The sequence below is a fragment of the Mytilus trossulus genome, chromosome 4 (genome assembly GCF_036588685.1).
Source record: "Mytilus trossulus isolate FHL-02 chromosome 4, PNRI_Mtr1.1.1.hap1, whole genome shotgun sequence".
Taxonomy (NCBI): domain Eukaryota; kingdom Metazoa; phylum Mollusca; class Bivalvia; order Mytilida; family Mytilidae; genus Mytilus; species Mytilus trossulus.
The window spans coordinates 70,229,884-70,374,062 of NC_086376.1; the positions used below are offsets into that span (position 1 = coordinate 70,229,884).

Genomic DNA, 144,179 nt, shown 5'->3' on the forward strand with positions numbered 1-144,179 from the left:
CATCCATACATAAAAAAATACATAACAAATGAATTGATTAGTTAAACATACAAACATTGTCAATCAATGATAAACAACATGTCTACCATTCACAGGGAATGCACTTTGCATATTTCATTCATACATTTTGTTTTCAAAATCATATCAAAATAATTTCTATATATAAAAGCAGAAAACTTTTCAATTATGTTTAAAATTTAGTTTTTAAATTATTAAAGAAAGCTTTATCGATATAATATTGAATATGCCTAAGCAAGGTAGACTGAAAATTCCCACTGATTATAGAATATATATTACGACATAAACTTGCAAACAAACAAACAAAAATACTCTCAACATTTTTCAAATCATTAAACATTCAACCTGAACATCAATTGATCAACTGAACTGGTACATAATGGAGTATAAAAACGTAAAAAAAATAAGTAATATTATAGGTTATCACATTTAAAATGAGCATTATGGAATGTAAACAAAAAATGCTTAGAAAAATGGTTGGATTTGCATTAAAGACATTGCACCAGTTTTTAAAGACAATTTAACATCTTATGATGAAAACATGTGTCAAAAAATATAAATATTTGGATAAAAAATAACCGACCATCATGAAATCCCATAAGGTGTTGAATACACAAAGCACCAACGGAAAAATTTACTATTAAATTTACTCAATTTTTCCTTTACTTAAAAGTAACAATTATATCAATAGTAAATACTGTATGAAAGGGTCTTATCAAATAAAATGCACCCAAATATCTGATTTAAACAAGCTCAAGGTTTCTCCAAGAGTTATCTCCCATTTCCGGAGATATATTTTCTGCAAACCCTACTGTGCTACATCAATAAAACAATACATTAATTAGCTGCATTTCTATGGGTTATGTCTTGGTACAAAATACAATGTTTCATCAATATGTTCCTCATATGAAATATCTGTAGATTTATTTGTATCAAAGATATGTAAGTTATCAAAGTCTGCTATACCATAGGATGATGTTCCTATACCTATAAAACCACTCAATGGAGCTTTGTCTATAGTATGTTCAAATGTTAACTGACCATTTACACTTCCTCTCAACTGATATCCCTGAAATAAAGAAAGACTGGTAAAACAATTACTTATGATACTATTTTAGGATCATCATAGATATTGGGAATAAGATTTGTCATTTGAGCTAAATGCATGTTTCATCTACAAATGAGTGATGCATGGATATAACGTTAAAAAGGGAAATAAAGTATAAAGTTGAAGAGCATTGAGCACCTAGATCCTTAAAGTTTTGCCATATATACAGCTACGGTAATCTAAGGAAAAGATAGTCTATGTTCTGTAAAGCTACTAATTTTCATGACAGTCACTCTTGAGATCATTATGTCATAAACATGTAGAAATTGACATATTGAACTACAAGTACAATATTACACATAGTTCTTGAACAAAATAGACATGAGCAGAAGACTTACACAAAAAGTTATTTTACACACATCCTTCAAAAACATCTTGTCATAAACTATGTTTTTGGTTCAAGATTTTGCTTATATCTACTTATTAAAGACAAGATCTTGAAATGAGGCTTTTTTAAGAAGTTTCTTTAGTTTTCCATTGAATGAAAATGAAGTTTGAAGCCTTGAAGCATTTACACTATTCAAGGTTTAAATACCTATGTCTGACTATGAACACCAGAGGGATGGTACTTGGGAGACTAATCAAGAAAATTTCTATATTCCCCAAAAGTTAATCATTTGTCTTTTTGTTTTAATTTTATTGTCTTATTTGTCTTTGTTATATTGTTCATATATCTGTCTAAATCTCATATCACCATATAATAATATGTTAATAATTCTTACATGATTTATCCTTTTCCTGACATGATGATTATTTTTATTTAATCAACATGTGGTTGGTTTGATCTCAGTTCTTCATTGGTCAAAATTGATTATAACATTGAATTTTCTTGCTTTTCTCTGAAATTTTCTATTGTGATGGCATGAAAAAAGGTGACCATACCTGATGACGTCACATAGAAAGAACACATCCTTTGACAGATCATTTGAAAATAAAGAATAAGTTTGCATACATACTGTTGAAAAGTCATTAGAGAAACAGATTTTACCACTACATCTCGTGTTTTACAATATTTATCCTACCCAATAATCGAATTTTAAATATTTAAAACTCTCAGCAAGCCTCCGTTTGAATTTGAAAATTTAACTCTCTTGAGTGGATTAAATATCATATCACACAGGATGCAGTGGTAGATTCTATATGAATGTTTTGTCCTCTTGTACATACATGAATCTGGGGTAAATAAAGCATACAAATTCCAAGCTATGAAGCATATAACATTACCTCCACAATAAGTTCAAGGTTATTCCAACCATCTTGCAAGTTTGATATAGGTCCTTTAGCAACTAACTGAGTTCTTGCTGTAATAACAAAATAATATCTGCATTTATTCATTTGTAAAGTTAAATATTACTCTTTACAGAATATGATTCATAAAAACAAAATGTTTTCTTTGTTGTTTTGAAGTGAACTTGTATTATTTTGACACAGGGTGTAAACAGGTTTATTCCATATTGGTATTATTTTAGTAGGTTTCTCTATATGAAGTGGATTTTGAATAAAAAAGCATATTCACCTGAGAAAGTGTTATTCACCGCGCTAAACGTCACGCGCTTTTACTTGCAACGTTATGGTAAAATGTGTCATGTAAAATTTGTTTTGGTATATGTTTGTCATCAAATACATTTTCTTTTCTCGGAATATGGAATAAAACAATTACTGTCTTTTGTTTCGGAAAATATGGGGTTTAATTGACTTTTGAAAAACTGATATTCACTTCGACCGTCGGCCTCAGTGAATATCAGTTTTTCAAAAGTCAATAAAACTGCATATTTACTTCAAAAGACAGCAATTGTATATTATTCAATATGTAAATACATAGAATATCCTAAATTTTAAATTTCATGAAGTACCAAATGATCTCCCTTATTTTAGAGAAGAACAGACATAGTGTAAAGAAATCTCTCATTTGACACCAAAAAGTTACTTCATGCAACTGTTCTCTAAAGAGTTGGTCTGTAAAAGTTTCCTACCATCTTTAATTGAACTTATACATTTGTAAACCTATTCCTTTTTTCAAATATTTAATTTTTTATCCTTTCCATAAATGATACCTAAAATAAACAGCTATTATCTTAACATTTATAACACCTCAATTTTGTGTATTCATCACCCATTTAAAATTGAGAAAAAAATATTGGGTAGGTTTGTGCACTTCACTATTAAATAATCAATAATTTAAAAACTGTTCATAAATAAGAGACTCTTTATGTAGCCATTGAACTATAACACATATAATTCAAACTGTAGACAATTGCAGTAATCTATTACAAATCTATCTATAAATATAATATATTCAACAGTATTTACAGATAAAGATATCTATAAATATCTAACCTTGGATAAGGTTTAAAAAGAGATCACCTGATCACAATCAAGGAAGTAATACATGTATACCTGTATCTGACTTAAAAATGGCTTTTTCACAATCCATCAGAAAAGGGCAAATTTCTGTAAATTGTGGATTATGTGAAACTGATAGACCCATTAAATGGAAGTGTTTAGACTGTGACCTTTTATTGTGTAATCATTGTAAGGAGAAGGTACATTTAAGAGTAAAAACTGCAAAGGATCACAGAATAATTGATTTAAAAGATATTGGACTATATAAAGAAGAACTAGATTTTGCAAACATTCCCTGTCAGGACCATGCTGGACAATATACTTGTCTTTACTGTATGACATGTGACACGCTTGTTTGTCCATCCTGCATAGCAAAAGTTCACAAGAAACATGATCTAATAGAAATTCAGGAAGGATATGAGATGAAAATAGACAAGTTAAAAAAAGGACAAAGTAAAATTCAAAAGGATATGAGGGAAATTGTTTCGAAAAAACCCCAGCTTAACCAACTTTTATCATCAGAATTTTCTAAATATGACCAGGTTAAGCAAGATGTTCTTAAGCTTGAAAAATCTGTCAAAGCAGCTGTAGAAAGGCATTTTAAAGAACTTAGAGATAAATTAGATCAGAATCACAACTCTGTTTCTACCACAATCAAATCTGATTCAAATGCTGTCTCAGTCTTACTAAAACAAGCTGACAGAAAAAACAGTAAAGTCCAGGAATTCATTCAAATTAGCAATGCCTCCAAGTTCTTTATAGAAGTAAACAATTTAGAAAAATCTATTGACATCCAAATGCCCAAAACAAGATCAAGTTATGGCTCTTTGCCAAACTTTGTTCCAGGGGAGATCACTAAGTCTAACATTGGGATGTTGGAATATGATGAAAGATTGTCTTTTAAACTACCTGTTTATCTAGAAATAATTCAACAATAGCAAACTGAACTTGAGGCTGTAACATTTGTTAGCACATCTATTGACCAGTCTTTATGGATAAGTTCTGATATTTTTGGTTTAGGTGAAAAAGTAAAACCTGATGGAAAAAAACTAGCTATAGGACCAGTGTCTATGGTATGGATGTAGCACAATCAAATAATCTACTTCTGTGTACGGAGGGATCACAACTCCAAGAAATCAATAGTATTACTGGTAAACTTACAAACACAGTATATAATGTGTCAGCATTCCTTCCTGGTGCAGTCCATATCACCAGTGACAATAAAGTTCTAGTGGCATGTGTCAATAAAGGCTACCCTAAACCAGGAAGTAGAGTTGTAGTACTAATGAATCAGAATGGAGACCATGAGAGAGTGTATGAACATGATCAACATAAGCAACCTATATTTACCTACCCCTTGAAAATAACCAGCACAAGTAATGGGAATATTCATGTGGTGGATGAAGAAAGTGAAGACAGACGTAGCGTATTAGTGTTAGGACGAGGTGGTGATATAATCAATATATATACAGGAGATACAGAGATCAACAAGGACAGACCATTCATGCCACTAGACATAGTGACAACACCTAGAGACAATGTTATGGTGGCTGATCCAGGTACTCATACGCTTCATATCCTGAGCAATACTGGTCTGCTGATGACATTTTATAAAACTAGTGACCTAAACATAATCTTACCATTTTCTATCACATTCTCTCCAACAGGACAACACTATATAGGATGTGGTAGATCAGGAGGTAGTAGTTCCAAGGAGGCCAAGATATAAGAAGTGACCATATCAGGATGTTAAAACATTAAATATATATTTTGATTGAGTTAAGTCTGCCAATTGATATTTTATTGTATGTTTTTCTATGTTGTGATGTTATGCTATTGTTTCAGAAAAAAGGAGAAGGTTTGGATCCATTAAAACGTTTAATCCCGCTGCAAATGTTTGCACCTGTCCTAAGTCAGGAATCTGATGTACAGTAGTTGTCGTTTGTTTATGTAATATATACATGTTTCTTGTTTCTTGTTTTGTTTATATAGATTAGACCGTTGGTTTTCCCGTTTGAATGGTTTTACACTAGTAATTATGGGGCCCTTTATAGCTTGTTGTTCGGTGTGAGCCAAGGCTCCGTGTTGAAGGCCGTACTTTAACCTATAATGGTTTACTTTTTAAATTGTTATTTGGATGGAGAGTTGTCTCATTGGCACTCACACCACATCTTCCTATATCTATCACCTTTTATATACAACTTTTATAAACATTAACCCAACAATGTTAGATCGGTAAATTTACTTTCACAAATGTTTTGTTCTTCCATCGCTGGGATTCAAACCCATGCTACTGAGATATCGTTAAACCAAATCTCCTGCACTGAATCCGGTGCGCTAGACCACACGACCACCTTGGCTACACAAAAATAAAGCTTTTGGTGACTAGGTGTTACCTTTCCTCGTCAGTTTTAATCTAGCGCCATAATACAGTACATGATTGACATATAAGCCATTGAGATGTTATTGTTACAGATCAGCTCAATTATCTATAGTAAAGGATCCTACAAATTAATGCAAGATACAGTCACAGAAAACCTTTTATCATTATTGGGGTCAAAGTCAAGGTCTGACTTTCACTTTAGTTTAAGACACACCCAAAGCCCAACTGCATTCCATGTTTTATGGAACAAAAGTGGTCAAATTCATGGTCAAAGTCTAGGTCAAAGTGATGTGATTTTAGTATGTGACACAACCAAAGCTCAAGATGCAACTACATATTAAGTTTGGTTAATCTTCATTTTAGTTTTAGTAACAATCAAATGATTACAATTAAAAACTTACACAAATCATAAGTCAAGTAATACATTTTGGAAGCTGGAAAGATATAAAAGAATACACCATTAGCATAAAATGACTGACATCCTCCTTTATCCACCCTGGCTGCCAGGAATACTCCATCCGTACCATTCTCTTTACTGATCTGTACATCTACTGATACAGAAATGTCCGTCCTACAAAATATATAATGTGTGAAGTATTTAATATCTTATATACAAAGCACTGATATATCCTTTCCTTTTTGTGTGTGTTTTTTTGTTGTTGCTGTGCATGTACTGATTTTTTGTTATGTATGGATACCCCATATCCTTTGTTCTTTTCATTATATATACTTTATTCATATGCATCATAAAATTGTCTGTTACAATATAGTTAAAGCTGTCAAAATCAAACTGAAGCTTACTGAAAATGACATTTAAATTATATAAAACATAAACATGAGATTTTATATAAGAGATAGTGTATTAGCAATGAAAATGTGACTGACCATATATTAAGTGGATAAATGTACAGACAGAAAAATAGTATACATATACTTTGTAATTTGTGGCTAGGGCTTTTAAGAGTTACCATACCTGTTGCCCAATTCAATTCAATATATTTTAATTAAAATATCATTTAACTAAACAATAACTGTCATTGAAAGACATATAAAATTGTGCTGCAAATCAGAAGTAAATACTAGAACATTGCATTTAGCCATACACTCATACTGGTTGAAACAGTTTACAAAGGTTTTCAATGGTTTTATTTTCATAAAGCTTAAGATACAAATAATCTTTATGCAATCTGAAGCTAGTGTACAAAAGCTAGGAAAGCACAATAGGTGTTCTAAAGGAAGGTTCCTTTTATACAAAGGCTAAAATCACAAACTTTGTTCAGGAAAAGGATATGTTTACAGTACTCATTTAGGCAGTGATATGCTCATTATTTTATGTTGTTTTCTGTAAAGACAAGATACTGTGGATTCATTATTATTTGATGGATACAAATTTTCATGGATTGAGTGGGTACAGGTGAACCACGAAATTAAATGTACAACTGATAACAAATATTTTAAAGGCTTGTAGGCAGACTTTTGCAAAATCATGAAATCACTTACTGTAAATTCAGAAATTATTGTGTGCACTTATTATTGCCATTTTGTCATTATAAACTGAAATGCGATTTAAATCTTTGTGATATTGAGTAAAATCCTTTTTTATTCATATGAAATATTTCAAAATGCGAGTTTAAATTATTGCGATTATAACCCTGTTGCATTTTTAGCAATAATAAAAATATCGCAATAATTTCTGAATTTACATTATCCACAGACATGTAAGTTTTCATTCATCCATGAACATTGGTACCATTGATAATAAATGAATCTATAGATCTATAGTAAACGCCATAAAACTTTAAAAATTATATCATAAATTATTTCAAATTTCTGTATTTCTTATATTTCAATAAAAGAAGATCAGATTTCTTACCTTCCTGATAAAATATTATCTATGGCATTTATAATTTCTGTAAATTGAAGATATTTACTGTTTGTAAGAGTAGATGGAACCAACACGAGTATTGTCTTGATAAAAACAATAGTTGAAAAAACTCCTTCTGTTTTTTAAAAACTCAAATTTAGCAGTATAATAAATGGTGCAAGGGGATTTTGATCAATAATTTAAATGGTAAAGAGTCAAGAGTGCTGGGCATAAATGAGGTCAGAACAGGGTCAAAACATACCAGTTAAAGTTTCCAATTAAGTTGATAGGAAACACTAGATTATTAGGGCACCAGTGAATAGGAGAATGTAGAATCACTTGTCGAAGAATGTTTCCATGTTGTGTATCCTCTGACTTTCTCACTTCAAACACACCAACTTGCTGAGCAAAATTATTTGGATGTGAAACTTCTTCATAAGCTAGCAAATAAATCCATAATGATTTCCTTTAGAAATATTGGAATGATTATGTTGAATAGCTATCAAAAAGTTTATGTACATGAGAAATAGTAAGTAACACTGTACTGCACAAGAATTTAATTTCTCTCAAGAATGTTCTGTTCCAATAATGTTGCTCAACAAGAAATTTTATCATGCATGAGATTTATATATAATATATTACTAAAACTTTATAAAAGATATTCTATATAAAGGTGCATATAAGTAAGCAATTTTCTACACAACAAAAGATCAACAACAAGAGAGGAACATACAATTTGCAACTTAATCCCTACCCATATACTTGATCTTCAAGTCATTGAGAGATGATCAACTATAATGCAAAAGTTTCTTTAAGTATTAAACTTTACATTGTCTGGAATTATCCATGAACCTATGAAAACTATGATATTTGAAAGCAGTACACAATCCAAAGGCTCACATTTTAGGTAAGCAATTTCATTCCCTATTTCTCTGTCTCCATAACAAAAAAGAATGTCTTTAATGTGCTCTCAGAAAACATGGAATAAAAGAAATTTTAATAAAAGAGTTAAATAGAAAAGTAAAAATAAGTTTTTAAAGGTTCAAATGAACTAGAGGCTTTAAAGAGCATATGTCAGTCAACTGATTCTGTTTGTCAATTGACACTTTTCAACATTGTACATTAGAATGGATTTCATGACAAGAAACTCTTGGTTTTTTTTTTTATCTTGGTTGGTGGGATGACAATTTTGATGTTCCATCCTACTAAGGTGGAAGGCTGAATGGTGAGTATTTTTCAAGAAAGAACTGTAACCAGGAAATCAAAAAGGTACTTCAATAGTTTAAAATCAATTGAAGATTAAAGAATTCCTTATGACCTATCAAAGCTTTTTTGATACATTTTTGTTATTCATGCTATAATAGAAACAAGAAAAATAGAGTGATTTCACCATACCAGCCAAAATCTCCAATGACATTCAGAGTATGGTTAAAATGGTCAGCTTTGCACCACCATACCGGGGTCTCTAGGACCATCTGTCTTAAAATGAGCCCATGGTCTCCATTTGATTTTTGAACCTCAAATGCACCCAATTGTTGTGACAAATATTTAGGTTGAGATGAGACTGCATATGCTAAACAAATGAAACATTGATAAATTTCTTAACATACAAATAAAATAGTACAAAAATACAGGGTTACTTTTAATAGTAGATGTAGTTAATAACCAACTCAAATGAGGTAAAGTCAAATTTAAAGAATTGTTCCGATAAAATAAAGCTTATAAATACTTTTTTGTTATTCATGCAACTATTGCAACAAGCTAATATATTGTTCTGATTTCATCGTACCAGCCAAAATCTCCAATGACATTTATAGTATGGTTATAATAGTCTGCTTTACATGTCCATACTGGAGTCTCTAGGACCATCTGTCTTAAAATTAGCCCATGGTTTCCATAAGATTTCTGGACTTCAAATGCACCCAATTGTTGAGACAAATATTTAGGCTGAGATGAAACTGCATATGCTAAACAGATGAAGCAGTGTAATTTACTATTAAAACATCCAGATGTATGACAGCTTATGGACATGATTTTGGAAAACATGCAGTGTGTTTAACTCGTAATCTTTCAATGAAGCAAACCCTCTTGTTATATTAACAGTAATATCAAATCTATGAATTCTGTCATGTCATTATCTTGGAGCAGTAGTCTGCCTTTCAGTGAAACACACAAAGGTTAAACTTCATTTGACTTTCAAAGGATAAGAAAAGCTTTCATTCCAGAAACAAAAATGTACCTAGAACAACATGCAATCTGAACACTTATCACATGCAATATTTTTCAAAGAAACAAATTCAAGTGCAGTACAAATGTAAATAAATAATTAATGGAAAATTTAACCTTACAATTCCGACTATGAAAGATAACTTTGATTTTATATTTTGAATGTAATCTAATTTTAAAAATATTAAATAAGTTAATCTTTAAAAAGCATGTGTTACCATACTTCACATCAAACAGTAAAACTACCTTCAAAATCTTCTTTATAAGGCACAGGAAATGGTTTACTGGGTGGTGGATTAGGGTAAATTCCTTTCTGACCTACTTTTAGTGTTGTTATGGTTACTACTTGATCTACATCTAATCTCAGATGTATCAATCCATTTGGTACCTAAAATATAACTATATCATGTTATAAATGGTAATAAAGAAATTGAAAGTCATCATATCAATAGGATTGATTCTATTAAAAGTTAATAAATTGTTGTGTTGGTGACAAAGGTTCAAGAGAACTTTTCAGACAGCAGATCTTTTATGAAATTTCACAGTTAAAGAGAGTGAGAAAAAGTTGTATTCCATTCCTGCTCTGCTTGATAGAAGAGTAACCAATCTAGGTTGTATGTAAAACTATACCATGTTAAAACAGGTTGATAGTGGTTTGAATCCAATCTAATTATCTCCTTTTAGACTTTTAATACACTCTTCTTTTAAGGTTATGAAAAAAATCAGCACAACAAGGTTTGCTTTCTTTTTTCCTGATTGTGTTATTTTAATTGTATATTATATCAACATTGAATTTGCTTACTGCAAACCAGCCAAAAATTGATTTCCTTATCTTACACATAAAGTGAATTAGAAAATTGCGAAAAATAAATTGCCGCGAAGTGGGCTAGAAAGAGCTGAACGTGAAATAAAGTATCTGCGAAAATAAGTTGGTTAACAGTACTCATTAAGTATACAATTATTCTAACCTTAATATCGACTTTTTGCATAAATGTATCATTCTTCCCATCAAATCTTAACTGGCTATACCATGCTGTTACTTCTGTTATTTTAGCCTGAAATGAAGAATGTTGTATATAAGTACCTGCAGAATAAACTCATTGAATTCACATATTCAGGATATTTTATAAATTATTTTGGGGTGGTATTGAATTCAAGTTGCAATAAAAGCAGGTCAAAACTGATAACTTGCCTTTTTTAAGAAGGAAAGTGGATGTTTAGACAGTCTTGAGCTGTAGTTTTTGGCTGTGTAAAAAGGGTAAAGATATGATACTGTCCCTTTTTTGTCCCCTCTGATTTGAAAAATCAACCAGATGCTCCGCAGGGCGTAGCTTTATACGACCGCAGAGGTTGAACCCTGAACGGTTGGGGCAAGTATGGACACAACATTCAAGCTGGATTCCGCTCTAAATTTGGATTGTGATTAAATAGTTGACAACTTGACACAGCATAGGTTTCTGACACAGAATGAATGTATTCAAATGAACTTAAAATTTTTGTTTTCTCTTAGAGCAATTCACTATGCTGTTGAATATTAATCCTCTCAAAAAAATGTTTGAAGAAATTTTCTTTTTATTTATGAAATTTCAAATGAGAAAAATTTAACCCAATTTTTTATTCACATCCCCCTTTCCCTTATTCCAAAACTAATTTCAATTAAAATATTCTAATGGAGTTTGCAACAATTACTACTCATTTAAATACATGATGTAAAAAAACTGCTTGTTATCACTGAATGGTAAAGATTATTTAAATTTATCAGTTGGTAGTAAAAAGTGAATATACATTGTATATTGTATATAACAAAGATTTAAGTTGATTCTGGACAAAGAAAGATAACTCCAATTAAAAAAAATTCTTGCAGATATTTCTTGCTTACTATACTGGACAAAGAAAGATAACTCTTAATTAAAAAAAAAATTTGCTATTTCACAATATTGTGAAATTAGATATTTCTTGCCATTGCACAATACTGTGCAATTGAAAAGACTTGCTATTGCACAATACTTAATATAATAATTTTAGATCCTGATTTGGACCAACTTGAAAACTGGGCCCATAATCAAAAATCTAAGTACATGTTTAGATTCAGCATATCAAAGAGGCCCAAGAATTTAATTTTTGTTAAAATCAAACTTAGTTTAATTTTGGACCCTTTGCACTTTAATTTAGACCAATTTTAAAACTGGACCAAAAATTAAGAATCTACATACACAGTTAGATTTTGCATATCAAAGAACCCCAATTATTCAATTTTTGATGAAATCAAACAATGTTTAATTTTGGACCCCGATTTGGGCCAACTTGAAAACTGGGCCAATAATCAAAAATCTAAGTACATTTTTAGATTCAGCATATCAAAGAACCCCAAGGTTTCAATTTTTGTTAAAATCAAACTAAGTTTAATTTTGGACCCTTTGGACCTTAATGTAGACCAATTTGAAAACGGGACCAAAAATTAAGAATCTACATACACAGTTAGATTCAGCATATTTAAGAACCCCAATTATTCAATTTTGATGAAATCAAACAAAGTTTAATTTTGGACCCTTTGGGGCCCCTTTTTCCTTAACTGTTGGGACCAAAACTTCCAAAATCAATACCAACCTTCCTTTTATTGTCATAAACCTTGTGTTTAAATTTCATAGATTTCTATTTACTTATACTAACGCTATGGTGCGAAAACCAAGAAAAATGCTTATTTGGGTCCCTTTTTGGCCCCTAATTCCTAAACTGTTGGGACCGAAACTCCCAAAATCAATCCCAACCTTTATTTTGTGGTTATAAACCTTTTGTCAAATTTTCATAGATTTCTATTAACTTAAACTAAAGTTATAGTGCGAAAACCAAGAAAATGCTTATTTGGGCCCTTTTTGACCCCTAATTCCTAAAATGTTGGGACCAAAACTCCCAAAATCAATACCAGCCTTCCTTTTATGGTCATAAACCTTGTGTTAACATTTCATAGATTTCTATTCACTTTTACTAAAGTTAGAGTGCGAAAACTAAAAGTATTCGGACGACGACGACGACGACGACGACGCCAACGTGATAGCAATATACGACGAAATTTTTTTCAAAATTTGCGGTCGTATAAAAATGCTACCTGCATTAAACTAACATATAATATCCTTACATTAGTTTGTCAAATATCAGTTTTCATAATTATGTCTTGCTTAATCAAACCTCTTGTATTCAATCATGCCAATATGGTCTACAATAAACTGACAAAAAAAGCATGATTTTGAGATGACATCTTTAACAAGAGTGCACACGCTGAAATGTCTCGCCTTCTTTACTAATCATTGATATTATTTTGATAGTCCTAAATATAAAGCTTTAGTACAACTGTCACATTAACTTAACATAAAACAAGAAAACTAAACATTGACCTTTGAACCATGAAAATGAGGTCAAGGTCAGATGAACCATGCCAGGCAGACATGTACAGCTAACAATTCTTCCAAACAACAAATATAGTTGACCTATTGCTTATAGTTTAAGAAAACAGACTAAAACACAAAAACTTAACACAGAGCAATGAACCGTGAAAATGAGGTCAAGGTCAAATAAAACCTGCATGACTGATATATAGATCATAAAATATTTCCATACACCAAATAAAGTTGACATATTGCATACAGTATTTGAAAAAAAGACCAAAACTCAAAAACTTAACTTTGACCATTGAACCATGAAAATGAGGTCAAGGTCAGATGACACCTGCCAGCTAGACATGTACACCTTACAATCATTCCATACACCAAATATAGTAGACCTATTGCATACAGTATAAGAAAAACAGACCAAAACACAAAAACTTAACTATAACCACTGAACCATGAAAATGAGGTCAAGGTCATGTACCCCTTACAATGCTTCCATGCACCGAATATACTAGACCTACTGCTTATAGTATCTGAGATATGGACTTGACCTCCAAAACTTAACCTTGTTCACTGATCCATGAAATGAGGTCGAGGTCAAGTGAAAACTGTCTGACAGGCATGAGGACCTTGCAAGGTACGCACATATCAAATATAGTTATCCTATTACTTATAATAAGAGAGAATTTAACATTACAAAAAAACTTAACTTTTTTTTCAAGTAGTCACTGAACCATGAAAATGAGGTCAAGGACATTGAACATGTGACTGACGGAAACTTCGTAACATGAGGCATCCACATACAAAGTATGAAGCATCCAGGTCTCCCACCTTCTAAAATATAAAGCTTTTAAGAAGTGAGCTAACACCGCCGCCGAAACACTATCCCTATGTCAAGCTTTCTGCGACAAAAGTCGCAGGCTCGACAAAAATCAGATATTAGACCTGGAGACTTTTCAACTTGAAAATTTTCATCAAAATATTTTTTTCAATTCTAACCAAGCTGCCTACAAAGTTATATTTTCGACTTTCAATACTTAAAAATTGCCACCAAGAACTTGGCAAGAAGATATTTCGTATTTTCGATACTGAAAAAGGTGCATCAAGGGATTGTTCAATTCTTACAATAAAATTGAGAATGCAAATAGGGAATATGTCAAAGAGACAACATCCTGACCAAAGGAAGATAACAGGTGAAGAAAACTAACCTGTTTTTATATCCTATCATATATACTTACAAAGCTGCCACCAAGTTGTATTGTGATGTTTTGTTGGGCCACTGTATAAGCAGGAAGTGGTGGCCTGACACAAATGGAATGATCATGACTCTGAAAAAATAAATGAAAAAGATAAAAAAATCCAATTCCTGTTGCGTTTTTTTTCAGGAATAATTTCTGTAATTGTTAAGCTTTGCTTAATGCCCGCGTCACACTGTCCTGATTTTTATATACGATGGACACCCGAATGCGAAAATTGTAAGTTCGTACGAAGTTGGTCCCGATCTCGTTAAAATACCAAAAAGTGACTGAAGCAAGTAAGATGAATAACGTAGTCTATAAGATGGTGCCAAAATAATATACGATAGCAAAAGATGAACATACGAAGGTTAACCGAAGACGGGTATTTAATCTTCATATCTCAGCCGAAGCCTTCACGATGGATCAGGAAGGCTACACAATGGATTACGATGATGGTGCTATGGCCATACGGTGTCTAAAAGACGTTGTGTTCAGCTTACGATGCATTTAAATTATATGCCGAAGGCATCACACATTTTAAACAAGATAAATAAAGGTAAAATACATGTATGTACATAATACAAGTATACAAACGATCTAAAAATGCGTTCTACCTGGGTTTTTTTATGATACGAACAGAATTTCGACAACATATCGTTTCTGTACAAGTCTGCCATGCATGGCGGGAAATCAATCTTTTTGTCTAATTCTTATAAAACTTAGTTTATTATCCCCTCGCCTACTGCATGTAAGCTGTGTGTTATAGACACTCTAGAACCAAAATGCTCATAACTTGGTATGGTGTTACTCGTTAAGAATATCTTTAGCGCTATTGACTTTAAAGGTCAAAGGTCAAGGTCACAGTGGCAGTTGTAATACAAGGCAATATCACCGTTGTGTACACTCTAAAACCAATATGCTTCAAAAGATTTTAACCACATTAGGTATATTGTTCCTCCTTGTAATGATCTGACATTTTTTACGTTCAAGGCCAAAGGTCAAGGTCATGCAGATGGAATTGATTTTTCTCCTTGAAATAGCATAATACACAGGAAATTGGTTGCTCATTTTTTACCTGTTGGTTCTAAAGACAATATTAAAGGTATTTCCAGTTACTGAATGTTTTGGTTGATTTCTAAATAAATAGTTTATGTATCAAATATGCATATTCAATTTACCATTTTCTGAATGTGTCATATACAAATATAGTGTCCATATTTGTCCCCAATATGTTACATACGAGGGGATGCCACGCTCGGCATCGCCTTGTTTGAATAGTAAAATGTGTGCACTAGTCTGAATAATCACCCATAATTATCCCCATGTTTACTGATCTATCTTAAAGGTAAGGTTGATCCCTTTTATTCAAAAAGAGCTCTTTCCAGGAGAATATTATAATAATACAGACAAAAGGAAGTATGTGGGGAAAGCAATAAATGCGGCAAAATATGACATATAGAATACAAAATGGTAATGGAGTAAACATTGGTGTGAAAACAACTCAGACGTTACATAAAAAATCAGAATAACGAAGAAAAAGTTGGTTTCCCTATATACGTGTACCTGCAGTGTTGGTGTACGAGGCGCGTTTATGATTTTTATTATGTTACTTGATATGAGAAATTGACAAAAAATAATTTTTTACTTGTAAAAGTAAATCCTGAGGCTGTAATTGCTGCTCTTCTTCCATTTGAATTAATAGAAACAACGCTGTTGCCTTTCTTGTTCTCATAGAATCATATGATATGAGCTCCATGTTTTGTGAACGTCTTTCTTTACTGTCGTATTAGACTGACCAGCGCATGGCACTTTTAGCGCAAAAATTAACTTACATTTAGCTGGATTTATTGCCGTCGTGGTTCCATCTTGTCGCCTTCGTACTTTTATTCGATGGCAACACGATGGGATTACGAGGTCTTCGCGAAGTCATGTTGCCGTCGTAAGACCTTCGGGTAGCTTTGTGATTCATTCGTGTAGACATCGAAAATGTCAAAACTGCCCGATGGAAACGATGGAAACACAAATGCAATACGATGTTCAAAGATGCGTTCCCGGTGACATTACGATGGTGAGGATGGTGATACAATCTCAATACGAACCCTCAACATTGGACGTTCCTTCGGGGATTTTTTAACATGTTAAAAAATTTAGAACCCTTCCTGAAGTTGTCCCCAAAGGCTTGAAAAAGTGGCAGATGGTTAAAGATGGTTAAAGATGGCACTACGAATAGCCCGATCTGGATACGATCAGTTGTGATTTTGAAAATTTCCTTAATCGTGTTGTCATCGGCGTCAAAATCGGCACAGCAGTGTGACGAGGGCATTAAAATTAACAATGCTGCTATGAAACCAAAATAAATATGGATACAAGACTAAAATGACAGACTAAACTATGAAGAATGGTCCACACTAAACATTTAACTATCTAAAACGTATGAGTTTGGACTTTGTTTACCTGGCCAAAACATTATAAGAAACTCAACATAATTTTTTCAATTATAAGATTATTACAGTGAAAACTGGTGTGTCATTTACTTGCTTCTATTCAAACAATCGAATACTGTAAACCAACTTATTTTCAATGATTCTTTATTTCGCATTTATCACCAGCTAGTCAATTTCACAGCGATTTAATTTCGTGATAGTTAATTTACTTCATGCGATTTTATAAGGAAATATCCAAGTTATACATTTTTGCCACGATTTAATTTCATATTTTTTTTCTACAGGCGAAAGTTGTGAAAATAAATCGCACGTGAAATTAAGTTGGTTTACAGTAATTCAATGTATTTGAGTTATATATATAATGAATATCTTTCTTCAGAATTAAAAAGAAAGATATTATCACATTTTAGTTTATAAATACTTCTGCCATGTGTTTAATACTGACCATTGTTTCTATGACAATTGTGAGATCTTTGCCATCAGGGCTGACCAAGGAGACATAACTCCCTCCATATTTCAGTTTACCAACACCACTACCATGTGACAGGTATTTCCATCCAGGCAATGTAAACTGTGTTGTATGTGCTATAGGAAATATAAATTGAGACATACTGTAGTAACACTTGATTTTAATGGAGAGGAAAGTTAGGTGAGAATTTCATGTTTCTGTCTCTTACATTCATTATATATAATTAACTATGTATACAGTTTGAAAAAGAAAGATTTCTTATAGGTTCACTTTTGGTTTGGATTATTTTTCAGGTTGATAACTTTTATCAATTAATTTCATTGATGTTAATCCACTATGTCTACATGAATAAAAGAAGATCGTGTCTGAGAACAAAAATGACCCTGCTTAAGTTTTGAAATTTTCTAAGTTAAAAGGGGCATTAATCTTACACAGTAAATTACATTTTAAGCATTGTGTATGAATTTCATAAAATTTGTGTGAGACAAACTTCAGTTAGAGTATAGGGGCAAGTGACTCGCTTTACAAATCAAAACTCTGTCTGCAAGTTTAAGTTGGTTTTCAGAAGGTCAGATAGAAATAGGGTAACAATTAATGCCCCTATTGCTCACAGTTGTGGCATGGAAAATTAATGTGTATTCTTATTTTAGTGGATTTAGTTAAGATTTGTTTTTGCAGATATATGAATAAGTTCTGTTGACAAATGGTGCATATGGCAATGTACAATCTGAGTATGTATACCTGACATCCATATAGGACTATTGACCACATAACTTCCACTCCATGGAGAATTTGCTGTCATCAGACCATTACGAGCAAATGGAAGAGCATCATAGTAACTGGCAATTAAATTCCATGATATTGTTCTACAAAGGAAACACTGCAATTATTTTTATTATAAATTTCATATACAAAAATATTGGTGCATCCTTTTGTGTTTTTTTCCTACATTTGTCTTTTCCTATGACATAAATACAAGTATAATTTTGGACTGAAATTTGCTACATTTATTCACCATGTTTGCAAATATCCATCATGTGTGTTTATATCAGAAAAGTTATAATGAAATACAATATTTTTACTGCAACTGCTCAACAAGAATTTTTAAAATGTGCTATCATGGTTATGTTATAAAATATATGTATATCATAAACTTCTATTCTATTCATGCCTACAAATTGACATTTGAGAATTTAATGCATTCTGGGTAATATTTAAAAAAAAAATGTACACCATTTTCTTTTATTGGCTATCAAAATCCATTACAATGGACATATAACCATTGATGTGACATTATTTATGTTTTTTAGTACCAACACCAATAATTTTTTAGATTTTTGAAACGGTATATTACATAGATTTCAACATACAAAATCTCATAGATTAAATGCCAATACTCTTAGTTTACATACCCTGTGAATCTTCCATTTACATAGTTCTGATTCAAGAGCTGAAATTACAACATATGTAATGAAGATTAATGCCTATAAATACAACAATGTTAAAAGAGCAAATTATAAAACTTCCAATACTGCAAATTGATTTTCTTTTGTTGTGTTTTTAATTTCTCAAATAGTATCTCAGCAATATCCTTAAACCACCTGTGACCACCTCTTAAAAATTAGGATTCAATGAAACACAAATTATATCTTAAAGCATCTATCATGCCTCTAAAAGTAGAACAATATTTCACCAAACAAATCATGAGTCAGTAATGAATATGTCCTTTGAGTAATGAGCCATTACAGGCTGCACTATTCAAAGTCCTTTTTTTTTAACTGCAGTTTAAAAAAATCAAAAGAGCCACACATCTCTACTTCAGATCAATTGAGGCTGTATATCTATATTCCTATTGAAAAAAAAGGATTACTATAAACAGTGCAAGGTCAAGCATGACTCACCCTTGCCCAGCATCCTCCCCCTATATTGTCATTAAATGTACTGAAATCCTCAGATGACCATAATTGTTTCCCTGTCTGAACAGCTGACATGACAGACTCTGTTCCTGGGTAATGCACACTGTAAATAAATAAGCAACATGATCTTGCCCTAAATAGGTGATAGCTCTAGCTATTTTACCCTAGAGCCAGTAGCTTTAGCTAGGTCTAGACTACATCCTTTACACCCAATATTATTAGATATTTCATGACCATATTCAATATTGTTGATAGTTTAAGCAAGGTGTGAATCATTGCTTACATCATTGACAATAAATAATTAATTTAGCTATCATATTATCTTACCCTGATTAGTGCTAGTTATAGCTAAATCTGGTTCATATGCTTGTAGGCAAGATAATTAGCTTACTCATGAATTTACCCTATATAGTCAATAGCTTTAGCTTGGTTTGAATCATTACCCTCATCATTGACAATAATTAAGCTATCATATTATATAACTCTATATGGTCGATAGCTTAAAGCTTCTTTACTACCTTTCCCTATAAAGGAGGGTAGTAATGCCGACAGGCGTCACATGTGAATTTTCAGCTACTGTTAGCGTCAAATTATTTAAAATTTTACCTTGATTTGTCAAAATAACATTATTGTGATTCGTCAGAGGTCTCATATAATTATCGTTACCTTTATTTTTGGAGAAAAAAAATAATGTGATTCGTCGAAATTATTTGATTTTGTATTATCTTAAAGAAAGTGGATAATTCATTGTCATGCACCTAAAATTACCATTAACGTCATTTGGCAAGAATTTTTACCACTATTCGTCATGAAGGTACCCCCATTACCACCCTCAAAAAGTTGATAGCTTTAGCAATGTCTGATTTGTTTAACAGACAATAGAACTATATATATCGTTACTCAACCCTACGTAGTTGAAAGCTTTAGTTATTATATAACTTTACCCTATATAGTCGATAGCTTTAGCTAAATCTGAATCTCTGTTGATATCATTGACAATACCCCAGCCTCCATCAGCAGCTACGATCCTAACATGTTGTAAACTGTTGTTATCCAAGACTTTCCTCAACAGCTGAAAAAAGAGTTTGTCACAAGTCATAATATCTTTTAAATTTGTTACACATTGGAAAACCAGATGCTCCGCAGGGCGTAGCTTTATACGACCGCACAGGTTGAACCCTGAACGGTTGGGGCAAGTATGGACACAACATTCAAGCTGGATTCAGCTCTAAATTTGGATTGTGATTAAATAGTTGACACAGCATAGGTTTCTGACACAGAATGAATGTGTTCTAATGAACTTATTTTTTTTGTTTTCTCTTAGAGCAATTCACTATGCTGTTAAATATTAATCCTCTCAAAAAAGTTTGAAGAAATTTTCTTTTTATTTATGAAATTTCAAATGAGAAAAATTGAACCCAATTTTTTAATCACATCCCCCTTTCCCTTATTCCAAAACTAATCTCAATTAAAATATTCTATTGGAGTTTGCAACAATAAATACTCATTTAAATACATCATAAAATATTAAGATGTAAAAAAACTGCGTGTTATCACTGAATGGTAAAGATTATTTAAATTTATCAGTTGGTAGTAAAAAGCGAATATACATTGTATATTGTATATAACAAAGATTTAAGTTGATTCTGGACAAAGAAAGATAACTCCAATTAAAAAAAAATCTTGCTATTGCACAATAATGTGCAATAAGATATTTCTTGCTTAATATTCTGGACAAAGAAAGATAACTCTAATTAAAACAAAATTTGCTATTTCACAATATTGTGAAATTAGATATTTCTTGCCATTGCACAATACTGTGCAATTGAAAAGACTTGCTATTGCACAATACTTAATATAATAATTTTAGATTCTGATTTGGACCAACTTGAAAACTGGGCCCATAATCAAAAATCTAAGTACATGTTTAGATTCAGCATATCAAAGAGGCCCAAGAATTTAATTTTTGTTAAAATCAAACTTAGTTTAATTTTGGACCCTTTGGACCTTAATGTAGGCAAACCAAAAATGAAGAATCTACATACACAGTTAGATTTGGCATATTAAAGAACCCCATTTATTCAATTTTTGATGAAATTTAATTTTGGACCCAGATTTGGACAAACTTGAAAACTGGGCCAATAATCAAGAATCTAAGTACATTTTTAGATTCAACATATCAAAGAACCCAACCGATTCATTTTTTGTCAAAATCAAACTAAGTTTAATTTTGGACCCTTAGGACCTTAATGTAGACCAATTTGAAAACGGGACCAAAAGTTAAGAATCTACATACACAGTTAGATTCAGCATATCAAAGAACCCCAATTATTCAATTTTGATGAAATCAAACAAAGTTTAATTTTGGACCCTTTGGGCCCCTTTTTCCTAAACTGTTGGGACCAAAACTCCCAAAATCAATACCAACCTTCCTTTTCTGGTCATAAACCTTGTGTTTAAATTTCATAGATTTCTATTTACTTATACTAACGTTATGGTGCGAAAACCAAGAAAAATGCTTATTTGGGTCCCTTTTTGGCCCGTAATTCCTAAACTGTTGGGACCTACACTCCAAAAATCAATACCAATCTTCCTTTTGTGGTCATAAACATTGTGTTTAAATTTCATTGATTTCTATTTACTTAAAACTTAAGTTATTGTGCGAAAACCAAGAATAATGCTTATTTGGGCCCTTTTTTGGCCCCTAATTCCTAAACTGTTGAAACCAAAAATCCCAAAATCAATCCCAACCTTTCTTTCGTGGTCATAAACCTTGTGTCAAAATTTCATAGATTTCTATTAACTTAAACTAAAGTTAAAGTGCGAAAACCAAGAAAATGCTTATTTGGGCCCTTTTTGGCCCCTAATTCCTAAAATGTTGGGACCAAAACTCCCAAAATCAATACCAACCTTCCTTTAATGGTCATAAACCTTGTGTTAAAATTTCATAGATTTCTATTCACTTTTACTAAAGTTAGAGTGTGAAAACTAAAAGTATTCGGACGACGCCGACGCCAACGTGATAGCAATATACGACGAAATTTTTTTCAAAATTTGCGGTCGTATAAAAAAGGATTTAAATTCTATTCCTGTGGTCTCATTGGCAATTTTATAATCCATCAATAACTTCATACACAGTGTATTAATAAATTTATGTACAAATGTATAACTTGTTTTAATTGTAAAGAGATTTAAGGTGGTTCGCAGGTCTAAATCAAAATTTTATTCTAATATAATGGCATTTTTGCAGCAAAGGGAGATAATTTGAGGTTTTTTCAATAATATTTACATTTTAAAAATCATCTGGGGCCAGCACAAAATATTTTTGTTGAATGATTTTTGTACCATATGATGAAGAAACAATCAATAAAGGTAATAAATAAAATTTGTAATAAAAAATAACTGTTTTGTATACCCGCAAGCCTCCTTTTAAAGAGCTTTTATTCTTTTCAAGGCATGAATCTCATGTCCCAGATATAGATGTCCATTAAATTCTAAATGACACGAGTTCTTACCTTAATATATTTAACATCATATGCCTGTTCATTCCAAATCTAAAATATATAGAAGTGAAAGTTTAAGGATCAACTAAAGTAAGACATTAACTTTAGGCATTTCAAATGATAACAATGTTCATTTAGTATCTAAAATACTTTTTTTTGCATATACTCAATACTTGCAAAACGTATTTGTAATGACTATTTACTCTTCCCATTCTATCCATATATAGCCAAGGCTCAGTGTTGTAGACCTTACTTTGACCTATAATGATTTTTCTTTTACAAAATGTGACTTGGATGGAGAGTTGTCTCATTGGCGATCATACCACATTCGCTTATACCTATTCACCAAATACTGTTGACCTATTATTTACAGTTAACTAGGAAAAATACTTATCCTGAAAATGTAGCTTGAAAATTATGTCCTTCTACAGGAAAATAGTAGGTTTGAGTTATAAACACATTTTTATCCACACAATCTGAACCGGTATAGCTAAACAAAAATCTATCAAAGGATTTGGAAACCCTTATTAATCTTACTGGGAATGAAGGTATGATAACTCAAATTTGTTTATTTTTTCATCAATTCATAATTTAAAATTTAATCAAAATTTAAGTTAGTAACAACAGTTTTGTTAAATGTTAAATCTTCTTGGATGTATTTTTTTCCATGATATGCAAAGCAACTCTAAGCTCCATAAAACCTTAATAAATAATTAATAATTTTACCACACTCCAATACTTAATAATTATAAAAAAGAAGATGTGGTATGATTGCCAATGAAACAACTATTCACAAAAGACCAAAATGACACAAACATTAACAACTATAGGTTAACATACAGCCTTCAACAATGAGCAAAGCCCATACCGCATAGTCAGCTATAAAAGGCCCCAATAATACAATGTAAAACAATTCAAACGAAAAAACTAACGGCCTTATTTATGTAAAAGAAATGAACGAAAAACAAATATGTAACACATAAACAATAATGCTGAGTATAAATTGTCATTTCTCCATACATCAATTCAAAATATTTATGACTTATATATAGTTATATATTTACCCCAATAAAATCAATAGTTAAATTATGATACTTCTTTGCGCCAAGGACCCATTTGACGATATAATTAGCTGGTAGTTCTATGTCTGTATATGGATCTCTTGTTCCATTTCCTATCCATCCTGGCCATGCCCAAGGTAGGCCATATAACAAAATATCAGGATTTCTCTGGAATTAGTAAATCAAGTTAAAAGATATCTATAAAATATTCATACCATTCACTTTAAATTTGAGAGTCATTTGGAACATAGCTAGTATAATTATTTGGAGAAAAAAAATCATTAAATAACACCTGTTCTGAAAATAAATCAGTATAATTAATAAATTATTATTATTCATGGTATATTAATTAATTGTGGATTTTATGAATAAATGGCTTACCATAAATTTAAGTATTCAACAAGATAATTGCGCCCCATGGGTTTCAATACAAAAAATATTACAAATATGAAAGTCAAAATCCATGGAAATTCAATTTTTAGATCTGCCTTCAAATGTACCTAACTAACACATTAAAGATAAATTTTGTAAAATTGAGATTTTTAATAATAAACATATACAATGTATAATATATGAAATGATTTTACACATCATTTTGGAGCCTTTTATAGCTTGCTGTTCAGTGTGAGCCAAGGCTCTGTGTTAAGGACTGTACTTTAACCTATGATGGTTTACTTTTACAAATTGTGACTTGCATGGAGAGTTGTCTCATTGGCACACATACCACTTCTTCTTATATTTATAAGAAAACAATGTAGACATATAGAAAATATTAAAACCTTTTTAGCTTCTTTCATTAACCACCACTCATATCCTCTGTTATAGTTTTCATCCCAGCTGTTGTGCATGTGGGAAGCCTCTGTTCCTTCTAAAAAACATTTTTTATAACATGACCACTGATTTACAGTTTTATACTGATTTTAGTAATGTTACATTTGTTAGGGAAGGATAATTTCTGTCTATTATTTAAGACATGTTTGATCACCAAGAGATCGTCTGTAAGGGAGAAACCGTTAAAAATACAACTTTCCTTGAATAACCATATGGAATACTATTATAAATATTTTCACCCCTAAGCTTCATATGCAATAAAGGAATAAAGAAAATATTATCAAGACTTTTCATTACCATAAAAGTGAAATTCACAGTTAATACATGCAATATTCTTAACTTTGCTTACAGTTTCTTTTTTACAAAGATGGCCTATGGTTTTGTTTTGAAATAAATTTCCATTTTATTCCTAAATACTTTAAGACGACAAATATTCAAAGAATACAAACTATCATATACCTACACATACATCTGATAAGTTGGCAATAAAAGTACCTGTGCTTTGAGCATCTCCACCAATCTCTACTTTCAGAAGATGTAAACTGGCTCCAAAATTAGGCTAAAAATAAAACAGCAATTACTATCACGTGTATGTTTAAAAAAAAACAGGACTGTATCATACAAAATTATGCTTTTTATCATCTTATAAATCTTCCAATGAAACCGTTTTTCATGGTTGCTGTTACAAAAAATAATACTTACCGTATATCTCTGGCAGCTAACACTACAATGAATAGTTAAAAAGTGTGTTAAAGTATATAACATACTCCTCACGAGAGGGATACTCATATGATGAAGACATAATCTTTCAATCATTTCAATTGAGGTCTGGAGCTGGCATGTCAGTAACTGCTAGTAGTCAATGTATGATAGTATCATTCTCATTTTGTTTAGTTTCTTTTGTTACATATTCTGACATTGGACTCAGACTTCTTTTGAACTGAGTTTTACTGTGCATATTGTTGTGGGTTTGTTTTTTCTACATTTGCTAGAACTATAGGGGAGGGATGAGATATAAAAAAACTTGTTTAACCCAGGCGCATTTATGCGGGAGCCTCTGGCCTTTGTTAGTCTTGTATGATTTTTAATTTTAGTTTCTTGTGTATATTTCAGAGTTTAGTACTACTACATCCATTATCACTGAACTGTAGTATAATTTTTGTTTAGAGGGCAGCTGAAGCACAACTCTGGGTGCAGGAGTTTCTCATTGCATTGAAGATCCATTGGTGGCCTTACGCTGTTGTCTGCTCTTTGGTCGAGTTGTTGTCTCTTTGACACATTCCCCATTTCCATTGATTTCTCAATTTTAATGGTTGCAAAAAAAACCTGAACATTTTATCAAACAAAAGAGTACTTTTCAACGTTTTATAAATCTATAATTCATTAAAAGTATTTGATGATCCAGTTTTTTTTAAGTGTGAGGATGTTTTGCAAAGCTGTCTTATGATCATTAGTAAACATTTAGTGGCAATCAAATTTGAACGCGGATTTTGAGTTTTTCATTCCCTTGATGTTCAATGCTGATAAACTTTTTATTGAAAACAGTAACTTATCCCTACCTCCAAGGGGAATTCTAAGTGCAAGACGAACTTATGCTTGTCTTTTATTGTCACACATGTTTTTAATATATTGTTTGCATGAGCTTGATTATGTTATGTGCTTTAACACACTTTTTAAACTCATTTAAGGTGTTCAGTTTATCAAATAAATAATTTCAACATTTGCTATTATACTTATGTAAAAATGAGCCTGAGAGCGCCTGAATTCATCTTATACATGATAGATGAAAACATATCATGTACATAGAAATTTGTTCACCTAACTTGTATTTCCTTGGCCATTCAATAACAATTCACAAATCCATCAGAAGTTTCAAAAGTATAAAAGTATTATCTTTGAAACTCCAATGAAACAACTTCAACACATATTCAAAATGAGAATATGTTAATGTCAATATATGGGGTTGATATTTCATATAATGGATAGCTGGCCATGGGCCAGTGTTCTTTCTGTGGTCTTCGAGCATCATGATAATGTTATGCTATATTTTTTTATGTGATGCTGTCTGAATCAGTTTTAAGATCTTTTAAATTTGACTGAATGTAATGTTAAGGATATAAATGTGATTATGTGATGCTATAATTTTTAGAAACAAGATGGTATTTATTTCAAATTTTCCTAATTACTAGAATGCTAAATTAAATATATGGGGGAGAAAAAAGATAATCCTTGAGGTTTTATTATTATATACAAATGAGTACACAAAAAATGTTAAAAAAAAATCGATAAAATCTGACTTATTTTCTTTTCAAATGACAATAGTTTTGAACTTGATTTGATCTTTTCAGGTATATATTTGTTGCTATAGTGTTTTAATTTGGCACCTTACTTTGAATAAATAATCCAGGATTTCATTCCTCTGCTGTTCTGGGTAGTTTTGCAACAGCACTGATGTTGCCTAAAACATAAAATCAACAATTATTTTACACACTTTTTTAACAGCTTATTCTTATCGTCTCTTGTACATTCCATAATTTTTACCATTCGACTTTTTAATGTTCCCGGCAAGTTAATCTCTTTGGGGCATTTTAAAATTGTTTAAGCACTCTAAGGCTTAGCACTAGTAAATCAATACACAGATTGGTCACAGGCACTTGTCCTATCTATATGTATATAATATGTGTACCTGTATAATATAAAGATGTATATTATATGGTGTTTTTTTTCTGAGACAAGTTTTTGTGAGTTTATTTTTATATAAGTATCTTAATTACAATTGATTATTGGCTCTTTGATAAGGCTCAATTTGTGTTTTTACAGTTATTTAGTTCCATTATGTGTTGCTGCCAAACAGTAGCATTCAGGTCCTTATGTTATTTTTTGACTACTTGTGGACCATAGAGCTATGGATTTTCCTCTTTCAAAAACATTGGGAATTGCTATCCACGTTCAGGTGACACTTATTTTCCCCAAAAATATTGTTTAATGTCCATGCATAACTTGTCAATATATATTATTCTTTTCCTTAGACATTTTTCTAGGATATGACATAACTAATTATGTTTGAATATTTATTTCCTTAACACTATTATCAAATAATGTTTTGAAATAGGTTTCCGTAGCTCTATGGTCCGCAAATAGTAACAGTCTGCACGGTGAGCCACAAGTCCTATGCCCCAGACTGGTAAAATTTCATTTGAACTAGTGAGTTTTTGCAAAAATCTGTTTGAACCAATAAGAACAATGTCAGAATATTGGTTTTCGGACTAGTAGTTGAAAAAGTTTTTGGTGCGGACTGTAAAAGTAAAAGGACATTAGAGCTTCAGTTCTGCTAGCTGCGGAACCGTAGCTCATAGGTCCTTATGTTCAGCAGCTACAGTTCTGCAGATACATAACGTACAAATATGTTTTAAATTTAAAAATTATTCCAAGGTTTTTATAAATACAAATAATGCAACTATTGAAAATTGCTATTATTATAAAAAAATCAAAAAAACAATAAAAAAGAGCAAAATTCTAAGTTATATCAAAGTAATAGGTATAAATTATAATGTACTCCTCCTCCACTGAGTCCTCCTATGCCATCAAATCGTCTTCCTAATCCAGGAGTGTCGTCAACAGGGTATGTCACTTCTTCAGCATTACTGTTTGAGCAAAGGTAACATAAAATACAACAAGCAACCGGTGTCAGAAACATTGTCAACAACACTGTAAATCACATGATCTGACCGGAAGTGGGTTATGCAAATTAAATATGTTCTCCAGGAGATTGTCCACTCATGGAACATTTAAAACTACTACTCAGTACCAATTTATAAAATATAAGATAAGTGGACAACAACGGACACTTGTCCCTGTTTTTTTTATCCACTGTATTAAGGTAGCACAATACAAAGATTTTTTTACTTCCAATCACTAACATTTGAAATGCTGTAACTTTCTTATGAATGCATAGAAAATAATAAAAGAGGTACATATAGATAGATAAAAGATTAATCTTTTAAATGAATGTAATATTTTTATTATGCAATCATTATGTAATCAATTGTTATGTAATTAGTGGCAAAATCTGGGTAAGGTCACTTGAATGAATTAAGCTCTTTCATCTCTTTAACTATACAGAAAATTTTAACGAAATCTTAATCAACACATCATGGGCTTCAAAAGGGTGTCTCAGATTGTCTCTATGGTATTCTATTCTCTCATAAATCTTCAATTAGTGAAACATCCTAACCACATACAAGAAGATAATGTTTAATTAGGTGTAAAATTTGTTCTATACATTCTATCTGAAATCTGAGACACCCTTTTGTAGATAATGGCCATAGGAACAACATATAATAAAATCAAGCCTCTAGGGATACCTATGCAGAAGCTAATTTCATTTGAAAGTGGAAATTTGGTGAAAAATATTTTAGACACCGTTAACATTATAATTGGTTACATAATTGTTGCATAATGCTAACATTGCATTAATTTGAAAGAGTAATCTGTTAGCTATCCAAAACTACCACTTTTATAAATTTTCAAGCATTATTAAGAAAGTTACAGCATTTTAAAACTTGGTAGTTGGAGTTATAAAATCTTTGTATTGTGCTACCTTAAAGACAATAGACAATATTTTATTCGCACAAACACATTTACATTAAATGGTTATGGCATACAAAATTAAGACAATAAACTTACAATAGTTAAATTGATTACAATTATATTAGAGTGACAGTGGTATTAATTCACAGCAAAGAAGAAAAAAGGCTATAAATATCAACAGTTAACACATTATTAATGTTCATGAACAATTGAAAAACGAACACAAACAAAAATTAGGTTGGCATTGCATATTAAAAGAAATACAAGTTATACAGATGTTCTAAATAAAAGACAATCATTAATATACTTTATGGTGATTTTTATAATGACTGGTAGACTGCTATTTAAAAGTACAGTCAAATGCTTAAGGGGGCTCGCGGGTCTAAATCATTTTTTTAATTTAATATAAGATATCGCTATATTTTTCTATAAATTAACTTTATCTTATACCTAATAGAAAAATGAAATAAAATTATAGGGTCACCGTTCATTTACGCTCACAATCTGTCTTCGAAAGAAGCATACATTTTTTGCTAATGTCCCTTTTTTCTGTTGAACTAATAGGAGAAATAGCGGTAATATAGAAATTAAAAAAGAACTAAATTACAGAAATCGCTAAAATTTTACAATTATTTAGTTTATGTACAGCTTATTCGAAAACAACAATAAAAAATATAGGTCACCGATGAGTTAAAAAAGATATTTAAATTTTTATGCCAAAAAATGGCATTTTTGCACCAAAGGGAGATAATTTGGAGCTTTTTCAATGATATCTACATTTTAAAAGTCACCTGGGGCCAACAAGTATTGATTTTTTGGAATATATTTTGTGCCATATGATAAAGTATCAACTTCTTAATGTAATTAATAAAATTTGTGATGAAAAATAATCGTTTGATTTTTTTCTGAAAATTTTATACCCGCAAGCCTCCTTAAGTGTTATAGTGGACTGCAATTTAATAAAATTGAAATTAAGATTTTTATTAATATTTTGTATATAGGTATCCCTTAATGATGTATAGCATGGACAGATTGAGAAGAAATGGTATTCATCCTCAATTTCTTGTCTGTTACAGGATAAGCAAATGCGTTTACTTCTTTCAATGTTGGTAAAACGCCCTCTTTCATTTAAACAACGTCATTTTTTTTTCACTGTTAATTTTGAAAAGAATTGATATGTTTTGATTCAAACAATTTCTAATAAGAAAGGTAAATAAAAGCATCTCAGAAAAAAAAACTCTTAATACGAGAAACAAAAATAAAGGAACTACTTCCTTATTCAAATTGTTCCATCCTTAATTTCAATTAAACTTTTCTTTCCTTCTGAACTGATTTTTTTCTGTTCCTCTTTCATTGATATTTTTTATGCTATTTTCACATTTCTTGATCAGTGTTAGAAAATTATCTCTCCTTACTAGTGAAAAATCTGTTATTGGCAAATGATTGGTCGAAATTTAATTGTGATTTTAAATTTTCTTGGTTTCTTCTGATTTTTCCTATTGTGATGTCATGAAAAAAAGTGACAATGCTGGATGCATGATGACATCACATAAAAAATACACAACTTTCTTCAAATCTTTGAAAAGGAAGTACAAAAATCATTAGAGAAACAGATTCCACCACTGTAACTTGTATGTTACGATATTTCTCCACTCTGAACAGTTAAATTTTAATAATTTTAAAAGCTCAGCAAGCTTCGCACTTTCAATATTAAAATTAAATGGTCTCGAGTGGAGAAATATCATAATGAACTCTTTACAGTTGTGGAATATCTATTTCTCTAATACTTACTTGATTTATCCTTTTCCTCACAATGTGGTTGATTATTTTTATTTAATCATCATGCGCTATATGTTTGATGTCAGTTCTTCATTGGTCGAAATTTGATTATAACCTCAAATTTTCTTGCTCTCCTCTGAAATTCCCATTGTGATGTCATGAAAGAATGAGATCATGCCTGATGGCATCACATAGAAAGAATATATCTGTTTGCAGATCATTCAAAAAGAAAAGTTATGTTTGTCCTCATATTGTCTTAAAATCATTAGAGAAACAGATTCCACCACCAAATCTCATACAATATAATCTTTAGCCACTCTTGACTGTTAAATTTAAATCGCACTTGATGCAGTGGTAGAATCTATATATGTGTCATCTTTACCTTTTATAGCATTTTGATGTTTTGTACACTTTTCAGGTTTTTACAGAATTATATTATATACATTTATTGAATATATAATTGTCATATAAATAATGCATTGTAAGTTTGAACACAGAAAAAAAAACCCAACATACATATTACTGTACTATGCATTCCTTGTGCCAAAAAGACGAGTAACCACAACCAAATAACTTTGTTGGTACAATTGTAGGACATCTTTTGTGATATGGATGCATGTATATCATGGTAATTTTTTTCATCACCTTACTAGTAAGTATTAGCCTCACAAATAACTTTTAGAGGCGGATAAACAATAAAAGCACTGTTCCTTTGCTTTTTGTGAGCTTTTTTTTGTTGTTGTGCATGTACTGATTTCATGTTATAGATAGATAACCTATATCCATGTTTTGTCTATAATGTAACAATCATATGTAATATTACAACAAAAATTATCATTAAATTACATTTCTGAAGGAATAATTGAGGTATTGTAACTTTAATTCTTCTAGGCGTTTATGCATAAAGGGATGATTTAGGTTTTTATTAGACAGAAACCAACCAACACAAAGTCATAAAAGAAGTAAAACATACAAGTGTTAACATATGATTGTCAACAATAGACAAGTTGTCAATAAATTTGATAGAAACAATAAATATTCTGTTTTGATGTGATGAACTAAAATGCACAGTATGACAAAGACTTAGAAAATAGGTGAGGTAATGAGGAATATTTGTTAGAAGTGCTAGAAGATCTAGAATGGGATGTAATCTAAACACTCTTTCAATACTTGTCAGAAGTGACTTTCACCTAAAATTTGTCTAGGGGCAAAGTAATGAAACATCTTGGATAATAATTGATATCAAAACGAGTAGTATACATTGATTGAAGGTACACGAACAAAGTGAAATATGACATGTATCAAGCAATCGTTTCAATACAAATTCTAGCTGTGACTTTGACCTTTCAAGTAAGAACTTTAGCAATCTTTTCTTTATCTGTATTGTTGATAGCTCTCTGACATATACTTCACTCTTTTATTTATTTCTTATGTAAGTGCTTGTGTGTATCTCACATTGCTATTTTACCAAAATGTATTTAAGGGGCATAATATCAATATTTCAACTGTGGTCATATTTGTTTAACGAGGATTTCACAAGTTATGAGCACTTTCTAAAGATTACTTGTATTACCTTTGTCTATTTATTTTGCTCATTGTTGAATGCCTTATGGTAAACCTGACCTTTAAATGTACAACATATTTGAGTCATTACCTTGTGTTGTTCGATTTCTGTACATTGGATTATACGGTTATACCTCACATTCAATTTATCTATAATGATCTTTGATGGTTCACCACTGATTGGTTTACACCAGTAATTTGAGCAATTATGGAAATTTTCAAATTTAAGACAGACTGACTGAATGTATCCTGCATTTTCTTATTTTCTTTGAATTTTGAACTCTTAACTTTACTGGCAAAATAAACAGTAATGCAGTTTTAATTCTCAATTTTTATTCACGTATCAGTATACTGTATATATTTTGGCTGTACTTTTGCTACTTTTCTGTGTTCTATTGCTAATGTTTTTGGACATTTCATTTCACACCAACTGATTGGATCCATATTAGCACCTGAAATGTAAAAGTAATTTTAGTGTTAAAAAAAATAAATCAAACCTGCCCACTTTAATTTTCTTTCTACATTATTTGTTGGTACAATATTTTTTTCATTGGCTTGCTGTCTTTTAAATAATACATTGTATATATACTCCACATCTGTCTGTCCTAAACCTGTAATCCAGTGATTGTCTTTTGTTTTTCTGTATACTCTATAAGTTTTCCATTCATTGTTGTAATACATGTACAAATCAGGTTGTTGGTTTTTTTCTTTTAAATTGTCACATTTTACTATAGTGGAACCTTAATTAGTTTACTATATGGTATGGGTAAAGGTCATTGTTCAAGGCCATACAGTCACCCATAATTTTTAACATCTTTGTCCACTATTCCATTCGTGGCATGGGTATTTTTTCATAGGCAATCATACAATATCTCTTTATTTTAAATACTAAAAGATAGCTGATTGTGTTTTATTGCATCAAATGGAATACTGTTTATCGGGTTATAATTTAATTTTGAATGTAATGCATGTTATTCAGTGTGAACCCCAGTTTTTATGCTATTTCTTCATAAACCGAAACAAATATTAGTCATTCCTTAATTGCTCTTGGTTTTAATCTCAAAATGGGACAGTTAAAGTTAAATCTTTGCTGTATAAATATAAGTAGATGTGGTATGTGTTTATTTTTTAGACTTTTATGGCCTTGCACAATGGAGTTAAGTAAAGAAAGAGGAAAATATTGTGTAGGGTTAATTTCACAGTAAAATTTAAGTATTAAAAAAGCAAAAAAAGACCCACACAAATTTCTTGATATGCAGTGTTATATGAATATCAATGATCATATGTTTTTATAGGAACATTTCTAATACACATACAACTGTACTCAATCTGTCAACAAATGGACATGGACAACATTCTAAATTGTTGGTTTTATAAATAACTCAATTCTACATGTAATTTCACTTAAAATTGATTTAATAAAACAAATGTAATGAAATTTTTTCCATAAATAGCTGCAAATACATAAATCTACAAACAAAAGGTTTACCTGCTTCACTTGTAGCCATGACAACACCTAATTCATTTTCTGCTGTAGTTAATAAATATGAATGTGCATCACCTAAAGATAACTGAGAAATGTTAAAGAAAGGTAAACATGGTATTATTTAAAATTGAGAATGGAAATTGGGAATGTGTCAAAGCGACAACAACCCAACCATAGAGCAGACAACCCGAAGGCCACCAATGAGTCTTCAAAGTAGCGAGAAACTCACGCACCCAGAGGCATCCTTCAGCTGGCCCTATAACAAATATGTATACTAGATCATTGATAATGGATTCATACTAAACTCCAAATTATACACAAGAAACTAAAATTAAAAATCATACAAGACTAACAAAGGTCAAAGGCTCCTGACTTGGGACAGGTGCAAAATTGCAGCGGGGTTATTTTCTTTTTATCTTTTGCTGGGCAGTGATCTAAATTAAAGAGGAAGGCTGAGTGCAAAGAGATCCAGCATGACAACATGCCATAAAAAGGATACAACTCTGGCAACAATAATATCTCCTGGTCTGAATGACTTATACATCTCAACCTGTAATTATAAATCTTTAATTAGCAAATGATAAACACACTCAAAATTCATGTTAAATCAATTTATCGTAAAATATCATTGCCAAGTTGTCTTGTAGTACAATTTAATATCAAAGAAGTATCACAGGCAGTTTAATTTTTACTCCAATGTATGTGGGACTAATGACAGATCGTACTGAGCACCTGATGTTGGCTGTTGTACATTTTTGCATTGCCTCATAAGTTTATGTTAAGAAGGACACTTTGTGGTTTTAACTTGTTTAATTGTCTCATGGCATGATTGCAACTATTCTCTCTAGGTAACATTCTTAAATTACTTGTTTTAAAAAATATCCTCATCATATCCCTATCTATTCTTTTAAGGGTACTTTAATGATTTAGGTTATAGGTCACATCAATGATTTGGACAACTGATAATTACAATACAGACACGCTTGTTGTTTCAGCAATGTAACAGGTGTTACAATCATGAAATTCATAAATTTAATTTATTTATATGCTTGTGCTCTTTCTTTTCAAATCTAGAAAGACTTTGCTTACTTGTTTAAATCTAGCAAAATGGTATCATTTGATTCATGTAGGTCATACATATATAATTTTGTTTTTTGAACTTTTGTTGTAAGATTCTGTCACAATGATGTTTGTCAAAATGTTCTTTAATCATAAAAGTTCATAAAATTCAAGATCTATGTTCATACTTTACCTTATCTTTTTCTGTGGCTCTAACATCTTCTTTCCTGAAACCATAAATATTTTCTTTCCATCACTTTATCATTAAAAGGTGTAAATCAGCAAAGTTTTAACTTTAAGCAGTTGATATTGTATTAAGAATACAGGATTACATTATTGAAAACTATATTGTAATATTAATGAACTTATAGAAATAAATGAAGTGGTGTTAAACCACTGTGCCAGGCTAGGACGGGTTGAGTGCTCATAACATGCTAAGCCCATTCTGTATGTGCATTTCCCAAGTCAGAAGCCTGTTTTTCAGTGGTTGTTCATGGTTGCTGTCTTGCATATCTTTTTTCAATTAGTTTATGCATCAGTCATACCACTGCTTTTCTGGTTAAATTTGTTTCACATTTAATTATGAAGGGGTTGACTAAATGATTTTTATATTGTCTGTTAATACCTGATTTGTCCTCTGAATGGTTCCCTGAGACCTATTTTCCCTACACTGAGTATCAAACACTTGCAAAACCTTGGATTCACATTTGTGACCTGTAAAAAATCAAATATGAGGAACTTCATTTTACAAGTGAAATACAGATTTTTAATATATATGTAACATATACAATTTGTTTGATAGCAAATTGCAAATTAATTTAATATTTTTATTAACATCAATCAGATTATATATGGCATAAAACAAACAAACTTACCAAAGTTACTGTTCAAAGGGAGATAACCAAAGTTTTGTTAAAGTTTTTGTTGATAAATTATTTTGTTTTATATCCCTACAATGGAAAAGTGATATATACATATAGATATATACATGTAGAGTTGTCACTGACTCAGACGTACTTATAAATATAATTATTTTCTGTGACTGTATCTTACATTAATTTGTAGGATCCTTTACTATAGATAATTGAGCTGATCTGTAACAATAACATCTCCATGCCTTATACAAATGTATATCATTTACTGTAGTACGCCGCTAGATTAAAACTGATGAGGATAGGTAACACACGTCCACTGAAAGCTTTATTAATGTAGAGCCCAGGTGGTCGTGTGGTCTAGCGGGAAAGCTGCAGTGCAGGCGATTTGGTGTCACGATATCACAGACTCACAGTAGCATGGGTTCTAATCCCGGCGAGGGAAGAACAAAAAAAAAAAGATCTAACATTGTTGGGTTGATGTTTAGGCGAGTTGATATATATATATTTTGATAATGTACATCATAGAAACTCAAGTTTTACGGTTATGTTATGGGTGTAAAGGAAAATTGTTTTTTAAATTAAGTAGAATGAAGAGGAAAAAAGACGAGAAGAATAATACTAATTTAGCTGCACATGGATATAAAATCTTTGACTTTCTTATGTTAACTATTCACACCTACCCTAGCTGTAACTACAGCATCCACTGATGGTACCACATTCTGTTCTATATCTCTCTTTACTTCTATTAACACCTTAAAATATTAATATCAGAATAAATCAATTTTCTGTCATGTACAATATGGTCAATTAGAAATCTTACATTCCTACAACTACATCATTCTGATCATGTTTTGTGAAATAATATTATTCTATGATTAATGGCATTCATAATTAGACTAAATGACAAATAAAAAAAAACATTTTTATTCTGTGGTAATATACCTTTACAATACATAGAAACTTTTTTATATATAGATAGGACCGTTGGTTTTCCTGTTTGAATGGTTTTACACTAGTATTTTTGGTGCCCTTTATAGCTTGTTGTTTGGTGTGAGCCAAGGCTCTGTGTTGAAGGCCGAACCTTGACCTATAATGGTTTACTATTATAAATTGTCATTTGGATGGAGAGTTTTCTCATTGGCACTCATACCACATCTTCATTTATATATTTCATCACTGTAGAGCTGCTGACCAAGTATGAAGTCATTTTGTTCAGTAGTACAAAAAATTGTGATTGAACTATTTGTTTTTTATATCCTAGTTCTTTGGTCTCTGGTGGACATTGTGGTTTATTGTCTCATTGGTAACCATCCTCCTCTTCTTATTTTTATTTCATAGGTCATCAGTCACTAAGACTTGGTGATATTTGTCTTGTTTGGTATCTTATATTTGCATAATCATTGTTTTGTTTTTTTAATAAACAATGATATTTTATTTATTCCAACCAAACAGTGCTATTTTTACCTGCCCATCATCTGTTTTATCTGTTTTAAGGTATCCAGCTATACTGGAGTATATAAATCCATTCCTTTGATAAGTACCATTTCCAGCAGTTGTACCATTTTCAATATGACATATTCTTTGACCTGCATAAATATATTAAAAAACAAGAAAAGCATTACTTTCATGTAATTTTAAAGGATTTTGCCTTAAATACAAACATACAAAATATTATCTTTTATAGAACACATGAAACCATGCTGAAGTTTAAGTTGGGTGAACATTTATAGTTTTAGACGTCATCATGGTCATGAAGTGGATGTATGCAATCCTGTACATCTTTTGTAAAATTAAAAATTAAATCCTGTGAAAAGATAGATTATCTGCACAGGGAAAATGGGGTAAAATTTCTAATTTGGCATTAAAGTTAGAAAGATCATATCATAGGAAACACGAGTAGCAAGTTTCAAGTTCATTGGACTTCAACTTCATCAAAAACTACTTTGACCAAAAACTTTAACCTGAAGTGGGAAGGACGATCTGATAAACGAACGGACGCACAGACCAGAAAACATAATGCCCATAAATTGGACTTCAACTTCATCAAGAAATACCTGGACCAAAAACTTTAATCTGAAGTGGGACGGACAAACGGACTGACGCACAGACCAGAAAACATAATGGCCATACATGTAAATGGGGCATAAAAATACTAGAAGTTGTGTGTATTGGCTATCCCAACAGTTATTATTATCTATGAATCAGCACAGGTTTGATGTGGGTATTTTCATTTTGGCATATACTCTAGATATGTATCATAAAATATTCTGACAATAGCAGAAATGATTTTCGGAATTTATACGGAGACAATTTAGATTTTAGAATTTGTTACTGCCATACTGCATGTACTGTGATATTTGATTTGCTCTATCTATCTATCTTCATATTTCCGCACTCAGTCACAACTTTGACTATTACGTGCCGTTTTATATATCACATAAAATGATATGTATTCACTTGAAAATTAATTGCTTATGATTTTGTGCGTATAATAGTTTAATTTTTACTGTAAAATATGACAGAAATCAGTTGAATTTGAGCATGTTTACCTGGAACACAAATCCTGGGCGCAGACATATTGGATTGTTCTATTTCATGGGTGTGAATGTAGAATGTACTAAGTTGATGCAGGATTTTTCATTTTTGCATTGTTCACAATGAACAGTTAGACTTAGTTTACAAAAATACTTCTTTATTTGTTTTGTTACAATGCATTTTAACATATATGAACCGCAGGAAAAAAGAGAGACTTATTTAGATAAATAAATACATTTTGACAGAGATACCCCTATTCAAAATAAGATGGTCCAAAGCATATCCTGTTTTGAAACAAAAGTGAAAGTGCAGAACAATATACGAATATTCTATTCTTGCTTATGTTTTTGATGAGGCTCTTTTGATATATACCGTCTGTATTTGATGTCTTAATGGCAGAATCTTTTGATCTTGCAAAGGTAAACACTATAACAAAATAACAATAAAATATACAAAACAGGCTACTGTAACATCTGGCAGGAACATATATATTAACTACTGTTCCCAGCATCAGGGGATGAAGGGGGGTCTCATACACCTTATCTATAGTCCAAATAATTATGACGTCTTGAAAGGCTATTATATTATTTTTCTGTCGAAGTAAGGCGTCAAAGAAAAAAAAATAATAGCCTTTCAAGACGTCATAATTATTTGGACTAACACCTTATCTAGTTATTGATATTTGTTCGCCATTACTGGATATCACACAGGTTCCCGTAAAATTTTGACGTCATAAAACAAAATATGTGATGCCACAATGGAAAAGTGATTGTTGTTGACATCAAAAGTTCAAGCGTCTAGGTCAGCCAGGATTATTTAGCGATAAGGTGTAAGCGGAAAGGGGGGGGGGTTCTGATCCCTGGTCTGGCTTATTGTTTGGTCAGATTCCTGTATCTGTTTACACTATTCCTGTAACTTCATGTGTCCTGTTAGACTTCATTTCCCATTTTCATGGCAAAATAGTTTGAATTTCACATGTCACGCTTACAAAAAATTGACAACCCCTCATCACCCTTAGACCCAAAAGAGACCATCATGAAGTACAGCAATAAAAGTGCAGTTTTAATTCCTCTCATCCTTTGTTTTTCAATTTACAAACACAATATAATAAACTATTGAAGACTAAGCAACCTCAAATGTTTTGGAAGGGTAAGCAGATCTTTCTCCACATGTGGTATCCATCATGATGCTTATGCAAGTACATATTTGATCTAAGTAGTATTCTTTGATATTACATTTAAGTATATTTGTTTTTATATTTTAGATACACCAAGGAGGTGGTCTTGATTCAGAATTTGAATATGACTCAGAAGCAGACAGGAGAAGGTAACTATTGTCTAGTTTTCCTATTTTATCTCTGTGATGACATGTTGATATCATTATGATACATATGCATGTATTGTTGAAATGGTGTTTGTTATTACTTTAAAAATGATGTCATGTTATTACCTTATGATCAATGATGATAACTTAAAAAAAGATAATTTTATAAACTGTTTGCAAAATGGCATTCTATGATTCTGTGACCAGTAAGGGATATATTTGATTTTATTCTTCAGAGAGAAGAGGAATGATTTAGTGCCACCAAAGAAGAAAGCATCAGAAAAGATAACAAACAAAAGACATGTTGAAGAAGAATACAGCAAGTATGTTTAATGGCATAGTTTAAAACTAATATTTCAAAAAAATAAATAAAAAAAATAAATTAATAAAGAAAATCCTCCAAAAACCTTTATTATTTAGGAACATAAAAAGAATGTGGTTCATTATCTTACAATCTACTTAGTGAATATGTCTACACAGAAGAAGATGATGTAGATCTCAAAGCAAAAGTCTCACAGTAGAATATTTCCATATCTTACAGCAATTTCAGGAAAATCTTATATTATATCTTTATTTACCAAAGTCATAAAAACTATAGGCATACAACATATAAACTACACAGAGTATACATAGATAGCAGAAGTTAATGTGTGAAACATATTACCTCAATCATATTTCGGGTCTTAAATTCCACATTTACAAAAATTGAGGAATATTATTTTTCTCTCAAGAATGAATAATTTTAGACTTGGTGCACTGTTCAGATATGATATTCTTTAATTATTATTTTTTTTAAATGTTGCATTGTGAACTTAATTTTATTCTAATTTCAGAGAAGAATGGAAAAACCAAAGATTTCATGTTCTTAGTATGGATGCTGTATCCTTTTATTATGATATAGAATGAAAATTCATATTTACAAACAACAAATGCATTGTGATGGCATAGCATATTTAGTAGATTAAAATGAAAGGAAGATGAGTCTATTGGTTGATATCATAGGAAGACTGTTTTGAAATAACATTTAAGATATAACATAAATGTTAAAATTATTTTTCTTGAAATACTGGACCAAAAAATAATATTTTGATGTAGACTTATTTTGAATATTCATGAACATTATTTACTTTCCTTGACATTGAATCAGTTTGCACGTCATAAGAAGTTTATTAACGACTACATACTTTACTACAGTGGATCAAAGGCAGATTTTAAAAGAGACAGGTATGCATTAATGATATAAATCTTCAAACTTGTTATTTTGCTAAAAGATTAAAAAAACATCCTTACTAAAAGAAGGGGAGACAACTCTTGAAAGTTTGCCAAAATAACACTTCAAATGCATTCTCATTATTATAAAGATTTATTAAACAAATTATTTTAATTTTTGCTATTGGTTCTACAAAGGTAAATGTCTATGTAATTTAAACTTAAATTTGAACCTAGTCATATCTCAATTTAAACACAAATTACAATTTAGAATATAAAATTGTATGTAAATGAATTGAAATTTATGATATCATTTTGATTTGAACACTGGTTACATCTTAAAAATGGTATTTTCCCTCTATCTTCCATTTGCATAAATTTGATTTAATGTTAAATTATCTTGAGGGAATTATAAATATATTTCTAGTTCCAAAGATAAAAGAGACATAGATGTAATTAAAGAGCATCACAGATTTCTGTGGAATGAAGAAGATGATCCTGATGAAACATGGTATTTATAGATTTACTTTTGCGCCTGTCCCAAGTCAGGAGCCTCAGGTCTTTGTTAGTCTTGTATGATTTTTAATTTTAGTTTCTTGTGTATAATTCAGAGTTAAGTATGACATCCATTATCACTGTACTAGTATACATATTTTTAGTGGCCAGCTGAAGGACACCTATGGATGCAGGAATTCTCGCTACATTGAAGACCCATTGGTGGCCTTTGGCTGTTGTCTGCTCTATGGTTGGGTTGTTGTCGCTTTGACACATTTCCTTTCTTAATTTTATTACTTTTATATCCATAAACTATTAAATATTCTTGAACACTGTACTGTATGTCTGTCTATCACTCTGATATAACAAGTCATGTGCATATACATAGAAAGCTACCTTAAACTAATAATGATAGGCTGGTTCTGAAGTCAACCAGGATTCTGCTAATTTAAAAAGTATTTTATTGTTCAAAATGACAAAAGGATCAGACACAAGTTTTACAACTTAGTAACGTCTTCTCCGATTCTGCTATAAATTTTATACTGAAATCCTAGTCTGTTTAGCTGCCATGTGGTAATTTATCTTACAAATTAATAGTACTTACTTTCCCATAGTATTCTTGATATTCCTTATCATGTTCTCATTCTGTGTGATTGGACAACACCTGTCTGACATCTTTAAAACATTTCTAGAGCATCTATACATTAATTGAATTTATACTGAAAGGTCCATATGACACACAGACTCCATGTATTTTTTGTATCATCCAGGGAGAAGAGGCTTGCCAAGAAGTATTATGACAAACTGTTTAAGGAGTATTGTATAACAGATCTCAGCAGGTACAAGGAAAACAAGGTGATGTTATCAAAATCCCCTGCATGTAACCCAGTAAACCTACCTATATATTCTCAGGTAGCAATATACACAAAAGGGAAAAAATCAAAATTTACCCTCATAGATTTTACCATTCCCTTTTGCTTGCTTTCTTACAAATTCTGACTTAAAGGTAGCAATACACAATAGTTTTCATTATTGTTCCCAGTGGATTTTTCAAATATGAAATTTATTGTTCAGTAAAATTCATTTTTAGACAGCTGATGACTTATTTAGCCTTCAAATTGGATTTATAAGAACAAAAACAGTAATCCTCCAATTTGAAGGCTAAATTAGTCATCAGCTGTCTAAAAATGAATTTTACTGTACAATAAATTTCATATTTGAAATATCCACTTGGGACAAAATGGAAAACTATTGTGTATTGCTACCTTTAAGTCAGAATTTGAAGACCCAGGTATATTGTTTTGTCTGTAAATCATGACTAACTATCAGTCTTCGAATTACAGCACTTTTGTTTTGTTTTGATAATTTGTTTTAAACTGGGCATAATTTTCTTTCATACCTAAGTACATGCATTGCTTTATGCTGAGTTTTTGGTAGTATCAAGTTTATCCAAAAGTATTCTCTGTTGAACTTTATCAATTATCTGGATTCCTGGACATTTTAGAGATAGTTAATGTAAATTATTTTAAACTAAGAGTAAATTTAGTAGTTAAGGAACGAAACTGTTTACTTTCTGTTAATTACACATCATTACTTTATCTGTAGATTGCAATGAGATGGAGAATTGAAAAGGAGGTTGTGGATGGAAACGGTAATATATATATATTTTGCTATACATTCTGAAAGGGAGATAATTCAATTGGTACATATATGTTAATGATGCTACAACAATCTAAAACAGAGCACTTTTTCATCTGACATTCCAAGTTTATGTGTTCATATAGATCATTGAGGCCACTCTCAAACATTTATACACATTTTAATTGTTATACATTACGTATAATATTTTAATAAAGTTTCTTAGTTGCTTTCTCCACCATATATGGCTTCCTAAGGCAATAGTAATTGAAAATACGGAACAATATATACGCTATTAATATACAAGTATGAAGAAGTTCTTATCATGTTGTTATTAAACAAGTTCTTATTTTTTACAGGTCAGTTTTCATGTGGCAATAAGAAATGTAAAGAATCAGAAGGATTAAGAAGTTGGGAAGTGAACTTTGGGTATATGGAACATGGGGAAAAGAAAAATGCTCTTGTCAAATTACGTAAGTGGATTTATTAAAAAGCAAATTTTGATTTATAAGGAATGATTGTTATATTTCTTTTGTCTATCAAGAAATAATATAAAAACGTGGATAACCTGTGTAGCGTGTTATTTTAAAATGTGCATGACATTTTTTATGTTATTTCAAATAGACAGAAATATTACAGTCATTCCTTATAATTTAATTCTAAATTCCATTTAAAATAAGAGCCAAAACATAAAAAAAACCTTATAAATGACGTCACAGTTATATGACAAAATTATGCAATGAGCTGATAAAAATAACACTGTCTAGTGTCAGCCAATCAGAAGACATGTTACATCCAAAATTCAATTATTTGAATTGCTTTGCATCACGGTGCAGGGCTATTAGTTTCAGTCGAAATACAAACCATCTAGAATAAATAACTTATCACATATAGATTCTGATTGGTTGCATTATAATGAGGCTGAGATACAGCAACAGCTATTGGCTTAAATGAGATAAAGAATTGCTGACTTTTTTCGTCCAGGATAAGACATCAAATGCTGGATAATTAACTATGTATATTTCAGTTCCGATCAACTGTCGTTAATTCCTGTATGTTTATTATGGATACATTTCACAGATAAATTCAATACATGAATTGAAATATCAATTATTAACAGTGTTTAATTGCTTTGTTACTCTGCAATTTGCACGATTTGCTTTGCTAAACAATGTTCCTCTACAATGTTTTCAAAAATGCATTATCTGTATTTTATAACTTCTGATAATATAGGCACACCTCAAGGGTCGTGTCTAAATTTATAATTGTTTTAATTTTCAACAAGAAATTAAAAAAATTTAAAAGCATGGGTGTATAACTCACACTCTTAAAGTACATCAATTTTATATCAATCAATATCTAAAGATACCACATTTCCAATACTAATTTAACAACCACATGCAAACATATAACCTTAAATTAGTGTAGATAGAAGCAGTCCATTGCTTTTAGGAAGCTAAAACTTGTATTGCATCTAGAATGCAGAATTATGTAGTCCAAAGAAACTGCATTAGAAACTTAGTGTAAATACAAACGCTTAATTATTTCTTTGATTGAATGTTTTATGCATGCATTACCCTGCACTTTCCAGATATGATGAACAAGCAAATCTTATACATTGTGAATTTCACATTAGAATGTATGCTAAAACAAAGTCACTAAATTAAGTACATATGAGTTCATTCTATATATATTTTATTGGTTATTTTCAGGGTTATGCCCAGACTGTTCCTACAAATTAAATTATCATCACAGGTATGTACATCATTTTAACATTTTTAACTTATTATTGTTCACTTTTATCAATTTTCTATCATTATATGATATTTAATTTCAATGCCTTGCCTTTTTGCATGAAATACTTGAGTAAGATTAATAAAACTGATCCCTTGGTGTACTTATTCATGTTTTAAAATTACTATATGTACATAACAAAAACCTAACAACATATCAAACAACAATCCACCACAACCTGAATTGTAACAAGATTGAATCAAAAATCAATCCAAAAAAGATAAACAAAAAAAAAGAAAAAAAGAAAAAATGGCTAACATATTGAGTCAGGGGAATAGTGTCAATGCAAATTTTAAGATCACACGTCAGCTATTTTGCATGTGTCTTATATTTTTAATATTTTTAATGTTGATCAAAGGAACAAAAACACACATATTTTGTTTACCCTTATGCATAAATTTCGTTATAATTTACAGGAAAAAAGAAATTCTTCCAAAATCAAAAAGAAAAGACAAATCACAGCGTAAGAAACAAAAAACAGAAGAAAAGGATGCTAATAAAGGTATTTCACAACTGTACCTCTTGGTTAAGGGCATATCCAACAGTCTATTTCTGACAGTGAGATTTTTTTCCCTTTAAGATATATAGGCTATTTTTATCTGCTTAAATCTGTTATGATTGACTGATTGATTGTTGGTTCCTTAACGTCCAATGGCAAATATTTCATGCATATTCAGGGTGAGAACAAGTTCACAATAAATACAATAGGAAGGTCTTGTCACAAGAGAGGCCATCTGGGATGATGGTCAGGGAAATTTGGACTGCCACTGGAAAATGAGGGTATATTTGATAGGGACAGAACCCCTCAAAGAGTTGTTGCAAGAGTTCTTAATGTGCAAAGACTGTGGCACTCTCTTTACATGAGGCACCAGACTTAACGTCCCCATTCTGAACGGATATGACTGCGACCTTGATACATCCCGCACAGCCAAAAGGACGCCCACTTCGGCAAACGTTTTACTGCTGGACAGGAGAATGATCTTCTAGAAAAAAACAAATAGGCTATATCCACATATGCATGATTTTACCCAATTATATATTCATCAACTGGATATAAAGTACAAATTCATAGCAATCTCACACTTCATGAGAGTACTAATCTGAGATAGTTCGATTAAGCAGAAGCAATAGAGGATACAGCAATATGCTAGAAAGAAGGGGCATAATAAGCTTATTATATTCTACAAATTCATTTAATCTACAAATACTTTTTATTTTAGATTCCAGTTTAGATGAATCCTTTAAGAAACCACCTGATCCGTCAACCTCTAAGAAACCTGACACTGAAGAGAATAAATCTATATGGAGTGGTCCTGCTAAATTACCAGATGAAAAATCAAGGTTTGTTCTAGTCCTTTCCATTTTACATTCCTTTGTGCTCAGCATAAACATATGTCTACTATGCACCAGTACAGTCTTTATGATATATATTGTATGGAAGATTCTAGGGTTATTTTGCTTTTTATTTGCATGTATTATGAACTGATTCAGCATTTTGTGATATTGTGGATTCATTTATTTTTATACGACCGCAAATTTTGAAAAAATTTTCGTCGTATATTGCTATCACATTGGCGTCGTCGTCTGCGTCGTCGTTGTCGTCGTCGTCCGAATACTTTTAGTTTTCGCACTCTAACTTTAGTAAAAGTGAATAGAAATCTATGAAATTTTAACACAAGGTTTATGACCATAAAAGGAAGGTTGGTATTGATTTTGGGAGTTTTGGTCCCAACATTTTAGGAATTAGGGGCCAAAAAGGGCCCAAAAAAGCATTTTCTTGGTTTTCGCACTATAACTTTAGTTTAAGTTAATAGAAATCCATGAAATTTTGACACAAGGTTTATGACCACAAAAGAAAGGTTGGGATTGATTTTGGGAGTTTTGGTTTCAACAGTTTAGGAATTAGGGGCCAAAAAGGGACCCAAATAAGCATTTTTCTTGGTTTTCGCACCATAACGTTAGTATAAGTTAATAGAAATCTATGAAATTTAAACACAAGGTTAATGACCATAAAAGGAAGGTTGGTATTGATTTTGGGAGTTTTGGTCCCAACAGTTTAGGAAAAAGGGGCCCAAAGGGTCCAAAATTAAACTTTGTTTGATTTCATCAAAATTGAATAATTGGGGTTCTTTGATATGCCGAATCTAACTGTGTATGTAGATTCTTAACTTTTTGTCCCGTTTTCAAATTGGTCTACATTAAGGTCCAAAGGTCCAAAATTAAACTTAGTTTGATTTTGACAAAAAATGAATCGGTTGGGTTCTTTGATATGTTGAATCTAAAAATGTACTTAGATTCTTGATTATTGGCCCAGTTTTCAAGTTGGTCCAAATCTGGGTCCAAAATTAAACTTTATTTGATTTCATCAAAAATTGAATAAATGGGGTTCTTTGATATGCCAATTCTAACTGTGTATGTAGATTCTTCATTTTTGGTCCCGTTTTCAAATTGGCCTACATTAAGGTCCAAAAGGTCCAAATTGAAACTAAGTTTGATTTTAACAAAAATTAAATTCTTGGGCCTCTTTGATATGCTGAATCTAACCATGTACTTAGATTTTTGATTATGGGCCCAGTTTTCAAGTTGGTCCAAATCAGGATCTAAAATTATTATATAAGTATTGTGCAATAGCAAGTCTTTTCAATTGCACAGTATTGTGCAATGGCAAGAAATATCTAATTTCACAATATTGTGAAATACATGTAGCAATTTTTTTTTAATTAGAGTTATCTTTCTTTGTCCAGAATAGTAAGCAAGAAATATCTTATTGCAAGATTTTTTTTTAATTGGAGTTATCTTTCTTGGTCCATAATCAACTTAAATCTTTGTTATATACAATATACAATGTATATTCACTTTTTACTACCAACTGATCAATTTAAATAATCTTTACCATTCAGTGATAACTAGCAGTTTTTTTACACCTTAATATTTTATGATGTATTTAAATGAGTAGTTATTGTTGCAAACTCCATTAGAATATTTTAATTGAGATTAGTTTTGGAATAAGGGAAAGGGGGATGTGATTAAAAAATTGGGTTTAATTTTTCTCATTTGAAATTTCATAAATTAAAAGAAAATTTCTTCAAACATTGTTTTGAGAGGATTAATATTCAACAGCATAGTGAATTGCTCTAAGAGAAAACAAAAATTTAAGTTCATTAGAACACATTCATTCTGTGTCAGAAACCTATGCTGTGTCAACTATTTAATCACAATCCAAATTTAGAGCTGAATCCAGCTTGAATGTTGTGTCCATACTTGCCCCAACCGTTCAGGGTTCAACCTCTGCGGTCGTATAAAGCTACGCTCTGCAGAGCATCTGGTTGTTGGTTTGAAATTTCATAGATTGAGGAAAACTTGCATATTCATGGCTATTTGATTTTGTGGTTTTGCCAATCTCTGCATACAAAAGCCTACAGAAATTTTATAACTCATGGTTCACATGTAGATTGTACCCATAAGCCAAGAAACCCAAGAAAATTGGTTGCCAACAATTGATAATGAATCCACAGTATTATAATAAGATGTGGTATGTTTTCAGTGTTCCTCCTGTTCAGATTATTGTCACTAGCTTGAGCTTAGGTCCATGTCATGTTCAGTTTATTGCAATCAGAGTTATGGTCCATTTCATGTCCAGATTTATATCCCAGCAGATAAGATCTATTTCATGTTCAATTTATTGTCAACCAAATGAAGGTGGTGTTTTGCTTTCTACTGATTAAGGTTCATTTTATTTCAATTTCATTTGCTATAGCTAACATTTGTGTATGAGCTGCAGATTTAAGGCTTTTTAATAATTCCTGTTTTGTGTTTTAGGGAAGAAGAGTTTGATGACTACTTTGAAGACATGTTTTTATGACACAGGTGTGTTAGAAAGAAGAGCTGTTGTGATGGCGATTATATTACTTTTGTCTATCAAATCATCATCATACTGGGAATTGTATTTTATGATTTCTGCTGTCTTTCAGCAAAAGTATGTACAAATGTACTTTAATATAGACAAATACTGCCTGCAGAATGCTTAATGCTAGATGAGAAGGATGTAAAATTAATATCCACGACCTGGTTGAACATATGTGTATATGTGTAAAATAAACTCTGTTAGATCAAAGTCACCGAAGGATGAGAAGGGACGATTCACTATGGTATAATGAACTTGCATGTCAAACATCATCACTCAAAACTATGTTGACTTATGCTCTAGTCGCTTTTATAATTAAACTATCACTATCAGTCTATTTATTGCTTTTGTGATTTACTGACCTATAGATCTTCTGGTTTATTGAGAGTATAATCTGTCAAAGGTTGGTCAAGAGGGGATATGACAAGAGTGCAGACTGATTGTCTTGCTGCTTTTAGTATGGTGACCAGACCCAATATTTTTTAGATTTAATCGTCAAACATACTATATGGCTATATTATATATCATTGGATTCGGAATAATGAGTACTATTGAAATATCGATGTCTTCAAAAAGAAATGTGGTAACAGTTTGAATAAAATGAGGTCAAAGATCAAATTCTGTTTTTATTTTTGTCTTCCATACTATCAAAATTTGAAGAAATATATAACAATTTAGGTTAAATTTTTGATACAGACTTTTTATTATATCAACTATCAATGAATTATCTTGAAAATTAAAAAAAAAAATGAATAAGAAATAGTTTTTTTTTTTAAATACTTATTCTATTACACAAGATCAACACATATTCTGTTGAAATTACAATAGTTACCTTGCCGGTTGACATTCAATCTCATCAATAAATGATAAATATTATTTTTACCTGCATCCTACTGTCATGAAGGCATAATTTGCATAAGGTCATACATGAAATTCATTAAAACTAAAAACACTCAATACTTCGAAAATAGTTACAATTCAACCTTCTAATCAAAGACATCCACACAACAGAATTTTTTCATCTGGTTAATTGTCAAGGAACATGATTTGAAATTTTCTACATAATTCTGACCTTTTACATGTAAGGTTTTGTAGTGATTATACACATAACTCTTTCACATGCAGGTTTTCCGTTTAATGAAGACGATCCTGCAAGAATTGGCTGAAAAATGCCTTTAAAAATACACGGAATGTAATGCATCATTTTACTCTTGCCAACCGTATTCTAAAGGTGACCGTATAGGGGTTTAGCAATGTGTAATGCGGTTTAAATTTTAAGTTTGAAACGAAGTACGTAAAACATACTGTTTCAGTGCCGTCTCTCAGGAAGATAACCCGACTAAACTTACATCTTTACTAGTCTTTACTAATAAACTTGAATAATTATGATGATGGAGTGGTTTTAAAGAGATAATCCTGATCATAAACCTTTGAAATTATCTTTCATGCCAAAACAAGGGCTTCATCATTGTCAATATTAACGAAACTCTAAAAACAGCTGAAATAGTCTGTATACCTACTCCAAACAGAGAGGAAGTTGTGTCGCATCCAGTAAGTACATGTGCAGCAGACAATAGTTTGCAAATTGTTGGGGAAAGACAGACACATAGTTATAAAATGGGTGAAAATCTCCGCCAGTCATTTACACTGCTAATGTTCCACAACTCGCTTGTATGTGACCTTTTTTTTTTATAGTAGCGAACACACAGAACACACAGAACAATTCGGGGTTCGTGTTGTTTATTCTTTAGTTTTCTATGTTGTGTCATGTGTACTATTGTTTGTCTGTTTGTCTTTTCATTTTTAGCCATGGCGTTGTCAGTTTGTTTTAGATTTATGAGTTTGACTGTCTTTGGTATCTTTCGTCCCTCTTTTACAATTGTATAAGAGGTCCGTATGATTGTTCTTCCACTCTTTCATATTTCTCTAATCTCCGTCTTAAAGTTTAAGGCATTTGGTATAGCCCTTCTTGAGCCGAACAAGCTATGGCAGCTATGAACAGTGTTGGTACAAAAAACGTTGACAATTTCGGAATTAACAAACATTCTGACTATGTAAAGCTCACATCAGGTGGAATCTTATGGGATACTTCTCCGCTCTATAATCTGATACACTTTGATGGAAGCTGCATGTAGTCTCTGTGTTCGTGTCATAGCGGTCAAAAACATGTACTACTATGTGCGCCATAGATATTCATTGGGATATATATTTTAAATAGTAAGCTGCAAGGTCGCTGTATGTTTGACCTTTTTTAGCATTAATAAATTGAACCAATGCCATACCATCTCTAATGTAAGTTGTGAGTTATGGTTTAAAGAACGGTAGGGAAAGTGCATAAGAGACTTAAGATTCGAACAGTTTCACAAAATCCAATCTGCATGAATTTCTCATAGTGCCGTCATTTGGAAAGGGGATAATGGAATGGGTGCGACAACACATGTTCCATGATAACATTATCTCTACATTTTGCCGCAATCAGTGCACGTCTAATCATAAGTTATAGATTTATGCGACATGAAAGTATTTCCCCCAATTTATATTTACGGTTAGTGTTTGACTTTGATATCCTTGTGATCTTAGGAAAGAGCACTAGTGATAAAATGTTTAAACATGTTTAAGCCTTCCTGGGCAACTTTGTACAAAGAACCTCGAAAATATCTAGAAGCATGCATTTAATAAGAGATATTGATAAGACATTGAGGGTGGAATTCCACACCAAAGGGGTCAGTCATGGATCATTTAGATGGTTCACAATGGCAATAACATGTTCTTCCTCTCTTCACATTGCTGTTGGCTTTGTTTCTTCTTGTAAATTTGCATAATTTGCAGCATTACACGACTAATGGATTATATGAAATGTCTAGTAAGTATCCATCTAACAAGCGGAAACTTTTGATTTGTTATGCCTTCAGTGCCACCTAATCCCCTTGAGGCTTTTATTAGTCTTTTCTGGTGACAGTCACAGAACTGTTAAAATGATCAGGAATCTGCCTAAAAAGCAAAGAAGCCATCCATAAACCAGATGCTCCGCAGGGCGTAGCTTTATACGACCGCAGAGGTTGAACACTAAACGGTTGGGGCAAGTATGGACACAACATTCAAGCTGGATTCAGCTCTAAATTTGGATTGTGATTAAATAGTTGACACAGCATAGGTTTCTGACACAGAATGAATGTGTTCTAATGAAATTAAAATTTTTGTTTTCTCTTAGAGCAATTCACTATGCTGTTGAATATTATTCCTCTCAAAAAAAATGTTTGAAGAAATTTTCTTTTTATTTATGAAATTTCAAATGAGAAAATTGAACCCAATTTTTTTAATCACATCCCCCTTTCCTTATTCCAAAATTAATCTCAATTAAAATTTCTAATGGAGTTTGCAACAATTACTAATCATTTTAATACATCATAAAATATTAAGATGTAAAAAAACTGCTTGTTATCACTGAATGGTAAAGATTATTTTAATTTATCAGTTGGTAGTAAAAAGTGAATATACATTGTATATTGTATATATAACAAAGATTTAAGTTGATTCTGGACAAAGAAAGATAACTCCAAATAAAAAAAATTCTTACAATAAGATATTTCTTGCTTACTATTCTGGACAAAGAAAGATAACTCTAATTAAAAACAAAATTGCTATTTCACAATATTTTGCAATAAGATATTTCTTGCCATTGCGCAATACTGTGCAATTGAAAAGACTTGCTATTGCACAAAACTTAATATAATAATTTTAGATCCTGATTTGGACCAACTTGAAAACTGGGCCCAGAATCAAAAATCTAAGTACATGTTTGGATTCAGCATATCAAAGAACCCTAAGATTTCAATTTTTGTTAAAATCAAACTAAGTTTAATTTTGGACCCTTTGGACTTTAATGTAGACCAATTTGAAAACAAGACCAAAAATGAGGAATCTACATACACAGTTAGATTTGGCATATCAAAGAACCCCAATTATTCAATTTTTGATGAAATCAAACAAAGTTTAATTTTGGACCCCGATTTGGACCAACTTGAAAACTGGGCCGATAATCAAGAATCTAAGTACATTTTTAGATTCAGCATATCAAAGAACCCAACCGATTAATTTTTTGTCAAAATCAAACGAAGTTTAATTTTGGACCCTTTGGACCTTAATGTAGACCAATTTGAAAACGGGACCAAAAGTTAAAAATCTACATACACAGTTAGATTCGGCATATCAAAGAACCCCAATTATTCAATTTTGATGAAATCAAACAAAGTTTAATTTTGGACCCTTTGGGCCCCTTATTCCTAAACTGTTGGGACCAAAACTCCCAAAATCATTACCAACCTTCCTTTTATGGTCATAAACCTTGTGTTTAAATTTCATAGATTTCTATTTACTTATACTAAAGTTATGGTGCGAAAACCAAGAAAAATGCTTATTTGGGTCCCCTTTTGGCCCTTAATTCCTAAACTGTTGGGACCTAAACTCCCAAAATCAATACCAACCTTCCTTTTGTGGTCATAAACATTGTGTTAAAATTTCATTATTTTCTATTTACTTAAACTAAAGTTATTGTGCGAAAACCAAGAATAATGCTTATTTGGGCCCTTTTTTGGCCCCTAATTCCTACACTATTGAAACCAAAACTCCCAAAATCAATCCCAACCTTTCTTTTGTGGTCATAAACCTTGTGTCAAAATTTCATAGATTTCTATTAACTTAAGCTAAAGTTATAGTGCGAAAACCAAGAAAATGCTTATTTGGGCCCTTTTTGGCCCCTAATTCCTAAAATTTTGGGACCAAAACTCCCAAAATCAATACCAACCTTCCTTTTGTGGTCATAAACCTTGTGATAAAATTTTATAGATTTATATTCACTTTTATTAAAGTTAGAGTGCGAAAACTAAAAGTATTCGGACTACGACGACGACGCAAACGTGATAGCAATATACGACGAAAATTTTTTCAAAATTTGCGGTCGTATAAAAATGATCGAATGTTCTAAGAAAATTGCAGCATATCGAGTATCCACCTTCATGCGGAACGGTTGGTTACAAAAATATAATGTTACATTTGAGATGATGATCTCAAGGAAGAGACCAATTTCCCTCTCGTTCTGTTCTAAGGCAGCAACCGTTTGATTTTCTGGGGGGGGGCTATGGGGTTTTTTTCTGTGCAAATTTTTTTTTTTCGCCTTCGGCGAAGAACAATCTATTTTTTTAGCGACAAACCGAAAACAATTTTTTTCTTTCAATTTTAACATTACATATAGTGGCAGCTGAGGGTGAAACAAACAATTTTTTTTTTCTCAGGGTCTGAAACAAATTATTTTCACCAAAACCTGGAAACAAACTTTTTTTTCCAAAAAAAACCATAGCCCCCCCCAGAAAATCAAATGGTTGCTGCCTAACATATGACAGCTACATTGTAAATGTCTACTGCTTCAAGGAACATATCCAAGTATGTAAATGTAAGTGATACATCACATCCCAATTACGTGTATGTATTTATAAGAGGCTGTAAATGAGCTTCGAATAGCTCCGTCATATGAGCGTTAGGAATTTTGTCTGGCTTGAAATGCTAAAATAGTGCTTCTGAGACAAATAAATTTGATATTATTGATTAAAAAAGGTACAAATGTATGATATATCATATAAATGTTAATTATTTTACATTTTGCGTTAAACAAATATGAAATTAAATTGGAACATACTTTATTAAATGCAAATTATTCGTAGTGTTAAACTTTTACAAAAACTCTTTAATAAGGAATTGATTTTGCTAAACTTTATTTGAAATCATTAAATAACATGAATAAGGTGTAACATCAATGTATATAAGAACAGAAATCATATCACAGATGTTATTTTACAATATTGATCTCAAAACTTTTCTTAGTCGATTTTTGTTGCAAGTAAACTAACATACTTCAAAGCCCATTTTACGAAAATTGCACTGTACGATTTTTTGAAGACAAGTCAAAATGTTAAGTTTATTCTTTGAACTATCAATACGGTGAGCTATAGCCGTATAGTTAGAATGACAATTTAACTCCTTAAATAAGCGACTTTTCCTTACTCAGCCACCGTACTATTTGCTTAAATATGAAATTTAAATAGATGTATCTTATAAACTTACATTATCCAAGACATGTTCACTTTACAATTATTCCATACATCAAATCTCTAGTTAACCCATTTCTTATAGTATATGAAAAACAGACCTACAGGTAATAATAAATTATGAAAATGAGATCAAGGTCATGATCCTGCTAAACCTCATGAACTTAGTGCATGCACCAAATATAGTTAATGTGTATAATATCTGAGTAACAAAAATAACCATGAAAGTGTTCTCATTAACCAATGAACCATGAAAAATGTGGTCCAAGTCTGATAAACCCTACCAAACACATATTTTCACCTTACAATCACTCTTTACCCCCAATATATCTGACCCAGCTTACTATCTGAGAAATGCACCATGACGCATGCAGAGTTAGTTTTTTTGCTGTGTTTGAAGGCCTTACTGTGACTTTGAGATGAAGAACTGTAATAAATGCAGTTCCTATCTTTTCATGTTTGGATTATTGTCGTGGATGGATAGCCCATCTTTTGTTTTTCTTTCAAATACCAACCTGAAGAATGAAAATGGACCAAGTCGAATGAACTGTGTCATGCAGAAATGTACACCTCACAATCAACTCTTAATTTATACCTACTGCTTATAGTATCTTAGAAAAGACCTAGCTATGAAAACTTGTTTGAATAGTTTATAAAGAAAATGAAGTCAAAGTCAGATGAACTCTGCCTGGACATTTAAATGTTACAATTATTCTCCAAAACAAATATAGTTCTTATTACTACCAATCACCTTTCATATGACTATTTCAAGAATAAAATGTATAGAAATTCTTTGAATATTTTTCACAATAGCAATGAAGTAGTCTCATAGGATAGTAACTATGATTTATTTGTTCACCTTGCACTTTCACCACTTGATCGTTTTCTATAACAGTTTGTTAAAACTTGCCCAGTTGAACTTGCCTTACATGCATTTTATCACAGGTGTTACAAAACCCCCAACAAATATGAAACTAGAAAAATACATGGTGGCCTCCGGCTGTAGTCTGCTCTATGGTTGGGTTGTTGTCGCTTTGACACATTCACCATTTCCTTTCCCAATTTTATGGTTTTTTTTAAACATGTTAATGCAATAAGAAAATGAACCTGGCTTTGTAAAGGATCAACATCTTGAAATTATTTTTAACATGTTAGATCACAAGGCAATAGTCAAGATGTCACCATAATTGGAAACATTGATCCGACTCTGAAATCAACCAGTCTATGCTTTTACTCCTAAATGCTGCATAATTAGAAGAGCTGCGGTAAATATCAATTTTAAAGTCTGGTTTTACCAAGTAAAGGATTGCATCCTCATGTTAAAGTTAAGCTAAAATTATGATTGCAGTGAGTTGACTATGGGTGTTACTGTAAAACTTTACCTATAGCTCAACAATACAATAGGGACATTTAAATTGACCAGTTGGTATTGTTAAATTTAAATCTACATTGATTCTACCTGTAGATTTTTTATTCACTTATTCCAACCTTACAGCATGCATTTTTCCTGATTTTTTTTACCTTGGATTATTCTATTCAAAAATTGATGGGGAAGAAAATAGTTTTGGTTTTCATTGTTTTAAATCCCCGATTATATGATTTATCTAATTTTTACCTAAAATTCTAAATCAGTAAAAGATTAAATCAACTACATGTTAATATGCTTCTTTAAAATTCTAACCCTTATACATATATAGCACAAATTTGACGAGTTTTGTCTGTGCGATTCTTTTTGTGAAAGAATTGGTTATTAGTGAAATTGCTGGGTTTAATTCCTGTGTCTTTTATATACAAGTGATATATGCAGATGGAAACACAAAATAACACAACTGTTGTATAAAAATTGTATTCACATAATTTCTAGTACAATCATTATGATATGAAAATACAAAGCACAAATGCAGCGACAAAAAGATAATCTTCATGGAGGGTAATTTGTTCAGAGACACATAAATGTACAAATAAATAAAGTATAAATCTAGATCACATTGGTCGTCCTCGACCTCGTCCCATACCACCACCTGGAGGTCCGTCTTGTTGGGCTTTTGGATTTTTAACAGTTTCATCAACAGAAAGAATGAGACAGCTTGCTTCTGCAGCAGCTGTGATGGCATTTATTTTTACTACTGCTGGTTCCCATACACAATTCTCAAAATTGTCAGCAATATCTTCATTAAGTACATCTACACCATACCAGATGCCACCTGAAATAAAGTTTTAAACATCTTCATTTTCAATACTGACTAATGCAGACAAGAACAAAGGATGAAGTGGGTGTTTTTTTTGTTCATGTTACATTATTTTGATAATTTGTAGATAGATTAAATGTCAGCTTTTGATTATAAGTGTTTTAAATTATGACTTTCCACAAGACATTGAGGAAACAATAATCAATAATCAAAGATGAACTAGACCATCACACTGCTAACCAAATGATTTAAAATCATTAATGCTATAGGGCTTGCATGTTAAACAAGTGAAACTGCGAGCCACTGCTCACTGATGATACCCCCGCCGCAAGTGGATAATATAAATAGTGTAAAAATATGCAAGTGTTCGGTAAACAGGAAGTTGTAGAGTGATGAATCTGAAAACACATCACACTGTATAGCTGACTTATATAAATCCTGAAACCAAATTTCAGAAATCCTTGTAATGTTGTTCCTGAGAAAAGTGTGACGAAAATTTTCAACTTGGCTATCATGTGTAAAATCATACAAGTGTTCGGTAAACAGGAAGTTGTCAAGTAATCAATCTGAAAACGCATCACACGGTATAGCTGACTTAGATAAACCCTGAAACCAAATTTCAGAAATCCTTGTATTGTAGTTCCTGAGAAAAATGCGACGAAAAATATTCATGGGACGGCCTGACGTACAGACAGAGGTAAAACAGTATACCCCCCCTTTTTTAAAAGGGGGGTATAACAATCATTTAACTGCATATTTACAGATAATGACTATACCATTCACTACATAAAAAGATTGATTTGAAAGAACAAAATTATCTATTGCATTCACAATATTATGCATGAGCCAACAACTACAAGTTACATGAACTTTATATCTTGGCTCAATGTGTTCACCAATATAAGAGACAACATTTCTTAGTGTATCCTTACCTTGTGCATGCCTCTGACGTAATTTGTTGAGTATATTTGTAGCATCAAAGCCAGCATTTTCACATAACTGTCTTGGAATGATCTCTAAAGCTTTAGCCATGGCCCCCATCAATAACTGTTCTTTACCAGCAATAGTTCTTGACATGTTCCTCAAGTGTTTACTTAATTCCATTTCTATTGCTCCACCACCTATAAATAAAGTACAAGTATGTGAAATAAAAAGCCCTTGACATGTATTATATACTTGCAAAAGCTAGGTATTATGCGAGTAAATTATCATAAACAAATCTATCTAGTAAAACAGCTGTCTGCTGAAAAATAGAAGTGTTGTATCAGCTTAGAAGCTTAACTCAATAGTTATTAAGTCTTTTTCAATTGCTATCTGTAGACATATACCCCACATCTTTTATTCATAAAGATTTTTTTTGTGTATTAATAAAATGCATTATTGGGGATTCTAAGTGGTCTCGTAGATGTTATTTAAGTGTAACAGCATTTATTTTCTGTACATGACTGGGATAATGGAACAGCCTAAAAAAAATAGTTTTCTCACCTGCAACAACAGCATCATTCTTCATGGTTCTTCTAACAATCATTATAGCATCGTGTAATGATCTCTCAGTTTCCTCAATAAACTGTTCTGCACCTCCACGTAGAATGATTGTACATGTTCTAGCCTGGGGACAACCGGTAAATAAATTATATCTGAAAGAATTAAGAAAATGTTAATACAGCATAATATCAAACATTATAAACATAATAATTCTACCTTACATATTATTTTCAGCAAATTGATTAAAGGATTCTAAAAACAATTATCAATGGAAAAATCATTTATTTTGTAGTTTATCTTTAATAATTCAATTAACACATACATGACAAAAGTTGAATTGCCAAATAAAAACTGGACACATGATCTGTAATTTAATCAGACTGGATGAAATACAAAATGTACAATTACTGGATAAACTTTTTTTTGTTTTACATTATGCAAATATTGGATTCTTTTGAAAGCAAGATTATAATTTGGCGATTGTAAAATATATATTTTCTCATTTTTCTATAGACTACTACAGAAAAATATAGGCAAAGTAACTAGTAATTACCTTTCCCCTCCAATTTGGATTTCTTCAAATGTCTCACAATTTCCTAACACATCTGGTGACAGATTCTGAACGGTTGTTTGTATAGAACCACCACAAGCTTTCATTGTTCTCTTCAGATCTTCTTCTACTACTCGCCCAGCACAAAACATATCTCTGTAATATTCAATTTCAAAATCATTATATGCATTGATTATATATAATTACCCCTTTAAAAGTACTTTTAACCAGATGCATAATTGCTTTTTTAAGAATTTCAAAATGCCACTGAATTTTATAACATCCAATAGACCAAAGTATAAAATCCAAATCTCAATGGCTAGTCCTTTTGGCAAAATGTTTGGATGTACAAAACATGGTTGAAATAAAATTTGGATATGCAATTACAGTTTTATTATACATCAACTAGTGTATAAAGCATAATTTTGTCCTCAATATATATTCATGCAATACCAAATTAAAAATGCTGAAATGCTTTTAATCTGAACTTTTTCTATGACATACTTCATAGTCTTGAAAGATTGTGAAATTACTAAAAACATGATTAGCTCACTGTCAAGGTCTATTTTTCAATCATTTCAACAATTCTTTGAAATAAGTTATGTAGGTTTTACAACTAAGTCAGAAATTACAAAATATTCCCAACAACTCTCAGAAAACCCTGCCAGATACCAGTGATGACCATGACTGACCAAAACGATCAGTCTTGACCGCTGGACACTAACATTAATGTACCACAGACGTAACACGAAGACCAACATTGAAAAAGTTTGGCCTTGCTGACTAATCTGTGGAAAGAACTCCTAATATATGAAATCTCATGTTATACTATCACCAAATTTTTGAAGTGATATCCCCGTGTCATAGACCAGATACCTTATGCTGCATGTTTACATCTTAAACTTCTTACTTACCTATCTGCAAAATACTGTGTGGCAACATCTCCAATAGGCAACTTAGATAAAATAACTTTAGCTCCACTCTTGTGTAAGATATCAAGTTTATCATATAATATCTTCCATTCAGCATCTACTATGGACTGGTATTCCTGTAATAAAGAGTTAATATACAAAACATGATTTTGTTTTCTTATCTAGAACAGTAATACTGTTTGGAGAAATATCTAATCTGGTTAACAGTCAACTTTAAGATGTCCCAGCACAATCTCTTGTTTTTTTTATTATTGAACTCACTAAATCAGATACTTATGTAGGTTTTACAACTAAGTCAGAAATACTCATTTATTCCCAACAACTCTCAGAAAACCCTGTCAGATACCAGTGATGACCATGACTGACCAAAACAACCAGTCTTGACCGCTGGACATTGACATTACTGTACCACAGACGTAACACGAAGACCAACATTGAAAAAGTTTGGCCTTGCTGACTAATCTGTGGATTAAACTACACAAATTTACTTACTTTGTTCTATTTGATTTATTCACAAAAAAAAAATATGGTATCACAAAAATGCTTAATCTGGAGTAACCATGTTAACAATCAACTTCAGAAACAAACATTGTCACTAACATAGACTTAATTTTAAAGTGCTTTAAAATTGTTACGGGTCACTTCCCTATCCTTGACCAAATTTCTGATTCCTCAGTCAGTGATAATATACAATCACAGATCCCCTCTTTATTCATAATATAAGTAGGACTGTCTAAATGAAATAGGAGATAAGAGTTATCTGTGGACATGTATGAGGTAATGTAGGTTTTACAACTAAGTTAGAAAAATACAATCATTTCCAACAACTCTCAGAAAACCCTGTCAGATAACAGTGATGACCATGACTGATCAAAACGACCAGTCTTGACCGCTGGACACTGACATTACTGTACCACAGACGTAACACGAAGACCAACATTGAAAAAGTTTGGCCTTGCTGACTAATCTGTGGATTAAACTACACAAAGCCTCATGTGGTGCTTATTTGTCCATCATAAATATAATTCATAGTTTGACAAAGATGAACAAGGCTGTTCTTCAAACATCCTTGGCTTTTTTTTACTTATTTTATTCTATTTGATATATTCACAAAACAAGAATGTGTCCACAGTACACGGATGGCCCACTTGCACTATCATTTTCTATGTTTACTGGACTGTGAAATTGGAATAAATTCTCTAATTTGGCATTAAAATTAGAATGATCTTATCAAAGGAAACATGTATACTAAGTTTCAAGTTGTTTGGACTTCAACTTCATCAAAAACTACCTTGACCAAAAACTTTAACCTGAAGTGTAACAGACAGACGAACGAACAGACCAGAAAACATAATGCCCTCTACTATCATAGGTGGGGCATAAAAAAGAAAAGGTATCATAAAAATGCTTAATCTGGAGTAGCCATCAACTTCAGGAAACCAACATTGTCACAAACTGACTTTTAAGTGCTTTAAAATTGTTACGGGTCACTTCCTTATCCTTGACCAATTGCTGATTCATCAGTCAGTGATAATATACAATCACAGACCCCTTTTTATTCAGAATATAAATATCAAATAGGACTGTCAGAGTTATAAGTTATCTAAGGACATGTATGAGGTTATGTAGGTTTTACAACTAAGTTAGAAAAATACAATCATTTCCAACAACTCTCAGAAAACCCTGTCAGATACCAGTGATGACCATGACTGATCAAAACGATCAGTCTTGACCGCTGGACACTGACATTACTATACCACAGACGTAACACGAAGACCAACATTGAAAAAGTTTGGCCTTGCTGACTAATCTGTGGATTAAACTCAACAAAGCCTCATGTAGTCTTAATATATATTTTATGTATGGTGAGGAAAAAAACTGAAGATTAGGTCCTAGGAAAGTCTAATACCTAAACTCAGTCAGATGACATGTCCATCTAATTTTTTAAATGTAAAAATAAGGAGCAAAATGGACATATATTCAGCTGTTAATTGTAGAACTTAAATTTTGAATTGCAAGATTTGACTAAAATATAAACAGATACTTTAATCTCAGCCATTTAAACATATATAGTAGACAGGTATACTGTGGATTCATTTATTTTCGTCGGTACCAATTTTCGTGGTTTGAGGAAAATTTACATATTCGTTGATATTTAATTTCGTGGTTTTGGCAAAGTCTACACTCATTCCTTTAGACAATTTGTAATTCGTTGAATATTTGAATTCGTGGTTCTCCTGTACCCACGAAATCAACGAAAATTGGTATCCAACGAATATTAATGAATCCACAGTAACTCAGTTACAACAAACATTATCTTAATAATGGATTTCAAATCAACAAACTGTTTAGATCATTATAGAAAAGTTTCAAGCAACATTCAAAATGAACAACCCTACTACTCTAGTTACTTCTAATTAATCATACATTCACAAAAAAGAACATTATCCTCCAAATTAACTAAAAGAAAAATATAGCAGTTTCTGGCTAATTCTTACAACTTATGAATTAAGTGCATGTTTTACAACTCATATTAGGTAATGTAGGTTTTACAACTAAGTTAGAAACATACAACAATTCCAAACAACTCTCAGAAAACCCCGCCAGATACCAGTGATGACCATGACTGATCAAAACGATTAGTCTTGACCGCTGGACACTGACATTACTATACCACAGACGTAACACGAAGACCAACATTGAAAAAGTTTGGCCTTGCTGACTAATCTGTGGATTAAACTGAACAAAGCCTCATGTGGACTTGCATGTCTGTCATATTTATAATTCATGACTTGAGAAAATATAACAATAAAATAATAAATTCTTGTTTATGACAATTTAAAGATGAGGAGTTAAAAATACGTGTTTCTTAAAAGGAAATGTGAAATAAAGTGCACAATGGACCTGTATTCAGTAGTTGAGACCAAATATAAATATAAAATTTTAATAGAATGCACAAAGTATTAATAGAAACCACAATTGCTTTTTAGTTCATCATTGGAAATTTCAACAAAAACATGAAAAAGAAGTGCTTTTTTTTTTTTTATGTTTTTCAACATAATTCATCCAGCTTTGAAAACATCATTTGAAATAGTTTTTGTTTTGAAGTGAAAAATAATTTTACCAGGATTGATTTACTTTGCAGTAAAACTAAGGATGGATTTTTTCCGGCTTTTCGGTATCTTTTGAAAAATTATTTTTGTCAAAATAGATTTCAATAATTAACTTCCATTCTACATTTGTTCTAATTGGCGCCTTCAATACAGTTCCTTTACTAGTCTGGTATCTTAATTTATTCTAATATCAGCATAAGCTCTCCCTACTTATTTATAATTAGGATTATATGTTACAAACCTCTACAGAATCAACTCTAACTTCAGCATTATCTCTCTCAGCTTTCAGTTCTAATTCTATATTTAGAAGTGCTATTTTAAGATTGGTGTATTTCTTTGGCTGCATTTCAAATCCAGCATAACTGAAGGTTTTCTTAAATGCTACTCCTGCTATCAATACAGAATCCTGTAAAAAGATGGGAATGCTACAATGATAAGCCTTATTATAAAAGCCTAAACCAATATTTATAAGAACTTTTTTTTTTATCAACTATCTTATTCCAACAAGAAGAAATTTTATTATTCAATTTTTTTACAAGGAAGTTTCATTAACTAGTGAAAATGCAAAAAAAAATATGAAAATATAACATTGACAAATCTTTAAATTTCCAAGTTAAAAAAAAAGGCAAAAAACATTTGGCTTTCTGTAATCACAACCACAACATCTGTACACCTCAAATACCACCACATATGAATATGCTATGGAACTTATTCTTTTTTTTTGTTCACACATTCTTTACCTCAAGACCTCCACCAGTAACTTTCTTGACACCAATCATGTTAAGGGGAAGTAACTCATCCAATAACATGACAGCATCAACTACCATCTTTGTGAAGAAATCTTTCTGATGAGCAACAAGTTTAGAACTCAATGAAGTAGCAGCACATTTCTCTAACAACTGTCTCATTTCCCTGTAAAATATAACATTCTAGATATATACATGAAAACAAACTGAATTAGAGGATAAGTGATTTCTGGTACTTCCTAAATTATAAATTAGTCTGGGGTTCCAATTTTTGTTGATTTTTTTTTCTTTCCACCAGAATTGTTTTGACAAAACTGTAAAGTGAATAACCCCCACAAAAAGTAATTCCATATACAGGTCCTGCTCCAAGAAGGTTAGTTAATTTTTAAGTGCAGGAATTAAAAACAAAATAATAGAAGTTTATAGAATGGACATCGCTATAATTATAATTACAGCTTTTACATTAATGCTAGCAAGACAAATCTTTGTTTAGCTTGCTTGCTTTGCTTGTATCAATGTTTGCTCAAGCATGGCAATTAAGATAGGCGGGGCTTCAGCTTGTATACATCATACTTAAATTTTATTGGACGTTATGTTTGAGGTTAAGGACACTAAATTTTAGGTATTTCATTTGACCATTATATTTCAGCTTCTAGTACTGTGATTTTTTTATGTTATAAAGGCAACCTGTAGCGTTGCTATATAAAATGATAGAATCTGAAGCAAGATGATGTATCAAATATTCTTGCTTTGTACGTTTTCAAGACAAAATATTCATCTCAAACACACCCTAATATAAGAAGGTGCACTCGATTTTCTAATATAAGGGATAATTAAGTAGGGGGGAAATGACTAAATTCATCCCTTTTATTTATTATGTCAATTGTAATTGAATATTGCGCACTTTGGATTAATTTTTGCTTGTAAACCTTCAAACTGATTATTCTTTGTTTATAGAGAAGGCGATAAATGCTTTCTGTAATGCATTTTACTATAGAAACAAATTTTTTAAAAGTTAATAGAAAAATAAATAAAATAACAATTTTCTTCTCAAATACGAAGTGTTTTGTTGTAAAAAAAACAAAAATTTGCATAAGTTTTCAATTTATCTTTTACAAAGTTAAGCAGATCAATTAGATATCAAGTCGACGACATGGTTATCTATCAAGTTGGATGAAGAAAATGCATAACCTCCAATTTTTTTTTAAATTACCACATACGGTGAACATATCAATCTATAAGTTCAGTTATTTCCGTGTCTGCCCTTCCATTACGTGACTCAAGAAGAAAAAAAATTGGTAACAATTGTATCAAAAAGAGAAATCGAGTGCACCTTCTTATGTAAGGGTGTGTTTGAGATGAATATTTTGTCTTGAAAATCTACAAAGCAAGAACATTTGATACATCATCTCGCTTCAGATTCTATCATTTTTATGTAGCTAAGCTACAGGTTGACTTTATAACATAAAAAAATCACAGTACTAAAAGATGAAATATATGGGTCAAATGAAATACCTATGTAATGAATCACAAAATCAGAGTAGGTGTGTTTGAATAGCTATTTTGTTTTACTAATCGTACTTGACGATAGTCTTTAAAGTTGGATGATGAAAATGCATATCTTCGAAAAAAACAATACAATTTTTGGCTTCCATTTCTACGCGATTGCGCTTTATATTTGACATCCTGTGATGTTATAAAATTTAGTGTCCATAACCTCAAACATAACGCCCAGTAAAATTAAGTATGATGTATAGAAGCTGAAGCCCCGCCTATCTTAATTGTCATGCTTGAGCAAACATTGACACAAACAAAGATTTGTCTTGCTAGCATTAATGTAAAAGCTGTAACAGATTTTTTTATTGAGGTATAATTGTAGGTTTTACAAACTATGTTAGGGGTCAGACACCTCCAACGACTCTCGAAAACCCTGACAGATATCGATGACAGTGTCATTACTTTACCACAGTTGTGACACAAAGACCAAATATATAATTGGCCTTGCTGAATGATCTGTGGAGTATAAAACTCAAATATTTGTATTATTTATAGAAGTTATGAGAAAAGATATCATAAATATGCCATATTCAGATTCAAACTGGTAAAGATCTTTTATCCCATATTCTAACACTTATTTTTTACCCTCATCAACTGGATCAAATCACTTCTTTCCCAAAAAATCCATGACCCTGTCCATCTGTTATTAACACCTCAATTTTAAAGAGTGGACTTAAATGTAAAACAGGGAATATTTTCATTGTGGTATAATTAAATGCAGAAGCAGACAAACTAGTATAGAAATTTTTTCTAGATTTGCAGTTATTCCAAAGGTTCGCAAGACATGTGGCAATGTCCAGTAATAAGATGTTTGGTCCAGTAAATATCAATAACTTGACCAAATTATTAGTATATAGAGTTAAGAATCTTGGCATGACATGTGGCAATGTCCAGTAATAATTTGTCTGGTCAAGTAAATATCAATTACTTGACCAAATTACCAGTGTATACAGTTAAATTTTTTGTCAAACTCATAATGTAAAAGATTGCTAAAAGACTGGACCAGGAACACATGATTAATTACTGGACAAAAAAAAACAATTCAACAAATTGTAGGTTTTACAAACTATGTAAGAGGTCATAGATACCTCCAACAACTCTCGAAAACCCTGACAGATATCGATAATATTGTCATTACTTTACCACAGTTGTGACACAAACACCAAATATATAATTGGCCTTGCTGAATGATCTGTGGAATTTAAAACCAAAAAGAATGTTATTTTGAAAAACATCAGTTGATTTTTTAATGCATGAATTAGCAAAATGATAGGATTCTAATTGTATTCAGTATCAAAGCCCCATCTAAACAGTTCTTGTTAAAAGCAGAGCAAAGAAATTCCAACCTTATCCTAATCTTGTTCTTTGGTCTATAGATATGAGGCATAGACTAGCCTTTACATGAAATAACTATGCATATTTGCAACAGAACTGATCTACAGTTGTGATATAAAATTTACACAACTTAATTCTTACTAGGTGTTTCCGCAATTCCTTTACATTACATTTTAAATTCAGCCAAATACAAAGTTATTTGTAATTTAACACAAGAATAAGGGAGGCTACATATGATTTAACATATCATTTTTATGTTACTTGTTTAATGATGTTTGTTGAATACTTACTTTGGATCACTCTTGTTGATCCTCATAGATATTTCTTTAATTTTCTTTACAGCCTGCAAGAGAGAAAAGAATATGTTTAACTATGAGTAAGAGGGAATCATTTTTTATTTTTCTAAGCAATACAAATTTCAAGTATAAAAGTGCTTTCAAGTTCATTTTTTGTAACCAAATTTCAAGTCTTGTCTGGGTTTTTAAAGGTTTGAAACTTATTTTCAATCTTGTTCCTTTTAATCTTAAAATACTCTAGCTAAGGTAGAGGGGTTTCCTTGCTAGGAAAATAAAACATATTCTACCTACTGGCTACAAGAATGAAACTACTACCCTTAAATAATTGATTTTCACCATATTGAGAGGTACATTAATGGCATTTTTGTTACATATCATATCTAAATGTTTTTTTGGTTTTTTTTGTTGTTGGTTATTTTTTAGAAAACAGCTCTAATTGTAGATCTTCTGCTTTATCGAAACTTTTGTAGACTAAAGATGACTTTGATTGTGGCATATTATGCTCGACCCGTCTAAAATTAAAGAATGCATGTTGCCTCCGCTCTAGGTGTTTTAGTTATTTTTGTCACAAGATTGCTGTCTCCTTGATGTTGTCCAGTAAGTCAGGAATATAGCAATGTTTATCAAATAGTCCGTTTCTAGGTATGCTGGCATTTGTTTTTGAAGCATTTCAGTGTTTCTGTTGGTACGTTAATTTTCTCTAGTTGTTGATGTGTTTCCCTCAGTTTTGGTTTTTAACTCAGATTTTTTTTCCTCAATCAATTTAAGACTACTGAATAGTGGTATACTATTGTTGTCTTTATCTTCCTGAGATCACCACTTCATCATACATGTATTTACAAGTTCCTTACCTCTGTTGCAGCCTTTCTAAATGCTTTGATTATGATCTGTGGATGAACAGCCTCTTCAATAAATGGCTTGGCTTCCTTTAGGAACTCACCAGCTAACAAGGTCACTGAGGTAGTTCCATCACCTACCTGTAATCAAATAAACAATGGTAACAACTCTAAATATTCATTCAAATAGGTACATACATGTACATTGGTATTTTATATAAAGTGAGTTTTTAAAGGTTTAGCTACCTTGTATCCTTTAGTTATTGTTGACTTCCAACCTATATGATTTCTTATTTAATTATGGGTGGTTGCGATCTGATAGACCACAAATGCATATTATTTCATTGGGTTTTTTTCTGTTTCTGGTGTAAATATGCAGATGTAAACCCTACGTAATAATTACATTTTGTTTTACACATTTGGTATGCATGTAAAAAAGGAAATATTTTCTTTGTGGTATAATCACCTGTATATGCAGAAAAAATTGTATACATTTTTTTTTGTAAAGATTTGAAAAATACAACAAATTGTAGGTTTTACAAACTATGTAAGAGGTCATAGATACCTCCAACGACTCTCGAAAACCCTGACAGATATCGATGATATTGTCATTACTTTACCACAGTTGTGACACAACGACCAAATATATAATTGGACTAGCTGAATGATCTGTGGAGTACAATTCAACTATTGGTATCATTAATTCATCATATCTATAGAAGGAAACTTGAAAAGAAATTGCAAATTTGTAATTTAATATCATACTTTCAGACATAATAATTTTTGACCTTTTCAACTAGACCAAATCACTGCTTTATCATAAATTGCTCGAACCATTCTATCTGTAACAAACACTTTCTTTCTTAGAATGGCCAAGCAAGTCAAACAGGTAATAATTCAATTGTCGAATACCTAAATGCAGTCGTTCCAAAGGTCTGTGGGACAAGTGACAATGTCCAGTGTAAAAGGGTTCGGTCAAGTAATTCACATCAATTACCGGACCAAATGAAGGGTTGACTTTATTAGAATTTTGTGATACTCGTAATGTTAAAGACGGCTAAAACACTGAAATGATCAGTAATGCTTGAACAATTATTGAATCAAAAGACCACTGACCGAGGAAATAAAACAACTATGGGAACATCTGCATTTTAACAATACAACAAATTGTAGGTTTTACAAACTATGTAAGAGGTCATAGACAACTCCATCAACTCTCGAAAACCCTGACAGATATCGATGATATTGTCATTACTTTACCACAGTTGTGACACAAAGACCAAATATATAATTGGGCTTGCTGAATGATCTGTGGAGTAAACAAATCAAATATTGTTTTATTTATAGAAGGCAACTTAAAAAGATATGACCAGTGTAGATTTAAGAATTAAGAATTTTGAGATAAACATAATGTAAAAGACTGTTAAAACACTGATTGGACCAGTAATGCTTGGACAATTACTGGACCAACAAGTGCGGAAGCAAAAAAACCCAACAAATTTGGAACATCTGGATTTGAACAAACAAATTGTAGGTTTTACAAACTATGTAAGAGGTCATAGATACCTCCAACAACTCTCGAAAACCCTGACAGATATCGATGATATTGTCATTACTTTACCACAGTTGTGACACAACGACCAAATATATAATTGGCCTTGCTGAATGATCTGTGGAGTTTAAAGCTCAATTATTTGACCTCATAGCTTTACCATAAAATGCCTGACAATTTCGTGTCAAACACATTTTCTTTTATAGAGTGAACATGAATGTAAAACAGGGAAGTCTTTCATTGCAGATTAACTAAATGCAGTCATTCCAAAGGTCGGTCAGACATGTCACAATGTCCAGTTTAAAAAAGTTTGATCCAGTTGGACTCATCAATTTCTGCACCAAAAGAAGTGAAGATTTAAGAATTTTGTGATACTCTTGACTTATAATGTTAGACTGATAAAACAACAGTTTGTAGGTTTTACAAACTATGTAAGAGGTCATAGATACCTCCAACGACTCTCGAAAACCCTGACAGATATCGATGACATTGTCATTACTTTACCACAGTTGTGACACAAAGACCAAATATATAATTGGCCTTGCTGAATGATCTGTGGGGTAAACAAATCAAATATTTGTATTATTCAAAGGAAATTTCTAGAAAAATATAAATTATAAATTTGTAATGTTTAGATTCAACCTGGTAAAATAAAAATCTTCAATTTTGGACCTTTTTCAACTGGATCATTTCACTGCTTCATCATAAAATGTACTGCTCTTTTCACATGAAATCTGACATCTTTTCATGTATAGAGTGGACGAGGCCGAGAAAAAAAAGATCCGTGTTTCCGGTAACCCGACCAACCCTGTTTATTAGCCACGACCCTAACTTTTTTATTGGATCTTCAAAAAAAAAATTAAAAACATTTATCAACCGACCCTGTTTTGACACAGGCTTCTGATAAATGACATAATATTTTTTCTCTCTTGCTTCCTCTTGCATAGAAAGCCAGTAAAACATTTTTATTAATGTCAAAAGGTATTCCAAATAGGTTAAATTCCAAGAAATTTGCACAGCAGGTGCTTCAAAAACATTGCAAATGGCACACTTCCGGTTTTTGAAACTAATTACGGATCCGGACTTGGAAAAAACATGATAATTTTCCCGATTTCATTTACAATGTCCAAAAAAAAAAAAAAAAAAAAAAAAAAAAAAGAATTCCGACCTACCGACCATATTTTTCCAAAATGATGTTACCGGAAACACATATCTTTTTTTTTTAGGCCTGAATGTAAAACAGGGAAGATTTTCATTGTGGTATAACTAAATGCTTGTGCAGACAAACTTGTGTAAAACTTTTTTTTTAAAGATTGGCAGTTATATCTGTTCCGGACCATATGAGTATTTGGACCATATGAGTATTATACTCGTTTGGTTATTAACGGGCCGGACCATATGAGTATTTGGACCATATAGGTATTTTTTCAAATATACAATAGAAATAATACAATAAACTTTACATTAAAAACAAATGTGTTTACAAATAAAAGTATTAATTTTACATGTCAAAAGCTACATAAACATTAAAAATATTGATGCCACAGTCAGTTGATCTTAGTTTTCATCGCTAATTGTATTCGTGTATGCTTTTGTATACTTAAAATGAAATTCACACGGTACCATACATGTAGTTTTTTTGAGATTGCTTGTTTTGGCTGCGTGCAGTGATATCGACTCAGACAATTCCGATGTGTATACGGTGTTTTTGAGAAACTCTAGATCTCCAATATCGTAAAATGAATTTCACAGATCAAATTAGATAAAGACAGTGGCTATTTCATGGCTCTTAAATGTTATTTTACCGTCTTATAATTAAGATTAAATAGAAGTATAGAAAAAAAGAATAGAAAAAATAAAGAAACATACACTTTAATATTTTACTTTTAAAATGTCTTAAAAAATATCATGATCCTTGCCGGTGATGTCACCTACTTTAAACAATAAAATTCCTTGTACAATATGTTCATTTAAATTTGGCATCTTTTTATAATTGTACTTACAAATACTAAGAAATATTAACTGTGCGAAACTGGTTTTTTTAAATAATTTTCTTTAATATACATAAAATGACATTTTAGTGACGTAACAATCAGAAGGGTCACACCTAATGAAGAGTTTAAAAGTATACGTGTTGATTACCCCGACCATATGAGTATATACCCATATGGTCATGACCATACGTGTATGGTCCAGATACTCATATGGTCCGGAACATATCCATGGTTTGTCAGACATGTGGCAATGTTCAGTTTGAAATGGTTGGGTCCAGTAAAGTACATCAACTACTGGATCAAATTACCAGTGGAGAGGTATGAATTTTGTGATACTCATGACCAAAAAAGACTGCTTGAACACTATCTAGATCAGAGTTAGTAATGATTAAACAATAACTGAACCAAAAGACCATCCACAGAGGAAAAAGAAAATCCTTCAGAAGCTCTCGTTATGAATATTACAACAAAATTGTAGGTTTTACAAACTATGTAAGAGATCATAAACACCTCCAACAACTCTCGAAAACCATGACAGATATCGATGATATTGTCATTAATTTACCACAGTTGTGACACAAAGACCAAATATATAATTGGCCTTGCTGAATGATCTGTGGAGTATAAATCTCAAATATTTGTTCAATTCATAGGAAGTCAAGTGAAAATATACTCAAAATTTGTAATGTCTATATTCAACCTGATAAAAAAGAAATAGACGTCCAAAGAACACAGTTATTTCATAATGCATTTTGTTATTAAAGACAATGCACACATATGAGTTAAATCACACCTGCTCAATCTCCACATGATTTTTGTTCAATGTACATGCATGATGTAGTGTACTACATGTGGACATATATCAAAATCACAGAAAACATTATCAGCTTAAACTCAAAATATGGGCACTTTTATTTTGAGGGGTCTATGATTTAGTTTGACAGCTTCAGGCATACAAGTTTTTGACTTTTAATAACTGGACAAAATTATAAAATGCCTGAACCTTTCCATCTGTATTTAAACCCATTTCTATTTAAGAGTGGAAATAAATGTAAAACAGGAAATATTACCATTGTGATATAATTAAATGCATATGCAGAAAAACTAGCATATCTAAGAACACTACAACAAATTGTAGGTTTTACAAACTATGTAAGAGGTCATAGATACCTCCAACGACTCTCGAAAACCCTGACAGATATCGATGATATTGTCATTACTTTACCACAGTTGTGACACAAACACCAAATTTATAATTGGCCTTGCTGAATGATCTGTGGGGTATAAAACTAAAATATTTGTATTATTTATTTTAGAAGGTATAGAATTGTAAATTGGTTGTGTTCAGATTCAACTTGGTAAACAATATATATAGTATTATGATATCTTTTCTACCTACATGTATCTTTCAATAATAAGGAAATTAGAAATTTCCACTAAACTTAACAAAAACCTCTATCTATACATATATAGCAGGCAGATTTCACGGCGGTTTCAAAATTAAATTGTAGTCTTACATTTCTTTGTTCAAGCAAATGTCATCCTGCTGGTAATCAAACTGCAAATTTTTCAGTATTTTCTCCATCACTAAATAACTTCTAAACAAGCAAAAAAGGTAGTGGGAAGGAGATCCATTTGGATTGACCTATAATTTAGGTAATTTCTGATATCCTTCATATGTATTTTAATCTTAAAGGATTTTCTGTAAAATATATGAGGAAATTTGGTAAGATTGTCAATGAGACAACTACATGTGTAACAGTATCCACCAAAGTTTAAATGAAGTGGATGTTAGCAATAAACGTACATCCTTCAACAATGAGAAATATATACACTGACCTCTGCATCCTGTGATTTAGCGATGTCTACCAATGTCTTGGCTGCTGGATGGACAATATCTAATTGTTTCAGAATTGTAGCACCATCATTTGATATTGTAGCTTTACCTGTAATTTGTAAAATCTCTACATAAATTGTTTCACAACTGTGACCAAAATAAAATTATATATACCTTTTGTATATGTTCAATGAAGATTCATCTTCAGTATAGTGTTACTACAACTGCAATTTAACAGAATGTGTTTGCATATATTTTTTTTCAATTCACAAAAGTAACTTAAAAAGATATGTGAAAGATATCAAAGGGACATTAAAACTTACAAGTCCATCTCTCTAGCAAAATAATCACCATGAAATATGACAAAAAGACAAACAATAGTACATTTGACACAACATACACGATGTAGAAAACAACTGTCTGTGAAAAATCAACGCCACCAAAAACTTTAATTTAGAGCATTTATAATACTGAAGATTTTAAAAATTGTTCACTTTATAATAAAACTAGAGTGTGTCCATTTATGTAGTACACACGGATGCCCGACTCAAACTATCAATTATCTTCAGTGGACATCAAAATTCATGAAATTATGGTCAAAACTCTTAATTTATCATTAGACATGTGTAGACAGTTTCAAGTTGGTTTGACTTCAACTTCATCAAAAACTACCTTGTGGACAGTTGTCTAATTGGCAATCATACCACATCTTCTTTTTAATATTGCCTAAAACTTTAACCTGAATCAGGACAGACCGACAGATTAACCAACCGAAAAACATAATGCCCATAAATGGGGCATAAAAATCTGTACCAACAACATACTACGATTTGTACAGCACTTTACACTATATGAAAGTCCTGAACATTAACCTACTCTATCAGTATAAAAACTTCTCCTGTTTTCAACTTAAGTTTATATATATATCCAGGTGGAAACAGATAGTGTTAACACTTGAATTGCATCTTTTATGAGCCGTTTAGTTTTTAATAAATAAAGGTTTGTGCTTCTTTCAGTTGTACCTGTCATTTCTGAAACTTCAACATGTTCAATGCAGTTATTGTACTTAATAATTACTTATCATTCAAATTACTTTTTATTAATCTTTATTAATGTTAAATTATTTCTTACCCTGATCATTGATAATGAGTTTGTCCATCCCCCGTGGACCGAGTGTGGTACGTACTGCATCAGCAATGGCCTGACAAGCATTTATGTTACTAATAATTTGAGGTACACCTTGTGAGGAGTCTGTACCCTCCTTCAGAAGAATTATCTGTGGCTGCTGCAATACAATAAAATCACACATTACTCCATAGTTAATTTAAACATTTGTAGTAAAAAAAGGTTTTTCTGAGGTTGGTATTGATTTTATTGCCTCCATTATTTGGCACCAAGTTCTTATTCAAATACAGGTAGTCATGTCTTCTTTGACTATTTATGACGTTAAAATACTAAATCCCTGTGAAGTGTTTTAGTCGATTTTAGTTTCTGATGCATGATTTTTTATTATTTATTGGTTTTGGCTTTTAACTAGCTATCAGGAACTGCGAGTACTCTCAAATCATATTTTCTTGTTAATTCGACCTGTTGATACAGTTTATAATGCTTTTTTGTTATTTTTATTTACATGTATATGGATCTTGTCTGTACACCAGCTTTGATTATTTGTAATATCTTCTATTTTTCACTTATTCTTACAACATATGTATAAACTTCAAGATTATAAAAAAACGTTTTTTTTCAAAAGTGAACTTTGATTGGTTAAATATTTCTCATTGATGTCCTGTGTTTGAATTTGTTTGTTAGCTTTTTGGTCATGAATGTTTGGCTCAAATATTTAAATAACTGTGCATTTGTATTCAGATATCGCAGATCAAATTTATTCGTTCATTGTGTAATCATACGTTTTTTGATTGAGTTAAGTGTGCCAATTGATATTTTATCGTATGTTTTTCTATGTTGTGATGTTATGCTATTGTTTCAGAAAAGGTTTGGATCCATTAAAACGTTTAATCCCGCTGCAAATGTTTGCACCTGTCCTAAGTCAGGAATTTGATGTACAGTAGTTGTCGTTTGTTTATGTAATATATACGTGTTTCTCGTTTTGTTTATATAGATTAGACCGTTGGGTTTCCCGTTTGAATGGTTTTACACTAGTATTTTTGGGGCCCTTTATAGCTTGTTGTTCGGTGTGAGCCAAGGCTCCGTGTTGAAGGCCGTACTTTAACCTATAATGGTTTACTTTTTAAATTGTTATTTGGATGGAGAGTTGTCTCATTGGCACTCACACCACATCTTCCTATATCTATGAATAATTTGAATTGTTAGACGTTTTAATAGTAATAAAAATTAAAATACTGTAAAACATATGAAGGACTCTAAAGTGCAATGGTACTCTAAAAGTGCAATGGTCACGCAAAAGTGTGATGGTCTACGCTAAAGCATGATGTTGTTTCACGCTTAAGTGCGATAGTGTATCACGCTAAAGTGCGATGGACCAAAAGGGTAAGATTCAAGGGATTAAAACATCAAGGTTAAAAAATAGTCTTTTTACAAAAGATAATTGGTGTATATTGCCGTTCACACAGTCTATCACTAATCATGCTAATGGGAACACATCCTCATACAGTCGTAATTGTAAATTACAAATACAAAATTAGATTATTGTCCGAATATGTAACATTTTGTCAAGCTTTAATCTAAAAGAGAGAGAAAGGCGAAGATTGCTGACTTTTCTTCTTTTTCATAGTGACCACACAAAAATGCTATATTTTCCTTCAAATTTTGTACAAACTAATATTTTAGCCGACTAAATCATTCATAACAAATAATAATCAATATCTCAAGCATTGTTATAAGACATAGCCATCATGATCTGCATAGGGTATACATTTACTGGGACCAAGCTTGGAAACGTCAAGGCAACCCTTGTCAACTCAAGACCAAAACAAATGTAATTTTGTTTTTATTAAAATCCATGTCATCAAAGAATCATAAAACGAAACAAAAAAGCGCAATTCTATGACTTTTTATTCTTTAATTTGCATGAAAGCTAGCCTATTTATATGATCTCTTGTAAAAATAAAGAGAATACATGATTGTTCAGGAATGTTCTAAATGTTCTATAGGGGATACATGTGTATACATGCATAGACATGGGCATTTTTTATCAAATTAAATAACAGTCCGAATAGTTTAGGCTACGAAATAATTTAAGAGAAACATATAAGTCACCAAAAATGTAATGAAATGTTTTTAAGCCATTTAAATCGGTAGATGGATGTCGATTCTAAACAGGCTCTCGAAAACGGGAACCTACCATTTTGTTGTCTTTAGTGAAGAATGAATGTAAGGGCAGATAACAAACTTTCCCCGCGGAATTTTCGTAATTGAAAATTTTGTTCATGCATTATATTTGTAGATCTTTGCGATATTATTTTTGTACTATTATGCCTATTTGATGGAATAAAAAGTTTCAAGATATTTATAAAAAAAAAATAAGAAGGAATAAATCATGAGTTGTTTTTTTTCCATGGAAACGGAAATTTTAGAGACAACATTGAAAGTGGAAATTGACCATGGGTAAAAATGGTACTTTTTAAACTTCACTAGAGACCAATGATCACATATGATGTATATATACATAAGCATATTTATATTCAGTTTTATCTTGTTTCTGCAAGGATTTTTATTGAGTCTTTGCATCGCAAATAAATAAATTTATTCTAAACCAGTTAATTGTTGGCATGATCAAAACAGGTTATTTCAGAAGTCCATTACTAGTTATATATGATTTCGGCAACACTTTTAGGAATTTGGGATCTCAATGCTCTTCAGCTTTGTACTTTATTTGGATTTTTTTTTTTTAATCATCTAACTTTTTTTTATACCTTTTTTTAATTCGAGCGTCACTGGTGAGTTTAGACGAAACGCGCGTCTGGCGTATATTCAAAATTTAGTCCTGGTATCTATGATGAGTTTATATAAAATAAAAAATAAAAAGATGTGGTATGATCGCCAATGTCGGAGACACTGAACTCTCTCTAAGAGACCAATTTGGCAAATCATGGTCACCGTACGGCTGTTAACATGATGAAGAACGCCCCTACCACATAGTCCGATATAAAAGGGCCCGAAATGACAATGTAACACAATTCAAACGAGAAAACTAACAAACTAATCAGTTCATGTACAAAAAATCAACGAAAAACAATATGTCTCACATTAACAAACGACAACCACTGAATAACAGGCTTCTAACTTCTCATATGATTTCATGATGTATGACACTAAACCTCTAACATGAGAGATTGTGCTTGATATTCATACGATGAAGACTTTGCATGACTGTTATACTAATATGATGATAGTCACAGTGAAGATATAATCTTTCAAGCAGTTTGAGGTATGGGTTTAGTAGTCCTTTGTTAATTTATGTATCGGCATTGTCATTTTGTTTAGCTATTCTGTGACATTATGGCGGACTCTGACATTTTTTTTAACTGAGTTTTACTTGGCGTATTGCTGTGTTTGTTTTTTCTACATTAGCTAGAGGTTATCGTAAGGGGGTGAGATCTCGAAAAAAACATGTTTAACCCCGCCGCCTTTTTGCGTCTGTCCCAAGTCAGGAGCCTCTGGCCTTTGTTAGACTTGATGATTTCTAAATTTTAGTTTCTTTTATATATTTTGGAGTTCTGTATGACGTCCATGCATTATCACTGAACTCAGTGTACATAATTTTGTTTTCTCGCTGTATTTAAGACCCATTGATGACCTTCGGCTGTTTCCTGCTCTTTGATCGGGTTGTTATCTCTTTGACACATTCCCCATTTCTATTCTCAATTTTACTTTGTAGGTATGGACACTTATAGTCCTACATCATGTACAATACAATTCTGCCTTCAGATATACATATAGTTTGCCATTGCAAAAGGTCATGCTTTTTCTAGTATTAAATGTTGCTGTTTGTAACTATCTGTCATATTTGTTTTTCGTTTACTGTTTGAAGCATAAATCAAGGAGCATATCAAGGCCGTTGGTTTTCTATTTGAATTGTTTCACATTTTGTCATGTCCGGATTTTACTTTGGTACTCAGTTTGGTACAAGCTTTAGATGTGTTTTCATGCAAGCCATGCATTGTTTCCACTGAATATTTTATACCACTATCAAACTAGGCTTGTTTTTGGATGAACTTCTCTACTTTGAAAATATCCCAAATTTTACTTTCCATATTTAAAACAACGTGGTATATTTATAAAAATAGAAAACTGAATATTCGGTGCATCATGACGGCAAAGAAAAATGGTGATTATATTCTCGTAGAGAAGCGCCTGTGTTTTATCAGAGTATATATGTGACCCGCTATGACATTTGCAGGCTTATGGAGGTAGGACGTCATTGTTAGAAAAATTATAAACATGATAAATATCGAAGTTCAATTAAATACGTATTGTGAAGAAGAGATAAACACTTTCCTTGGCTTCTTTTTTGCGGACGCCGAACTATACATCATATATAAGTTTTGAAGAAGTTTTAGTTTATCGTTTGAAGTGAAAAATATTTGAATCTAAATTTTAAATTGATACAAAAAAAAATTCTGCTCTATAGATGTCCTTTCATAAATGAAGTCTGAAATATATCCATAATAAATGCACCGTATCAAATGCATATAAGAGAACACCTACTTATAAACTGTTTCGCGTCGCATACTATGTAAAGAGACATGCATAATAAATCTTAATTAAAAAAAAGAATTCTTAAAGCTTACTTTGACAAATTTTAAACATATTTCAACCAGTTCAAATTACATGTTCTAAAATAGAGCTACAAACAAAACAAAAATGATCTGCTCTAAAGATTTTCTTTCGTAAATGAAGTCTGAAACATATCCATAATAATTTCCCCGTATCAAATGCATATATGATAACACCTCATAAACTGTTACGCGTCGCATACTATGTTTAGAGACATGCATAATAAATCTAAATTAAAAAAAAGAGATTCTTAAAGTTTACTTCGACAAATTTTAAACTAACTTCATTTCAACAAGTTTAAATTTAATGTTCTAAAATGGAGATAAGAATTGTTTGTATTATTGTAAATTTAAGTCTTTGATATTTTATTCAAATACGCTATTGAACATCACTAAGAGCCAATAAATACAATAATTTTGTGTTTTAAAAATTAGTGCCTTCAATAAATAAAAGTCGTCATAGAACAGTCTCATTTTCATACCGGTATTCGAAATGACTCGTTGCTTTTACAACAAATATGTCATAAAAACATGACTAGCTCTTCTACATAAATATACAAAAAGCAAATTTTAGACAATGTACCCTCCTAAGCCTTGAAGTGGATAGTCACATATAGTTAACGGCGTTTTTCTCAAAATGACTTTCTACCTCCTTAAGCCTGGATATGTCGTGGCTGGTCACATATGTCTCTGGTGTATGGGTGTTTTTCAATAAAAGTGTGAATTTCAGAGGCTAAAAAAATGGAAAATCAACTGACTTCATTTTCAGAAAACGACATCTGTAACAAACATAAACTTTTAGTTACTTCTGTACAAACAGAACCAAATACAATGCAGTCCCAACTATGTACTGGCTTCCCAAGCTACACAAAAACCTTACAAATATAGATTTATTTCATCTTCAAGCCATTGTTCCACTACTAAATTGTTTTTTCTACTTACTAGTACACTTGGTAATTACTAAAATAAAAAACCTGATAATAAATTGTTCACAAATTGCCTTTGAAAATAGTGCAATTAATTACTTTTGGAGTGTCAAAAACTCGTTGGAAGTACTTGATAAATTGCATGCATATATTGGTGATTTTGAATCTGTTCAAAGTTTTGATGTTTCTACCCTATATACCACTTTGCCTCATATTCTAATTAATTGGGCGTTTAAAAAGTCAATATGCTAGTACATATGTTCAAACTCTTTTAGGTCATTTTTTAATAGCAATACAGAAAAGAACTATGTCAATTGGACATACTTTGATACTAAATATGCGCTTGATTTTTTACTTGATAACTTCTTTGTTCGGTTTGGAGCCGATTCCGCCGGTATATCGTCAAGTTAATGGAATTCCAATGGGGACTAACTGTGCATCACTTATTGCGGACCTGTTTTTGTATTGCTATGAGTTACAATTTATGACTAAAAATAGCAAAGACCCATCGAAACAACATTTGATATACTTTTAGATATTTGGATGATATATTGGCTCTCAATAATGACGACTTCAGTATGTATACTAAAGAAATTTATCCTGTTGAACTTACTTTAAATAAAGCTAATACTAACAATGACCACTGCCCTTTCCTCGATCTTGATATCTATATCATTTACGGAAAGCTTAATACAAAAAGTTATGATAAAAGTGATGATATTTCATTTCCTATCGTTAACTATCCATTTTTAGATGGTGACGTTCCGTTGTCATCATCTTATGGTGTTTATGTATCGCAACTCGTACGATTAGCTCGTGTATGTAACAACGTATTTAAGGAATGACTGTAATATTTTTTCTGTCGTTTCGAAATAACTTTAAAAAAAAATGGTGCACACTGAATAACGCGTGTAGCGGGTTATTTAACAGTGTGCACCAAATTTTTTTTTATGTTATTTCGAATAGACAGAAAAAATATTACAGTCATTTCTTATAATTTAATTCTAAATTCCTTTTTAAGGTGGTACCCTACACTTTAACTAAAATTAATTTGGCTCGTTTAATTTTCTTGAAATTTTGACAAAGTAATTACTTTGACCCTTTAATTGACAAAAATATAAAAACTTTAAAAAAAAATTTGAACCAACCGTTTTATCAGAAAAAATACACAGTTTGACAAATACTTATTTTGATCATTGAGAAGCTTAATATTCCCTTGTCAACACAACGTAATTAAAACTTTTTAGCTGATTTTACAGAGTTATCTCCCTGTAGAAAACCATGAAAAAACGTTGATGACGTCACTGTCACATGACTAAATTATGTCTACGGGCTCCCAACAAAATAACGTCAGCCAATCAGAAGACGCGTTACATCCAAAATTAAATTATTAGATTTTAGCGACCGAAATTCATGTATTACTGAAAAATTATTACACCACGGTTTTCGATATCACAAACTAGTCAAAACATTTACTAAATTTTATCATCGGTATAAGGAAATAATTCGTAAATATAACTCAACATAAAGACATCTCATACGTTCAGGTATTTCACATCCAATCTTCAATGGTAATATTCTTTACAAAGCACACACATCATCAGTATTCACCTCAAAAGCTTAAAAAACCTTTAAACAGACTTATTAAGAAGGGATATAGTTGTCAGGCCATTAAAGATTGCATATTTTGGCTTTAATATTGATTCACTTATAGGGTCTTTGCATAGGAATTAACACATTTATTAAAAAAAACAGTTGTTGGCGTGACACGGGCTATGTCCTTCTCATATATTTTATGATAGTATGATACTAAATCCCTAACGGGAGGGATTCTGCCTGATTTTCATATGTTGAAGATATAATCTTTCAATCAGTTTAATTGACGTCTGGAGCTGGCATGTCAGTTAACTGCTAATAGTCTGTTGTTATTTATGTCATGATTATTTTCTTTTGTTACATCTTCTGACATCGGACTGGGACTTCTCTTGAACTGAATTTTAATGTGCGTATTGTTATGCGTTTACTTTTCTACATTGGCTAGAGGTATAGGGGTAGGGTTGAGATCTCATAAACATGTTTAAGCCGTCGTAATTTTGCGCCTGTCGCAAATCAGGACCTCTGGCTTTTGTTAGTCTTGTATGAATTTTAGTTTCTTGTGTATAATTCGGAGTTTAGTATTACGTCCATCACCACTGTACTAGTATACTTATTTTTAAGGGGCCAGCTGAAGGAGGCCTATGGGTGCGGGAGTTTCTCCCTACATTGAAGACCATTGATGGTCTTCGGTTGTTGTCTGAACTATGGTTGGGTTGTTGTCGCTTCTTACACATTCCCCATTTTTCTTTTCTCAATTTTATTGTCTAAAATATTATTTCAAGAGTTAATTTGAATACCTCTATTATAGACCTGTTTGTAAATAAAAAGTGCAATCTTCAATACTCTTTAAAATGATATTATTTTCATAATTTATGTACTGTTTCGTAGGGAACATTTGTCCACAACGAAACTGTTGATAAACGCACATCTTATTGTATTTTAATTTCTCCGATTGACATTCCAGTTTGTTTTTCTTTATATACTAGAAAGATCTCATTTTTCTCTGAATTGGAGTACCATTTTTTATCGATAACGATTAGACAGTACTTCAAATATGCCTTGAAGGTACAACTCATGTTACGTAGTGAAGGGTCAGTGAACATTTTGATGGGTTTCATATTTGACAAAACCGTTTCGTAGTGATCAAAAAGTTTCGTAATTGTCATCAACACAATTCTATATTGATAAAAAAAAACATACTGAAAATAACATGAAACTAACCCTTGTAATTTGTTTTGCACGAATATAATTTAAAAAAAGAGAGTACAAAACGGCTGCATGGTAGTGGTAGTGTCCATTACGAAACGTTTTATAACACTTACAGATATAACATTGTTGGGCTGATGTTTAGACGAGTTGTATTAGCACAAGTGAATATACAATGAATACATTTGATCTATGATACAATGTGAATACAAAATAATAAAATAAGGGGTTAATAAATAAAGTCACATGTTTGATTGTTCGGTAAAATATATGCACAACTTTAAGGTTTCCATATGTTTAACCAATACATTGCATCAATGGAAGTTTCAACACAAAATAACTCAATTCTGGTGCGCATATTTGGTGCCTTCAACGGTATGCTCTTCTGGGACTCTTAACTCGGAAGGACATTCAAGTTTTAAATAAGATGCTTGGTATTTTTGTTATTAGTTGTTAGTGGTTGTGAATTAGTGTCAGTAATTGCAAGTACTCTCAAACCTGTAGTTTATAGTATCATTTTTGTTGTTGTAGGGATGTACGAGTACCAGGCCACGTCCACTCTGTACACTGTAAAAACTGTTGAGTAAAGCCTTTTTGAACTGATTTAATAGTTCAAGTCGTTCTTATGTTGTACTGTTAAACTACAGTACTGTCCGAGGTTAGGGAGAGGATTGGGATGCTGCTAACATGCTCAACCCGCCACATTCTGTATGTATGTGCCTGTCCAAAGTCAAAAGCCTGCAATTCAGTGGTTGTCGTTTGTTGCTGTGTTACATATTTGTTTTTCGTTCATTTTTTGTATATAAATGATAAATTAGGCCGTTAGTTTTCTTGTTTGAATTATTTGACATTTGTCATGTCGGCCTTCTATAGCTGACTATGTGCTCAATCTAATTAAAATATAGATATCCGGAGATCTATATTTTAGTAAGATTGGTATGGGCTTTGCTCATTGTTGAACTGAGGCCGTACGGTGACCTATAGTTGTACATTTCTGTGTCATTTAGTCTCTTGTGAAGAGTTGTCTTGTTATCAATCACAGTTCAAGTAATTTTTTTTGAAAAACAATAATCAAGGCAGGAATGAATCATATACAGCTGTTTTGGACTTCTAAGAAATGTCACACCGATCCCCATGACAATCCACACTTTATAACTAAATAGATTAAACTGACATAGGTTACATATTTCACGACAAACACTAAAGCAGTTGTTGAGGTTGAGAAATCGGATTTAGTATAGGACTTAAAAGACTTCCAACCCCTGACCCCCCTTTTGGGATCCACCAATGCCCTTCCACACAAACGAAGACTCTACAAACCGTTATTGGACCACTGCTGTTCTCTTCAACACATATTAGGATTCAGGGAACCGTTTTAGGACCATTGATGTCTCTCCCACACAAATTAGGACTCAGGAAACCGTACTATAGAACCACTTCTGTTCTCTCCCAAACAAATGAGGACTCAGGAAACCGTACTATAGAACCACTAATCATAATGAGGACTCGTGGAAATTGTTGTAGGACAACTTATGTTCTAGCCCACTCTAATGAGGGCTCATGGAACCGTTGTAGAACCATTTATGCCTCTCCTTTAAAAATGAGGACTCGGGGAACCGTTATGGTATCACTCATGTTCTCTCCCACACACATGACCTAAAAGACGAGCCATGTAACCAGTAGACAACACTATTTCCATTACATTCGTAATTAATCGGCCTTACCAAACCCTGCATTCGGCATTCAAAGCTAAACCTTTAAATTGTATGAAAGTTGCATAAAATACCTTCATATTGACAAGAGTGAACAAAACAAATCAACATAGGTAAAAATTTCAAAAATTGGGGAGCAGTAGTCCAACAAAAATAAATTGCTTCGCTGATCACAGCTGGATATGACTGCAGAGGTCCAACCCTGAACAGTTGGTGAAAAAATAGACACAATATTAGTGCTTTTTACAGGTCTAAATATGTATTGTAATTAAATATTTGACACAAACTAGGTTTCTGACACAGAATAGCTGTAGTCAAAGAACTTAGAATTGGTTATATGATTTGAATTTATAATAAATTATTTGCTTTTGACCCTTCATTATTTTTTGCTTTGTGCAATACACTATGCTGTTGTGGAATGACCCCTGGTGAAAATATTTAAGAAATTTTGTTTAAATTCTGAAATCTGAAATGAGAGAAAATGCCCCTCTCCCCCTCTTTTTCATAAAAAAAAACATTCCCTCAAAATATGGTTGTTATTACAATTCAAATTTCAAAAGGACTTAGCAACCAGAATTGTCCATTTAAATTCATCAATTAAATTAAAAAGTCTTAAAAATAAAAGATGACATACATAATAACCATGGCTAAAATTAATTTTTAAAATAGTAACTTTTAAAAAATAAATTGACAGCTAATCATCTCAAGACATTAAATTTCTTTACACATAATTTAAAAGCAGTGTAAGGGAGGTAATCCAACATTGTAGTTAAAGCATGTTTTTTGTGTTTGAATTGCCTCCCTTACACTGCTTTAAAATTGTCCATTAACCGGGAAACCCTTTTTTACCCCTTATTTGCCCCCAATTTCTAAACGGTTTGAGCCATAACCCCCTAAAGCCAATCCTAACCATCCCATTGTGGTATAATTTCAGAGAGATCCATACAAAGTTCAACAAGTTTTTGTCTGGAAACTAGAAAAAAACTTATTTGTCCTTTTTTGGCCTCTAATTCCAAAACTGTTATAACAATAAACCCTCAAAATCAATCCAAACCTTCCTTGTGTTTACATAGATTTCTATTTGCTTATACTTAAGTTATTGTCTGGAACCCAAATGTCTTCAGACAACGGAGAGGACGTGATACCAATATACAACCACAATTTTTTTTTAATGTCATACAATTGGGGAGCTATAAAAAGTCTTTAACAATAGCAGAAACAAGCTTTAAACAGACTCGCATATCTGTCTTTAACATGAAATTCTCAAATAACAAAATAAGGTTCACTTGACAGGGAGGCAAGTTTGAGATATATAGATTCCACAATTGCAATAAGTGTATTACGATATTTTGAAAATTCAAAAGAAAACAAGCTGTCATGTATAATCAAGAAAATTTAACGTCACAATTAAATTTCAACCAATCATTTGCAGAGAACAGATTTTTCACTAGTGAGGAGAAATATTTTTGTCGCACCAGTCAGGAAATGTGAAAATAGCACAAAAATTAGAGAAATCAAAAACCAAGTTTAATCTCTCATGATGCTCAAGTGACTGTCCAAAGACAAGAAATTCATCAGCTCAAGTGACTGTCCAAAGACAAGAACTTCATCAGCTCAAGTGACTGTCCAAAGACAAGAACTTCATCAGCTCAAGTGACTGTCCAAAGACAACAACTTCATCAGCTCAAGTGACTGTCCAAAGACAACAACTTCATCAGCTCAAGTGACTGTAGAAAGACAACAACTTCATCAGCCATATCTTGATGTTTCCTTTTTTTAAAAGAGATATATAATTTATTCCATTAAAAAATTCAGTTTACCTATAAGGACAAGCAGTAAATAAAGATTAACTCATATATGAAAAACCAACTTATACATATGCCAAGCTTCAATTACAATGTGGTTTTCTTTATAGTAATGAAAATAAAACAAACAAGTTGATTTTTGTCATCATTTGTGACGTTAAGCTAGCTAAAAACCAGGTCTAACCCATCATTTTCATTGGATACTGCCTGTACCAAGTCTGGAATATGTTAGTTGTTTACCATTCATTCTGTTGGTTAATAACCTCTGATTGTCAGTCTTTATGGACTCTCTCTCCCTATTTGAATTTACCTTGCAGCTTGATATTTTTGTTCATACTTTTTTTTAATTTTATATAAATGGACATACAATGAAATGATATTCTCTTCCTTTGTAACTAATAATATGATGTCAGAGGTATGCTTTCTGCATCATATATAGATTCTATATGTTCAGATGGGTTAATTAATAGCCAAGAAGTAAATGAACATAATAACAATGGCATTTATTAATCATAACATTTAACAATATCTGTTCTCCTTACCAGATGGACATTTGGTGAACTATGTATTAAGAAATTCAATTACATTTTCAAATATACACTGTAAAATATGATCAATTATCAAAGGTGACTAACAATTTTCAAACCTATTTTAGGCAGAAGTATAATTATACTCATAGGAATGTCCACTACTAACAAGTCCTTTACAGGGTTTCCTATCAGGAACATGTTTTTAATCACAACCATTTATTAATCCTTGTTTGTAGTTTACATGTTAAAAGTTAAATTCAGAGACGTTTTATTCCAAATCAAATAGCTGTCTCTCCTTTTTCCAATTATACAATAATCTCACTCAGTAAAATTGTGAGTTAAAAAAACCAAATTTGATCTTAACATTTGTTTCAGCTCAAAAAGGTATTAAAGATAAAAGATTTAGATTTCAATATCATAAATCATTGGTATAGGTAAACCACCTTTAGATTGCTTAGTCTTTAGCTTTCTGTGAAGTGTGTTCTACAATAATATTTCGGCCCAATCATATGGTCTGTTTTCTTTAACTAACCATTTTCATTGTCAACTAGATTGATTGTTTTCAATCCTTTGGAAAAATCAAATCATTAAATTATTAACTTAGCAGGGATTTCTCAGTGAAAATAATAGTAAAATTTCATTCAATTAAAAAAAAAAAAGCTGACTGACCTAAGAGGGGGCCGGCTCCAGTCATGCTTCAATGATTCCCTATATAATCAACCAAATTTTCCCCACGAAAACGTGGCCCAGGGACCCCCTGGATCCGCCTATGATTGACATATAATGATTGAAATATTGCTTCATTTTAATGTGATTTAAGTGTTGAAAAACAGGGTGGGTCAGATTGTCACTTTAGAATTTTACTAAAAGCTGAACAGTAAGTATATTATCTGAATATTAATTCTACTTAAATAAATTTGATTGATAAATAAATAAAAGAAGAAAGTGTCTGAATGCCCCATAGTTCAATAACTTGAAAATCACCCTTTTTAAGGAATAAAACCCAATTTTGGGTCAGGTGAGCTAAAAATGAAAATACAAGAAGGTTTCAATATTTCAATATATGGCAATAACTATCAAACATAGTAATTTTAAGAATAATCTAAAATAAATCAATATACATAGGTATAGGAAGATATGGTGTGAGTGGCAATGAGACAACTCTCCATCCAAATAACAATTTAAAAGAAAGTAAACCATTATATGTAAATGTATGTACTTTTAAAAGAATCACCAATATAAATTCAAAATACTTCATACAAAGACATACACTATGTTTAATAACTGATATTTTTCGAATGTTATCTTAGGTACAAACATACATACAGACAAATATAGTATTCTTATACTGTTATATAATATTTGGCACTTATGCTTATGCTAAGGTCATCAAACTAAACTAAAAACTGACAAAATAAATAAATACATCCAATCAACACTAAGTATCAGCACCTTGCAATTATAAACAACAAAAGATTTATCTATCATCTATGGTTTATTATGTATGGAATCTTAGCTTTCGATTGATTCTTTTTTAATCATCAATCCCAAGTTTCCAATGAATATTGAGCATCAGATTCCACAGATCAAGATTAGGATCAGTCATCTTTTCAGTGGTTGTCTCAATGGGGGTCCTCCATGTCTGTTTTCTTGTAATTTTCTAGGTCATTTTTCTCTATTTACCTAAATTTCTGCCCATTTTTCTCTTTTCTTTATATTTTTTGCCCTTTATTCTCTATTTTTCAGTTATCTTGATTCTTTACTTTTAGTCCTATTTTCACGATTGGTTATTTTTTTTTTACCAATTATGGTTTTACAGCTTTTTAAATTCAGAAAGATTTAAAGCTTGACATGTTAAATAGACACTTGTTTTTAATTGTTTTGAAAGACTATATTTTGTCCTCTAAAATTCTTCTATCCTTTTAAGCAAAATTGATAACAGATTCCTGTTTATTGAAAACAATTGTTATCTGAAAACAACCACGACTGTGTACATTCCTTACATAAAAAACAACTACTCAAAGATGCAGAGTGTACACACATTATGTTCACAGCAACACAATAAACACATACAAATTAACTTGAACAAAAGTCTTTGAAATATGAAACGAAAAATCTATAATCTACACATTAAAACTGATGGTAATAAAGATGACAGTACCTTTAAAAATGAATCTGATGTAAGCTTGAAACAATATCAGTAAAGCAACAAAAGAAGGTTAAAATGACATATTTTTGCAAAAGCTGTCTCTAACCTTTCCTTTAGAATTTTTGGTAATACATTGTACATGTATTTTCAAAAGACAGCACAAAAAATGTTGTTTCTGGTAAGTGGTAGGTGCCTTCCCCATAATAGATATTCAAACAGGGGTTTAATATTTTCACTTTGGTGTATGAATAAAGTAATATATAACCAATAGTCCTTAAAAGTTTCAGAAATGAAAAATTATTGCTGCATTTTTTCAGAGCTTTGTTGATGATTTTTAGTAAAATAAGCCTTTTTTATGTTTGTTTGGACAGTCATAAATCAAATGTGATGTATCCCCACACATAGTACATTTTCTTGTTCCTGGAGTCCAAGACGGCTTTGGTTTTTCTGCTGTTTGATAGTCCCGTACAATTGTCACTGTTTTACTTTTCGATGCTGTTTTCTCCTGTGCTTCTGAACTGACAGACTCTGCAGTTAGGCTCTGAGATATGTCCTCTGTGCTACCACTATAAGATTCCCAATCTTCATCATCAAAGTTATCAAGATCTTTATCTGTATCATTATCCTCGTCTACACCAATTTTCCACCAATCAATGACTTTGTTTTTTCCTGAATCTGTCGTTTCTTCTGGTTTATCAGATGTGTCTTTAGAAAGCGAAGAATCATCATGCATTTTAATAGCAACAGGAATTGTATCTTGTGTTGTACTATTTTGTTCACTGGGTATAGGTTTTACCTTGTCTGCATAGCTAACATGACTTAAACACTGACTTTTAGTAGTTTTTACATGCTCTTGTCGTAAAGACGATTTCATACAAGTTTTCTCATTTACAACAACATTTGTCTTAACTTGTGGTACGGATGGTTGTGAAGATCCATTAGTTTTGGTAGGCACAAGCAGAACATTTGCACAATTTGCTAAAGATTTTGCTGGTACTTTTTTAGACTTGATACTTATATTCTCAGACGAGTCTTCAGTATCATACCAATTGTCCTTGACCCTTGTTTGTGTCAACTTGATATCTTCATCCATGTCCCACCAGTCAGTTTTTTTAGAGGCATTGACTGTTGAACTTTTTGGACTAGCATGAACTGTTGAACTTTTTGGACTAGCATGAACTTTTGAACTTTTTGGACTATATTCAATGACAGGATGTCCCCTAGGGGACTTGTGTAGTCTATCATTCAGATGAATGTTCCTATTTTCATCTGTTTTATAAAAAGTAGATTTTGCATCTATTTCAATCAATTTAGTAAGAGGACTAACTTCCCGACTCTTATCTCCTCCACCAAATGTCTTACTAACATCAGATTTATGAGGAGTTGGTTTCAACAAATTATCACTTGTTGACGTTTCCTTAAAATCTAGTACAGAACTATTGTTGAAGTTGTCACTGACAGAATAATACACACTACTGTCATCAGGACTATGTAGATTGTCCGTGAAGGATGCAGGGGTCATTAGTAGTACATCATCCGCTGGAGATTGAACATCAGATCTAAAGCTATTATCATTAGACGAAGGTTTTCCATCTGGAACAGGCGAATAAATTTTTCTAACACCAGTAGCACTAGATTTTGAAAGGTTTGGCCATGAGTCCTCAGATTTGTCAGAATGAACAGAACTTGGTGTTGAACTTCTGGAGTTTGGTTTGTAATATTTAGATGACTTTGGAGGGAAAAAAGGTGGTCTGGTAGATTTCTGGTGGTTGACCGGAACAGTAAATTCTGTCTTCTCTTCTGCTGGAACTAGAATATTGTATTATAGTATTAAATTGTTTGATCACATGAACTTTGTAGGTTAAATTAATAAAAAAAATATTTCTCACTTTCAAAAGATTTATGTTTGTACAAAATATTCAGTCATCTATAAAAATAATTCAAGTCAATTATAATAATTTCATAACATTGGTTGTAAGCTTTTCATAGACTATATTTAATAAAATGTGTGCTTATTGTTCAACTCTAGGTTTCATTAACATTTGTTGTAAATTATATTACGAATAAAAAATGGGGGTAATGTGTCTAGGAGACAGCAACCGGATGACAATACCAGACAAAATACCATTGAGAGGTCAACATATCATCTCGCACAAATAATTAGATTTTAAGCATCTTTTAATTGATTTTATTACATTGGTTGCAATGAGTTACATTGATTTCCCAGTTAAATAAAAACTGATAATTTCACATGTGAAATAAACATGGTTATTTCACTCTCTGACGTCATACAACAAAAGGCGTTGTCAAGACGTCAATAACGGCGGATCAAAACAAATTGTGAATACGTAGAAAAACAGATATAGTTCCTTACATGTTTTACATTAATTTCTTTAAAAAAAGCCATTTGCCAATGTAATAAAAAGAATAACTAATTAAAGAATTTAAATATCAAAAAATATTCAACTTGTGACCGAACAACACTGATAATTAACTCATGCGCCACGTGCATTCTTGAATTAATGTGTTGTTCATTCACTCGTTGAATATTTTTTTCTATTTGAATTCTTCGATTAGTTATTCTATAAATATATATGAACTTGTAGGCTCTATTTATTCAGCTTACCAAAAGGTATGTCTTCAGTCTGACACCCCACATCATATGTCATAACACCTGCTTGTACATCTTTATCTGTCATCTTCTGTATTTTCTGTTTCATGTTCAGTAGCAGGTAAATATGAAGGGTACGGGATCTGATATTCCTATAAAAAAACAAAAATAAAGAAACATTAACAACACATATCTACAACTAATAGCTATGCAGAGAATTATATATTTTCTAAGTCATTCAAGCAATGTAAGAATTGTCTTTAAACCAAATATGCATATGAATGTTTACAAAAAGCACAATAGGAAAAAGGAAATTTGAAACAGTAACTGTTACCTAAATAAGAGTTTTCATTTTAGTATCTTAACTGAAGAAGAGTAAATTCATTTGAAATGCAGGAATTCTGATGACAAATTTCAGACTGGTGAAGGTTCTATGACAACAATTCACACCCAACCCTTAATAAATACTTCTGTAGAGGGATGTCTATGAAAATTAACTTTTAATAAATAAAAACATTACTGTGAAACTGCTGTATTGAGTATTTTCTCTTGGCATTCCTTAAGAAGACGAGATTTGACATTCTCCACTGTATCTAGTAAAGCTTCTCCGGAAATCTCCCAAACTATCTCAAAACACTCCAGATATATCTCCTGTAGTTTGTCTGTACCTATCTGTTTACCCTGGAAATTAAATATATAAGTTATCAACAAAAACCATATCAAACAAAACAATTCATTCATTTTTAATAAATGACTGTTTTATTCTGTTCTGAGTTGTTTCACATGTCATTCCATGGTCTTTAATATCTTACTACATAGTATAAGTTTAGAATTAAGTGGTTCACAAGTGACAAAAAGTGTAAGTATATAAAGTTCGTTCTTTTTTTTATATCAAAATCTTTAAGAGGTTTAATCATATCTAGTCTTTTTATCTGGAATAAATGTTATATTTTTCCAATGGATGCATATTTAAAAAAAAAAAAAAAAAATATTTACCTTTTTATTGAACATAATCCACTTTTCCAGTAAAGATGCAATATATTCCTGTAGAGGAATGCTGAAAATATAAGCAAATCAAAAGATTGTTGTGAATCTTATTTTCAGTATTGTATCAACAGTATTATAAATTAAAGCACTATTTTCAGAGGGAGGTTTCATAAATATACTGAGAACCTAAACTCAAGTTTAATGTGCTAAGGAAGAACACTAAAGACTGGCTTCTACCCTTACAATGAAAACTTATGCTGATGTGGAAAAAACCCAAATACAGTAGCATTATATGTTAATAAAGTTTTCATTTTTTTTTATAACTTTTTCTTTTCATTCACATTTCAAAACATTAGCTATATGTTAGGTCAATGCTTTATATGTTTCCCATCAAACTTATCAATAATGAAAAATTCAATAAGTTCCAAATAATCTTATCTACTTCATAAAATAATCTTATCTACTTCATAAAATGTTAAACACAGGGATATTTTCTTGTTTTGTCCAAAACGCAGGAAACATCTCATCTAAGTCATGCTGCCACATGAGTTCAAAATCGTATACTTAACGATATATTGAATATTGATAACTATTTTCAACAAGCTTTTCAGCAGTAATATATACAAATGTGTACAGGTAGTAAAAATTTATGTGCATTAACGGTGACATTTGTCAAACCACAGATTATTCTCTAATGACCTTCACACACACTTATATCTTTAATAACCTAATACCTACCTATTTTTCCAATGGAATGACATATTTAATAGATGACCTAAAATCTTACTACACTGTACATGGAGTGGCTTCCCTTTATATTGAATCTGAAGAAAAAAAATCACTCTCATTAAGAGTACGATGTCTAGAATCTTAGTTGTTATTTACACAGAAATCTTTCAATGAAAATAATAAACACAATTAAGAATAACTTACTATGATGGAAATTCCTTGTTCAAAGTTCTGCTGTTTTAACATTTATAACTCAAGGTGATATAGTTATCATTAATAACTTCACAATATAACCACTATTTCAACCATGCCTCAATTATTAATTAAAAGCCCAATATCTCCCATCTCAATGTTAAACCATACAACATTAAGTCAATTTACACCATGATGTCAATTAATGTTATTGAATGTCGTGCATTTCTCTTGTTTTATTATGAAATGAGGTGAAAAACCTGAAAGTTCTCTCCTAAATTGTTGAAAGCTATCATTTTGCATTAATCCTCATATCATGGTGTAAATTAGATATAACCCATATAAGCAAATGAACTAAACTAACCTCCTTGATTGTAGCTATAAGAATTAATAATCAAGAATAACATGTAGCAAAAGTTAATAGATATAGGAAGATGTGGTGTGAGTGCCAATAAGACAACTCTCCATCCAAATAACAATTTAAAAAAAAAGTAAACCATTATAAGTCAATGTACAGCCTTCAACACGGAGCCTTGGCTCACACCGAAAAACAAGCTATAAAGGGCCCTAAAATTACTAGTGTAAAACCATTCATACTTTAGAAAGTGACTAAAAAATGTTTAAATCCAAAATTTCTTTCCAATTATAAAGTGATTGTTGAATAGATATTGCCTGATAAATAATTGTAAGTGACAGTTTATGTGAAATTGAAAACTTACTGTATTCCAACTAAATCAAAATGTTGTATACAGTAAAATTTGTATCAAAATGGCATTTATATATTTGCGACAAAAAAATGTATAAATTTAAAAGGAGAAATTTTACCTTGACATACATATCCTGGACCCTCTTCATGGCCTCAAGTAAACTTTCCTGGAAAAACTGAGTACCTATAAAAAATGAGCATATTTGATAGAAAAAAACATTTACAACTTGACTGCATCAATTGTGCGACAATAATTTTGAAAAGATAACCTTTTTTAATTAAAATTATGAATGCTAGAGTTCCAAACCATTTCAAAACTTAAATTCAATTTGATTATACAATAACAAATACACCATTGTTTCTTTGAAAAAATTTACAAGATTTTGACCAACATAACCGCTATAAATAATACATTATAATACAGCATGTAAAAGATGAAAATACTTCTGTGAACAGCACAGTTCAGCATAAATCAAAATGAAAAGTAGAACCATACTTGAAACAAAACATTGAAGGATAATTCTGTCAGTATAATAAACATTCAAAGCATAATTCAGGAAGTTCTGATAAAGCTAATGCAGTACTTCTTGATTTAAAGAGTCAGAAAAAATTTCAAATCATTCCTTAATAAAGAAGACGAACTCTTGGGGTATAGTATAAGGGATTTAAGGAACCAAGATGATATGTATACGTACCACTTAAAACATCGAGGATTTCTAGGATAATATCATGTATGACACCATAGTATCTGACAGCTCTATTTATTACTGTGTTCATCAATTCACCCAACTCTTCTTTGTTCAGGAACAAATAGGCATCTAGTCAACGATAAATTAGAGTTCATATTTAATCAATTTAAACAGTCAACAGTCATTCAGGAACAAATAGGAATCTAGTCAATGAACAATACCAATACTAGACCTGCGCCCTTACAGGCAATTGAGGTAATAGGTGCATTTTTATTTATTGATGGATTACCTTATTTTTTATCAGCTCCTTAAGGTGGTACCCAACACTTTCACTAAAATTAATTTGGCTCGTTTAATTTTCATAAAATTTTGTCAAAGTATTTACTTTGACCCTTTAACAAAACTATAAAAATTTCAAAAAAATTGAACCAACCGTTTTGTCAGAAAAATTACACTGGTTATATAGCAGTTTGACAAACACCAATTTTGATCATTGAGAAGCTTTATATTCCTTTTACAACACAACGTCATTAAAACGTTTAGCTAACTTTACAGAGTTATCTCCCTGTAGTGTTAGGTACCACCTTAAAGGAGGCTCGGGTGTCTTCCTCCATCTTGGATTTTGATTAAGCAGATATCTTTGGTCTATATATTTTGTTAAATTTGCAAATTTTGAGAGTTGTATGTAATTTTTGTACAAGACTTTTGATATGAATATAGAAAATTGTTGGTTTAAACATAATTGCAGTTGTAATTTTGCAAAAACACCTTGTTTCTGTTTCATTAGATTTTTTCAAAATTTGCCAAATAAGGGGAGATAATTCCAATAAAGTAGTTTTTACAATAGAAAGTGTTATGAATTTACCTATTTCAATATGTAGCAAGAAAACAAGTTCTGTGACCCCATTTTTTCTTTTGTTTATTTGAAAGCATGTTATAAGAGCAATATTCTTACATTTTATCTTAAAGTTCTTATAAAACGTTTTCTTTTTATCACACAATATTTGAATTTCCATGAATAATCTAAACAAAATCTGACAATTTTGAGCAACCTGTAGCGTGAAAAAAAATCCAGTGACCCATACTTTTTAATACAGTTTTGAAAAAATCATGATAAAAGCTTCATTTTGACAAGTTATCAAAAAAAACTGTCAATTTTAATTAAGACGCCCTAGCCACCTTAATATTTAATGAACAACTTCAAAAGTTAGAACATGCTTTTACAGAACATTTTCATCATGTCAAATATAATGCATTGGCATAAAACCTTCTCCCCTGATGGTAAAATATTTCAATTTCTTAAAAGTTACATTTGTAATTTTTGTATATCAACTACTAAAATTAATTGTTAGAATTCAATAATATCCTTTTGCTAAAGATTGATTGTTTGGATGTCTTTTGAAACAACTTATATCACATTGTGTAAGCAAAGATTATTTTAATAGTCTGGTAATCTACAGCATTATTATGATGACATCTTATATTGGTTTTAATACAGGCCTAATCTTAGTCTTAGATGCATGATTTTTTTTAGTTGTTATTGGTTTTGAACTAGCTGTCAGTAACTGAGAATACTGTCAGATATATATTTAGTTTTTTTGTTGTTGTGAGGATGTACCCTGCCTCATCAGGTCTGTGTTCTTACTAGATGTGAAAATTTTAATTTCCTTAAAAAATAAGAGAAAATAAAGTATTTGCCTAAATCAGTTCATACACAAATTAAAAAGATATTTTTACCTGTCTGGAAGAGACTAAGAAGTCGAACTCTTATCTCATCAACTGGTTCCCGTTCAGAGTCAACAAATATCTGAAAACACAACAATAAGACAAGAATAAAGTCAGATCTATGATATTTCACAGGTATTAGAATGTCATGATTCAAAAACAAGTACACAGCTGGTACTGCCAGCCGATGCTCCCTGAATTTTTATATTTAAATATTTCAAAAGACATGTATGGAAGGACAAATAAACATGTTCTATCATTTCTACTAGTATAGCTAATTTTTCACCTACATAAATGTGTATCATAAGTATCACATGTACTGACAAAAAATTTAAATAATTCACTAGATTAATTTATATAACAAACTGTAATCATATTTTTAACAATAAGAGGTAAATTATTTACCTCTGGATTGTTGCAACATATATGAAATTTGCTGCTTTTTTCTTTCATTTCTGACAATTGGGCCTATCTACTACTTCAGGTTTGACCTTGTCATACACATTTGACAGTTCTGATTATATAACAAGAGTGCACACACTGAAATGTCTCGCCTTCTTTACTAATCATTGATATTATGTTGATAGTCCTAAGTATTAAGCTTTATTACAACTGTCACATAAACTAAACATTAACCAAGATAGCTAAACAAAGACCAATGAACCATGAAAATGAGGTCAAGGTCAGATGAACCATGCCAGGCAGACATGTACAGCTAACAATACTTCCATACAACAAATAGAGTTGACCTATTACTTAAAGTTTAAGAAAAATAGACCAAAACACAAAAACTTAACACTGTGCAATGAACCTTGAAATTGAGGTCATGGTCAAATAAAATCTGCGGGACTGACATTTAGATCATAATATATTTCAGTACACCAAATATAGTTGACTTTTAACATATAATATTAGATAAAAAGACCAAAACTTGACAAATTAACTTTGACCACTGAACCATGAAAATGAGGTCAAGGTCAGATGACATCTACCCGCTAGACATGTACACCTTACAATCATACCATACAACAAATATAGTAGACCTATTGCATAAAGTATGAGAAAAACAGACCAAAACACAAAAACTTAACTATAACCATTGAACCATGAAAATGAGGTCAAGGTCAGGTGACACCTGCCATTTGGACATGTACACCTTATAGTCCTTCCATACACCAAATATACTAGGCCTATTGCTTATAGTATCTGAGATATGGACTTGACCACCAAAACTTAACCTTGTTCTCTGAACCATGAAATGAGGTCGAGGTCAAGTGAAAACTGTCTGACGGACATGAGGACCTCGCAAGGTACACACATACCAAATATAGTTATCCTATTACTTATAATAAGAGAGAATTCAACATTACAAAAATTCTGAACTTTTTTTTCAAGTGGTCACTGAACCATGAAAATGAGGTCAAGGACATTGGACATGTGACTGATGGAAACTTCATAACATGAGGCATCTATATACAAAGTATGAAGGATCCAGGTCTTTCACCTTCTAAAATATAAACCTTTTAAGAAGTGAGCTAACACCGCCACCGCCGCCGGATCACTATCCCTATGTCGAGCTTTTCTGCAACAAAAGTTGCAGGCTCGACAACAATCAGTGTATAAAGTTGTAAACTAATGAATACCAATACCTGATTTAGAATTTTCAATAATTCTCTTCCATGAGGGGTGTCCCTTTTTTCAATTGGAGGCGGTGGCAATTCTTTCAAAGCTACAATTATAGTAAGAAGAATTAGTATTAAATTTTGATTATATATTTCTACAGAAGCTTTCTGAAACTGGTTAAAAAGTAATGGCACTAAGAGCTGAACACTGAAATGATCATATCAAACATGTTAATTGATAATCAGTTACTCTAACAAGTATATATATCCTTCATCATTCATACTTTTCTTTAAAAAATGTGGAGAAATGAATATGTGTGTTGATTTGTCGCGTAGCATGAAAATGAACTTAACACCCTGAAAACATTTTATATATCAGTTGGATTCATAACAACTTGGACTAAACTTTCCCCCTATTCATTGCTTTTCTTTTTCTATAAATATGTTTTAAACACAAATCATTGTTTTTATAAAATATAGAAGTCATTTTTTTCTTCTCGAAGCCATGATACTTTACCTAAATCAACTTTATTGGCTTGGTGAAGACGTAATTCTCTATCCCAGTCTTCAGGGGACTTTGGTGCTAATTCTGAAGAGGTCCATTTGTCTCTTGGTGTTTGTGGTGTCTTAGTGGGCTTACTATGCTTACTGGTATCATCTTCCAGACCACCTTGAACAAAGGCAATTATTTAATTTATAAAGAACAATATATATAAATGATTGACTTAAGAAAAGTGTTTGGAAGCATGAAGTTACAACATGTTGTTTTCATTTTTGTACTAAATCAACTTAATACCAAATTACAAAAGTTTTTTTCTTCAAATGATGAAATTCAGCATTTAAACAAAATCATTAAATCATTACCATTTTAATTCAATGAGTTTTGGGTAATAAAATTAGCAATTATCCATACAAATCGCACCCTTTGAATTCTGGTATGATTGTTTTTCAGAAACTTAGATTAATCATCACCAGCAGGATATAATTTTATCTGATATATCAAAATTGGCTTAAAAAAATCACCCTACATATATGGTAAACAAAAATCAACACTTAAACAGTTGACCTGAGATTGTTTTTGATTTGAACTATAATCTATGCCATAAAACATACCATAACCAGCTAAAACGGCCAATTTAGACTGTTCTACTGTCTCTTTTTTCACTCTTTCCTGCTCTATCTTGGATTCCTTCTGTATCTCTTTATGTTTCTTCTCTAACAATTTATCTGTTGTAGTGTGATGTGTTTTCTGCAGGCTGTCAAGATTAAATTGAGGAATCATCTGTGGAGATAAAGACTGACCAGTACTATTGGTCAAGACAGACTCGGTTGCTGTCTCAACATTCAGCTTTAGTGAATTTGATGGAGAAGAGGTATCTATTCTAGAACTTGAAGAAGAGTTATCCTTCCTTGAACTTGTGGGAGAACTTGAATTCCTGTCACTAATATTAGCTAGCAAGGATGCAAATGGAGAACAAGTGTCGTTCCTCTGACTAATTTTCTCCAGTAGAGATGATGATGAGTAATCTCCCCTGTCAACACCTGCTGGTAAAAGGTCAGAAAATGATAATTCTGTGTCTACATATGGGATGGATTCTGGTTGGTCTCTAAATTCTTGATAAGCTTCTGAACTGAAATATTAGAACAAATATCTTAAATGAAATCGTTTCTAGGAATCGAAAATTAATACAATTTTTATAAGAAATGTAAGTTGCAATGTATCTTTTTGATAAGAGGGCTTGTTTCAACATATATGATAAAAGATTAGTTGGAATTTCAAGTTAAAAACGTAAAGATGTAGAGAATACTGCGGATTCATTTATTTTCATGGGTAACATTTTGGTGTATTAAGGAAACTTGCATTTTCATGGATATTTTATTTCATGTTTTTTTTCAAAACCTTGCAGTTCATTGAACATTTAAAATTCATGGTTCCTCTGTACCCATGAAAACCACAAAATTAAGCAAACCAATGAATAATAATGAATCCACAGTATTTAGAAAGCATCTTAAGAAATGTTAAAACATGATATTTTATTATCAATAATATATCATGTATATCATGCCATCACAGAAACTTTATCATTTTCCAATTTGTAAATGCCATTACAGCATCATTTACATACGACCTATATGTAAAATGTGGCCTAACACTGTTAAATTTGGAAGGCATGTGATCAGAGTATATACATCTTGATTGAATAATGTCATTACAGCAACATTACAAATTGACCCATATATGTAAAATGTCATTTAAAAGTAACTTACGTATCTCCTTCACCATAAACTTCTCCATTGACCATATTGAATTGAGAATTATAGTCTACATAGTTATCTGTAAAAGATACAACACAGTTTTGTATAATCTTACTTGACTTAAAACTATTCATAGTACACACTATTCTTTTGTAAGCATTATGTCAATAATAAATATTTATTTCTTTATCACAAAGAAGCTTCTTCTGTCCACATTTTGTTAAATTCTACAAAAGTTTTTACTTATTTATTAATGTCTTAAAAACAATAACCCCAGAATTCTATAAATATAAAATGTGAGATGCAAAAAAAAATGAAAAAAATGAAGAATAACGTAAATTTGTCAGTAAAATAAGAACAAAATAAAGAAAAAACAATATTTTTAAAAAAATTTATAGGATGATGTCCTTGCTGATTTAGAATATCTGTTCAATTTCTTAAAATTCCATGAAGGTTTGACATAGTAATCAAAGTCTATAAATAAAATGCTAACCAGAGACAGAACATAAATGTTGACATAGGATTCTAAAATGTCTTTCATTGCAGGCAAGACAAAAAGGATATGTGACCTGTTATGTCCATTTAACAGAAACTCCTAGAGTGAAGAAACAAATGATGTTTTCTTAACGTTAACATTGTTACAAAAGAAAAATGTGAAAAAATATGGATTAAATACAAAGGTTAACATACATACCAGTTGCTGATTGGCTAAATCTGGCTGCATAAAATTCTCCTGCATCTTCAAAATATTCTGTCACTTCATCTTCTACAGGCTGTTAATAATTAATTGAACAATTTATATAACAACACTCAGTGCATATACATTTATTAGACCTTTCAGTGATTAAAACAGGTTTACTTGAATATAATTTTATTGCCCAAAGGCAGCTCAATTGTTTTTAATAAACATACTTTACATCTAGACCTCTAAAATGGCACTATTTACAAGAGTGCATGGTATTTAACAGTGAAAATTAATTTGACCCTCATAATGGATTATTAATGAAGATTTGAGAGAATATTTATATCAGACTGATGCATTACATCATCAGAGGACATTATACTAAAAAGACTTATTGTAGTAGAGACACTTAGTTTGGTCAAATTAACATATAATCATACCCATTGCAATGTAAAACAGTTATATTATTGTACACTACCAATAATTTATCTATACTTTTTTGGTACATTTCTACCCTCGTGCATATCAGTACTGTTAGGAAAGACTGAAAACTTATAATGTTATACTTTCAATGAAATCAGTACTGATTTTGTCAGTACTGTTTCAGTACTGATTTTGACAGTACTGTTTTAGTACTGATTTTGACAGTACTGTTTCAGTACTGATTTTGTCAGTACTGTTTCAGTACTGATTTTGACAGTACTGTTTCAGTACTGATTTTGTCAGTACTGTTTCAGTACTGATGTTGACAGTACTGTTTCAGTACTGATTTTGATAGTACTGATTTCGTCAGTAATGATTCAGTACTGATTTCGTAAGTAGTGTTTCGTTACTAATTTCTTCAGTACTGTTTCATTATAACACTTTTTAAATCAGACTGTATCTGTATAGTGATGCCTAGTTGTTTTGTATATTTAGGGTGGGTTAATTTTCTCTTTGACACTTACCCCATTTCCATTCATTTTTATTATCGTGACATGTTAATGTTTTCGTTATGTCTTTTTTTATTTCTCTGATTTTTGTTGTCCTGAAGTGGTTCAGCTTTAGATCCAGCTCTTCGACAGTTACTTTAGCTTTTTTTTTTTTTTTTTAAATATTCTGGCTTTATGTCATATTTATTGTCAGAATTGCATCTTGTGTGGTCTACAAGGTTTATGTTTTTAATACTTATTAATACTTCTATTTGACAATACCATATTACATGTATTTATATCTTGCTTGAGTCAAATCAGAACATATTGAACATTGGAACTCGATATATTACTTTTGAGAAGATGGGTGGATGGATTGATGTTATGTGATCCAGTGGCAAGTTAAGTGCAGGAAGAGGACATGATACTCAGAAATAAATACAATGTAATTAACATATTTTGTACAGAACTAGACCAATAATGCACTGAGCTCCTTTTTAACATGCTAGTTCACCACAAGGAGAGAATCTGCTATAAGACATGTCCCCCTACATGAACAGGTACCTTCAGACTGAACAGTGTATGTTTTTCTCCTTTTACTGTGAGCTGAGCGAATATTCAGAATGCGACCACTTTTTTTAGTCTAACTTCTCATAAATAAATTTCCAATCATATGCTCAATGTAAGATTTTTAATGGTTAAATACATTTATTGACAGATTTCTTTTTTTTTGTATACATTAATCATGCTGCAATTTCATTCACTTGTAATGAGTGTATTGTGAATAGTAACTTAAATACATGTATGCATAACTCTTGTTCTCTTTCCTATAAAACTGCAGAGCGTATTTTAAGAAAAGAATATATGAAATTTAGAGCTACAATATTTAGGCATCCCGTTAACGGGGAGTTGAAAGGGTAAGAACTGCATTACTCAGTATAGCATGTTCACATGAGGACTGATGACTTTCAGAAACTCTTGGTTTGTAGTTCCTCAGAAATCTCTGATTGATTTGAATCTTACAGACATACAAACAAAGGTACATTTTGTAAAATAAGCATAAAAATTTAAAGAAAGATTTCCAACAGACTGATTAATGTCTGACGGAGGTCATTTGGTACATAATTAACCTTTTGGATTTTTGAACATATATGGTTTGCTTTTCAAAATTAATTTTTATTGACTGAATAAAACAAGCTAAAGAACTCAAATGTTTGTTCTATCTTCTTATCAACTGCAATAACTTCCATCGAAATACAATAAACAGTAATCTTAAGAATGAACCGCATTAAAAAGTAAAAAAATGTGTTTTTCTCTCTCTCAATTTAATGGGTTTTTTTAATAACTGTTTCATAATTCTGCTTCAATGTTATTTTCGAATGCTCTTCCTATGCATGTGATAAATATCTTTGCCAACTTGTTTCTGGAAAGGAAAAAGTGGATTATAACATTTATCATTTTGTTAAAGTCCAATAATAAGATTAAACATAGGTCAACCATGACATAATGTGAATCAGTGTACATGCATTGCTAAAGGTGGTATAACGTTAATTATACAAGGTTTATATTATACAGGGAGAAAAATGAAAGAAAAAAAATGAAACAATGTTTGATTTACCTACTTGAAAACTGGCCTTGAAGTCATTAAACTTTCGAGTCAGTTATTTATGCAAACTCCAAAATCAACAAATCAACCAATCAAAATGCTGGATTTCAAATTTCGACCACGATTTTTTTTCTCCGGGCACTGAGAAAATTTTGTATGACTTTAGAACCTGATCTTATACGATTTGGAGAAGAATTTTAGCGTCCCAAGTCTGGGTTCATGGCAAATATCCATGTTTTCAATACGGGCTGCACTTTTAACATTTTTAATTTGTTTTGTTATAAATTAGGTCGTTAATTTTTCTGAATTAAATTGTTTCATATATTGTTTATGTCATGGTCTTTTGTAGCCGACAATACGGTATGGGTTTTCTCATTGTTGAAGTCTGCACAGTTGTATATTATTGTTCACATTCACATCGTCTCAAATTTGGTGGATAGTTGTCTTAGTGACAATCCTACAATTTTTCATCATTTTATACATATTCAATAGTTTAAAAATTAAATAAAAGTCTTCTTTTTGTGATTTTTTTCATTATTAGTACCAGTGGAAATTCTCATTATAATAAATTACTATCTTTTAAATCTGTTATTCGGTTACAGAGAAGGAGATCTTTGTTTATATTTCCTTTAGTTCAACTATGTCCTGCTGTAATACTCTATCATCTTTGGATCGGCAACAAAACACATATGTATTAATATAATCTGATTTTTCGAGCACAATATCAATGCAATCTGTGAAACAGTTATATAAGAAGTTGTGTGTACGGATTATGTACTTCCCGTAGACTTCTTTGTTAACTTTAATGATATATTTCAATTGTTGAAGAATTGTATTTCTACTCTTTATTTTTTTGAACTTGCTCGCTGTTGGTTTGTTGTCATATGAACACACTACAACATTTCATGATATTGAAATAAAATTATAGGAATAACTGCAAATACTTACTTTAAAAAAAATCATAATTGAATGTAAAACTATATATATACCTACCTTTCAAATTATTTCAATGTTCTAATGTCACCTTTCATACCAGTTCTATCTCTATCTCATGTTTTATCTGTTCATGACATTTTTTAGTCGTTGATCTAAAACTTTATTTTCCTCATAGACTTAGTCTTTGTGTTCTGGTGGGATCCATTTTTAGATACCTATAACAATAGATCATACTGCATCAAATACTTTGCATGCATTTATAAAAAAGTTGTTTTTCCCAACATGCATGTTATGGTATTAATTATGTACGTAACAATTTGTAAATTGTCCTTTGAAAAAATACATCATGAGATAAAGTTTGTATCGATGATTTACAAAATTCTGTAAAGTGGTTCAGGAGTTATTGATGACACTTACGTGGGACATAAGGACAAGATATGTTCCATATGTGAACACATTCTCACTAAGAAAATGTCACCAGAAGTGCAAGTCAGTCATCACAAAGGATAATGTTTATGTGATACAGTAAAAACAGTAAAACCATTGGTAGTAAAATTGTGCGGGATGTTTAATTTTCAACAAATGTAAGATTGGTCACCTTTAATCGGATGCCTCACATAGCATGTATAGAAAGAGAGTGCCATGATCTCTACAGGTTAAAAACTATTGCAACAACTCTTTGAGAGGCCGTCGGTGGCCTTTTGTCTGAATATGCAGCAGGGCAAATTCCTGTCCACCTTCAATATGCTTTCGTTGTCCAGTGGCAGTCCAAGTTTCATTGACCTTCTTTCACCCAAGATGACATCTTTTACAGGACTTACCTATTGCACTTATTTAACAATTGTTTTGAACATGCATGTAATTTTTGCCACTGGACATGAAGCAAATTTTTAATACATGTACTCTAATATGTTATTATTTTGAGGAATCTCAGTAGGATCATTTTAAACTATGGGGATTATCCTCTTAAAATATAAATATTATTCATACAAAGTATTGCTCAATAATTATGTGTCGGATTACTAGTATTCGTGTGTCGGTCCAATGGGTCGTCGGACTAATAGGGCGTCAGGCTATTGGGGTGTCGGACCAATATGGTGTCCGAACAGAAAGATTTAAAAGGCAAAAAAATAAAATAAAAAAAATGTGCAACTTATAAAAGGGTCAGGTCTGGAAGTGGTTTCTTCATTTCTGTATTCTGTAATATTCTATATCATTTTTCACTTTTTATTATTAATTTTGCCTGTTATTCTCTTTTCTTCATATGCAAGCACCACACTATTATCGATTCTTCATGCTTCTGTCTACGTTATAACAACAATGGGAATAATATGAAAGCCAGCCAAATATGACATTGAAAAATTGTCTGTTTTCTGTTTCTTAGTTTATTCTTGCTTGTCGTTGGAGACAAACTTTGTCTTTCTGTCTCTTTAGTTTGTGTGTATTATTATAAATTAAACGAATGTAACACAAATTTGCCATCTTTAAACAAATTTGTTGAACATTGCGTCCGTTATTTAATCTCTTTTTAACAGAAGAAAAAAACTAAGATTAAATATAATCAACAGAAGTAAAAAAAAAAACTATGAACTAAGTCTTTGAAGTTAGATGCATGATTTTTTTTATTAGTTGTTAGTGGCTTTGAACTAGCTGTCAGTAACTGCAAGTACTCTCAGATCTGTATTTTGTGACCTTTTTTGTTGAGTAACTGTAACGTCCATTATGTTTTTGTTACTGAGATGTATTTCTATTTGCATTCATCTGTTATTTAAAGTTAAATAAGCCTTTTTCAACTGAATTTTATAGTTTGTTGTTATGTAGTACTGTTACAACTCTGTTCCAGGTTTAGGGGGAAGACCCTAGCATGTTTAACCTCACCACATTCTGTATATATGTTCCTGTCCGAAGTGAGGAGCCTGTAATTCAGTGGTTGTTGTTTGATGGTGTGTTACATATCCATTGTTCGTTCATTTTTGTACATGAATAAGAACGTTAGTTTTCTTGTTTGAATTCGTTGACTTTTGTCATTTTGTTGCCTTTTTTAGCTGACTATGCGATATGGCTTTGCTCATTATTGATGGCCGTATGGTGACCTATATTTGTTAATTTCTGGTCATCTGATCTGCTGTGGAGAGTTGTGATTATTCCGCTCATTTTGGGTGCCATGCTTGGCAAATAAAATATATGTTGTTGCAGTTGTTGTTGTTTCGTTGGCAATAATACGGCATCTTTTTTTATATATATATATATGTAAATCGAATGTTCTGTTCCCTAAAATTATGAACCACATAAATTTGAACTAAATTCTTGAAGGGAAAGACATTGTTTTTGTATAAATGTCAAAAGAATATAGATTGTTGTGTCAACAGAATACAGAATCAACATTCTGTATTCTGTTGACACAGTATACAGAATGTTGATTCCGGCAAAATATATGATCTGACAGGATGCTCACGGAATAAAACTTAATTGTGATGGAAGAAGACATAGCCTACATTTGACTTGTAAAACATACATGAACAATAGCTTTCCGTAGATGATTCGAAAAGGATCCGCCATCTCTGACTTGTCGTAACAATCGTCTCTTTCTGTAACTTTAAGAATTTCTGCAAGTGGCTGGTAAACCGATATTTTCTCTGCTGTATTTCTGTATCCTATCCTTCCCGGCTGATCTACTGTCTCAAATTTTGCCGTTGATGTTATTATCGTCATCACAAAAGCGCGTCAATATGGAACATACAATTGCCTATTGTAAAACGTTTATGTGATTGTATTTACACATGACGTCATTCATTGTTTACAAACTTTATTTTTGCACTCGCACTGACATTTCAACAGATCAACAGTTCAAACTTCTTCTGGATTGAATACCACAATGGGATTGAAGGTAGATTAAGGTATAGTAGTACATTGAATCTTTTAAAACTGAGAAAAGTGTAGCATATAGCTGATTCAAAACATATTACGTTAGTTAAAAAAGCAGAATACGCGTTACACAGTGGCGGACCCCTGGGGTTCCGGGGTTGGGAACACCAAATTATTTTGGACGTCCAATGCATTATTCTATATAATACTACTTAAAATATTTTATTTCCCCCATTTTTTCGCTATAATTATGAAATCTTTAGGGGACTGAGTTGGAACCCCCCTTTTTCCTTTTATCCAGAGTGTTTGGAACCACAGGCACTTGTTTCTATCCTAGTCCTATAACATATGACCTCGGGGGCATTATTTACTATTTTTATTTGCTGTTCTGATATTTTCTTTTTACTATCAATGTGCCAATTTTTTTTTTTGGAAATATCAGTATAAAAACGTTAAAAATTGAATAAGAATGCGAAGTCATATGTTATAGGACTAGTTTCTATCCATACGAAGGTCGACTATGGATAGTCGACCTTCGTATGGATAGAAACAAGTGCCTGTGTTTGGAACCCTCTTTTAAAACAATGGGTGGATCCGCTTCTGGTTACAGAACTTTCTGTAAATGTCAAAATAGGTATAAAATCGCGGGTTGTTTTGGATATACATATTATTACTTCTTTGCCAAACCTTATTAAATAGATTATAGTATTAATATTTGTCAAATTGATATTTGTGAAATGATCAGCCTGACTTTCTAAACATATGATTGTATAAAGGGGGGTGCGGTACACCCCTCGGCGTAAGAAGGTGGAGGGGTTCGGAGGTTGGACCCCTTTTTAACGATAAATGCATAAATTTGAAAAGGGAAATCTATTTGGAAACCCTATCTCCAGATTTGGAACCCCCTTTTAAAAATGTGTTTCCTATTTTGACAGATTTTTTTTTATAGGGCCCAATGCTTCATTTAATTTGGGGAACATTTTAATATATAAGTCCTAGGTGCCTACAAAATTATTTCATCTCGCCACATTGACTGCTGTGTTTTTTGCTGTTCAGTTGTTGCTGCATATATGTATATTTTTATATATATTTGATGTAGGACTTGTCAGTAAAAATTAGACATGGAAATTAGATGAAATTTACAATACAACCGACACGAGTTAAAAAAGACAAACAAGCAGTTTTTATCAAAATGTTTGATTGATATGTTTCACCCAACATAACTTAGGGAACCGAAGTGAGGGGTTCCAAATCCAACAAAGACTACGAACGTGTCTGAAATGACAACGAAGTTATGAATGACGGTCAACAAATGGAGACATAAAAGTCACACCTAGTAGGCAGGTTGCATGCAGTCTGGTCTTGAAAAAAGTATTCAATATATATAAGTCCGGCAAAACAGACATGTCAGTCAGACATGCAAACCCCGGCCACAAAAAAATACGCCCGTTTTTATTCATCATGTTCATTTCATGCTAAATATTTTTGTTGGAAATTTTAGCTTTTAATAGCAAAAAAGTGGACAAGACTATTGTTTTCAACTAGATACGGCCAACATTTTTGTTTAAGGCAAAAAATCAGAGTCATTCTTTTTTCTCTCAAATATCTCAGACTGCCTCCTCAAATCAAATGGTTCGTACCGGAGACTTGAAATCTTTCTAGAGCTTATACTGACTGGGGATCATTATTCAATTTGTTAAACATGTTTTCGTAGGTAAATAATATTGTGGAACTTTTTTTTCATGAGAGTGTAATAGTCTATAGAGTATTTACCATTACTTTCTGTTTAGTGGAATAATGAAATAGAAGTCATTACGTTCTTGTTCAATCCTGTGTCGCTTTGAAGGTTTCCTGATTGTCATGACAACCTCAGCCTAAGCAATGTGTATTACTGTAATTTGAATTTCAAAATGATCGAGTGCCGTTTTTTCAACGCACTGGTCAACTCCACCATAGCAAATCACATGACTTTGACAATCAGTAAATACCGGCCAGCGAAAAATGTCTTTATAAGTAAAGAATTTTCGTATAAAAATTAAATACTCGGGAAATGGCAAAGTTTACGAAGTCTAGTCTGATTAATCATTTTACAAAAAATGCCCCCCTCTGAATCCGCCACTGAAAATCATTCAACAGTCTTCCTATTTTCATATGTAAATAAAGATGTCTGTGAAATATTTGAATTTCTATTTTATTTTGGTACTGGCTATGGAAATGTAACAGTCGTAAAAAAGTTATTGTTACATTGAAGTTTAGGCTATATCGCCGGAATGCAGACCTAGGGTTGACTAAGGAACTACATAGAATACTTACGAGTGTAACAATGATATTTATGTCTACGGTTACATTGTGTTATTGTTACGTAAATGCACTCAAATGAAAAATTATGTTTTACAATATTTTATACATTATTTTAATTTTAATTTGATTGTCAGTGTACACACAACCAGTATGTTGTTTCAGTCCGATGCATTTTTGGCCCGGTGTAACCACTCTCAGTGGCGGATCCAGAAATTTACATAAGTGGGTGCCAGTGACTGACCTAAGAGGGGGCCGGCTCCAGTCACGCTTCAATGATTCCCCTATATAAGCAACCAATTTTTTTCCAAAAAGGGGGGGGTCTCCAGCCCCCCTAAATCCACCTCTGACTCTAGGCAGCCCTCACAAACAAGTAATTGGGGTGGATGGGTTGGGTGGCTCAGTGTTGTATTAATATATAAGAAGATGTGGTATAACTGCCAATGAGAAAAGTCTCCTGTTCATATAAGTCGTAATTTGTAGAACCATTATAGGTCAAAGTACGGTCTTCAACATGTGCCGGCAATGGCATGAGGTCTCATCGAACAGCAAGGTGTAAAGGGCCCCAAAAGTGACTAGTGTAAAACCATTCAAACTTGAAAACCAACTACAGAATATCAAATTCCTGACTTAAGACAATAACCTCTTTTGTATTGTTACAATCTCAAAAACGTGTCCGATAATTTAGAATGTGTCCGGTTAAAAACGCCAGAATATTTCAAAACTCATATACCCCCAATGATACTCTGTAAAGTAAAAACGCAATTCAATATTAATGGTGTGGGATACGATAGAACCCGTATTGTTCGGTTGGATTATAAATGATTAGAAAAAAAAGTCGAAGCAGGTGCCCAAAAAAAATCTGGAGGAAAGGTTTAGTAATCCGTACAGACAAACGTCCAAGGTATGCTACACTGTGCACGCTTTCTTCTGCTTGCAGACACAGACTATAGGTCTGGTTAAAAAAAAAATTGCACAATAAAAAGTTATTTTTATTTGATGCGCTTTAATTTATGATTTTCTTTATCAATATGATTATTATTATTATAAAGTTCAGACAGAGGTACTTCACAATTTAGAAAACTAAAACATCATGTACATTTATATTGTATTTCATTCCCGGTGCTTGACCACGTTTACTGTATGTCAGTGATAAACATTAGTTTGTTCAGCAAAGGTAATTCATAACAAGCATAACTGCAGGCTAAGTTTACAACACATAATTTACTATTGATTACTTAATGTCCAGTGGCAAATATGTCATGCGTATTTAGAAAAAAAACCCATTAACATTGCATTTAATAAGTTTTGTAAAGTTTAAATCATCGTTTATAAATAGTAAGTAAATTCTATTGTTTTAATATTATCCGGTGATGCCTATAAATGTCTTTTTACAAAATGTATGTCTATGAGGGCTTCTCGACCGGCGTCCCGCAGAAGTGGTTTCGCCAGTGCAATTTGACATGTTTATCAAATCATTGACGCGTTTTTGAGGAATCGGACACGTTTCTGTGTGCTACCATAGATAGATGTATAACATCTCTGGCAAGGTGCTACATATATGACTATGTACGATAAATTTTCAATCAAATTAAATGTCCACTTCAATCTATTAAACATTAATGTTCTTTTGTATAAAGTAGTTAGTATATATTTTAATGTCTTTTGTCGTTGTTTCACGGATCTTATTATAAAGAGCACATAAATAGACCGATGGTTAAAGCTACACGTGTATGAAATACTTGCCACTGGCAAACACCAATACTTTGATGATGATGAATTAAATTATCATATTTCCCTCTTTTTTTTTTATTTAGAAACAAATTTCAACTTTGATTGATTATAATATTATATATACATGTAGTATCAGAAGTCCAGTCCATTAGTGATTACTGGACTTATGGCAGTATATAAAGTAATAAGTAAATTTTGATGTCATACCATTCCCATCCATAATTGTGAATTCTTTTTATTTTTACATAACACAGAATTGAGGAAAGTTTTAACATAAGATAATTTATTGTAGCCTAGACCTGTTGGTGACCTTCTGTTGTTTTTTTATTTGGTCGGGTTGTTGTCTCTTTGACACATTCCCCATATCCATTCTCAATTTTATTATTTATAAATTCATTACATTTTCTTTCCTCAGAATGATTAACAGCAATGGAGACAGGAGCAGACATGGGAATGTTCGATGTGAAAATTGAAGACCTATAATCAAAATGATGTATCTTGACAATATGGCACTCATCAAAAAAAAAATACCCAACATTTGATCATGAACCATTGAATCCTGAGTTTCGTACAAGTACCAAAACATTAAAGGTGGATGTTTATAATGAGCTCATATTAGAACTAAAGTGTCCTCTTGAATTACCACTGTACATGTAAAAAGACACATCATATCCGGGACTGAATTGAGGAAAAGAGCCAGGAAACTGACATTCAACAAAGCATTCCAAAGAAAAGATGGTCCGAGTACACAGTTATTTCGTAGTGCATTTCTTTTAGACAATAAATGTAAATAAAAAAAATCCCACCTGCGCTTTCTCAATAACATTTTTACAGTGTGTTGTACTACTTTTGGGACAAATTATATCAAAATTATAGAAAACTTCATCAGCTCTAACTCAAAATATGGACAATTTCGTGTTAAGGGGGTCTTGAAATCTTTTGACAGCTTCCGAAGTGCTAATTTTTTACCTTTTTCAGCTGGACCTAATCACTACTTTACCTAAATATTTATGACCCAAATTTTTTTACAGTGTCATTTCACCTCCCAACTTGCTATATGAGGCATAAAACATGGAGAATTAAATTTGGAAGGGGTATAACAAAAATTGGCAAGTAACACACTGTCCACATTAAGGACTATATTCGTGAACAACGAAAATCAAAGGACGATAACTGTGTACTCGGACCTAATAGGATAGAAAAAGTTGACCAATCTTTATGAAACTTGGTATGACACAAGCCTAATATATTATAAGACTGCTTACAAAGTTTCATAGCAATAGGATATATATTATAGACACTATGATTAATTATATATTCAACTTTACGTGTTAAATTTGGACGTTAAAATTGAGAAATTTCAACTATCAACATTTGGGGCTTTTAAAATTAAAATATTGCAAAAAAATACTTTTACAATGCCTTAATATATAATACATCATGTATTTAAAGCAATAGAGTACTCATTTTATATATCAGACTTAGCATAATTTTTCAAAAGTCAAATTTATATGAGCCTGTGCCTAAAAATGGAGGTTTTCCAATGAAGGGGAGCCTTACATGAAGATGTAATATTTTCCAGCAATTTTAAATTTGTGAAGCTTTTTGATTATAAATGATCCTTACATATGTACTTAATGTACTTTAAATGGAAAGAAAACTTACAAATAACATATCATATTAGTTTAAAAGGGTCTTAGGCCAAGTATGACTAAAAATAATTTAGGGTCAATTTAGGCCGTAGCACATATTTACATTTAAAAATGCATATTGAAGCTATAGGGAATAAAAAATTGTGTCTTTTCTATCATTTCTATACTCAAGTGACATGATACAATGAATCTGAGCACAAAAAGCCTCTTACATTCAACATTTTGAGCAGACAGTATGGTCTGATACAAAGATTTTTCACTTTTAAGTGAAATACTTGCATGCAATTTTAGTCTCAACAGGCTTATATTTGAACCACATGGTATCCTACAGAGGTAAAGAAAGATATTATGTGAAATGAAACAGGTACAAAAGACATTGTTAAGTGCTTTTTATACAAATTTAGTGAGGTCTTTATTATGGACTTCAACTTTTATGTACCCTGCTCCTCACATTTAACTTGATCCAAACAGGGCGTTAGATGAGGGTCATTTATACAACACACTTTGCTCATATTGTCTGAGATAATCTTCTTTTCTGTAAATTCAGAGTTCACAAATGAGTAATACAACTGGATTAAATCATAGAAACACCAAAATTGACACATGAAAACATGTCAGATAGAAAGTCAAAATGCCACTTATGCATCAAAATTGAAAAAGCTATGAAATGCTTATTTTGACCATATAATGCCAAAATTGGTCATTTTTGCAGAAATTCTATCAAATAAAAGTTTAAATCCTTTAGTTTTATGCTATTTGACAAATTGACACCATCAAATCATTCAGGGAAGTTGCCAAAGTACAGATTCTATATTTCCTGATTTCACCTCTTAGGTCCGAGTACACAGTTATTTCGTAGTGCATTTCTTTTAGACAATAAATGTAAATAAAAAAAATCCCACCTGCGCTTTCTCAATAACATTTTTACAGTGTGTTGTACTACTTTTGGGACAAATTATATCAAAATTATAGAAAACTTCATCAGCTCTAACTCAAAATATGGACAATTTCGTGTTAAGGGGGTCTTGAAATCTTTTGACAGCTTCCGAAGTGCTAATTTTTTACCTTTTTCAGCTGGACCTAATCACTACTTTACCTAAATATTTATGACCCAAATTTTTTTACAGTGTCATTTCACCTCCCAACTTGCTATATGAGGCATAAAACATGGAGAATTAAATTTGGAAGGGGTATAACAAAAATTGGCAAGTAACACACTGTCCACATTAAGGACTATATTCGTGAACAACGAAAATCAAAGGACGATAACTGTGTACTCGGACCAGATGGCATAGGGGGAGAGCAATGAAACATGATACATGCAAAATTAATTGTTTCTTTGATTGTTTTATTTATGAGCTTTAAAGGGTCATAAAATAACCAAGGGGCGTAAAAATGACAGAGATTTTTGCCACAAACTTCACATGTTGGTATGACATTGCATGTTTTATTATATATTAAAAAATGGTTATGATAAATAAAAGAAATTCCAGTTATGATTAAAAATAAGGTAATCGAGAGATTGTTTTGTGTTGATTATAATGCATTGCCTAACATAGTAACATATAACTGCATTAATTACAACATATTTGAAGATTCTAATCTTGTTTGATATATTTATAAATTATGCGCTATTATACAATTGATACTGTAAAATATCAGCCTCGAACCACAGTGTGAATCTTCCTGATGTCGAGTGCGTATTTTTTTTATTAACACTGAAAGACAGTCACAATCAAAATCAAGAAGTAAGCAAAGAATCACAAAACGAAAGGGCATTTACAACAACACATTGAAAATTACATATATAAAAACAACACGAACATTAAAAACCGGGAGTGAATTCAGATGCTCCTAATGCGTATTATTTTTATAAACACTGAAAGACAGTCACAACCAAAATCAAGAGGTAAGCAAAGAATCACAAAACAAAAGGGCATTTACAACAACACTTTGAAAAATACATAAAAGACAACACGAACTCCATTAAAAACCGGGAGTGAATTCAGGTGCTCCTAATGGGTAAAATCCGATAAACTGCTTATATTGCTTCAATTCTGTTGTTTTCTTCTTCGCTTCAATAGTATTTCGATAGACGAGAGTAAGCTTGATAATTTTCCTTGGTCATGTTCACGTCGCCAAAAAAAATCTGCGCAGCACGGTGATATAGTCTAAGAGAAAAACGTAACCAGCTAAAAAAAGATAATAATATTGTCACAGAATTATCAAACCTATATTTGGATACCAATTGTACTGAGATGCACATTGTAAAAACTTCTCTAATAATAAACACTTAATCAGAGATATCTACAAAAGATACAAAATATGCCACAAATTATTATATAGCATACTATATTTACCGAGTTTAAAAGTTTTCAGTTCCAAATATTTTTTGAAACAATACACATTCGAGTTAAAAAGATTAACAACACCAAATCTACTGAAACAGTACTGAAAATAACAATACCGAAATAGTACTGTCAACATCAGTACTGAAACAGTACTGAACAAATCAGTACTGAAACAGTACAGTAACTGACAAAATCAGTACTGAAACAGTACTGTCAAAATCAGCACTGAAACAGTACTGATAAAATCAGTACTGAAACAGTACTGTCAAAATCAGTACTAAAACAGTACTGTCAAAATCAGTACTGAAACAGTACTGTCAAAATCAGTACTAAAACAGTACTGTCAAAATCAGTACTGAAACAGTACTGACAAAATCAGTACTGATTTCATTGAAAGTATAACATTATAAGTTTTCAGTCTTTCCTAACAGTACTGATATGCACGGGGTAGAAATGTACCAAAAAAGTATAGGTAAATTATTGGTAGTGTAGGAATAAACCAATTATTAAGACGATTCAGCTACAGCCTTCTTCAGTTCTTTATTTTTTCTTCACAACTACATGGCTGACATTTAAAAAAGACACCTTATAAACCAGTTATGCAAATTTTCGCTATTTCTCAATTGCCTGCATAGCTATGAATTCTAAACAATGAAATGAAAGATGTGGTCGGAACTGAATAATGTTCCTACAAGGCTCTTGTTCATTGACTTCCTTTACTTACAATTCCTAGATCTTCATCTACCAGAATATTTGACAGACATCTTTGTTTCCCATCACGGCTATACAATGCCACTTTAAATATACCATGCTCTGTTGTCAGAATCACAGTGTTAAAGATCTTGATGCTTGTATATTGTTCAAAAATTCTAACAGCTCTTGGTATCCATTTCTTAGCAATCTACATTTCAAAATTTTAAATCTTCAAGCAATTTATATACTTTTTTTATTACATACAATTGATATATACAAGAGGATATGAACAAATAAACAGCTGTGCCATGAGTGAATAATATGCATGTCACAGTTTCAAAGAATAAAATTCCATTAGTTCTAAATTTGCCCCCTTTTTTTGGGATAAGAACACTGTAACTAGGAAACGTAAAATCTAAAATTTATGAAAATTATAAGAGAGTTCATGTCAATGGATGTAAACAATTCACCAAAATTTCTTGCAAGTTGGTTAAAGCATTCTTGAGTTACTGTCTAAAAAATGGAAAATTCCACTTTTTTTCAATGAATAAACCCCATTACTTCTATACATAAAATCAAAATTTATTAAAAATGAGCTCACATCAATAAATAGATATACAATTCACCAAGTTTTATGCAAATTGGTTAAAGTATTTTTGTGTTAATGTCCATCATGTTGACGATCGAGCTAAAGAAGGACAATGGTATACCATAATGAATGTGTCCGTAAACGGGTGTATAAAATTGTTTGACATAAGTTGAAAGAACAAATTTAGGAAAAGGCATACATCATTAATTTGATTAAAAGTTGAAAACACATCAACTTATATCCTTCAAATAGTTTTAAAAGAAAAAAAAAATATCAAGATAAAAGCATTTTGCCAAAAATTTGTTAGAACAGGAAGCAAAAGATATAAAGCCTCCTGCAGAAATTTACTGGTCCAATTGCATACAGAAACCCAGTCAAAGTTATATATATTCCTCTAATAATACTTACGGGTCTTATTCCTGCCAGGCAACATCTTAATGCCTGTGATGGAAAGCTCAGAAAATCCTCTAATAATTCAATACATATTCTGTTGTCCTTGACATTCTCAGTTTCTCCATAATCTATATAAAACACATCTGCACTGCTATTTTCACTATAAAAATGAAAAAAAATTTAACTCTTTAATGGTTGCCTGTTTACACTATCAAAATGAAGAAAAAAACACTATTACTTTTCAGTGCTCGTCTTATTTCATATGTTTATGTTTCATTATATCTATTAATATTTTTTGATATTATGATAATTTGGCATCAATGGCATATCTTTGGTAGTTTCTTTTTTGTCTATCCACAAGACATGGATCCATTCAGTGATTGATTATTGTAAGGACAACTGTATAAATTACTTAAAGACAGGTTGTCTACTAGATGTTACAAAGTTATTACAAATAGACATGGAAAGAGTTGGTCCAGCTTATATATAATAACCTGTCTATTCTAGTAACTTGTCCCCTCCTCCAACAGCCATTGTTTTCCTGACAATCGACCAGCACCATTTGTTCTAACCATAGGTATGATACATTTTCTATACATGAAGTTGATTCGCAGTAACTGGCTATACTGTCTTCTAATACACAAAATTCTTCAAGTTGTTCAACTGAAAAAGAAAGAAAAGTTTGCTGCATTATATAAAATTTCATTGTTTGGATTATTTTTGCATTTGCTATTAGATGGGACTAAAATACAAATACTTCTTGAGAATTCATAGTACTGTAAATTTTTTTTTTTGTACTGTAAATTCAGAAATTATTGCATGCATTTATTATTGCAATTTTGTCATTTTGAATTTTAAGGTGGTACCCAACACTTTCACTAGAATTAATTTGGCTCGTTTAATTTTCTTAAAATTTTTACAAAGTATTAACCTTGACCATTTGACAAAAATATAAAAATTTCAAAAAATTTGAACCAACCGTTTAATCAGAAAAATTACACTGGTTATATAGCAGTTTGACAAACACTTATTTTGATCATTGAGAAGCTTAATATTCCCTTTGTAACACAACGTCATTTAAACGTTCTGCTGATTTTACAGAGTTATCTCCCTGTAGTGTTAGGTACCACCTTAATGTGATTTAAATTTTTGCGATATTGGGAAAATTCTTTTTAATTTATATAAAAAATTTCACTCAAAATGCGAGTTTGAAATATTAGGATTATAACCCTGTCGCATTTTTCGCAATAATAAAATCATTGCAATAATTTCTGAATTTACAGTACCGGTATGTTAGATCCAAAACAAAAAAGGAATAATAAACAGTTGAATTTAAATGTTATGTTTTGTGTATTTATCAATTACATATTTTACATACATGTACCAAGATAATATACTAACCTGTTCCAATGTGCATATAAAAATAGTCCAAATCAATTATATAAGTCACCTTTCCAAGGTAGATTGGTAGATCACTTACTACTGCAGCCTGTAAAAAAAAATGACATTTCATTTTCATTTGCCTGATATTTTTATTCCATGTAATGCTAAGTTCTAAACATGTAATGAATGTTTACATCAACTGGCTATCTATCACCATGCAAAAAACACCCAACCCTTTCAATGATTTAGATTAGAAATTGATCTTCTTACCAACTGTCCATTATTATCTGAGTAAGATTCTTGTTGTATGTCTGGTTCTTGATCATTATTTACTTGTACAACATTCCTCCCATTTCTGTAAAGTAAAATTGTGTTATTATTTGCCTGTGATGTTTTCTCTATTCAAATGCAATTCACCTGATCAAGTACTATTGACAAATACCAACTATGATGCATCCTTATACCAAGTTATATGATGCAGTAATTGAGATCTTTTCTCAGAAGTAAACCTTTATAGAAGTCGATATTTTTTTTTTTTTTTTTTTTATAATTGAATGTGAATTCTTGTTTGTTTTTAAATGTTTAAACTACTAATAAAATACATAATATTCAGGTATAAAACCTGATACACCAAATCAAACAAATTCACACTACAGGATAAATAAAACATAAATTTGCTTCCTGAAATATTCACAAATTGTTGGGACTTACTTATATGGGCTTTTCCAATAAACCATACATCAAGACCTGTTGGTGACCTTCTGCTGTTGTTTTTTTCTATGGTAGGGTTGTTGTCTCTTTGACACATTCCCCATTTTCATTCTCAATTTTATCATGTACATGGTGCTCATTCACTGTACAAAGCAAACAACCCTCTTATGTAGTAGATTTTGAAGTGTATTTCATGGGTCCAATGTATGTTTTTATGAAACAAAAATATTTGTGACTATATAGCTATAACCTTTACAATAGGGAAAAACTAATACCTGCTATTCTCATTGTAATCTGCTGAGTCACATTCATGTTTGTATTCAATGGAGGATGTTATATGACACTCTGGAATAGCTATAAATAGAATAAAATGGAAGAAAAGTTATTACAAAACTGTATTATAAAACTTGAATGTACAACATAATACCACTTATTAATATAATTGAAAGATTATTTATAACAAACTTCTATAATGACAGAACGGATTCTCTTATGTACAGAACATTGTACATTGTAAGCTGTAGCCTCCAACTTTTTTGAAATTATATCAGAATTCTCAATGGAAAATGAAAAGGACTAGAAAAACCTTTGATTTTTTTTAATCAACTACTAGTTTTGGATGTATGAATTACCTATTGAATGATTTTCATGCAAAATTTCATGTTTTTTCTCTCCATTTAATGAATTTAAATACACAACATAATTTTAAAATCTCACAAGTTCTATCATATGACATCGTCTTTGTATTATTTTCTAGTGTGAGTGGTGATACTCCATCTCCTGAACCATCATGTACAGATCCAATCCATTTCTGTGGATCCCATAATCCTTCAGAACTAAAATAATATATAAATAAGTAGTACATTGTGTGTTATATATAACTTTTAAAAATGTCTATGTGATACTTGATTTTGGCCAAGTTGAAACTTGATTACATATCATATATTTCTACTTCTTTTCATATTTTTCAATGCATTATTTATTCTTTCTTTCCATTGATAAATTATGTTCATAACAAAAGTATTATGTTTACCAAAACTTCATCACTAGTATAAAAAGTTATCATGTTAAAAACTCTAAACTCCTTGAAAACATGCTAAATATCTGATAACATACTTATCATATTCTGTAGACAGATAGGTTGGTCTATTCATTGAAGCTTTATGGTTACTCAAATCATATAGCTGGTCCTGAAAATATAACATATTCCTGCTTAGTACTATATTGATAAATCTATTCTTGTTCAACAAGAAAACACAATTTACAGAAATAAATTATATATTAAACAAAACAAGCCCATTCTTTATCAAATTAAGAAGGTGGAAAATAAATTCTTGCTTGAAAAGCAGATCATAAAATATAGTTTTTGTATAATTTTTTCAATTCATATTTATTTTTTTATTGAAAAAAAAAAATCTGAAAAACTACAGAAACTAGTCTAGAAATTTCATAAAATCTGCATGTATATATATGCTCGAGGAAGATTTCTACCATCACCTATATGTATATTTATGCTTAAGGAAATGTTAAACCATCACCTTCATGTACATGAAAATATATGCTCTAGGAATAATTCTACCATTACTACATGTATATATATTTATGCTCAAGAAAGATTTTAAACTATAACCTACATATGTATGCTCAAGGAAGATTTTAAACTATCACCTACATATGTATGCTCAAGGAAGATTTCTACCATAACCTACATATTCATGCTCAAGGAAGATTTCCACCATCATTTTTATATATTCATGCTCAAGGAAGATTTCCACCATCACCTATATATATTTATGCTCAAGGAAGATTTCCACCATCACCTATATATATTTATGCTCAAGGAAGATTTCAAACCATCACCTACATATTCATGCTCAAGGAAGATTTCCACCATCACCTATATATATTTATGCTCAAGGAAGTTTTCTACCTTCACCTATATATTCATGCTCAAGGAAGATTTTAAAATTATGCTCAAGGAAGATTTCAACCATCACCTACATGTATATATGTATATGCCAAAGGAAGATCTGAAATAAGAAATCTCACCTGTGTATGTCTTTCTGTGTTTCCACTCACGTTTGAATCTCCATACTTCCAATCACTTACCCTACTATAAATATAGGTGGGTTTGTACCCAGGATCATCTGCATCAATTTTGGTTTCTGCTTTTATATTTCTGCTTCTCTCCCAAGAATTAACATCTTTTTCCATCCTGACAATATACAATGTATGTTAAAGATTAAAACAACTTTAAAAGATCTAGGAATTGATTTTCATACATACATCATGTACATTGTACATTTAATTTCATAAAATGAAATTCTTTACTACTTGTAAACGTCATTGAAAAAAACCAATATGTACACAAATTAAAAGGGAACTTACCGTACTTTGGTGAAAAATAAGCCTTCAAACAGACAAGAATGCAGCCTATTCATAATTCAAACTATCAGAAAATTTGGGAAGCAAATGTACAATGTAGATGTCTGACAAATTTAAAAAACCTGCAAGAATGATTTAATATTTTAGATATCAATGACACAACTTTGCTTACTTTGATGCTTACATGGCAGGCACACAAAAAAATAAAAATGTACATGAATGTTTTTTAAAGGTTTTGTCCTTTAAATAAAGGGTATTTAGGTAGGTTACTCAATTTTATTCTATTTTGATGGTGAGATGCTACCTGTGTGACGTTTGAATTAAAACATGATGTATAAACTGATTTTTTTTTTCTGATATAAACTTGTAATAAATTGTCCTTTCTATTACATGTATAGGTTAATTTACATGGCATATGCAGGAATAAGTCATTATGATGCACTGGTGAATGAAGAATCATGATCAATATAAACTAAAAGACAATAAAAAAAGATGAACAACTAAAATACCTGCACTTATATATACAGATGGACTTATTGGCAAGAATTTTGGGGGTTTTACCAAATCTGTGTATCAAACACTATTTCACAAAATTGATGCAGTTAGTAAACCATTAACTAATCAAATTGGTATTTTTTAAATCTACAATACATAACCTTCCCAAGAACATAGCTGCCAAATTTGGTTCCATTTAGTTGAAAGAAAAAGAGATGACATCTGAAGCATTAGAAAAAAATAAATGGCAATCCAAGGACACAAGATCTAGACAAACCCTGGAATTTGAACAGATAAGATGCATTATGACATGCATACATTGTATGACAAATAATAGAAAATCAACTCTGAAAATCGCAAACAAATGAGAAATACAGACCCTGAGGAGAATAGGGTGACATGGGTTACTTCAGAAGTGTAGGCAGTCCCTGTTTGTTGCAAGACACTCATACAATGTATATGTAATGTGAAGTTTCAAAGGTAGACAGATAGTAGACATGTGATGGCAGGTTGCCATTTGGATCTGGATTGTATAAGCGTTTCAATATATTTCGCATGATAAAGAAATTGGTGAAAAAAAGGAATTAACCAAAATGTAATTTTTTTTTATAAGATCAGAAAATAAAGAGAATAAAAAAAAATATGATTATAAAAAGATAAATGAACATGAATAGCATTGACTAAATTTTTTTTACTGGTTCATCTATCAGTCTATTGTTCTTCACTAATTGGCACATTAATAAAACATCATTTCTTTACGTTCTAGTTTATATGTTTATTAAGATACATGTATGATAAACTGGTCCTCCACACACGTTTACTGGTCATGGGTGGACTTATCAGGCAACAGCACTACCATGAAAATCACATGTGAGGGAGTTGTCTGATAAACTCATTTCAAACAATGCTTTAGGGAAATAAGATAATACATGTACATACAGAACATTGAGTTTCAAGTGAACATGGCCTTTAGATTTAAATAAAATTTGATGTAATTTTTATATATACTAGAACACACCCGTGGTATCGCGGGTCCTTGACTGAATTAAAGTATATAACTATGCGCAAGCCTTATTTTAGTATTAGTATTTTTATCTGATAAAGTTATGCCGATTAAACGATCATAGTTTTCTCTGCTTTCAAATCTTTCTGTTTGAACCCGTCGAACTGGAACTTATCAATTATTGGTAATATAAACAAAAGGTCCTGGAATGGAGTATTTTTTAATCAACAGCATTGTCATATATTAGTTCTAAATAAAGTTGAATTCTTTGATTCGCTGTTCTACGTCATGACGGCTAACAAATTGAAAACTGTACCTATACACCTTTTTTTAGTCCAGATTTTAGTATTTGTATTGTTATCTTAAAAAGTCTAAACTGATTAAAATTTGACAAATTAGTAGTTTCAACCCTGTGGAAAGACCCGTGTATATAGCATATTAATCCTGAATACACCGTTTGGTGGTGCGCCTGTCAGATGCGTAAAAAATAAGGTAATCAGTAACAGGTGAATATACTATCAGTATCGGTATCGGACTCGATCTGGAACTTCTTAATTATTGGCAATATTAATTACGTGGAAAACAAAACGGCCTGGAGTGGTGTAATTTTTAATCTACACCTTTGTACTATATTAGTTATATATAAAGTCGAATTCTTTGATTCGTCGTTTTAACGTGATGACGGCTGACAAATTGGACCTCGTAATTTTAGTATTATAGATTAAATGAAGAATCAAAGAGCTGAAAGCTCTGAAGAAAAATGACGCCACTGTCTCTAATATTGTGATAGTTTTTATGCAAGTCTTGATTTTCACATACCGTAATTAGTTTAACAATGCAACATGTATCGTGAGCATATAATTGATATTCGTATATGTGTGTGTGTGTGAAGTGAAGGTGACAACTGGCTGTTTTTTTAAGACAAATGAATAGGTCAAGACTAGCTGAATTGTACAAATAAATACCATAGAAAGGCTTGTATATTTCTCACTGGTACATAGTCTGAATACGGGTCCGTTCGCTTCCATTCACGTTGGCGCCCACTCATTTTCACCCCCTTTCACTTTCACACCCTACATGTTCGCACCCAATCTTAATTGGTTGTGTGTTTAATAACTCTGTACGCAAGTGTTTTCTTATAAGTATAATTGTTGTCATTGTCTCAAAATAAAGTAAGACAGCAATTTTTTTTTTGTGTTGAATAAATCTTAATCATGTTTTGGATAGGGTATTGCTAAAAATAATAATAATCCTTTCTAAATAAAGTGGTATTTTGTTAACGTTTTATTTTGTGTTGAATAACTCTTAATCATGTTTTGGTTAGTGTATTGCTATAACTTGTTTCATTGACTTGTTTCAAAATGAAGTGAGATTCTGACTATGTTTGTTTCTGTGTGTTGAATAAATGTTATCATGTTTTGGTTATATTAGTGGATTGCTATATTTTGGTTTCTATGTTTTATTGTTTCGTTGTTTCAGATCAATGGGACCAAGCTGTTAAAAACAATTATCTTTTGTGTTTTTTCCTTTAAAATCTTCAATGTTTTACTCATACCAAGCTATAAATACATTCAGTATTTACACCAAAGCAATTTAAAACAACAACCATGATTTTCCAATTATTCAACTTGAATTTGAATTAAAATTGGGCACAAATGAGTAGAGTGTGAATGTGCGAACGTGTAGGGTGCGAAAATGTATTGGGCACAAACAGACCTGATACCACACAGTCTGAACCCCCTTCTCCCACAAAATATTAAGTAAATAATATTTTTGTTACTGCTATCAAAGGTCTAATGAAACTCAGATAATTTCAAACATTTGTCAAAGAATTCTAGTCAAACCGGCACCTAGTTAAATTGGCACCTGGACAAATCATCACCTGGTTAAAATCGACACCTGATATAGTCAATTCGTCACCCATGTTAAATATATATATTTTTAACAGTATTTTAAGCAATAGGGTAAAAATAAGAAAAGGGCTTGCCAGAATTTTTTTCAGTATTTAAGCAAAAAGAGTTAAATACTAACTTTCACATTTTTGGGTGTTCATGTACATTTTGTATATTTATTTTTCTCAACTAAATGACTTTTTTGGTGTTGTTTTAATGATATATATATATGAGTAGTCCAACGAACGTCGTAGGAAGGCGTCCCAGAAAAATAATAAAATAGCCTTGCCAGACGTCATAATTATTTTGACTAATACATGAGATATTGGGTATTTTTCTGCATTATTTTAACCAGTTGAGCATTTTACAGGATTGTTGGTTTAATGCTGTATAAACTTTACTGAAAAAAAACCACCTTAAATTTGCTAATTATTTTGCATGAAAGTTTGATTTATTGAAAGGGACTCATAGTTTTCCATTTTATTTTAATAATTGACTTGTTTTTACAATTACACAAATTGTCTAATTGTTAAAACAACAGCTTTGGTAAGGGCTTCGTTGTTTACCTTTATACATAACATTATTATATTCACTTTCGTTTCGTTGTTTACCAGAATACACAACAACATATTCACTATGTACTTGGTAACAGTAATTAATTAATTGAATAGAAAATATTATAACAAATATTATTAGATGCCGAATTGACGTCGAATAGGTGCCGATTTGACTAGATGCCAATGCCGACTTGACTTGTACGTTTCAATTCCTCTGCGATCGTTTGCGGTATTTTCTTGAGAAAATCTATTTTCCATCATCAAAGAGAAGAAGAAACTGCTTTAAAATGATTCTGGAACGCTTCATGATTGTTAAAATAAGTTTAATTCACTCAAAAACAATTTTAAAACTTGCGATGTTTAAGCAGGAAGTTTCCAAAGCATGTGTAAAAGAAGAAATTAACCGGTGAGAGTGGAAATCCGTGAAGGACAGATATCCCTATAGTACGATTTTGAAAGTAAAACAGTTCAATCCTTTTGTAAAACAGTCTTTAATATACCTATCACATTAATGTTTGAAGGGTCTTAAGCTTATTCAAACCATATAAGTCGGTATGAAACACCAAAACGGAATGAACAATAACCGATTACGTTTTGTAGTTTACAAATTCTAAAACTGGTTTCCGTCAAACTACAACACTTTGTTCGAGTGTAGTGGAATTCAAGTAGAAACCAGTGTAAACTGGGTCCTGGCTGATTTAATACTACACAATGATGCATAATGATAACACAAGCAGATTCCAGTTTGTATGGAAAATAGTAAATACGAAACCAAGCGCGGTAGGCAGAGAAATGAAATGAAGTTCAGGTCGGCAGTTATGGAACAATGACTGCGTCATTTTCCAAAAACTACATATTCATGTATACAAGATCAAAGAATCAGTAGGCAGAGTTCTGGACTGCATCATAGGTGTTTCTGGCTTTTACTTTCACTTTTCATTTTATTAATGATTAATAAAATGACATAGGATCAGCTGGGTTTCTGAAAACAGACACATATTTTGTTTTTGCCTTACAACTCACTCAACATTATCAAGTATCTGACAGACAAAATATACAATAATTCCATTTTTAAAACGCCAAGAAATCTTTAATTTTTTTCTTCTAACCAGTGCCATTTAGATACATTGACACACAGGGTTTAGTGGTAACTAGAATTGCTTTCGCCAATGACAAAGCAGGTGAATACCAGTGTGTAAATACTTATTTATACAGACTTCATCCTCTTTAACAAGTGCATATATATGTGTCACCTGCCTTATAATATACACATGTACATTTTGTAATTTACTATTAGTAGAGTGTAAAGCGAAAGTAGAATGCTGTAGACCTATTCATATTTTCAAATTCCTGTGCTTCCCTCCTGCTGAGGTGATAAAATCATTTACCATATAATTTGTGTCAAAGTAAAATACACATTGCTGGATACACCTTATTGCTATTTGTTCGCCATTACTGGATATCACACAGGTTCCCGAAAAATTTTGACGTCATAAAACAAACTATCTGACACCACAATGGAAAAGTGATTGTTGAATGTGTCAAAAGTTCAAGCGGCTGGGTCAGCTGGGATTAGCGATAAGGTGTATTGTTGCCTGTTGGGTTGATAATAATTTAGAACATGAATACAGAATAGTTTATTTCACTTTCAGTTTCCACTACTAGTACTATACATGAAAAAAATATATTCTAAATCTTTTGAACTGAAACGCAGAAACATTAAAGTTTCATATGTCTACTAATGAAGAGGAAAATACGAGAAAATGCAAAATTCCTTCGAAAATTATGTACCATGTGTCATCGTATCTGAGACTGATATATGATGGAGTCTGGGTAATAAACAAAGTTTTTATTTTCAATTTCATTAGTTTTACCTGCAACCGTTACTGTATCTATAATGGAAAATCTAAAATCTTAGATGGAAATCATTGTTTGGGTTGTAAAGAAACATATTGAAAAAAGTCTGCCAAACTATCAAACTTCAATTTTTGATTGGGTAACTGGATCCTAGTTTCTTTAATAGCTCTTTCCCTTATTCCATAGGGTCTCACTAATTAGCGACAACAAGCGTCAAGAAGCGACAACAAGCGTCAACAAGCGACAAGAAGCGACAACAAGAATTATTTTAGCGAAAACAAGCGACAAGAAGACTATTTAGCGACAAGAAAACATTTTTTTTATTAGATATAAAGAAATTTGAATGTAATGTGTTTTTTTAAATTTACGAGCAGATATGTCTTATTAAAATGTTTTATTATATAGATAGACGAAGAAATGAAACATTTGTGAGGAAGAAAGAGATTGTGAAGTTTATATTAGTATATAGGTAGATGAAGAAATTACCATTTGTGAAGAAGAAAGAGATAAGGGGGGATAGGAGGGGTCCTGATCCCGAAATCCCGGGCTTAAAAACACGAAATCCCGAAATTCCGAATTTAAATACAGTAAATCCCAATTATAAGATAAATGATATGTTCTAAAACACAAGGAAAAGTAATATCATAATACAGTAATAAAACGTAATACTGGCTGTTATACATTATAGATGATAAAATAAATATGTAAATAATGTTTCATTTTTTTCTATCAATTTTAACTTTCTTGTCGCTAAAATTATTTTCTTTTGCATATTCTTTTAATATTTATTGCAATAATCAATTTTAATTAAAAAAAATATGTTTTCTTGTCGCTAAATAGTTTCTTGTCGCTTGTTGTCGCTAAAAATATTTTGTTGTTGTCGCTTCTTGTCGCTTGTTGACGCTTGTTGTCGCTAAAATTCTTGTTGACGCTAATTAGTGAGACCGATTCCATATGACGGTTGGGATAACAGTGCAAAAGTAAAATTGGTACAATTTACGGGATAAGGTTTTCATTCCGGTTATTTTGTTATTTACCTTTTTTTCACGGTATCTTTTTTTTTCTGTAACGTTACATTAAAAATCGATATGTCACGATATCCAATATTGAAGAAAAAATCAAATTGACCAAGGATTTGTATAGGAAGACAAATGCTTGAATTAAGAAAAAGCTTACTACTTTTAGGATTTTTCGTTCAACGGATATGGATGGAACTATAAAATATATGTATGGTACAATAACTTTTTTTATAAGTATTTTGGAACCTTGTTGTGGAATTCTTTGCCTTTAGATTTGAGAGGAAGTAAAACATAAATATTTTTAAAGCAAACTGTCAATGTTACCTCTTAAAGATACAAGAAGAGAGCTTTATGCATGTAGTTAAAAAGCTATAACCTTCCTGTAGTCATACTTTTTCATGTCAGTGGACTGTGTAATCATGCAATCTTGTACACATGTATAGTGTAATAGCATGTTGTTTTGTTTTTCTTTTTGCATGTATGTAACTATATTATGTAGACGTGGAATGCAATGTGATGGTCTAGATTAAATGTTTTGTTATCTGTTTTACTGACTGAAAATAAAGAATTTACTGTAAGACAGAGACATACACGAGTTACGTTAGAAAATATAGTCATTATTGAAAAACACACTGTCACTTGAATATTTATAAAATACCATATAATCATATAACCCCTTTACATAATGATATGAAGCCATAACCAGACAAATATCCGTGAGTCTACAAGTGGATTCAGGTTAAATCAGGACACATTATTTTTCTCGTTTAGGTTTTGCTCATTGTTGAAGAACTTATGATGGACTATGGTTGCCTTTTTTTTTGTTAATAATTTCTATGACATTTTGACTCATTTGATAAGTTGTTCCAGTGGCAGTACCGCATCTTCTTATTTACATACTAGTATATATATTCTCAATGTAGGCATACACTACAAATGTTAGCGGGTTTTATTTAATGTGACTTCTATTTTCGATAAACTAGTGCACGTCTTTGTTTAGGGGTCAGCTGAAGCCCGTCTGCAGGGTGCATGTTGGATTTATTTCCTCGCTGTGTTGATAACCCATTGGGGGCCGTGGGCTTATTTTCTGCTCTTTTATAGTCGGGTTGTTGCCTATTTCAAACATACCCCGTTTCCAAATTGAAATATTATTTTATTGAACATGGACTTTCCATAAAGTCCCTGTATTGAAACTTATTTAAATAAGTTATTTAGTTTTCTTTAACTATAACTTATATTCATTTTCTTGGCATTTTTGCAACGAAGCAAACACGATTGATATTGAAAAAAGTGCAAGAAAGAGCACTCCAGTAAATGTAAAACATATAAGTAAAAATCTTACCAAGACAAGAGAAGAGAGTAGTGGATGTTATTTAGTGGTTTTGTATTACTACTTTGTACTTACAGATTGATATGACATTACCGATTGACCCATGCCTCGGGAATAAAAACAATATTTATTGTATACACATAAATCATACAAATAATCAACGAAGAAATACAACCATGTAACCGGCCCATGAATTGATAGAATTACAAAATTAATGACTAAAATCATTATTAATATTATATGTATCTCCCTCATAATTCTGTATATTAGACATGATCAGACATAAAAATTAGACAGATTATAAGTGTTATCATTACAAATGAATTTATTTTTACTTTATTTCCAACTTTCCAAAAACCGAACACGTCTCTTCTTAGTTAATGTTTCAAGTTTCAAGTTTTTATTTCTCAAGACCCTTAACCAGGTTATTTGAACAAATACAATTGAACATAACTGAACACAATTTAACACACTACAGTTTGATCCAATGAACAAGTTAACAGGTATACATGATATAGGCATTTCCAAATACAAAATGTGGAAGACGGGACATAATATAATGTTATATATTAATATAAAAACCATATTTGAATAAAAGGATGGATATACAGTAATTTTATTCATTTGATTAATGGAAGATATATGTGTTTTTTTAATATAAGAAAATTTGAATAGATAATTACCATTGATTAGTTATACTGTTAATTAGTATTCTTTTTAAAGTTAGTTTTCATTACATACTTTTAAACTCTCGAATTGTTCTTCATATTAATTGTATTTTGTTTTTTTTCCAAATGATTGTAGAAGTCTTTTGTAAAATCGATAAGAATCGTAATGTTTTGATATATAACCTCATATGCAAAGATAAAAAAAACACATACAAAAGACAAACATGTCTAAATACACTACAAAACAAACTAACCACAACGTAAGCATAAGCAAAGCGAAGCCCATTAAAATTGGGAAGATTTCATCTGCGTTTAAAGGATAAGTGCATCGTACCAAATTGTTTTTATCTTTGGAACAAGCAACCGAAGAGGGACACTATCCTCTGTTTATGTTTTGTGCGCAAGGTGAAACTTTAGATTAATAGTTGTGACATCTTACCGATATATTTGAACAAAGATTTCAATATTTGCAGCAGTTTTACATATTTCCATCCAATCAAAATATTATTAAGTGCTAGATGGTATTGTTGAAGACGTTTTGATACAAATTAAAACAAAATTCTATGTTTTGCGAAAACAACTTTAATACAGCATCAAAGCAAGTCTTTACACAAACGAAGTGATTTGTATTTGAGAATAATTTTGTCTGAATTGTCTCTCATATATATATTTTGAATAAGTATAAATTTTGTAAATATCGAGATTGCAATATTGAGCTATCTTTAGGCCTGCATTAGAATACTTATTTTTTTCAACAAAAACATAACAAGAACTTCAAGATTTGGGAAAATGACTGGTGTGCAATAAATTTAGGGAAAACTAGATTGACCTTTCTCATAACATTTGTGATAAAAACCCTGTTTAATCCAATTAACTGGTTTATTAACAGTCACTTATTATTTTCGATTAACAGTAAAAAAATAAATAAACCGGCCGACATAATATAACAAGGGGTGTATTACAAGACAATATGTCGAAGAAAAACAGACAACTTGATGACGTCACATGGTAAAAAGATTACTCACGACACGATAACCACAGTCATTATAACACTACGCATACAATTCAAGACTAAACATTTAGAACACAAAACCAAAATCTTGGGACGAACTTATTTACTTTTTTTTTTAACTTTTGTTCTTTTATATCTGGGCGTCTTGTGTCGTATAGTCTTGTGTGGACGAGGCGCGTTTTTGGCGTATTGAATTTTAAACCTGGTGCTTTTTGTTATCTATAAATCATGTGTTTCTTTGTCTAATATGTTCTCCTATTTATTTGTATTGTAGTCTTGTTATATCATGTTGTCATTTCAATGTTATATTCAACATTGCCATTAAAGTGCGAGGTTTGGCCTGCCACAAAACCAGGTTCAACCCACCATTTTTCCTTTAAAAATGTCCTGTACCTAGTCAGGAAGATGACCATTGTTATATTATTGTTTGTTTCTGTGTGTGTTACATTTTAACGTGCGTCGTTTGTTTTCTCTTTATTTTTGATTGTAAATTCACATTGCGATAAGACGTGTTACGGTACTTGTCTATCCCAAATTCATGTATTTGGTTTTGATGTTATATTTGTTATTCTCGTGGGATTTTGTCTGATGCTTGGTCCGTTTCTGTGTGTGTTGCATTTCAGTGTTGTGTCGTTGTTCTCCTCTTATATTTAATGCGTTTCCCTCGGTTTTAGTTTGTTACCCCGATTTTGTTTTATGTCCATGGATTTATGAGTTTTGAACAGCGGTATACTACTTTTGCCTTCATTTATAGGGGCTTTGGAGGATTTAAAAGTCACTGTTCAACAATTAATAACAGTTTGATGATTTTCGCATTTAGTGATATTAAGATCAAGAAAAATATTGTGACGACTATAAAGCAGAACACACTCGTGATCTTCTGCGACCCAGATATCCCCCCAAACAATCAATCTAATACGATTAGCGTACATTATACTTTCAAAGGCATAATAATTGATTCAAAATCTTCCATGTAAGCAGTTACCAAACGAATCCTTTACTCAACAGTAAGCAAGCGCTTGAATATCGTATCGGCTAAACAATATGAAGGACCAGGTAAAAAAAAATCATTCTTTTTCGTTGTAGAACTAAATGTTTAGCCAACACTCATTACTAAACTAATTAGACGCGACAAGGTGACTGTTGAAACTATTCAACATAGCATTCTCAGATGGGCAACTTAGTTATGATTTTGTAATAATCATTTTTTTCAAGTAATTTTTGAAGCATTCATGTGATACGGCTCAAGAATAAACTCATCTCCTGGGAAAATTTGATGAGCTTTGTTCATTATTGAAGGCCGTAGGGTGACACATAGTTGTCAATTTCTGTGTCATTGCATATGGTCTCTTGTGAAGAGTTGTCTCATTTCGTTAAAAAGTTGTGAACCTAAACCAAGGGTTGCTAGACGTTATTAAATGAAATATAAAAGCAGTCTGAACTGTATCTGTGCATGCTATTCTTTGTTTTAATTTCAATGGGATAGATGCAATCACTGTTTTTTGAGTTAAACAGTAAGAGGATATTATCTATTAAGTGGAAAATGAAATTACAGGACAACATCAGTTATTTTCATACTCTTGAAAAGCTCCTGTGAAAACTCTTTCTCTTATTAACTAGGTACCGGTTAGCAAGAAGAGGAGAAAGGATCAGTTGTACTATTGTCTTAAATTGCCAGGATAGCGAGCCGTATTGTCTCTCTTGTTGGAAAGAAATCCAGAATTGGCATAGAGCTTTTTGGTGAAACAAACTTTGGAAAGCAGTTTCGCTGTAAAGGTCACATAGGGATGGCACATCTACAGTTCATTACAAAAAAGGCAATTGTTACAGAAGAATACCTGTGCTCAAAAGACAAAAATCGATTGAGAAAAAAACAAATCCGGGTCACAAACACAAACCGAGGGAAAACATCAGCTATAAGGGGAGAACAAAAGAACAATAGGAACACTGAAGTGTTACAAAATCAATCGATAACACATATAAACGAACTATTTGATAACAAATGCACATTCTTGACTTGGCAAAGGCATTTTCATGAAATGTCAAACTAGACAGAATGTTTAAATGTATTGGGGTGCCATTATGACTATAGTGACCACAAATAATATAATATATTTCAACGAAGGGAAAAAGACAGTTTCATTATTTCGTACTCTTTTTTTACTATTCATAAACCAGGATAGATTTAAAATTGGTGCAAAATCTACCACCAATTCATAGAACGATATCGAGACCAAAGTGGACACAAATTTAAAATTGACACCAATAGAACGCAAGAACGTATCAGCTTTGAATGAATGATACACACAGGAAAGTACATAACATTACAAGGTCTGATATTGGTGTTTGAATGCACCATTCCAACTGATGTTTTTTCTCCAAGCACTGCGTAATAAACTTGTTAATCATCTATAGACGTGTTTCTGTCTGAAAAGAATATTATTGGCATAGCTCGAACTGAAACAAAATAGTGTTGATACACTTTCGTTGAACACGATTGGTTTACAGCTGTAATAATTCTTTTTCATCAAGATAAATTGAGAACGTGTGTATGTCAGAGTGATAACTTTCTACAGGCCATGTATATAGATATCTGAAGCCATTATTGAACAATTTTCGATCACGCATATTTGTGCAATGAAGGAATTTGAGGTTCAGGTTTATATCGTTTATGGTCGTAATATACATGAAATGATGCAATAAACCTCACAACTTATAAGAATTATACCGTTCATGTTCCGTAATCTTATAGTACAAAACGCAAAGGTTTATATTTCATTCTATTTTGTAACCAAACTTTCCCCATGAAACCGGTACGTTTCAATCGTGATAACTAAATACAGGACATTTGAAAGTTTGAAGTGTGCGTCAAAGTACATTTAATGATCTCAGTTTAAATTTTATTCAGGAAATATTAAAGTCAGATTATTATTTTGAAATAGTAAAATGTCAGGGAGTTCGTAGTACTTGTATAACGAAATACTGAATAATAATAGTTATTAACCTGAAGGGATAGTTCTTAGTGTATAAACTAGGACAAAGTAATAGATATTACATAATATTATTGCAGCCAATGATTGCTTCAAGTCAAGGTTATATTTGAATAACACATAATACAATTCTTGGTGGTAAATTTTAACCATTCTGAAAAATTATACAGATTGAGCGCATCATCATATGCCCAGGTTGTTAAAAAAAAAATACCAGCAAAGAACTTTCATTAAATTGTGTTCTATGTTTTCTTACACTTAAACAGATCGCAACTCTACCAATTTTTGTGTTTGGTCATATAAAACTGCAGGAACTCTAAGCTTACAATTCTTTTATCATTTCGAATATAATAGTAGAATATGACATGCTTACCATTCCGGAGCACACGAGATAACTCCCAGCTATTGGTGGGGGGTTGTGTTGCTTAATTTATCTTAGTTGTTTTATGTTGTGGTTTGTAATAAAGTCATTCATCTTTTATCTTTTCATTTCACCTGATTTTCTTTGAAAGTCCTTTTGGTATTTTGCTCAATAAATACAAACCATACACTTTCCAGCCATGTAGTATCCTTTCATATTTTTTTGTTTCCGAACAAAGGTCATGATGCAACCAATTATCCTTCATCATAAATCAGTCATGTCTATTTTCCATACTTTAATGATGATTTTTTCAATATTAAAAACCTTATAAAAATACCACTATTGTGTCTTGATGCCGTGTTTTTCAGTATTTTTGTGATTTTACTTTTTTTTTCAACAAATAACAAATGTGCTCCACCTCTTGCCAACTTATTCATTTATTCATTTGAGACTGACTGCATACATGAACATAATCTAGCATCATCCTTAACTTTTAGTATCGCTATAGAGATGATGACATCTCACCAAATAATTCAAAGTGTGTTGGGAAATTTGAACGCAATTATCCCATCGAACTTGAAATAATGGATTATTCAGAAACAGTTAAGTTTAAGTCATAGAAATTGACAACGAACTTCGGCTGCAGGGGGATCCAGCCATTTTAAAAGGGGGTTCCAACCCAGGATAAAGGAGGGGGTGGTTTCCAACTACATGTCCCCATTAAAATGCACTGATCGGCCAAAAAAGGGGGGTTTCCAACCCCGGACCCCCTGGATCCGCCACTGGGTTGAGAACAAATCTTTACGACAAAAGAGATAGTTTCAACTTCCTAATTGCAAGCTTAGCCACATACCAGCAACACCTACATCTGGAGTATATATCCAAGTTGATACGATATTTCAGAGCTTTAATTTCCAATCACGATTTCTTTGAGAGAGGGTTCATCTCACAAAGAGATGAGGTTGAAATCCTCTTTTCGAATATTTTACGGACGCCATCACTATTTGGTTGACCGTTATGGAATATTTATTTCATAACCACAATTTCGTCATTCTTTTCCCTAAATATAACATACCGAATCATACTTAACACCGTGTTTTAATTGCACAAGCAACACGACGGTTGCAACACGAGGAGGAGGATCGGTGCACCTTATTTCACCCCGAATTTTGATGGAAATTATATGTGTTTTATTTTCTATCTTGTGTGATGTATTTAACGTATTATGTTCGTTTTTTATCACATATCTCTGTCAAGATAATGGAATTTTGACTGTCCCTAGTAAAAGATTTATCTAGCTATAAATAAAGTTAAATCCAAATTTCTACTCAAAACAATGTATGCACCAAGTCATGACAGTTGTTATCCATTCGTTTGATGTGTTTGAGCTTTTAACTTTGATATTTGCTTAGACACTTTCCGTTTTTTATTTTCCTCGGGGTTTGGTATTTGTTGTTATTTTACCGTTTGTATACTGTTGTCTGTCTATAGAGCATATTACTTTTTTGCCATAACGCTGTCAGTTTATTTTCGACATAGGATATTAAATGTCCCGTTGGTCTCTTTCGTCCTTCGCATGTTGACATCAGAAAATTACCATTATACTGTTTTAATATGAATATTTAATATGCCAGTTGTTATCCATTCTTTTGATGTGTTTGAACTTTTTATTTTGCCATTTGATTTGGGACTTTCCTTTTTGAATTTTCCTCGGAGTTCAGTATTTTTGTGTTTTTACTTTTTACCTGTTTCATAAAAATGGTGGTTTGCTAGTTGACTGTTTTTCTTACGAGTGAACAGTCTTTTATTGGACAGTTTTTTTTATTTTAAAATCATCAAATGATACATTTTTATGAATATCTCCTTGGTGTGTTTCTCCTTTCTCTTGGTACAGGTAACACTGTTGTATGAAGGCACCTGGATCCTTCTTATCAAGATTTTATGTTGGAAACATTAAACACACATTAAAACAGTGCAGCTTCAAACAGAATGACAACTTACTTGGAAGGTATGAGCAACGTGCTCGTTACAAATCTTTGGAATAAAAAAAACCCTTACATTAACAAATTCTTAACAATACAACACTCCAAATAGTTGTTAACTTTTATGTCATTTAATCTAAGATGGAAAAGTTCATTTGCAATCATACACCACCAGCTTTTTACTTTTATATTTAGTTAATATGTAGTGGTAGGACATCCAGACTGTATACACAATTTGTATCCCATTGTATTTCTCGATGTTAGAAATTTCCCTAATATATATTTTTTCTTTGATTTTTTCTATGACAATACCATACAAGGTATGGTAAGAAATAATGTCCTCTATTATCTTTTTACAAGAAACTGAATAGATGTTGGTATGCTAGATATTTTTATTACGATGTTTTTGTAAATATATGTAACAATAGTTCTCCCCGATATATTGCACACAGAAATAAGATAAGCCAATGAAAAAAATGGTGATTTTAAGGAATGTACTTTGAAGATATGCCACTGATAGTGTAAACGAACTATATAAGGGATGTGTATGATTTCCAAGGAGACACATATCCACCGCAGATTTATGACCGAGTTTACAAATATCAATTATAGGCAATGTACGTCCTTCAAGAATGCCCTAAATTCCATAGCGTATAATGATATATCAATTGAATTTGCATGACAAAATATGAAACAATTCAATGTAGCACTTTAATTTTTTTTCTCAACTTTGCATATTTTGCGCTATTTCTCTTTTGCATCATGCTATGGAAGGATTAAGCGTTTAAAACTTGTTGACACCGCCGTGTTTTTGTGTGTTTGTTATTTGTTTGTTATTATACCGAAAAGAAAACATAGGGTCCAGAAGTTGTTATTGGTTGCTACCTTCATTGACTCATTTTGGTTTCTTATTCGAAGCCATGAAATGATCATTATCTTTTGATAGGGTCGGATTTTGAAGATTACCTGCCATCGTCTGTGCGATTCTACAATAAAATCCCGCATAACTCACGATTTTATGTAGATGTGATGTTTTTTAGCATCTCTTCCGGGGCATGTTGCAAATATAATTTATTTAAAGATATGTGACCAAATATCATTCAATATACAACAAAACTATCTAAAACTTGAAATTCTAAAGATAAAGCTGTCAAACATGAGCATGAATACGTGTACGTAAAATTTTATTATTTTTTTAATAGATCTTAGGCAGGTGATCATACTGAACATTTTTTTAAATTTTCACCATATTAATGCCAATAGCAATAATCCTCGTATGCAATCGTGTTCAGTTCTATACTACTTGACATTTTTTAATTTGGTCACTCTGAACAACACTGTCTCATTTCTAAATGTTAAACAAAAATTTGCTAAACATGTAAAATTTTAATATCAGATGCTTAACTTACTATCAATTTTGAAACTAGCAAATCTTACTTTACCAGAAGCTACAATATTCAGAAATGTAAATCAACAAATCTTGTGTACGGATTATTTACAACATTTGTCGATTGGTATATGTCAGTGAAACAAAAGAAAGGCACAATAAATTTATTTTCCGCCAAGACATCAACAAAAATACAATAAGTAAAATTTCCGAGACAAACTGCAAACTAAAGTCCGCAAGCGAATGGCGAATCATAAGCTCAAACACACCAAACGAATTGATAACAACTGTCATATTCCTGACTTGGTACATGCATTATTTATTTATAACATAGTGGGTTAAACCTGCAGTCACTTTTGTAAAAAAAGTCTTATCATTAGTAAATCATATAAAAGTTTGAATAATTAAAACATATACTAGTATCACAGGACTAACAATCCTCATCTTGCGACACTTCTTATAAGACAAAATGGATACTACAGGATTCGGGAATTCGGTCCTGCGACGCAATATGGTTGCAATTGAAAAATTGTTTGTATATGCATTATATCTAGTCTTTCCTGTAGCTATTTGCTTGTGATGAATATTATTTTACTCTTATGTAAACGAAACGCGCGTCTGGAGTATAAGCCTGACATCTTTGATAACTGTTAACTTTTAATTTTTGTTTTTTTTAAATTTCTAAATGAACACTAAAGTTACTCCCCTTGTCATACATAAGATGTTGACACTTATTTAGTATTAGTTTTATTGAGATTGTTAGGATGATTTCAGGTCTGTTTTGTTTTGTTTTTGAATTTCACCAAAGATGAAAAATGGACCTTCCTTCATTGTATATGCTACCTTAATTACATAAGAATCCTTACAAACTACATTATATTGTAGGATGCTTTACGAAACATCTTTCTTAATCGTCATCATCAATTTATCAGAAATCAATTTTAGGCTTCAAACTAAAACTACTTACCCTATTACGGAATGAATTAGATGTGGATACTTAAACGATTTGTGAGCTATACATACAGAGAACATAAATAAATGACGTCTGGTGCCTCAATTGATTTTTAAAAACAGTTGACTTTATACAAGTAGTCTGCATTCCAAACTAAATGACAACTTGAAAGAGTATGTCCTGCTTTGTTTTATAAACATAAATGAACAACGTAATTACTTAAAAGTTGAGGGAGGGATAACACGTTCGTTGTAAAATCATTCTGATAAGAACAAATTCTTCTGAAACTGATATTATCAACATACTTATTACAATTGGAGGACTTTTTTCACCAAACAAATGATATTCCTATGGGAGCTTACTTTGTTCCAACATTTCTCCCATTTGTTTCCACCTTAATATGAGGAATATTTTATACAAGATCTTCGTAGGAAAGATGAAAAAAAATAATCTTTTAATTCACTTTTACGATATACTAATGATTTCCTTTCACTAAATATTTCATGGTTTGTTGACTTTTGAGTGCATCTGTCTCAACAAACTTGAAATAAAGGATATAACATATACAGTTAAATTTAAGTCATGTCTTGAAATCTAAAAAAATGACAATGTGGGTTTTTACGAAAAAGAACAGATTTCAGCTGCCCATTAAGAACATTTCGTTTCTATGTAACAACAAACCAACATGTCCTCATATGAAGTATATGTCTCTAATGTTGAAACGATTTTCCACGTTTTGCATTTCTACCATGATTTCCTTGATGAGGTTTGCTGCTAACATGGAAACTGTTAAACCTAGTTTCTATTATTGTTTCTACATGAGAAAAATGCCTGTTCCAAGTCAGTTATACGACAGTTGTTATCCATTCGTTTGATGTATGTGGCCTTTGATATTTTTATTTGATTAGGGACTCTCCGTTTAGAATTTTCCTAGGAGTTCAGTATTTTTGTGACGGATGATATCACGAGTTATTGTTTTAAAACTTTGTTCTTTATGTGGCATTTTTAATTTTTTGCCATTTACCAGTCTTTGAACAAGAGACGAGCGTATGTCGTAAGGCGTACAATACTTTAATCTTGGATATCTATGGTGAATTTATTTCCAATCCTCGAAACCATGGCGTCGACAGATTATTTCTGAACTTCCCTTTGCTATCCTTTCCCTCTTTTTGTACACATTGATGTACTGTATGATAAGAGGATGGTTACTGGTTTACATTTAATCCATACTAATGTTTTGAAATGCAAAGAATTTATTGAACACATTTGTTTTTTTTTTTATAGTGGAAATGTTGCAAATAAATGTGGACAATAAAAGACAGATTTTAAATGTTAAACGAAGAGGCTTTCATTGTCGAAATGCCCATCAATTAGGGCTGAATTGGTACCTTTTAATGTAATTAAAATAATATTTTCTGTTGGGTTGACTTAGTGTATAACAACATATACAGAAAAAGACTTTGGAGGTATGATACACTTCTTTTAATGGTTCTTTTTACGCACATGCATTTTTATAAATGTAGTGCAATGTTTACAGTATTGTGTTTGTCATTTCACCTTACCTTTGAACTATGTTATGCTATAACTGTTTGACCTCTAGTGGTGTTTTCGAAATCATTACATAATTTTGTCATATTTAACATTGATTTTTTTCTAGTGTTGCACTTTTCTCTGACTTAATTGGTATGTCTTTCAGCTGCAATTTTCTACGTCCAAAAGTAAAAGATAACCATTGAAACACATTTCAGTTGATTTCATCCCAGACATTAAATGAACACATTGTTTGCAGTCCTAAATACAATATTACTTAACGGAAATATTTACTTATTCTATAAAACATCTACTGGACACTCATTTAGTTGTTTATTATATAAGTATACGTAGTCCTATAAACCAGTAACCTTTAGGTAATTTTGACTTGATGTCTGCCTTAGAAACACAACAGACTGTCTACATAAATGATCCAATATCATTAATGAAAACAAATGTCATTTGGCCGATTTTGTGTACTTATATACCATACGCCTGCAAAATGGAATGATTAATACCTTATTTCAGGTTTCTGGTATTCTATTTGCAAAGTAATTTAAGATATTACAAAGATCATTTGTGCTAGGTAAGATGGCATCGAAATTTGTTATATTATAAAATAACCAAACTTGAAGTTAATGAAACTATATACTAGTATACAAAATGAATACATACTACATATCTCAAACTTCCTCGATTATGAATATACAAGTTGTTTATTCATTATTTCTTTGTTTCTTGTTTAATATTCCGTATAATTTACTAAACGTGTGAATTCTTTCATTTTAAATGCTCTATTTTCTTGATGTAAAAACCGGATGCCAATTTTTTTATATTTTATAATTAAATCTACTACACTGTAGTTCTCCAATTTTTCAATTACAATCATTACAAATGATAAGATATTGGTCACAAAATCCGATAGATATATATATTTTATTTCGTTTGAAATAGTGTTATTCCCATGTTCCCGTTTGCTATTTGTAGTAATTATTTATAGATAGGAACTAGTTAAACTAGATCGAATACTGGTTTTGTAACAGTATGTACTATTTATAAATTTGGTGTTACGGGAAAGTTTTGGCGGTTTTTACGGGTGGGGTTTAATGGTACTATATAAAATTTGGCATTTAAATGTTTTAGTATCGAAGGTGCTCGCAGTTACGCCGAATTGAAGTTGGTCAAATAGGTATATATGCAGTTGCTGCTATGTTTATTGTACGAACAGGCGTTGGAGGTATTAGCCCAGGAAAAAGAAACGATGCGAAAGAGGAACAATGTTATATGTCATGTATTTATGTATTGTTCCAATCGAAGAAATATGTACAATAAAGTAAAATAAAATATTGTATCGCAAGAGAAAATAAGATGTTACTGCGAGCAACTAATCCGATATCTGTGTTTGTCTTGTTTATAGCCTTTTGAATTTAGAAATTAAATACTTTAGATTCGGACGAGCAGGGCTAGGGAGAATTTATATATATATATATATATAAAAAAATATGTTAAAGCCATCTCATATGCTAAAAATTTAATGTTGACTACTTAATCTTAAATAAAACAATGCTGATAAACATAAACCATTTGAACTAGTCAAGCAGCCATTAGATGACCACAAATTCAGTAGAACGGCGAAATTATGCACACTCGTTACCACTCAACTAGTGCATGCTAAGATTACTTTGTAGAAAATGTTTTATAAATGGCAAAATCAACATCAAAATGTATTTTGTCCTTTTTAAAAAGACATCAAACTATTGATTTCCTCACATGCTTTTTAATTTTGATGAATTGAAACACTGACTTCATCTTTCGAGTCCCATTTTGACATAAAAGTTGATCGTTTAAAACAATTAATGAAATGACAATGGGAAATTATCAAAGGAAGGACTTCGTTTAGATATCGTTTCTTGCGTGTGTTTGTGTTTTTTTCCCTGTCATTGTAATGTTTTTTTTTTTGTTTTTTTTTTATATTTCAACATTGCCATAATAAGTAGGAGTTTTTGTTAGCCATAACACCAGGTAAAACCCATAATTTTTCTTAAAATGTTCTGTACCAAGTCAGGAATATGGCAGGTGTTATCAAATAAATCGTTTCTATGTATTTTTGTTGCACTTCGGTGTTTCCGTTGTTCCTTTGTTTTCCTTTTATGATTGATATGTTTCCCCTCTCGGTTCGGTTTTAGTTTGTCATCTGGATTTGTTTTCTCTCAATCGATTTATGAACAGAGGTATAATACTGTTGCCTTTTAAAGTAACTATTTATTTTGATTTTGTTATAGTGATTTGAGGATGATAAATATAATGTTGATGATGAAAGATTATCAAGAAAATCGCTTTAAGCGCAATAAATTAATGAACTTTCCCCATGAAAAACCACTGGGTCAATACCACTGCTTAACTTTTAAGGTATCTGAAGCTAAGTGCTTTTGTTCTGACAAATTAAGCACTTTGTTTTTATAAACTAAATATTGATAGATTATGAAATGATTTAGTAACTAAGATTCAAATGAAGCATTAGGGAAAGCAGACTTATTAATAGATATAGGAAGATGTGGTGTGAGTATCAATGACACAACTCTCCATCCAAATAACAATTTAAAAAAGGGTAAACCATTATAGGTCAATGTTCAGCCTTCAACACGGAGCCTAGGCTCACACCGAACAACAAGCTACAAAGGGCCCCAACACTACTAGTGTAAAACCATTCAAACGGGAAAACCAACGGTCTAGTCTATATGAAAAAAACGAGAAACGAGAAACACGTATAAATTACATAAACAAACGACAACTACTGTACATCATATTCCTGACTTAGGACAGGTGCAAACATTTGCAGCGGGATTAAACGTTTTAATGGATCCAAACCTTCTACCTTTTTTCTGAAACAATAGCATAACATCACAACATAGAAAAACACACGATAAAATATCAATTTGCAGACTTAACTCAATAAAAAAACGTATATTAATACAATAAGAACGAATAAATTTATTAATATATTAATGATATTTGAATATCATATTTTGTTCAATAATTCCATATGGTGCTAAAGATACATATCAACAGATGTTTCGTTTTGTCTTTATGTACGTTTATATGATTGTTTTCCTGATATATGAAAGAGATTTGATTGTTGGGGATAACCTCATCATAGATAACAGACTTAAAATTGTGAACACCGGACGCGCATTT

The 144,179-nt window shown here is 31.5% G+C and overlaps 5 protein-coding genes across 8 annotated transcripts; 1 reads left to right on the forward strand and 4 right to left on the reverse strand.

The window, feature by feature from the left end:
• Positions 1–667: 667 nt before the first annotated feature.
• On the reverse strand, positions 668–28,513 carry LOC134715854 (galactocerebrosidase-like). Of its 3 annotated transcripts, none has more exons than XM_063578364.1 (18): positions 28,347–28,513; positions 27,180–27,248; positions 25,286–25,349; positions 24,739–24,827; positions 23,963–24,127; positions 22,911–22,949; positions 20,340–20,467; positions 19,381–19,498; positions 18,892–18,929; positions 18,221–18,345; positions 17,456–17,595; positions 14,567–14,656; positions 10,911–10,997; positions 10,189–10,330; positions 9,506–9,683; positions 6,254–6,423; positions 2,351–2,427; positions 668–1,087 (listed from the first exon to the last, which is right to left on the reverse strand). In XM_063578364.1, the coding sequence occupies exons 1-18, from the start codon at positions 28,485–28,487 to the stop codon at positions 872–874; spliced, it is 2,076 nt and encodes a 691-aa protein (XP_063434434.1). In that variant the 5' UTR covers positions 28,488–28,513; the 3' UTR covers positions 668–871. The 3 variants fall into 3 exon arrangements, with proteins under 3 accessions (XP_063434434.1, XP_063434433.1, XP_063434432.1); XM_063578363.1 differs by lacking the exon at positions 9,506–9,683 and adding an exon at positions 7,979–8,156 and having other exon boundaries at positions 669–1,087; XM_063578362.1 differs by lacking the exon at positions 9,506–9,683 and adding an exon at positions 9,112–9,289 and having other exon boundaries at positions 670–1,087.
• Positions 28,514–33,038: 4,525 nt separating this feature from the next.
• Positions 33,039–38,793, reverse strand: LOC134715856 (exosome complex component CSL4-like). Its single transcript, XM_063578367.1, has 8 exons — positions 38,692–38,793; positions 37,607–37,728; positions 36,823–36,894; positions 35,893–35,981; positions 35,461–35,494; positions 34,708–34,758; positions 34,212–34,293; positions 33,039–33,174 (listed from the first exon to the last, which is right to left on the reverse strand). The coding sequence occupies exons 1-8, from the start codon at positions 38,717–38,719 to the stop codon at positions 33,059–33,061; spliced, it is 594 nt and encodes a 197-aa protein (XP_063434437.1). The 5' UTR covers positions 38,720–38,793; the 3' UTR covers positions 33,039–33,058.
• Positions 38,794–38,891: 98 nt separating this feature from the next.
• LOC134715855 (protein FRA10AC1-like) lies at positions 38,892–49,377 on the forward strand. Its single transcript, XM_063578365.1, has 13 exons — positions 38,892–39,096; positions 39,942–40,003; positions 40,237–40,323; positions 40,834–40,879; positions 41,148–41,224; positions 41,637–41,720; positions 42,475–42,559; positions 43,310–43,355; positions 43,702–43,815; positions 45,055–45,097; positions 45,553–45,638; positions 46,357–46,477; positions 48,956–49,377. The coding sequence occupies exons 1-13, from the start codon at positions 39,070–39,072 to the stop codon at positions 48,996–48,998; spliced, it is 921 nt and encodes a 306-aa protein (XP_063434435.1). The 5' UTR covers positions 38,892–39,069; the 3' UTR covers positions 48,999–49,377.
• Positions 49,378–56,971: 7,594 nt separating this feature from the next.
• LOC134715857 (T-complex protein 1 subunit eta-like) lies at positions 56,972–77,009 on the reverse strand. 2 transcript variants are annotated; one of them, XM_063578368.1, is made up of 12 exons: positions 76,886–77,009; positions 74,695–74,848; positions 73,566–73,672; positions 68,196–68,321; positions 67,339–67,391; positions 64,151–64,322; positions 63,652–63,816; positions 60,280–60,413; positions 59,369–59,521; positions 58,816–58,967; positions 58,263–58,451; positions 56,972–57,345 (listed from the first exon to the last, which is right to left on the reverse strand). In XM_063578368.1, the coding sequence occupies exons 1-12, from the start codon at positions 76,970–76,972 to the stop codon at positions 57,125–57,127; spliced, it is 1,713 nt and encodes a 570-aa protein (XP_063434438.1). In that variant the 5' UTR covers positions 76,973–77,009; the 3' UTR covers positions 56,972–57,124. The 2 variants fall into 2 exon arrangements, with proteins under 2 accessions (XP_063434438.1, XP_063434439.1); XM_063578369.1 differs by lacking the exon at positions 76,886–77,009 and adding an exon at positions 76,801–76,824.
• Positions 77,010–87,052: 10,043 nt separating this feature from the next.
• LOC134716778 (uncharacterized) lies at positions 87,053–121,306 on the reverse strand. The gene is made up of 22 exons (XM_063579787.1): positions 121,274–121,306; positions 120,681–120,754; positions 120,282–120,400; positions 119,840–119,918; positions 119,124–119,208; positions 118,872–118,959; positions 117,965–118,133; positions 117,486–117,630; positions 116,520–116,696; positions 101,455–101,533; positions 100,773–100,839; positions 99,618–100,135; positions 99,022–99,174; positions 98,532–98,611; positions 96,895–96,964; positions 95,164–95,286; positions 94,588–94,652; positions 93,580–93,665; positions 92,851–92,911; positions 92,375–92,535; positions 91,870–92,006; positions 87,053–91,052 (listed from the first exon to the last, which is right to left on the reverse strand). The coding sequence occupies exons 1-22, from the start codon at positions 121,304–121,306 to the stop codon at positions 89,578–89,580; spliced, it is 4,044 nt and encodes a 1,347-aa protein (XP_063435857.1). The 3' UTR covers positions 87,053–89,577.
• Positions 121,307–144,179: the final 22,873 nt, after the last annotated feature.

Coding starts and splice junctions, on each gene's coding strand:
- LOC134715854 (XM_063578364.1), bottom strand. CDS start 28,487: ATGTTTCTGACACCGGTTGCTTGTTGTATTTTATGTTACCTTTGCTCA. Junction 17,596..18,220: donor TAGTCCTATATGGATGTCAG/GTATACATACTC, acceptor TATTTCCTATAG/CACATACAACACAGTTTACA. Junction 9,684..10,188: donor TTATAAAGAAGATTTTGAAG/GTAGTTTTACTG, acceptor TCATCTGTTTAG/CATATGCAGTTTCATCTCAG.
- LOC134715856 (XM_063578367.1), bottom strand. CDS start 38,719: ATGTCTGCGCCCAGGATTTGTGTTCCAG. Junction 37,729..38,691: donor GCCCAGGATTTGTGTTCCAG/GTAAACATGCTC, acceptor ATATTTATGCAG/GTCAAAGAATATGTCATATT. Junction 33,175..34,211: donor CATGGCTACAAGTGAAGCAG/GTAAACCTTTTG, acceptor TTTACATTTCAG/GTGCTAATATGGATCCAATC.
- LOC134715855 (XM_063578365.1), top strand. CDS start 39,070: ATGGCAGAATCTTTTGATCTTGCAAAG. Junction 40,324..40,833: donor GTTGAAGAAGAATACAGCAA/GTATGTTTAATG, acceptor TTCTAATTTCAG/AGAAGAATGGAAAAACCAAA. Junction 45,098..45,552: donor AAATTAAATTATCATCACAG/GTATGTACATCA, acceptor TATAATTTACAG/GAAAAAAGAAATTCTTCCAA.
- LOC134715857 (XM_063578368.1), bottom strand. CDS start 76,972: ATGAACAAAATTTTCAATTACGAAAATTCCGCGGGGAAAGTTTGTTAT. Junction 73,673..74,694: donor ACTCATTATCAATGATCAGG/GTAAGAAATAAT, acceptor TACAAATTACAG/GTAAAGCTACAATATCAAAT. Junction 57,346..58,262: donor ACGTCAGAGGCATGCACAAG/GTAAGGATACAC, acceptor ACTTTATTTCAG/GTGGCATCTGGTATGGTGTA.
- LOC134716778 (XM_063579787.1), bottom strand. CDS start 121,306: ATGATGGTGGAAATCTTCCTTGAGCATGAATAT. Junction 101,534..116,519: donor TAGATGAAGATCTAGGAATT/GTAAGTAAAGGA, acceptor AATTATTAACAG/CCTGTAGAAGATGAAGTGAC. Junction 91,053..91,869: donor GACTGAAGACATACCTTTTG/GTAAGCTGAATA, acceptor ACAATATTCTAG/TTCCAGCAGAAGAGAAGACA.